General features: G+C 39.8%; 5 protein-coding genes across 8 annotated transcripts; 4 read left to right on the top strand and 1 right to left on the bottom strand.

The window, feature by feature from the left end:
* The first annotated feature begins 2,894 nt into the window (after positions 1-2,894).
* LOC121952367 (gap junction delta-2 protein-like) lies at positions 2,895-25,336 on the top strand. Of its 2 annotated transcripts, XM_088088254.1 has the most exons (3): positions 2,895-4,548; positions 6,267-6,323; positions 22,866-25,336. In XM_088088254.1, exons 1-3 carry the CDS (start codon positions 4,478-4,480, stop codon positions 23,731-23,733), a joined length of 996 nt encoding a protein of 331 aa, XP_087944380.1. In that variant the 5' UTR covers positions 2,895-4,477; the 3' UTR covers positions 23,734-25,336. The 2 variants fall into 2 exon arrangements, with proteins under 2 accessions (XP_087944380.1, XP_042354933.1); XM_042498999.2 differs by lacking the exon at positions 6,267-6,323 and having other exon boundaries at positions 3,174-4,548.
* A 13,354-nt stretch (positions 25,337-38,690) lies between these two features.
* LOC121952369 (transgelin-like) lies at positions 38,691-46,139 on the top strand. The gene is made up of 5 exons (XM_042499002.2): positions 38,691-38,872; positions 43,904-44,084; positions 44,178-44,349; positions 44,523-44,625; positions 44,747-46,139. Exons 2-5 carry the CDS (start codon positions 43,911-43,913, stop codon positions 44,892-44,894), a joined length of 597 nt encoding a protein of 198 aa, XP_042354936.1. The 5' UTR covers positions 38,691-38,872; positions 43,904-43,910; the 3' UTR covers positions 44,895-46,139.
* Positions 46,140-58,637: 12,498 nt separating this feature from the next.
* pafah1b2 (platelet-activating factor acetylhydrolase 1b, catalytic subunit 2) lies at positions 58,638-68,030 on the bottom strand. Of its 2 annotated transcripts, none has more exons than XM_042499520.2 (6): positions 67,788-68,030; positions 65,969-66,050; positions 64,931-65,020; positions 64,651-64,767; positions 63,512-63,634; positions 58,638-61,924 (listed from the first exon to the last, which is right to left on the bottom strand). In XM_042499520.2, exons 2-6 carry the CDS (start codon positions 66,047-66,049, stop codon positions 61,646-61,648), a joined length of 690 nt encoding a protein of 229 aa, XP_042355454.1. In that variant the 5' UTR covers position 66,050; positions 67,788-68,030; the 3' UTR covers positions 58,638-61,645. The 2 variants fall into 2 exon arrangements, with proteins under 2 accessions (XP_042355454.1, XP_042355453.1); XM_042499519.2 differs by having other exon boundaries at positions 67,805-68,026.
* A 3,910-nt stretch (positions 68,031-71,940) lies between these two features.
* mpzl2b (myelin protein zero-like 2b) lies at positions 71,941-84,008 on the top strand. Of its 2 annotated transcripts, XM_042499058.2 has the most exons (5): positions 71,954-72,308; positions 77,192-77,361; positions 78,398-78,608; positions 79,014-79,182; positions 81,316-84,008. In XM_042499058.2, exons 1-5 carry the CDS (start codon positions 72,248-72,250, stop codon positions 81,524-81,526), a joined length of 822 nt encoding a protein of 273 aa, XP_042354992.1. In that variant the 5' UTR covers positions 71,954-72,247; the 3' UTR covers positions 81,527-84,008. The 2 variants fall into 2 exon arrangements, with proteins under 2 accessions (XP_087944642.1, XP_042354992.1); XM_088088516.1 differs by lacking the exon at positions 81,316-84,008 and having other exon boundaries at positions 71,941-72,308; positions 79,014-81,031.
* A 5,797-nt stretch (positions 84,009-89,805) lies between these two features.
* On the top strand, positions 89,806-104,595 carry scn4bb (sodium channel, voltage-gated, type IV, beta b). The gene is made up of 6 exons (XM_042499920.2): positions 89,806-90,151; positions 90,401-90,706; positions 96,701-96,864; positions 96,950-97,169; positions 98,251-98,380; positions 98,596-104,595. The coding sequence occupies exons 2-6, from the start codon at positions 90,628-90,630 to the stop codon at positions 98,690-98,692; spliced, it is 690 nt and encodes a 229-aa protein (XP_042355854.1). The 5' UTR covers positions 89,806-90,151; positions 90,401-90,627; the 3' UTR covers positions 98,693-104,595.
* Positions 104,596-105,350: the final 755 nt, after the last annotated feature.

Raw genomic sequence — 105,350 nt, 5'->3', positions numbered from 1 at the left:
TATCTATCTATCTATCTATCTATCTATCTATCTGTCCCTGTGCATGTGGCACCTGGGCCCCCCAATTTATCCCCACCCCAAGTAGTGCCATCACTAAACTAAAACTGTCTGACTTAATCAGTTGAAAGACTGAACTTTATATTAAACTATATATATATATATATATATATATATATATATATATATATAGGAAGCTTTCTGAGGCCCCTGTAGAGGTGCAAAATGGTTTAGTCCGGCCCTGCAATACAATGCACCCGGAGCTGAGTGATGCTCATAACGGTTCTGGACTTCTGATATAACTATCATGTCTTTCTCCAAAAAATATGGAAATCAGCCCCCCCACCCAAAAAAGCAAGGAGACTTTGTCAAAAATAAATCAATTAATAAAAATCAAAACATGTTTGAGAGAGTCATGGATCAAGAGTGGAAGGGCAGGGGGGCATCAAAGACTGCTTCAGCACAGGGCCCACAATTTGGTTCTACACCCCTGTAATTTTGTGTAATCCTTATATGAAAATTCAGAATAACACTTGTAGCAGATAATATTAGACAGGAATGCTTGACACACCCTAAATCAACATCATTACATCATTAGGCCAACACCTTGTTGGTGTTAAAAGAATGCCTCTTCTTTTTGTTCACGGCAGATTAGCCTATTCAGGGACGTCACTGCAAAGTGCACGTTTAAGCTATTAATGGCAGGTTTTGTAAGCAAACCTTTCAACATCAAGCCAACTGGCAGGGCTGTCTTTGTGAACAATATAAAATCACAGTTATGGGTAGCAGCATGTAGGTGTGAAAGTGGAAGTCTAACTTGTTAGGTGTGTAATGTCCAACAATTTTTAAAATTGGTATCCTGCTGTAATGTTTACAGCCCTCACTCGATTGCATATGACCTCCAGCTCACCAGACAGCTGCCATCCAGAAGGTTGAAGCCCTGTGGCAAAATACAAGGTGACTTCCTTCACTTGCTTCACCTAAAAACAAACAAATAATACACTAGTGTAAAAGTATTGCTTCATATATGGCCAATAAATTATCAGCTGATGGTTTACGATCAATAACAATTCTAATCAATTCACACTGAAATTGTCTTTATTTTTTTCCATTGACGTGTCGAAAAATAAAAAAATCTAATATCAGACATTTAATAGCGATCATCTACTAATCCAAAGCGCTTCAAATGTCTTGTTCTTTCTCAGCAACCAACAAAGACAAAATGTTAACAGTTCATCACAAGCACTTTCCTTTTTTCGAGGACAGAAATAATCAATGATAGGCTGTGAATTAAAATTGTAGGGATCTTGCTGAGGCATCGACAAAGCTGGGGTCTGCACTTTCTACCTGCATTCATTTGAATAATAAACCACAATTCATCATAATCATTATCACATTTATTAATAATCACCCCTGATTTCCATATTTCATCACGTGCCCTTGTTGTGTGAGCATAATTGCATTCTTACATAACTCCTATGAACATTAAATGCGCTTAAATATTGATTTTTCACCCTGCTAGATATATATGGGACATGTATGTTTACACAAGAGTCTTTATATCAAACTGATAAGAAACTGTGTATTTTAACATATTGAATCCTTGCAAAATATACTGTAATTATGCAAGATTTTACATTTGCAGTAACAGAAACACACATTTTGGCTTTTCTCTACATTACACCAATAAGAATTGCATTTCTGTCCTCATTGATGTTATTCTATATGGCGATGCATTGTGTGAGTACAGTATGTGTGTTTATGCATGCTTCAGCTGGCTGTTCTAGGTCACTGCAGACACACCTGCGCCCGTCTCTCACTCATGTGCCATCCAGCTCTGAACTCTTTTCTCAGAGCGCCGACCGGCTGATGCCAGCACTTCAGCTGCTCTGCTGGCTTCACCAAACTGGAGCGATCACACTCCAGCGCCTGCCTCTCCTGCCTGCTCTCCCCCCAACAGCACTCCTCCACCATATGTCCTTGGTTAGGTAAAGACCCCAAGTCCCCCCCGCTGAAGATGCTGAACTAACAAAATCCTCTTTCTCTCCCCCACTCTTTCTTTTCTTCTCTTACACACACATGCAGAGGTGTTTTGCACGTGTTCACGCACGAACAGATCGATCGTTCACTAATGCACAGTAGAGGTGGTTGTGTAAGGGCCGTTATTGTGAATATGCCCACTTGCTTAGAAATACAGCAGTGCAGGATTTGAATACGTTAAGGTGGTATCAAATACCCTGAAAGACATGCACCTTATTCCGCAACAAATAAACTGCCAACCAGCAAAGCATGTCATCCCAAGTCAAAGAAGTGTGACTAAATGAAACTGCAGCACAAATGAATTGAACTTGTCACCTCAAGCCATGACTTCATTCTAGTGGGCTGGTCTCATGTCATGCCACTGCATCATTTACTTGACTCAGTCTTCTAGAGGGGAAAACCTTGCTGTGACTCACATCTCAGAGGAAAAAAACTTGTGGTCCTTTCTTTTCTCTTGTTATATATCTGCTCTTTTCCTGTCTCTTAGATTCAAATACACATGTCAAGGTGTGTGAGCCTGTTAATTACACTCCCTATCTGCTTATATCTGTACGTGCAGTGGAGGGAGACCGTCCCAGTGCCTCAGCACCTTAATATAAATCTAATGAATGCAGCTTTCAATGTCACAGCAAAGTACAATACAGCGCTCATCTCTCCTGAGGGGGAGAGGGAGCAGTAATGGAGGATGGGGGGGAAATGGACAGAATGAGAGAAGATGAGGAGAGGAAATATATGAAGGTTGGGTCAGGGTAAAATAGGTGTGTTGTCATTCCCAATACAGTAGGATGGAGAAAGGGAGGAGATAGATGGGGGGATGGGGTGGAGCAGAGCCACAGTTCCCTCCTGTAATCCTCCTCCTGGAAGTATGATGTGAGACAGAGAGTGAGGAAAAGAGAGCGTTTAAAGAGTCTGGGAAACACCACCGAGCTCCCAGACTGGAACAAAGGATTGCGGTGGAGACAGGGCAGAAGGCACGGTTAGATCTCGAATCCCTTTTTTCTGTGCAACATCAGGCAGGAACAGACACAGCAGTGCGGTGGGAGGCATTCTTGCAAGCATAAGTAAAGCAGCGATCAGGGTAGCAATCCAAGCACATTTACCAGAGGAGGGAGGGAAGGAGGGAGAAGGAGGAGAGAGAGATCTATGAGAAGAGGAGGAGGGGGGTGTTGCATGCTCACAGAGTGTGACAGAGATAGAGCGATTCCATGAGCGAGAAAGAGACACAGAGGAAGAGAGGGAGAAAGAGAAGACGGGGAGCTGAGGTAGAGGTAGTTGGCAAGACTGAGATCTGCACACAAACGTGAGCAAAGGAGGGGAAGGAGGAAGAGAGTGGAGGTTGAAGGAGAGCAGGAGGGGGAGAGGGGGATGTGAGATGATGGAGCCCAGAAATAGGCTTCACAGGACAGCTTTTCATCCCCGCTCTCTGCGGCAGACATGACTCTGGGCATTGGACTGTGCTGAAATTAGCCGGGGGGACAACACAGGACAGCAGGTCTGCAGCACACTGCCGCGGTTCAGCCTCACTGGATGCAGCACGGCAGCTGATTTATTACTGAGGGGCTGGGTGGCAGCGTGTTTGTGTGTGCGGCTCCGAGTGTGTGTGTATGTGTGTGTGTGTGTGTGTGCAGGTTTTTATGGGTCCTTGCAGCGCTCGGAGCTGTGGGAGCGACCATTCCTCCAGTCGTAAAATGACATTCAGCAGGCAGGGGCTTTGTGTGCTGGTGTGGATCTGCAGTCGGTAGGAAGTGGGAGAGTGGGATCCAGAGCTGTCATCGAGTGCAAGTGTGTTTACAGTGCTGTTCGCTGAGGTGAGCCAAAGAGGATCTGCTGTATGCAGTGTGTGTGTTTAGGTTAGAGTAGCAAGGGTGCAGCAAAGGCAAACATCCTACACAATGCAAGGACGAGCGCAGAGCAGCACTGATGGCAGGGAGTGCAGGTAAAGTACAAGGAGTGCCCTGGGGGTAGGGTGGAGAACGAAGGAAGAGGAGAAAAGAGCAAAGGGGGGACAGAGAGAGGCAAGTGGAAAAGAGAAGGCTGAGATCATGGCTGTCATACAGTGAGCTATAGCATATGCCGTAGCGCAGAGCTGAGTGGTGCGGCAGGGGGAGGACAAGCATCACCGCACAGGGGAGGGGGAGAAGACTGAGGGAGAGAGGAGGGGGAGGCAATCAGCTCAGCACCTCTCCTCCACCAGGAGGAGAAGCGCAGCGGGACAGGCCCAGGAGAAGACACTCACACACAGTCAAAGACGCACTGACGGGCGGCCAGGTCAACGTGTAGAGGTCAAAAGGAGCCGGTGCAGGGACGGGGGTTGGGTGTACCCCCAGCTCTCCAGCAGGTCCACCAGAGTGCGGGCCGGTCCTGGGAAGAAGGAGAAGGAGTCCACTGGAGAAAGCGGCTCCCCAAGTTCTTCTGACAGTCCTGCCACCTCTCCATCACCATGGGAGAATGGACCATTTTGGAGAGGCTGCTGGAGGCGGCTGTCCAGCAGCACTCTACCATGATCGGAAGGTAAGACACTGATGGATTTTTTTGTTTGAGCTTGGTGTTTTTATGTACACTATATGTATGTATGTATCAGTTGATGGATCCCCCTCTTCAGGCTTGTCCCAGTGCTCTCCTCTGTTCTACAGTCCCCCACAGTCATCCCTGCCTCCCCCCATCCTTTCCTCCTCCCTGCTCTCCTCACCCTTATCCTACACACCCATCATTAGTTAAGGGATAAACTAATTGCACATAATCAATACAGGGCTTTACTGGGCATTATGGTTAATTCAGAGAGGTTCCTGTGTTGATACTACCTAATAGCCTCGCTATTGATAGATAACGCTTGATGCTGTTGGCCACAGACCAATAGGACAGAAGGAGGAGAGGGGAGTGGGAGTGAGAGGAGAGCAGAGGTGCAGAAGATGAAAGGATGGCGAGCAAGCAGGTGTGGAAGGTAGAATCAAAGGGGAGTAAACGGCTCTGAACTCCGTGTGAACTTGTGACAAAAAAGACAAGTTCATTCAATATTTTTTTAGCAGCAGACACTTATTTGCATCGTAAAGAAGGTCCGATCCGATCATTTCTCATATTTGTTGTGAGAATGGTTCGTGGCGGAGGGTTGAACAGATGAGCTTTTAGTTTGATTAGCAGTGGAGACATGCCATGGAGACATGCTGTAAACTCTGTGTGAGAAATGCGCTCCACATCATCTCTGTGTGTTAAATTAAATGTAAAAAAAAAAATATTCCAGCCATTAAGCACAATCCAAATGGCACGATGAGACATTTGAGATAGTGACGAGTCAAAGTGGTTTAGCCTGTGAAACCCAGATGTAAAAAAAAATAATTTGAAAATTGCTTTTCAGAGAAACAAAGAAAAGCCACAAAAGAATATGAATTTGACTGCACTGCTGTGCTCATTAATCCAAACCTCAGGTAGTCCGCAACAAGGGCATGGCCTAACCTTCTCTCTGCTCCACTGGCTTTGTGTGAGTGATTGTGTGTGTGTGTGTGTGTGTGTGTGTGTGTGTGTGTGTGCGTGTGTGTGCGTGTGTGTGCTCTGTGTGTAAGTTGAATGAGTGAAAATTAGTTCATGCCTTATTGACTACACTAAGCACTATATGGCTACATTATATCAGAGCAGTAGAGATGATGTGAGCCGCATTATAGCAAAACCTCTGTTGATCAAGGAAGCCATGTGTGATGGAGATTTTCCTTCAAATCAAACACTACACCAAGTAATTTCAGCGAGTTCTTCCTCTGTGGTGGAAAGTGCCTTTATCAATGAAATCACCTGGTCTAGTCTTTAGATGGAATGAAAACCTGCATACTGTAGTACAGCATGTTGACTTGATTTAAAGATGCATTAAGCAATATTTTGTGCCATTTATTAAATGACTCCCTCCTGCTTTATGGGATTGGTAGTACAACCAGTATCACTGAGAATCAACATCTCACTATGAAGCTCTACGCAGCTTTCAGCCATTGTCAGCTCATTGTTTTGGTTTCTGCAGCAAAAAAAACCAAAACAATGTCAGCTCATACACGACTGTGGGCAGCAGCCCCCAACACAGAAGCTAAAGCAAGCTAATGTATGCTAACTGCCCAACGCGAAATGGCAAAGACCCAAAGTAACTGGTGAAGAAACGTTTAGAGAGCAAGACGGAGACAGATATTTTTCTCATGCGCTGGAAGACCAAACGAGGGCTAAACGCCAGTGAATATTGGAATTACATTCAACAGGTGGCCAGACAAAGGAGACCAAAGGGATGTCCGTGTTGCTCTGTTTCTGCTGGATTTGTAAGTAGGAAACTGTTTGCTAACATGTTAGCCATAACGACTTCATAAGCTAACTGCTAACTGTTGTGAATTTGTTCTGGAGTCTTTCCGCCCCCTAGTGGTCAAAAATTACTTAATGCAGCTTTAAAATCCAGTCCTGGTCGCTGAACCAGTAATACCCTGTGAGCACAGGGTAAAGAATGCTGAAAAATCAATCTTTGGATGATTCAATGATTGTAAGCCGCATACAGTTTTTCAGAGGCACTGAAGCAACTCTCAATTTGTCTGCTACCTCTCTCAAAAGTCATAATGAGTACTTTGATGATGTAATGGCTTCCTCTTACATGCTTAATTTGAGCTTAATTTGTTGATCATGCACTTCACTGGTTGAACATTAAAAAGGGTCCCCCTGGATACCTAAAATACATTTAGTCAAGTGAGCAGTGCTGGCTCAATTTAGAATAGTCCTTTGTGCTTTCTTCCAGTTTTTTGTTCCCTGTATCATAGACTCTACTAGACTAATTACCCACTGTGTCAAAACCTGACAAAAAATGACATTATATGAATACTATTACAAACCAGTAAAATGATTCCCTCATCCAGTAAGTAGTTTGTGTGATGCCCACAGGACATCAGGACATGTGGTACCCTGCTGAATAACAGTGAAATGCTCTGTAAATGATCCCTATGTGTTTTGGCTTCCCTCAGACTGTGTTTGTCCAACAAGGCTCTCTATTTGACCCTAGGGTATTAGCTGTAACATTAGCTGCTTTCCAAAGAGGTTCCCTCTGCTATGTGAGTCAAGAAACATTGTCTCTGGAGTCGCTTTGTAGTATTTTGTGAGGCCGAAGATAACTAAACTTGCTTTTCCCATTGCCAAGGCAATTTTAATGTTGTTCCTTTTAGCTAGCGTGCTTATAGGATATCTCAATAAATGCATTTAGTATGTATTTTTATGCAGTTTGGTGGACAGAGAGACCTTGGGTTAGGTTGTAGTAATTTATCATTAAGTGGTGGTCTGGATATTGTTTTCTTTACTTGTATTCAGGCATTTTTAGATATAGACACTCTTAAGACAATCTTAGCAATAACACAAAAACTACTAAAGATAAAGACTTGATTCCTAATCCTAAGCATGTGTCTGCATGGTCAGGAAATCAATTCCAATTAACATTTAAATGATCAGAATGATGTTTTTGGATGTACCAGCAAGTTGGAGAATTGTTCACCACAGGCACAGTTTTGTGCTGTAAAGATGCCTCCTAGATTGTTAATGAGCAACTCCAAACTAAAACATGTATGGAGTCAAAATTGTTGCACTGACCTCTATGGGTTGAAAGGTTCAAGTCTGTTGCACCACTGACCACACCCAACAACCCAGTTGGGTGTGGTCAGGTGTGGTCTGTTGCACTTGTGAACACAACCAACTGTGATGTAGCGTTGCACTGTTGTGCATTGTGAAGTCTCGCACTTCACAGGGTGTGGCCACAGCATGCAGCAACCGCTGGATGGCATCACATATAGGATGTTCAGCCTGTGTGTAGTCTCTTTGAAAGAGTTTGCATGTGTGTGCGCTTGCAGTTCAAAGGATGCCGTTCCAAAGAACAGAACAGTGATGTCTCCCCATGGCTGAAAAGTCTCCCCTGCATCAAAACTTTGGAACATGGTTGCATGTCAGTCATCTGTTTGAGTGCCAACCCTCTTACTCTCTTGCAACGTGAGGATGTAGTTTCACTGTGAGACACTGTCAGATAGCATTGTCGGATGTCTAGACTGTCTAATCCAGCTACAATTAAGCTGTTTCTTAATTGTAGGTTTTAAGCTAACCTATGCCCTGGCATAGGACAGATAATTAGCCCAGGCATACATGACGGTGTTAAAAATAGAAACGGACCATCTCTACGCAGTGGCATAGGTTAGCTTAATTATGGTCTTTGAAAAAGACAGACAAATTGAGAGTTGCTTCTGTGCCTCTGACTAACCACAGGTGGCTTGCATATTATGACTCATTCAAAGATTAATGTGTGTGTATTGTGTATTGTGATCTCCATACGCCTGACTTCTAACTGGGCAATGAACAGCGTGTGCATGGATAACCAATGACCGTAATCATGATTACACTGTGAAAGAAATCATTGTCAAGGCTGCATTAACCTCATTCTTTCACCCAAACCAAGGTTACTGTATATTTACAGTAATAGTGACCACGGGGCTTTCAGCACTGGATAATTGACAGTTCGGTATGGCCTGTTAAATATCTCTTTGTATCTCACCAAGTGTGTTGATTAAGATAATTAATTAGGTTTCTGCTCTTGATGGGCAGAAGTTACAAGCTCACTGGTGGGCTTATTCAGTCAGTTTGTAGAGGTGCTCATATTCACTTTCTTGCTGATATTCATAGAAATGCATACATGTGTTGACTGACCCTCAAAGCTGCATGTTGCTATGCAGCAACTACCGGTAATAATATTTTTCATAGATTTCTACTTAATTTTTGTCACCAAAATTGATAAATATATTTTTGCATTAATATGCTGATGATACACTGGTATAGTTGTTCAAACTATAACCCCAGCAGCCTTGATAATGTTTGCAGTTGTCTTATATGTATTAAAATTCTATACATGTTTATGTTTATTTATAATTAGTACTGTTACTTTTTTTATCATAACATCAGGTTTGCAATAAATATTAATTGTCGAACAGAGATTTGCTGGTAGTTCTGATATTGTGCTTTACAACAGAAACATGTACATATAGCCAAATGCGTCCTGCGTCCACAATCCAAAATTTCCAAATTGTTATTCATTTACATTTCTTTTCATCCTATTTATTATTCTGGCTTAACAGACTTATATTTAAAAACCTGAACAAAATACTCTCTCAATGCACATAAACCAGTGGGACAAACAACTGCTTGTATATTTTTCTGATTTGCCAAAAAAAGAGATTTGCCCTCATAGCACTTTAAACAATTGAATGTTGAGGGCTTCATTTAGCACCTAAGGCCATCCCTTCGTGTATTTCCTGATGTGAGACATAGCTTTCAATTTCCTCAAACAAAATTACATACATTTTCATTTAACTTCTCAGACGACCATTAATACTATATGTAAAAATCGAATTTTTTGTCATCATTATTCTGTGATGCATTCGTTTACTTAAGGGCAGTAAAGTATATCATAGTATGTTATATTAAAACATGACATACCACATCATTTTTTTCACGTGGTGCTCAGGTGTTTTGCAGAACTCAGGTGTGCTTTGTTATATGCTCGTTCTACCGAGAGAAGATGAAGCCTTCGGGTTTGAGTTACACACCTTGCAGGTAGGAAAGAAAAAAGAAAAGATGTGTTGATGCATCTTCCCTAACACTGCAATGCTGTAGTGAGGTCAGTGCCAAAGACAAGCAGAGCGTAGAAAAAAAAGAGGCAGAGATAATGGAGGACTGGAGTGATCTAAGGAAGATAAAATAATAAAGGCTGCCGGATGGCAGGATAGAGAGGAGAGGATGTGAGCTATAGAACAAAAAGGGTACAGAGGGGGGTGAGTAGGAGACAGAGGAAGGAAGAGACGTTCTCCCTCTGCAGAGGTTCAGTGCTGAGAATCTGTGTCAGAGCCCCTTCCTCTGGAGCTGCTGACTGACCCTGCTGCTGAGGAAACAGTCTGCGTGCACACACAAACTCAATATGTGTCCTCTGCATTGATGAGGATTTCTAAAAATACGCAAGACCTTTGTGGGTTTTTTTAACTTCACCTTAATCTGACTGTAATGCTCTAACTGTAGCTCTCATAAAAACTGAGGATGGTTTCATCCCGAGAGAAATTACATGTAATATTCAGCACCTTTGCAAACAAAGCAGTGCAGGTTAGGCTGAATAAACAACTCCTTTAATAAGAGGGAGACACTCTCTGTTGTTAAAGGTTTAATGAACTCATCATGTATTTTGCATTACATTTCATATCTTGCTTTTTAATCAGCATAAAAGTTATTTAAGCGAATAGAATTGGTTCATATTTAATTGTATGTACTCTTTCAAGTCATTAGAAGAAGATTTTGGCATTGTTCATTTCTGCAAACTGTGAATACATTACATTTTTATGTTTCATACCTATCATATCAATGTTTCTAAAGAGCTGTGGTGAGTGTCACCTACATTAGATGCCTGCCAACTGCAGATCACTGCAGACTACTGTCTGAGACCAACAAACAACAAAAATGGTTGAGTTTTAGCAAGTCAATGGTGTGTTTCCAGAGGATTTTCAGGCACCAAACATGGGTGTTTTGTAGCATTTCATCAGTTTTTCTAGTGTTTTTTTTACACCAACATAGTTGTTTTCTCCTATTTTAAGCCAAAGCATATTTTCCTTGTTAAAACTAAGTGTTTTTTGTGCCTGAAACTAATTGTATTAACCACAGTGTTGTTGAAACGTAAAGTTTCAATGTAAAGTTTCAACGTATCCACTATTAATTATTATATTATATACCGTTATTATAATTATTATTTACCAGTAACACAAATGTAATATATCCTTGATTTGCAGCAATGTGCAATGTTTTTTCTGGTGATTGGGTTGATGTACTCTATTGAAAAAAATCTGTATCTATTCACCTCCCTCCATAACAGAGTTTAAGTATCTATTATTTACCATCTATCGCTCCTCACTTTAGCATCATAAATACTTCATAAAATCTTGATAAATGTTATGGGGTCCTTGTTGCAAGTTGCAACTGATGTCAAGTCAACCATTAAAAATGCATGCAGATTTGTCTGGCCTTTTAATGTAATGGACAAAGTGGTGTATAAAATACCTTGCTGCTCTTTTACTCACTTGGTAAAAAAAAAAAAGCAGCACTTGAATAGACAGTCTTGAAAGGTTTGAAACCAAATATATCTACATCCTTGTTGGTTTTTTGGGGCTCTAAAAGCAAAATACAGATGATGGTCAGCCTAAAAGTTGTTCACTCCTGTAGTTTTTGTGCACATATGTTTGTTCTCTCTCCACTTCACCAAAATAGGTCAGGATATCCATAAGAGGAAGGTACCCTACTTTAGGAGGGCACTCTACTTGTCCCAAAATAATTTGAGATGTAGGAGATTTAATTGAGGGCATCATCCCGTTCACAGAGAACATGAATCTGTTTCATGAATCATTAATAATAAGCTTCCTGGGTAAAATCTATACCGCCTGGGACGATTGTGTTGCAAAGCAAAAGCAATATTTCAGCATTTGACAGGATTAGTAATCCATCATCCTTTGGCGAGGAGCGGCACTGTCTCTCAAATTAAACCATTTTTCTGCACATCTAGAGTTGTCATTAGTTTATTTGTGTAGCAATCCCTGATGTTGAATGTTATTGATTATACTGTTCGACAGGGGGATTTTGCCAGTAGAGCTGAGCTCAGCTTTCATTCAGCGCAGGCCATTATTCATTTCAGCAACCCATTGAAGGGTTGTGTATGAGCTTTACCGGGCGTGTAATGTTTTCCCTATACATAGCTTAAATGTTCTTTATTTTTAATGATTTCCCCACGTGTTAGAGTTCTTTAATTAGGACAGGATTTCTGAACTTTCTATGTCCTTTCAGATGTATGTATGTTTTCTTTTGACTTCTTTTTCAAGATCATAAAGGCAGCTCCAAGTAGATTGTACAGAAAATGAGTTTGAAAATGAGTCGATAAATTTTGCTCAAAGAAAAATTGTAACAAAAACATACCAGTCTTCATCTCCTATGGCCCTCATTAAATTATAATAACGGTAAAAGTTTAATATTGTAATGGGCAAATAATTAATGTAGTGAACACCAATCCATGTGTTCGAGAATCAAATGTACTAATTAATATATATCAATACATATATTTAAGACCACTAAAAGATTTTAAAAAATAGATAAATATGGAGAACATAATGTATTCACGATACATTTTCCTGATTTTTATATTCTAAATGAAAACATTTATTTTCACTTGCCATAGCAGTTCATTCATGCTTGGAGTTGTCCTCATAATGATAGTTCATGACTACAGTAAGCTACATGTGGGAAGTGCAGTATCCAGAGGTCCCTGAGTGTGTTTTTGTATCAGTGAGACATCTTCTATGTAGACCGCTGATTAAAATTAACACTGGGTAGGTGGCAAATCAAATTAGATGTATGATGGAATTAAAAGTATCATACTCAATTTCCAGTGAAAGCCAAGAAAAATCTTGTAGCAACAATTATCAGCGACAGCAGGTTGCATCATATTGGCAGAAATACGAATAATCCACCAGAAAGTTGGCAAAAGCCATAAGGGAAGCAGGTGTCTTTACACAGAGCTGATGGCTGTAAGAGAGAAATAGTTCAGTCAGAACTTTAGTCAGACAGTTTTACGGCTTATGACAGCTACTATGGGTCATGTTGTCTCAGGCGTCACTTTAAAAGCTGCAAATATCAATATTTTTTTTAGTAAGAATGGATTCAAAACAATAACAGTAATTATTATTATCAGTAGTAGTATTACTCTTTTTTGGATTAACACAACCTGCTTGACAGTGTAATTGGTCACACTAGATACTGAAAGTGACACAGTTGTTCCTTTTCTTTCGTCAATGCCTATTAATTTCTTTCAGAAATACCAAAAAAAGCATCTTAATTGACATTTTTAACATAAAATATGTTGTGCTAGAAGTAGATTTGTGAGAATCTTCATTCAGAGCACAAACGCTGATAAACATTTCATGTTCACGTCAGAACAGATTTCTTCCTACATCCTTGAATCCTCCATCTTTGACTCTCCTAAACACAAGCTCGCCAAGTGGGGCAATGCCTAGTGAGTCGAGTCAGTGACCATTAGGACTGACGACGTGAGGCCATGTCAGCCCCATGTGCTCCTGCCAGCTATTAGAGTACTAAAAGATATGTGAAAAACTGCCCAACAAGACATAATCAGATTATATTTGTGAGTGCCATTTTGCGTCAGATTCACTCCACACACAATATAAACCGCAGCTCTTGAAAGCCTGCATCATGTGACTTGTAAACTCGTTAATAAATCATGACAACAACTCCAGCAGACATGATAAAGTGACTGCGAGGCCAGCCATGAAATTCCAGTTAACCACAACTAAAAGGAGGGAGACGCTTGATAAAATAACATTATGTGTTAACACAAATTTCCCATGGGAAGCATTTTGCATTTAATTCATCTTAGTTCAGATGTAGCTTATGATTCATCTGGTTTGCAGCACATTTGCCAAGGACCTGAGAAACATATATTATTTCCCACAAGGCCCTCTACTTGTATCATTATAGGCTAATCTAACATAAATTCAGACAAATCCGTGCTCAGTTTGGTTAGCTGTCACTGTGGTATGACGGCAATTATTCACAAGGAGGTGGAAAACGCATAAGGCGTCAGCAGAAATCTGCCCTAAAACCCACTTAAAAATGATGCACCTTAAATTTCTGGGAGTTTTTTTTTGTTATATGTTTTGTTTTACACCAGATCATTTGCACTGAACCCTGTAAAGACAGAATATAATCTTTAATAGAGCTCTGTGAACTGCAGAAAAATGTAAGCTGTATGAACAGGAAACATCAGGTTTTATTGTCAGTCTGTCAGTATCAAAGAGAGAGGGATTTTCTCGAGTCTCAAGGCTGGCTATTATATATGAGTCATTGCAGGGCTGGAAAAGATTTGCTGAAACCTGTCCTCAGTGGACCAGAATGCACTGCAGTTATAAGAAGCTTTACTTTTCCTCAAAATAATTTCTCTCTGCAGTTTCACCTAAAACCCAGGTGCCTGAAATAAGGTTGAACAGGAACAGAAGTTTGGATTTTATTGAGTTTCAGTTTACTTTAAAACCCTGTGACTTAAACCTTGTGACTGATTTTTGGAAACGTGGCCAAAATTATGCAATAATGCTTTTCATAAAGTTAAATGTACTGAGCTAAAAAATGTTACAGACATAAAATAAGTTGGTTGAGTGAATATAAGCCTAATCTGCTCTGTGTCCCGCTACAAAATAGAAAGATTTTCTCCATGTTTGAAGATGAGTCCTCCATCAAAAGCCTGTCTGAGTAATAAATTGAGATTTAAAAATCTATGGATAATTATATGCCTATGCTGTTTTTGAGTCTATGCAGAAGCATTTTGTAAAATCCATCCTATAGTTGATCAAACTGTCATTGCTTCAAATACTGAATCTGCAAAGTGATTTATGGAATATTCTGAAATCGCATATTGATGCAATCAGCAAAATATGCCTTTTAGGAATCACATGGAAAATGCTGAGACCGTTCATTTGAAGATTTTCAACTCAGGAGAGAAATACTTTTGCATAATGTTTGCATGCCTTAGCTTGAATCGAGATGAAAGGGTTAGTTTTGATGGAGTAAAGAAAAAGGGGATGAAGGCGGGCTGCATCTGGTTTACACTGACGTCAACACTTCGCTTGGTTAGGCTGTGCAATGAGTTGATAGGAAAGTTGTGTGCGAAATTTCTTCAAATACAACATCCTCCGGCTTTGGACAATAACCTACCATCCATATGTTTCAACAACAAAGAGAGGTTATTTTTCATCTTAACCCTTTGAAACCTGAGCAAATAGCTTTGATTTCTTTCAAAAACATGGGAAGAAGGCAATGAGCAACAAAAGAAAAAGAAGACACCAAAATTAGCAAGAAAGTAGTAAAAAAGTAAAAAGAAAATTACCTTAGAATTAGTACAAAATAAATAAATAAAATTAAATAAAATAAGATTAAAAAAAAAGGCAAACAGGTCTTGGAAATGTGCTTTAAATGATATTAATTAATATATTAATATATATTAATTAATATATATAATATATTAATTAATATAAATTGTGATCATTAGAAATATAGTTTTTGTCCCTAGACAATTTTCTCTTGCTTTTTAAAAAATCACTTTCTAAATCTCATAATTTCTTGCAATTTGTGGAACATTTCTAACCAAGTCGCTTATTGCCTTTTTTCCCTTGTTTTTGAAAGAAATCGCACCAATTTGCTCAAGGTGCGAAGGTTTAAATACTTACGGTATTGCCGTTACTCAGAAGCTGTTTGTGTCTCAGTCTTGAGGCCGTTACCTGAGTCTCCCCCAGTCAACTTCCCTTGTTACTCTTTTATTCCTGAATGAAAACTGGACGCCATTTCCTTTAGAACTGTTGCACGAGCAAGTGAGATAATTACATTTCTGCACGTGCTGACTCTGTGTCGTGACACACGAGAAAATTGCAGTTTGAAAAGGCTTTAATGAGTTTTGTGTGCATCACAAATATCAGAGGCCTATTTTTAAAAATCATTTGTGTTTTTTGCTCTGAGTAAAATATTGCTAAGTATTTAAAGAGGTCTTAAGTAAGTGAGCCACCACACAAGTTCAGCCTTATATTAATGCATCCGTCACACCAACTCTTAAGTGGCACCTCAGGCGGTCATGCACGGCTGCCTTATTCGTGGGCAAAACCTGAAACTATTAAAACAGTTTGAGAGAGGAACAGTGGATGAGGGGCGGGTGGAAAGAAATGTCTGCACTCTGATAATTAAGCTGCCTAATTTCTCTGCCTGCTGAGGTCTTTATTCATTATGTGCTGCCATCAGCAATCAGTGGAGCTTATTATTGAGAGCGTACGGGCGGGAAGAATATTTTTACTCTCTACAGATAATACTGCACTTAGACAGCCCTTCACAGGCCTGTCAGTGTACACTGTGGAGGGAGTCAGTGCATATGTGCAGATATACTTTATGTATTTGTTGACTCATATACAGTAAAGGGTAATTTATATTTATGTGTGTGTGCGAGTAAAGTGTGTGTGTGTGTGTGTGTGTGTGTGTGTGTGTGTGTGTGTGTGTGTGTGTGTGTGTGTGTGTGTGTGTGTCCCGATGCATCTGCTGTGGTGCTCGAGGCCATCGTCGTCCCTGGAGGCTGGCAGCAGCAGCTGTTGTATGAATGAACGTATGTGTGTGTTTGTGTGTGTGTTTGAGAAAGCCTCTGGGAAAGACAGAGCCTGCATGTCCAGCCGACACACACCAGCCGTAGAGCAAAACAGTATACACACACTCGCACAGGTCAATCAGCTGTGTACAGATCAGGTTATATAGCCAAGCATCACGCACAGATCTGTACTTCCTCCTTTTATCATCCCTTTAGACGTGAATGTTAGCTTGTGTTTGAGCTCCGTTGATCTTTGCACTGAGTGAAAATACCAGCTGTCAGTGGTGCGGAGATGGAAGTGTAACTAAGAAAAGCTCACATGTGAGCCCAACCCTGGAATACAGGCTAGATTAATTTTCTTCCAAATCTTATTAAATCTCTGGCACAGTGTGAGGGATTTAGAAAGTCTCCTAAAATGAAATGATTAGTCTTAGCTGAAGGGAGAGTGGGCGGCTAAATGAAGTGATGAGGGGTGACTGAATGTGGGAGATAATTTACAGGCCATTTAAAGATACGATGTGTAACTTTTTAAAATGTCAGAAAACTACTTTGTTCTTGAGTGGTGTTCTTACATTATCCAAAACGCTTCTAACAATGTTCAAACCCAGAGAGATCTGTCACTTTTATCTGATGTTGTGTCAAACTTTGTTTCCCCCCACCTGAAGCTTACCTAAACCCTTAAGCCCTAAGACTAACCACTGAAGAGGCGCTATGCATCAACGGGAGGCAAACACAACAAGGGGATACATTTTGATACAACACAAATTTGTGTCATTTGATTACTGTTGCCTGTCAGTGGCATCATATCCACTTTGCACATGTTGTGTTTGTCTGCAAGAAGCTGTCATATATTGATTTTTTGTTAAGTTTTAAGACACATTATTACAATATACTTTTTAGGTCTTGGTTTGAAACAGTTGAGTCTTTAGGAGCAGAGAAAACGTTTGCTGCAGCTCTACTCCAGCCCCTGCCTTGCCAGACAGCATTTAAAAAACACAAATTATTAATCAAAAACTGCTTTACTCAGTGTTTTTATAGGTTTTAGTCACCAGGTCTGTTTGTTTTGAAGAGGGGGAGAGCTCTGTGGATAATTTGGCTCTTGGTAAAAAGCCTCCTGAACCTTTAGATCTTAAGTTATCAGAGAAAAAATTTGAGCACACATTAAGCAGGAGTTGGGCTAGCAGCCCCTCCGCAACGAGCTGAGCAGCATCAGAGAAACACTGGTGTTTAATGTGTAACTGGGTTTTTTTCAGTGTTTTTAGCTGTTCTAATTAGCTCCTGCATTTGTTTCAGAGAGGAATAGTACTCTGCAGATAATTCGGCTCCAGGTTAAACCTCCTGGACAATTAACGCTGACAGAATCCCAGCTGGGAGGCACTGACTGCACTGGCGGGCATTGCTCTTTCTTTTTTTTTTATATAGTTTTAAGAGACTCCTTTCAGCAGAAAATAAGTGCATGTTTAAGGAAATCTTGGTTAAAGTGACCATGCCACAGACAATGCAATGTATTGTATTTTTCATCTTTTTCTTTTATCGACTCAGCTAGTGGCCTTATTTTGATTTTCTGTCCTCAGATTTGAGATAATAAAAATTCTAAAATCTTTTTCATCATTTATGGTGGTTATTGCATATTCTGCAGGCTCAGGCTGTCTTTTCTCAATCGGCTCTAACGTACAGCTCGTTACTCTGCGGGAATTAAAACACTGATGTTTGCAGATAACCTTCGTCCACTGCTTTCTGCTAATGCAGCAATCTGCCCCGTGCTGATTATCCTGTTATCCAGCACAGGAGTACACACACACACACACACACACACACACACACACACACACACACACACCACTCAATATCTGCAATGTCTTGGAATTTTTTAACGACACAAATCTGCCCAACAAACAAGTATAGTGGAAATGTCTGCAGTACGGTACTTAGGAAAAGTTTTCTAAATTTGTTTCTGTTATTGTTGAGGTGAGCAAAGCTGCACTGAGAAAGCTGCAGTCACAAAGTGTGTCGCATTTCAGGAGGACAGAAAAGGTTTATCCTTTGTTGTCCACATCCTTAAATCCTTAGTCCCCAGTCAGATGTTGATGCTGGATTCAATTAGTCCTCATCAGCTCATACAGAGAGGGAATCAGCACACGACCAAGTTTCAGGCTTTTGCTTTCAGGTAGTCAGTGATCACTTGTGCTCTGCAACATACAGTATAAGGGAAGGCAGCCATGAACTGCTTCTTGTTAGCAGCCTGGGGATGTTGTTTATCCTCACTGTCACAGTCATTTACACAAATCAGGAGAAATGGGAGTTAAAGAGTCCTAATGAACTTGGTGTGCTGGTGCCCATGTGTTCAAGTAGAACGTTACGATCAAATTGATAAGTTTGTCGACCTCCGAGAGCAACTTCATGGTGATAAATTTGGTCGTTTTGGACTTTACAAGTTGATGAGGAGCGTCTGTATGCATCATTACTTTCAGTCTGTGTGAAGCTCTGCGTCAGAAATTTTGCAATAATTCCACAAAGGATTGTGCAGACTTCATTTATGGAGGAGACACTCATCCTCACTTACAATGCTACACATAGGTAAGTTGTGTCCAACCATCTGCAGTCCATCTACTTATCTATTATTTATAGTTACATGGCTATCATGCAAGGACAAGCTGAGAAAAACACTACAAAGTGCTTATGTGGCGCTTTCACTGTGTCTCATTTATGTCTGCATTAGACTATAAATGGTCTATTAATATTTAATATATTATCAGGTTTAATCATCCCTCTGTGGCTATTTTATTCTGAATTTTAAACTTACCCTTATCCCCCAGTGATTAAATATTTTATGATCCCAGTGTTGTTTGCGTTTTGTTTTATTGCTGTTTTATTACTTTTTTGTTTTAATCTCTTTATTATTATTATTATAAACCTTTGCAAATTACACTTTATACAACTCTGAATAGTAACATTTTTTCAGCTATTTACAGACATACAAGATTTTTCATAAAACAGCATTAAATGTATTTTTCAGCCAGAATTCTATGTATAAATAATGAAACAATCATTTTAAAATCATTTTATAATAACATTTTAAGTGATTATCACAGAGGATTTGTGTGTTTTTACTGGCACTTGTGTCATTTTTCATCTATTTAACCATCCCGGCAGCTAGATACTTGATCACATTGACAAAATGATAAGTCAGACTTACAGCTGAGTATGTGCTAAGAAAAAAGGATATCATGCATGTGGGGGTAAAGACAGTTTAAAAGATTTTAAGGCAGAAAGGTGGCAAAAATCACATAAAATTAACCTGGACTCCTAGGGGTGCAGACTGCCACTGAAGCAGGCCTTGGATATAGTATAGTTGTGAGCATATGTGGATAGGCTGTACTGGTAATGAGGAAGTCACTGGTCTGTACAGAACATAGGGAAGAGCCTGAATCCAGTGGATTACAAACTGCTTATAGGGGTGTTGTCATTTTGCAGTGATGCCGTTACAACATCTGTAAATAATAAAGCACAATCCATCTATTAGTTCTGAATTATAAAAAGTATTTCAGAGGAATTTACCAAGAACGTTAAAGTGCACATTTTAGATCTGCCCAGTCTCTGAGCTTGTGTCACCATACAGAGACGTGGTCGGCAGGCAGACTTAGTGACATTTAGTTAATGCTATTATGATGTAGTAATTATCACTGGCATGAGGAGAAGCAGACCTTAGAAACAGAGAGTGAATGCAGACGTGCTGTATCTATCCCCTTACATCGTTTTAAATCAGGATCCAGAGCGGCAGATTCTCACACGGAGAATCCTCTATCATCTCAACAAATATTTGCATATAAATGAGCAGTGCAGATCACAGGTCTATATCTGAGCCGTATGCGTCAAATGACTCCTTGTGGTGCAGAGAGCCATCAATATCAGCCCTTTGGCCAAATCCACTGCTATCAAACCACTGAAACATCCAGCTCACAGCCAAGGATCAGAAAGCTACTATAAATTACATACACGACCTGCATGTAACTCCTGAAAGACAAAAGGTGCAGCTTTATACTGTTATATTTTCCACACATACTGAAAGTCAGTGTAGCGTACGCGCTCACAGCTGCTCCGAGCACTGACGGTCGGACGTTTGCCATTTTGCACAAGTCATACACATGGCTGACTATCCCTCTTTGTCTTTGTGTCCCCGTGTCTGTCTTGCTCACACACACAAAGAAAAAATAAAACAGGCATGCTTTCGCAGGTGGAGCGGGAACAGTCCTGCAGCGGCGTGCTGCTCTAGTTTAAGTCTATTTCACGATAACACGTGTTCCTCTGCTATACCACTTATCTTTCACTAGCTGTCTCCTCAGTCGCTTTATGAAATATATTCATTTGTCACTCCCCAAGTACAAAAATGACATTTTTTCACATTTTTTCTCCATACTTCACATTTCTAGAACTTTACCTTTCACTAATTCGCTGGTTGCTGTGGTAACTGACCATAGAAGGCAGGTGTGGGCATGTTTGGTGCCTAATTAAATGATACATTATAGATTCTCACAACAGAAAGAACGAAGCCCAACGTTTCATGTGCATGTTTAAAATGCACAAGAATCATGTTATGTTACATCACCTGAATTAAAGGCTATTGTCATATATAACTGCCGATTACCCAAGTTGTTCTAACCCACCTGGGGCCACCTCCAATCTATCTCTATCCCTCCAGTCGCCTTAGGTGGCCCTCTTGTGTTCGGCAACCAGCGTGTTCTAAGTAATTGGCTCCTCCACGCAGGGAGCGTGCACATCCACTGCATTGTGGCATAAATACCAGGGAGCCCCATGATGTGCAGGCTTTCCTCGCTCATTAGAAAGAGCTGACAGTGCAGCCCTAAAGCCCCAGTCCTCCTCTGCAGTGCTCATGCTGGATCGACACCAGAAGATAACAGTACAGCACACCAGTCTCTTTCAGAAGCCTTGAAAAGCAGCCGCACCGCTCTCTAGACCCTCCAGCCCCTGGACACAGCTCTCTCTAACTGCTGCAATGCACTAATGATGCTTAATGTGAAGACCCACTCAGTTTTCAGAAGATGTCTCCTGGTTGATTCAGCACTAAGTTGCCAGTAATCAGAACTCACACTATGATCCAGAGAACAGGAACTTCCTCCAGATGTGAGGCGACTTATTTTTTTCAGCCCAGCTAGAATAAAATGTTGGCATTGTACATTTCTGCAAACCATGGATATGTTACATTTGTACATTTCATGTGTATCGTATTTCAACGATGACGTGGTTCAGATTACATGTATATGAGAGGCAGGAGGGGACGATGGACGAATGCCAAGCAGCAGGCCACTGTTCTAAACCAACAAACACAAAAGGCATGTATTTGTGAGGAGATGTCAGGGCATTTCCAGACGTGTCTATGGTGACAGAGCAGGTATTTTTAAATGAGATGTCTGGACATTTCCAATTCTTTTTGTGGTGACAAAACTGGGTATTTTTAACAAGAAGTAGGGACATTTCCAGATGTAATTGTAATGAAAAAAACAGGTATTTCTATCAATAGATAAAGACATTTTCAGCCATGTTTGTGGTGACAAAACAAGTTTTGTTTTTTTGTTTTTACTAAATCTAAGGGCATTTCCAGCTATGTTTCTGGTGACTAAACCATGTTTTTTAAGCCAAAACATTATCTTTTTATAACCTTTACCAAGTGTTTTCTGTGCCTAAACCTAAACACAACAGCACTGTGCCAACATAAAACTGAAAACTGAAACTGAAATAAAGTTTTCATTTTAAAAGTCAGTGGCTTGCAGAAATGTACAATACTAATATTTATTTTGGAATTTGGTTGCTCTTTACACACATACACACCTAAAAGCCCTGCAACTGTGACACTGGTTGATCCGTTAATGATGTGGTGCCAAGTGAAAAGAGGTAAAAAGAAGTAGAAGAAGAAAAAGAAGTAGTAGAAGAATATTTGTTAAATAGCTCCGTAACAATGTAAAAAAATCCTAATAGTATAGGTTGAAAGGCAAAAATTAGTATTATCATATAAACACTAACAGTGATTTTTTATAAAACCGTTCCTTAAGTCAATGGAAGTGTAAATTGCAATTGCTGTTGAAGCATGCATGTGCAGTCACACACACTGATTTCGTGTACATGTTGTTCCATTTCAGCTCGGCAGTGAAGATGAGTGTGAAATCACCTTTATCTTCTGACGACCCCTCCTGTTTTAGTCTCTTATGATTAGTGAGCCCATGTGTGCATGCCATCTAGAGCGCAACTCAACCATCCTACGGTGTTGTTTGTCACAGCAGCTGAGTTATAACACGTGCAAATACACACACACACACACACACACACACACACACACACACACACACACACACACACTTTCATGCATGAACATACCCATACACACACACAGGCACATTGTTAAGGCTGAAAACTTGCCTAAAGACTGTTTTCTTCAGCATCCACTTACCAGTTACATTATGTAAAAATAAGACTTGCAGTCAATTCTAAAATGTCAGACTGACACCCAGATATTTCCTGAGTCTTTGTGCGTCTGTTCCACACTAACTGACATTGCCTGTCTCCTTTTCACCCCCTCCCCTTCCTGCCCTTTCCTTCTCCTTCTGTCTCTCTGCAGGATCCTGCTGACAGTGGTGGTGATTTTCCGTATCCTGATAGTAGGCATAGTGGGAGAAAAGGTGTACGAGGATGAGCAAATCATGTTCATCTGTAACACCATGCAGCCCGGCTGCAACCAGGCTTGTTATGACAAGGCGTTCCCCATCTCACACATCCGCTACTGGGTCTTCCAGATCATCTTGGTGTGCACGCCGAGTCTGTGCTTCATCACGTATTCTGTGCACCAGTCCGCCAAAGCACGTGACCGAAGTTACTCTCTCCTGCATCCTTACATGGATCACCACGGCCACGGTCACCACGGCCGCAGCCATCACGACCATCACGCTCGCAAGCTTCACTCTCGCAACATCAACGGCATCCTGGTGCACCCCGACAGCAGTAAGGAGGATCATGACTGCCTGGAGGTCAAAGAGATCCCCAACGGACCCCGGGGACTCCCTCCGACGCACAAGAGTGCCAAAGTGCGACGGCAAGAAGGGATCTCCCGTTTCTATGTCATCCAAGTGGTGTTCCGCAACGCGCTGGAGATCGGCTTCTTGGCCGGCCAGTACTTCCTGTATGGCTTCAATGTGCCAGGGATGTTTGAGTGTGATCGCTACCCCTGCGTGAAGGAGGTGGAGTGTTATGTGTCTCGTCCCACAGAAAAGACCGTGTTTCTGGTCTTTATGTTTGCAGTGAGCGGCATATGTGTGCTGCTCAACCTGGCTGAGCTCAACCACCTTGGCTGGAGGAAGATAAAGACGGCCATCCGAGGGGTGCAGGCCCGAAGGAAGTCCATCTGTGAAGTGCGCAAGAAGGATGTTTCACACCTGTCCCAGGCCCCAAACCTGGGCAGGACCCAGTCTAGTGAGTCAGCCTACGTCTGACAGAGGCTTCTCTGCCTGGGGGCTCGAGGACCTCTTACATTTTGGAGAAGAGCTTTTCCCTGGCCCAGGACCCCCGATCATTAGGGCACAAAACTCACCACTGCATTATTATTCAGGAGCACAGACAGACTCTGTGTAGTCATGATGAAACATCAATTCATAAAGTAGAGTCTTTGACACTTCAAGAGAGAAGAATCACCTTCCTGAAAAGGAAACTGTCTTGCTGTAACAAAGCTTACACCTAAAGCTTACACAACGGAGAGTTCTGCTCTGCCTAGGTGACACTAGGTGCCTTCAAAGAACCCAACAGATAAAACTGAGCAGTTCCTAATAATATTAAAATACTGTAAAGATAGTCTGAGGATGAATTATCTGAAGTTCTTCATTATTTGCCTTTGCTGTAGGTCAAAAATAATCCCCTTATTTTCCAATTATGCGTGCATATGCAAGAGCTTAAGCGTGTGCATGCATACGCATGTGTGTGAGGAAAAAAAAGCCAATGTCTGACTTAAATCAGAAAATTGAACGCTAAGCTAATCTGAGCTACTGAAAGAAAGATAATGTTTTTTTTGCATTGTCCCTGATCCTCAAGAAAAGTCACTTGGTGGACAAACAAGCACCTTTTTAAACATGTTCTAAGAAACACAAAGTTAAACACAACAACCATCAGCACTAAAACTATCAGCAGAAACTGGTACAATGTATTTGCTGTTGGTGTACTGAGCTTTTTTCTAAAGATTTACACTCTTCTTCATAATCTTTGTTTCATTAGGTGCCAATCAGACAGCAGACTGACATTGCCTGGGAGCTTTTTTTCAAAGCGAAACACATGGTGCATTAAGGATGAGTTAGGTTTATTTTCCAACACTGTGTCACACACCACAATGCTCCCAATGCCTGCAGGGCATGCTGTTTACTCTCAGAACTAACTGAAAACAGTCAAGAAAAGTGTGCCAGTGTTTCCACTTTGTAAAGTGTGATCGCTGTCTACGGGGCTAAATTATATAAGGAGTTTTTCAATGAAAATGAAAGAAGTATTGTAGTCACGAATATTTTAACGTGTAACCTCAAGCTTTTTTTCACAAGCAGATTTGGTGCCATATTTCGAAGTTACTGTACATAGATGAAATGTAATAATTACACTTAGCCTTTTCCCTATGCGGTGTAGATGAGCTTCACTTGGATGGGGGAACAGGAGTTTGGGTGGTAATGAAGATTAATCATAGATTGCCAGCTTTAACAATATGTATAATTAATGTGCCCTTTGTTAAGCCTTCGCCCTCTAATGGAGACTATATGTCCCGAAAAGTGTCCCTCCCCCTCCCCCCCCATGGACTTTGAAAAAGGCATGTTACTGAAGCATTAATAGAATGGATAGATTATGACATGTAACTTAAAAAGAGACTGTTTTATTTATTTGCATCCTGCTCCTGTGAAATGTAATACTCAGCATGCATGAAGATGAAAAATATAAAGAGATATGAACATAGAATCCCATGGAGGGAATATTGAAAGAGAATATCTGAAAGGCTCCAGAACTGCAGCAATAATAATATATAGTATGTGAAAAAAATATGTGAATAAATTATTATGCAAACAGAGATTTTCGACGTTGCTGTGTTTAAGTGATAATTACTGTGTAATTCTGACATTTTACTTTTGTCAAGATGTTGAGAGGTAAGTGTTAAATAACTGAATCACAGTTTCACATACTAAAGCAATCTAACCACTGCTGCCACTACACTAATACCACAGTGTGAAATCAGTGTTACAAGTTGAAGACCGATATTAAAATGCTACTTATATAAAAGTATTATCAGCAAAATGATCTTAAAACTATAATAGGCAACTTCTATTTTATAAAAAAACGTATGAAAAAGTCCTTCTGGCTCTTATTGCTTGTTTTCTTTCAGGTGTGGTAGAATCTTGCAAATGCCATTAGGAGCACTAAAAGGGGGCAGACAAACCTGATTTGTTCACAGTTTATCTGTCTCATGTTTTACTGTCAAGATGACAGTTCCAGCAAAAATGACAGTTATTTTTATAAAAGCTTCCTACTGAACCTTTAAAGTATCAAAAGAGAAAATACACGTTATGTTATATGTGTTACATTACAATGTAAGATATTACTGGTAGTTAATTCTGATGCATTAATGTGTACGAGCCTTTTACTGCTTTAGTATGTCAACGTGGGGCTAATTTCATCTTCTTTACATACAGCTGAGTTGTTGATGCTATAAAAACGCATCACATTGGAGGTTTGCAGTGTGTTTTGTAAATAAAATTTTTATCTATAAAAAACTCTCACTGTCAAGTCAACAGAGATCAATAAAAGCACAATTCACACTAAAATTACATACTAGAAAAGAGAAATACACACTTATTAAAATTAAATACAGTGCTTGAGTAAATTTACTTTACTCTCTACCACTGGTGGTGTAAAATGGCAGTGTGCTTATATGTAAAATCAAACACACACTAGCTTTACGTGCTATATATGATACATAGGGTCACAGAACACAGAGCACCGAGTGCAATGTAGTGCAGTCGGCTGCACAGACTCAAAACCTGCTTCAACATTTATTATTCAACGCTGAGAAATGATACATCTCAGAGAGATACATTAGTGCACTCTGTTGATAAATTATATATAGTGAACCTGTATTTCCATGATTTAAAACGCCTGACTAAAAGTAAACATATCATGCAAGAAGTTCCAATTGTGGTTTTTCTCATTTACACTAATAACTCTCATGTTTTGGCAGTGAAGTTGTATTTTTTTTTTTTTTTTACTGTAAAATGTTTCTGATACTCACACTGTTGTTTGTCAAGCTCAACGTGACTCATGGGCAGGTAAGTTATCAGAATGGACCTGATCATTTCAGTAATGAGCGAGGTTACTGAGGGAGAGAGGAGAGATGTGTGGGGGGCTGGTGAACCTTTTAGTGTTATTAAATCTTCAGGCGTCATGTGGCCATGTCCTGGGGAACACTGAAAGCATAGCGAGACTAGAGGAAGAGGATCGAGGGTGATGGAGAGGTGTGTTAATAAAGCTGATTGTCTGATAGCATGTAAAGTAATGAATTTCATCATTGTTCATTCACTTAAAGGCTATGCTGTGTTCCTATTGACATGCGGGTAGCCGTGATTGACTCTCTGCTGTGTGTGATATACATCTGCATCAACAAGCACCCAACATCCACATGCACACACAGAGTCAATAAATGCTTAAACAAAAGCATTTCTGAGGATGTAACCAGGCCGGTTGCTGTGGCGACAGGAGGACGGTAATGATGTTAAGCACCACAGAGACTACAGCAGTGAAGGGCAGAAGCAGCACTGCGCCAGCTCTCCTGCCGACGCTCCACAACAGCACATCAACCCACTGTACAGAACGCCAAGTCTAAACTCACTCATGGCGAAAGTTAGACAAATGCTGTGATTCATTCTGCAAATGCAGTACGTACGAGGATGATAACTGGTAAGTACAGTAATTATCTGCTAAAAATATCTTGAGTTACAATGACAACTATAATTTGACAATAATTCCGTGGAAAGTATGAATAATTGAGCAGAAACTACAAAACCCTCTAGTAATACCTCTATAATTTTAAATATACCATTTAATGAAAAAGTTTTCTACATTCATGTTGCTTTATTGAAAGTATATAAATTCTATATTTTTAATCAACATAACTAACAACATAACCATTAAACAATAAATGCATTAGCTTAGGGTCCCCTCGCAAAGTTTTTTTTCTGTAATTTTTAATGACGACAAGACAATGGTGAAATGAATATTTTACCTCCTATACAAAAACTTGACAACATTTTGTGCCATTTTCGCCAACAAATATTAAAAACATACTATGGAGGTTTCAATCAGTTTGAATTTACTGTGTCACTAAAAATCATTATATTTAGAAGTTCTTTATAAGAAATCATAAGGAAAACCGCAAATGTAATTTAAGCCCTAGTATATGAAAGGGCGCTGTTATAATAATCAATTAAAGAAACTACAATTACCACCTTGCGGTTATATGCCTCTGTGAAATACTTAATGTTTCACAGAGGCATGTTTGACTAATGTCACCAAGTCAGTTTCTGAACAAATCCCAAAAATGCCAAAAGTCTACAGCTTGACTGCAATGATCATCTTGATCAAGTTAAAGTTAAGAAATGTAATGCATGGGGAAAGTTTGCATTTCACAGTTTGAAAAGCTTTTTGACAGCAACCACTTACATAACAATTATGCCCCTGATGCTCTTCTATCAGCTGCAGCGGTACAGCACAGCACAGTTAGAAAAAGAACCCTTAGTGGCTACAGCCTCTCTCTCCCTGCAGCTTTATGCAAACACATCATAAACTGACCTTGCATTGTACTGTTAGTCAGTGATAGCCTCTCTTGACTGCCGACAGGAACAGATCTGCAGGTGTATCCATGTGCTCGAATTATAGTAATAAACAGAGCTGTCACTCAACACCCACATACCTTTACATTTGTGCTCTCAGTGCAGTCCATTAAGTATAGCTCAAATGCACAATAACTTTCAGCTTAGGAGTTCACCCTACCTGCGTACTCATGCATTAAAACATGCAAATAGACGTTAGTTATGGGCACTGTGTAGTCACGGGAATGGTTGGGGGTGATATGCACAGTTTTTACATTGTATACTGTTTACGTGTATGTATGCAGTGAATTTACAACCCACAACACTGTAATCCACTCTTTTTTTGTGCCGGTGGTGCACAAGGATATCGATTTTAGACAAATACGCAGACGTTATTGTACTGTCTTCATTACTCTGCAATTGTGTTTTTCTCAGCATAAAGGTAAATGTCAGGAAAACCAAATAAATAGCTTGATGATATACCACCTCATGTATCCATTAGATGTACAAAAGAAGATACAATCAAATATAACCCCCTGAAATTAGGAGGAAAGGAACAAATAAAATGCTAGTCACTTCCAGGTTGCTACTCAAACCTCCTCGCTGTGGAGTGTATTTCACAATTTGATTAATGCACTGCTCTGATCCATCATGAAGGATGTTCAGCTGGGCTCCTTCACTTCAATCACTCACTGTCCGAACTGCTGGCCTGAGATATTATCAATCAGAATCAGTAGATCCCTGCTTTCTAGAAACACCATGTGCAAGACGACTGACTACACTTCATCTGTTTCAGGCAGCTCTTTCAATTCAACTATGACATTTTTAAATTCTCGTGTTTGTTCTTCGATGGTGCACTGAGGAAGTCGGCACATCAGTTTCTCACAGTCTCCTCTTTGATTCACATAGCTACAGTATGTTTCGAATATGTTTTGGGTTTTGGTAGGTGTTTTTGAACTGGCAGTCTTTTAATGTGATGCGCACAAACCATTAACAGGTGCCGCAATGTTTGTTGTTTATTTCACAGGCTTTCTCTTTTTCTGACCTTGACCCTACTGTAAATATATCTAATTTAGGAAAGAAAATATATAATTTTCCTTTGCAAAAATGTTACCAGATGGATTGGCACTGATGATCCATATCACAGCATTCACCTTTGCCTCCTCATCAAATTTTCATCTGCTCTGTGACCTATACTCTCCACAGCTGATTCATTACTATGCCCATGATATGAGGGCAATAAGAGAAGAATCATTTCATTATTCCTCTCCCATGTTCCTTGTACATTTCCCTTCCTGCCTCTTGGCTCATTCATAAAGATGAAATTGGAGTGGGCTTATTCCTCTCTGGAGCCTGCTCCACTTCTAGCCTCTTAATGTCTTGGCCCATCAATTTGTGTCAGTCTCCATTCGGCTCTCCGCAAGTGACTTGGTCTCCTTGCGTGATAGCCCTGCTTGGCACAGTCTCTCTGCCCGTCCTCTCTCTCTGTCTCCATCTGGTCCTCTCCTCCTCCACCTGACTCATTTCTCTCTCTCTCTCTCTCTCTCTCTCTCTCTCTCTCCACCTCCACACTTTATTCTGCCCTCCTGCCATCCTTTGACCTTCTCTGTCCTCTTTCATGTAGGCCAGCTCTGGCTTTTCCACCTGGATCTCACATGAATTTAACATTGATGCTGTCAGAGCAGCTGAAGCTTAAGTCTAATCTTCTGCTGTACCGCAGGAAAGCCCTTCCTCACCCTCTTCTCTCTCCTAAACTGTCTTTGACCCCGACTCTTCAGTTTTCTCTCACCACATAGGATTTTGTGAATGCTTACAAAAAAACTCAACAGCTCATCATTATCCCCTTTTATAACTCCTCTGACGCTGGCCTGACCACTCACTCGTTTCTCCCCAGTAATCCTGGAAAATATGATTTATCAGACAACGTGCAAGTTTTGTCTTATGGCATTATTTAAAGCTGCTATTTCTTGAGTGTCCAGCCTTTCAGATCCACTCATGTCATCTTACTGGATTTTTTTTCTTTGGGAACTTGCTGTGTTCCAGTCAGATTTGGAATATATCTCCAAAATACCCCCCAATAACCCTTTGACGAACTCAGTGACACACTCTGCTCAAATCTGGCTCTAATGTGGTTGTTCTGGTAATTTAGTTTCAGGACATGTGTGACAAACTGAGGATTGTATTGTGTTTTTTTCCCCTCCAGATAGATGTTTCTAATTTGGTGGTTTTAAAAAAAAGTGGACCAAAAATAAACTACTGATATTGCACTTTTGGATGTCAAAAGTGGTCCCCAAAAAGCCATGGCACAAAAGAAAAAGGATTTGGCAGTGTCAGGCAGCTGGTAAGCTGGAAGTCATCCATCCAACATTTTCAGCTGAAAAGCAAAAAAGCCCTCCGCAGCAAAAAGTATGTGAAATGTGTGATGAAGTGAAAATGCCTGCACCTAAATGCCCACATCCACTACGACCATTCCCAAACCATAAATCCTTCCTAAGAACACCTAATCCAGCACCGGGAGCACCTAAGCCTGCATTACATGACACTCCTTCATTTCTCTTGGTGATTTCAGGAAGCTGATGATATGAGAAGTTGTGGGTCATTTCATGCTGATTTGACTTTTTTCTAATCCTGCACGGCTGTGAATCTTTCTGTCAAACTGCTGTGACGGAAACCTCAGCATATGAATATAATTTTTATGTAATGCTGGAATCGTTTTAGTCGGTAGTTTGACAGCTCTGAAAGTAATGCCTGTCAGCATGGGTGGATTATAAAACGGGACCCCTGGGCACAGATATGCCAAAGGCCCTACCACCTTTGCTACATAACGGCAAAACACACAGACTTTGTGCTGAATTTACTGCTTTTTTTTGTGTATGTTGTGTGTTTGTAGTTGCTTTGTTTTTCTCTGAATTCATTTTGTTTTTCTTTTTTTATTGTTTTGAGTCCTATTGAACATATTTTTTCATAGTTTTGTGTCTCTATGGTTGGTTTTCCCCTTTTTGTAATTTCTTTGAGTCTCCTTGAGGTCATTTTAAGTCTTTTTAAGGTAATTTTTTGTCTCTCTGAGATATTTTTCTGTCTCTTTGAAGTAATTGTGTGTCTTTTATGTCTCTTTGTGGTTGTTTTGCTTCTTTTTTAAACTATTTTGTGTCTCTGAGATCATTTTGTGTCTTTATAAGTGGTTTTATGTCTATTTGAGGTTATTTTTCTCCTTTCTTTCTGGTTGTTTTGTGTCTTCTTGATGTAATTCTGTCTTTTTTTGAGGTATGGTTATTTTGTGCCTCTTTTACATAACTTGTAATTATTTTGTGTCTGTGTGGTCATTTTATGCCTTTTTCTGGTACTTTCATGTCTCCTTGAGTGTCTGCTTTGGTTGTATTATGTTTCTTTGTGGTTGCTTTGCCCCATTTTGTAGTTACTTTGTGTCTCTTTGCAGTTATTTTGCATCTCTTTGTGTTCATTTTAAGTGTCCCCCAGGTTGTTACATATATCCATGCAGCATTATATCAGTTTGGTAAAGTATTTTATACAGACTCAGTACTGATCTCTACCCAAGCACTGGTGGTGTCTGCCTCTGACAAATCTCCTGAGGTTGTGATTCAAAGGAAAAAGCCACAAGCAAGTTTCACACCTCTGATAATAGACCAGCTCCTCCCTATGGCCAGAGATAATATGGACTAACAACATACAGCTTCTGCGGCATCCTGACACGCAGGCTCAGGCTTCTACTGAACAGCAGAGATATTTAAAAACACTCTACCGCACAAAAAAAACGTATTTTCATTTGCAATGTTGAATTAGAAGCACAAGGAGAGAGCAGACTGATGCAGAGCTGGATGCGATTGACAGAAATTCATATACTGTTTGCCCTGCATTATGCTCCAAAACAACGAGCTGGACTCCTGTCTCCTGTGCAGCATAATCTGTCCATACACACATTGCACAGGGTTACCCACGGACCTTTGGTTCACAATTTCTCCCTCTTCACCCATCCCCCACCTCAGTCCCTTGGATCAATAAGCAGAGGTCACATAAATTAAGTGGAAGTCTAATCTTATTTTGTAATCGCACCAGGTGGAATGTAGTTGGCAATCAGCAGCTGTGCGTCATGAAGATTAGTTAGCAGAGGACGCAGATGTTCCCACTGCAGGTGTGATTCTGCTCCAAAATGTTGCAAAAACCTTAACATGCAGTCACATTTCTAAAGGATAGAGGGTGAAATCATCTGATCTAAGCTATAATCAGATGGTAGAATGGGCCAGTTATTGTTGTGAGTGACAAACACAAGCACCATCTCCACCTTGAACATGTGTATTGCACTGTACACCTTTTTTTTTTTTTGCACAGCTGGTTGCTGTCTCATGGCATTATTAGAAGGGGGAAGGTTGAGAACAGAAGATTTATGTGGACATTTGGGGGTCACAGTTTACAGGCTGAGTGTCAGCGCAGTGAATGGTCTGTTTACTGGTAAGGATCACTGAGACACAGCGCCCCCAAGAGGATAAAACTGCACACTACAGCTCTCAGGTTAAATAAACAACACGCAAATCCTCTACATTTTCATCAAGCACGTTCACTTTACATCTGAGGTCAATCGGTACAGATGTTATCCATCTAACCGCTCAAACAGTACAGTGTTTTAGTAGGTTAAAACTGCTGCAGTACTGTGACCATTTGTCATGTGCTTGTCTGGGAAGAGAAATGGGCAAAATCATACCATGTAGTGGCCACCTGGCACAGATCCACAGGCTCAAATTGGAAAAAAGGCTGTGAATAAAATGAGGATTTAAACAGATGTTTCCTGCTGTGTCTAACTAGTATTTTGTCCTAAAGGATCCCGCACCGCTGGACCACCTGTGGTCTTAATCTAGACTTCTTTATTCATCCACGTATCTCATCATCCCACCTATAGCTCACTGCTACTGATGATCTGTGGCTGTGTGCATGTAACGTCTAGATAAAGACGTGATCCTGCACACTGGTTCAAAACATTGCCTGATTATTAATACAACATTGACTGCGTGAGATCCTTTCTTTATCATTTGTTGCTGCCTTTCCATCACACAAGACAAGATGGCAAAAGGACATGAAATATGAAAATGTTCTTAAAAAAATAGAAAGGAAACTGAAATAATAATAATAATCCCCTTTCGGCTGACACGCTACTCAGCATGAGGAGACCCAGTTTCAAGGACCTACATCACGTTAGCATTTAGTTCAAGCTGGCATTTGGCCACAGGAGCTTTTACAGAAATATGCAAACATAATCAGGACTCCAGTCCTATGCCTAATAGAATGAATGGGGGCAATACATTAAGGTTAAAAGGATAAGCAGAATCCTTGGCTTGCTCCCAAAAATTAAGATTTAATGATTTCTCTCTCTTGATAATCATAAAGTAGCTAAAGCTTTGATTTCAAAGTAAAACATGCATGTTTTGGGGTTTCATAATATTAGCATCGTGACATTTTAAGGTTGAAGGACAAACCAAATTCCCTTTGCTGTACAAATCATATTTTCTAATTATTTTTCATTTATTTTTGTCCTCACAGCACAGCAATTTTATAAATGTGATGTTGTTGTTTAGTCATAACGTGTAAAAACAGGCCAGGATCCGCAGCTCACAGTAGCTTGCGCTCTGAGCTAAATGCTAGCATCAGCATGCTAATACTCACAAAGACAAGGCTGTTGATGTTGAACATGTTGATGTTTAGCGGGTAGGTTTACCACAAGGAAGTTAAAAAAAAAAAAGGAGAGGTCATGGCCTCATATAATGTCATACTTGTAGAAACGCAGTACAACACATGCACAATAAAATCTGACCTGCACATGCCAGAAGGCTCAATAGCTGGTGCACCATCATAGAACATGGGGGATGAGTGATTTGTTGGACTGAGGTGTCTGCACCTGGCTTTGGGTCCGAATATTTTTCTGCCATTTAATTGAGTGTACCCAAAAGTTCTGTCAAGCCAAGTGCACCCAGGGAGGTTGAAAAGAGAGCACCCAAAGAGTCAAAGAGTGTGTCCCAGCTTCCTTTGAATAACTTTAGTTTACAATGCAGTTTGTTAGTAAGTGCTGAAAACACAGTGCAAAATAATATTTAAATGGTTATGATACTTTGAAAGGAGCCATTCTTCATAATGAGTCCTTTTTTACTGTTGACACTTTAAGTAAGACTACATTTTGCTGATAATACTAATGAATTTTTACTTAAGTGATGTGAAGTGATTTTGATATGTAGTATTTTTAGACTGATATTTCTACTTCTACTCAAGTACAGAATCTGAATACTTCTTTCACCACTGGAAATAACATCATAGCCAAAAAATCAGTTACTATCAGCCAACATGTGATTGGACAGAGTGCTGCTCACCTCCTTCTTCAGCTGGGAGTAGGGCTGGTTCATTGATGGAGGTGTGGAGGGAGACAGGGCTGCTGAGGATGAAGCTGCATCTGTTCTCTGGCCTGATAGCAGGCAGGGACAGAGACAACTGATTTAGTATGAAAAACTTACTAAAGGTTTGGCTACATTCATTAAATGATGGTTAAAAGAGGAGCAAAATGTAAACACAAATTTCAGTGAGGATATTAGCTAATGTTAGTGGAGCAAACGTAGGCTTATTTAGCCATGGGCTAAACAAGTTCATTTCCACCACCCTTTCTTTTCTCTCTCCTGTCTTTCTGTTGGTTTCTGGTACCCAAACTTTTCTTTAGGAAGCTTTTACTATTGACTCAGTTCCCCAGTCACTCCTCACCCAATTAGCAAGTTAACATTTGTGCCAGGTTTGGGGACTGGACCGAACCATTTAATGAAACTACAGGGGGGAGGCGGCAAATCTGAGGCTCTCTGGATGTTAACTTTAAGGGTTCTGAAGGAAGAACCCAAAAAAGAAACCCCAAGTATCAGTTTGCACATTGTAAAATATTTCCATTAATGTTAAAAGGTTAATCATTTTCAAATGAAAAAATTCTTAATGTTCTTATGTTTTTTTAGGGTTCCTGACAGTCATAGGCCCTTAGAATCGTCCTAACTTTGGCACACCTGACCTTAAGTATAGAATAAAGTAAGAATTTGATCTGATGAGGGCGCTAGTTAAGTCACTACATTTCATCCTGGGGGAAACATTAATGTGTATAACAAATCACAAAGTAATCAACCCAAAAGTTATTGGCACAAAGAGGTGGACCAACTGACTGACAGACCATGTGTATTACCCGGACGTGGCTGTCCTTAGAGCCTAAGGGGCCCTAATGTCTGGAAATGTGCTGTTCTGTGTCAAACTGAAAGATACCATGCTGAAATCTCATGTAGTTTAACTATTTATTGATCTATTTACTTATTTATTTAACCAACGACAGCACACTCTACTTTGAGTATTTTTAACTCTATAAAGGTCAGAAACCAGGGAGACACATTTAATGGAGCATCAAAAACTGTTTTGGTTTTTAGACCCAAAATAGGTTTGCACTTTAAATTATTCAGTATTGAGACTGAAAACAACAAAAACCTGCACCACTATCCTCTGACGGACCCCCTCGGTGCTCATTTATTCTTCTCCATCTGTTAAGGTTTTTTTGTGTGTGTATCAGCTTCCGATTTTACACCTCGATGACATCACAGTGTTGCGTCCACCATGCAGGTCTTTTTCAATTAGCAGCTCTCAGCACGGACATCAACACCCAGCAGAGTGTACCTGAAAATAAAACGAAATCTGCCAAATCTGTTCATAGGAGGAGGTTGATTCTACAGGGCAACATGCGTGATACATACATTTGCCGTCCTGTTAAACAAAATCCCATTTAACTTGCTGGGTGTGGTATATAATGCTGCTTCTAGCTGTTTGCATCCTTACAGTGAAGTTAAATCTACACCACAGAGGATAAAGCAATAAGCGGATGTCTGCAATCTGAGCCACCAGATGTTGCTGTAGTGCAAGAACAGCCTGCAGAGATTCGAAGGAGGGTTGGTTGGCATCTGGAAAGAAAGAAAAGCTGCAAAACAAGCTGTATTTCTTACTTTCTGCAAACGCAGCATTTTGGAGATGCAAAGTTTAGACAAAAGAAAAGGTCTGGCTGATGTTAGGTATGACGCCATGAAGTTTAGGACAGATGATACATCTGGCTCCAGTGAGAAATATGCAAAGACAAAAAGCACAAACTGTTACCACTTTGGATAAAGAAAATTCTAGGGGTGGAAAAAAAAAGATGTTTCCCCCCACTCGCCCAGAGCTCAACCACATGTGGAATTTCTCATCTGTGTGTATTTTCACCATTTACAGGTCTGCTGGATAATTTTTCCCATGTTCTCCCACACACACACACACACACACACACACACACACACACACACACACACGCACACACACACGCACACACACACACACACAGATCTATCTGTCATCTGGTTGAACATGAACAGTCCTCCAAAATAACACCCTTTTAACTCCACCCTACCGTGTCAACCAGTTCACTGTAAATGGCTTGCTGCCAGTAATGGGAGAGGTACTCAGATCCTTTACATAAAATTGGTAAAACTTGACTGTAAAAAACACTCCATTAACAAGTAAAACTCATATGTTCAAAATGTATTGTAAAGTTTTTTATAATGCAGAATGGGCATTTCTTAATTTTGCACTAGATAACAATGGAAATAAATTTTAGTTGCAGCACTCTATTGACCCTTTGAAACCTGGATCAACATCACTTTTCTTGTGCTGCATTCAGACTTCACAAGTACTTAAAACTTCAAAATCTTTGTTTGTTTTCATTTGAAAACATGGGGGAAAGACAATGAGCAACTTCAGAAGAACTGTCTCACAAATTGCAATAGATAAAGCTACATTTTAAAAAAATAACTTTATCATAATTATCTATTCAAACTTATTTTACAAGATTATTAGCATTACATAAGAACTTTTTTTCCCCAAGTCATCTCCTCATTTGTTTGTTTTTATGTTTTTTTTATCTCTTTTATTTTTCTTCAAATTTTTAGGCAGTTTTCTTGTACATTTTATAGGGTTTTTTGTGCTAAGGAGCCAAACAGTGCTGAAGAAACAATAATCGTACATGTGAAACTGCTTTATTTAGTGTTTTTACCATTTTTTTTTATCACCCAGTTCATTTGTTTTAGATATGAGACCTCTGTGGATAATCCCACATAAAAACCTCCTGAACAATGAACACTGGTGGAATTCGAACCTAAAAAAGGGCTAGGGTCTAAAATATGGCAGATTTTAAAGGTCAAAATTAAAACAACTTAAACAAAGAAACAAAATTAAAATACAATAAAAATACCTATTTTATTTAGAATTTAATGTGTCATAATTAAATAAAAATGTTAAAAGTGAAGTAATTTAGCTTTCATCATTAATAAGTCAATTCATAGTTCTTCGATATGACATCATGCTCCCATGCTGCGTTAAAATGAAATCACAGTGCAGAAAAAAGGGCAAGTAGGTGTATTTTCACTTCAGTGTTGTTTGATGTGTTTTAATTTTAGCAGAAAAGTTCAAAGTTACTCCCAATTTCTCGTGTATACGTTCAAAAAAAGAAAACTAGATCTTTGTTATGTGTTCCTGCTTTACTGTGTTCTTTAGAGATCTACTTGATTAATTATATAGCTCACTTCTAACAACAATTAACTCAAATAATGACTAAAAAAAGGATTTGGCAGCTCCTGAACATCTTAATGTGGTTACAGTTTGTGAACAGGAAAGAGGAAATGTTCTACTGCAACGAAACCCCTTTCAGGTTGTGATAATCATTAACCCTGTGGATGATGTGCTGGTTGAATATTAGACTTTAATCCTGTCGTTGAGATGACACAAAACATAGCTGACATAAACGTGTGGCGGCACATCTTAACAGCTTCATATTAATGACTGTTGGGCTCATTGGATGACTTCACACTCTGCCAGCTCCTCACTGTGTTATCACGTCTGATGTCATCATTATGACTCAAAGCAGTGCCGGGTCCTGACTTGTCGACGAGGCCGACATGGTTGGAATGCCTCGGAGGGAGTGTCCCTCCTTGTTGTCACGGAAACTGCCTAGATGTTTAACTCTGTGCTGTAACTACACACGAGGACAAGCCACTTCCAGATGTCTTAATTTACATTGTGATATGTCGTGACCTCTCCGTCTTCTTCCTCTTTATTTTGTCTTGACATGAAACTCCACAGAGAGGAAAGGATCTACATTCCACAGCTGCCTGTTTCATTTTCAGACACAAACATTAACAGTTCGAGGCAATAAATAATCTCCTACTTGTGCTTTGCTGCTCTCTAATTACTCTAACTCCCTTCCTGTGCTCCCTCAAACTGCACTGTTCTCCAGGATTTTTATCACCCCTCCTTCCCTCCCTCCTTCCTAATCCTGTCTCGTTCTTTAGTGGTAGAGGCAGAAATTTGGAGAATTCTTTTCAGTGACCACACCAAACTCTCCAGTCACATGCCCTCTTTTTCCTTCCCGTCCTTCTCCTAAATAAGGAATTACAATCTGAGTGGGGAAAGACAGAAAGAGCAAAAGGGGCGGGCCGTGAGTGAAATAAGAGGACGTGAAGGCATATCTCTCTCGCTCTCTCTCTCTTTCTGTTGAATGTGGTGAAGTCATATATTTCAGACGAGGCTGTTTGCTGTATTTGTGTTGGCAGTCCTGTGTGGTGCACTCTGCACTGTGTCGTAAGAAGGAAGAATAGCGGGAACACAGCTACACAAGTCACCTGTATTCACCTGAAAGCCACTACACAAAGTAAGTAAACACTTTTTCTTCTTGTTTTCTCTCCATCTCATCCGTCATTCTCAGATTTCTTGCGAAAGATTTCTTTGCTGCTTTCAGCTTGCAGCTAACTCTGTGCAGGAAACGTGAATGAGGTGTAATGTATCACACACCCCACCCTCACTCTCTGTCTCCTTCCTCTTTTGCTCATATTTGTTCATACACACGACTAAAGTTATTTTTTAGTTTTCAGTAGTAGTCTTCTGAATGACCCACCAGTCTCTTCATTCTTACAGTCTTACATAACCCTGCGTCTTATCTACCTTTGTACTCAGCGCTCTTCTCCTGTGCTCAAAAAATGTGAGGCCTCAAAGCCCCACAAATCTCTCCTCCTTCAACATGTAGCCAGAACTATCTAATAATATGTCATTTTCCGGTTTAATGTATGTGCTGAGCACCAGGCTGCTGCTTCAGGATGTGGCAGTAAAACTTTACACGTGTTTGTCACACATGCTGCCACATTTATGAACCATGGTTAAGTTTTATGTGCATGCAAGCACTTTATGTGGCGAGATAACTTACAGGCTGTGACTTGCAGTGTTTGGGCTTTTCTCGCTATCTTCAGCGATAAGGTCGAAACACAGATAGAGTCTGAGCAGCAGCAGTACAGAAGCAGCAAGGGTGTGTGCAGGGCGAAGGAAAACACAGCCGTGGACACTGTAAGTTACAATCATGTGAACTAGTTAATCCATTGTGTTCAGATCTCAAAGGTTTCATGGTGACCTTTCAACCTCGTGTTGAGGTAAATGAATCACAGATCCAGCTGTGACCAGTTGAGATGGTATGAATTTGATATGGAAAATAACTACAACGATGTGCTTTTATGCAGCCGTTTTGCAATTAAAAGAAATATGTGAAACATCTTGTAACGGATGACTGCAAGTTATATAGATAAGTTGAAGAATTTGGGCGGGCGGGTGGGATGAGAATGACGAATATAACAGTAACAACTGGAACTGCGTCTGAGCAAGACTTAACTCGTAAATGACTCAGCGTAGCAGTCAGCTATTACCCCTCTGAACCCTGGAGAGACATCACTTTTTTTGTGCTGCTTTTGCACCCAAGTATTTAAACCTTTGATAACAAAGCAAATTTCTTTCGGGGGGAATGGGGGGTGGGGGTGGGGGATCAATGAAAGTTGTGAAAAAAACGTTGTAGAAATTTCTTACAATTTCTGCTACATCTCAGTAGATTTAGAAGATTATTTCTTTAAAACTAGGGAACTTCTTTTTTTGTTCATTGCCTTCTTTCCCTGTTTTTGAAAGAAATCAAGCTCAGTTTTAAAAGGGTTAAGGAGTGTCACTGTGTACAGCTAACGCAGAGAATTAATGGTAAATCTTGTGTGCTCAGACTCTGGGGCTACTGGATGTTATAGAACAGGAGACTTCAACGTTTTTTGGGCCAAGGACCCCCGAGCTGAATGAGAGACAGAGCAGAGACCCCCTTTTATAAAATTGAGTGGCGTAAAAAAACTAGGCCTACAGTAATGTGTATGGCAACCTATAGGTGCCAAAGCTGTTTACGGTGCACGCAAAGAATAATTATTGTGTCTGAGGTGGACAGTATGTCAGCGCCTCTTGCTCGGAAAGTTCACAAATATAGTTGTTATATGGTGATGAGTAGATAGCAATAGTCATACACAGTCACATTTCAGACGCCAGCCACACAGTGACATGATGAGCACTAAAATTAAAGCTGTAGAGAGGTCTTTGATGTTTAGACCAAAGACCTCTTAGCTAAAAGAGAGATGCAGCAGGGACCCCCTGCCCCAGTGCAAACATTGCATGAAACTGAGTTGCACATTATGTTGGGCCTAGAATAATAACCGAAAATATTCTTCTTCTTTGGAAATATGATGATAAGAAGTAAAAGTGTGTTGCGGCATTCACCTCTTTGCATGTATGAGCAAAGCATGAACCGGATTATACTTGTTTTCCATGTTTGAGTAACCTCGGCAGCGCAAACAACTGTTTATCGTCCTCATGGGTTTTGTGGGGCGTTGTAGACGTGACTCTGAGATTACAAGATGTTCTCAGTATTTACGAGTCCGCTCCCATTTGATTTTTAAAAAGTGCACAGACCTACGTAATCCTCCAACACTCACACACCTGGACAAACACTCTGCCATGGAATAGCTTGTGCTAATCTACTAGATTGCAGTGGGTTTACCAGTCATATTCACAGTAAAAAAAAAAATCAGTCGTGTAAATGGTAATTATGTTCAGTGATGAGTGACAGTGGCATGATCCAGTTTTGTGGCATCCAGTCAGTGGTTTACATGTGCAGTTCAGATATCAAAGTAAAAGTAAAACTAAACTAAAACTAAATCTGAAAGAGTAGACTCTCTGACTTCATCATCCCACAGAAATAAATCCTGATGTTTGCAGCTGCTGGATGTTCTCTGAACATGCCAGGACAAAACAGATGGGTCTGCTGCGATTGAGAAAGAGATTCAAGAGTTTGGATGTTTACTTCACCCTTGTAGCTGTAACAAAATGGTTTTGGAATCACGTCAGCGGACAGGAAGTTGCCTCTCTCCACATGCCCATACAACCACAGCAAGCACAGACAATGAACAGAGCCGCAAGCGGGATCTATCGCAGGAAGGACTCCAAGTGTGGAGCCTTTAGACACAATGATGATTTGTCACTCTATCAACACATATTGTGTAAGATAGAGAAGTGTCTGTTTTGCAAGAGATAATAGTTCGTAGATTATGCTCTAAATTAAATCCTGTTCAAAAAAACCCCAACTCAGATTCTTGCACAAAATCCTACATGGTATCTCCAGCCTTATTAAAATGCAATCAAATGTAGAGTTTCCACATATCTGCAGAACATATACATACCAGAAATTGCCAGAGAGTAAGAGTGGAGGACTTTCCTATCAGCTTAAACATCTCCATATGTTATCTGCTTTCTCTTTCTGCAAAAACCTCACTGAATTGCATAACTCAGTTAATCAGATCTGCAAAAGCAATAACTGCATTGTGGAGGTTAACAGGCATGACGGAGGGTTTTTCTAGACCTTTTTTTTTTTGGTTAAAGGCCGTACCCATGGTGAGCTGCACAGTGTTGTTTTGTTTAGAGTCCTGTATATACATAGTTACCTTTGTCAGGGAGGGAGGAAGGAAGTGACAGCCGTATGAGCAAACAGGATGCAGGGAGCGGAGCAGTTCTGCAGAAGCCAGCAGGAAGCTTGTTCTGCATTAATAAGTGAGATAGGCCAACCGTAATTACTTACAGCAGAGTCGTAACTCTGACAGACATTTAACATGCAGCTTAATAAGTACAAAATATCTGTTAAATAGAGAAAGAGGAAATACAAAGCTTCGAACTTTGATGTTTAATACACAACTGAGATAATACATTTCTAATATCATAATGACATGATAAAGAAGATGAAGGCTACCATTAGAATTAAATGGGCTGTGCTGTATTTTAGAAAAGCACACATACATGAATACTTGTACTACTGTCCTTCACTCCTCATTGACTTCTTTCACTATCACATTAAAGGGACGGTTCAACATTTTGGGAAATACGCTTGTATGCTTTCTGGTGGAGAGTAAGATGAGAAGATCGATACCACGTGTACTTTGAATATAAGTTTACAGGTTGGCAGATGTACAAACCAACTGCAAGAAGAAACGTTGGCATTGTATGTTTCTGCAAACAACAGATTGCATTTCCATGATTTGAGGCAGCAGATATATTGAAACTTTATATTTAATTTTACGCACAAAATCCACTTGGTTATGAGATCAAAAGATCATGTTTTGGCTGAAAATATCAGTTTTGGAGGCAAATGCCCCACTGCGATTTTTCAGCACTTTTCATGCCACTACCCAGGCATGAAATGCAAAGTTTGCCCTCTGGACAAACACACACACACACACACACACACACACACACACACACACACACACACACACACACACACACACACACAGTGAAAGGTTGCCACAAAAAGCAGCTGGAAATAGTGTGACTGATCTCTACACAACACCCACATTAGGTGCCAAAAAAGTCATTGGAAACACAGTGACAGGTTGCTACAAAACAACCTCAAGGTGTCTAACAAGTTGTGGAAACAGAGACGGGCCTATAAAAAAAAAAAAAAGTTTGCTGCCTTAAAATCGGTTAGAAACACAGTGAGAGATCTCTAGAAATAGAAAACACCCACATCCCTGCCTACAAAAGCTGTGGAAACACAGCCATAGGCCGCCAAAAAACATCCATGTTTTTTGCCTAAAAATCTGAGGGAACAGCAACAGCGCACTACAAAACACCCACATTTGGTGTCTAAAAAGCTGCTGGAAAGCAAAACAAAATGTAACATATTTTGCAGAAACACAACAATTCCAACATTTTCTTCTGGCGTCTGTGCTGAGACATAATGTGTGTTATTTAGGGAGCTTTGGAGGTGCCGGTTAGAGTTTGCTATCCAGCACCTCCAAAGCTTATCTTGAGACAGAGCAAGGCTAGCTGTTTCCCTCTGTTTTCTGTCTTTATGCTAAGCTAGGCTAACCAGATCCTGGCTGTAGCTTCATATTTAACAAACACATATAAAAGTGCTATCAATCTTTTTATCTAAGTCTCGGTCCCAAAGTGAACGAATGTATTTCCCAAGATGTCAACCGATTACTTTAACCATCAGCACTATTTGGATGCCGGATTTGAACAACTTAACTGACCTCAATTGAACATAATGTTAAACAATAAATCAGCCCCTTGAACAAGTAAGGAGCAGCAAAAAATTGCTAACTTTTGAAAAGATTGAACACACAAGAAGACACAATGGAAACACTTCTGGCACACATGCACACTAAATTCTATTTGTTCTGACTCCAGGCCAGGACTGTGGGTGTGAGCAGGGCAGGGATTGAATGTGAAGGTTGTAACATCCATCAAATGTCCATATTGAAAAGGAAACAATATGCTGCCAATGAGCAAAGTGCGCTAAACTCCCTGCCTATCTAAAACTAACTTTCCCTCCCAACAGGATCAGAATGGCAAACCAAGGTCCTAAATTCGGTCTGAGCCGGGAGGTACAATGTAAGATTGATAAGAAATATGACCCGGAACTGGAGGAAAGGTTGGTGGAGTGGATCGTCCTCCAGTGTGGCGCGGACCGGCCTGAGCCAGGCAAGGTCGCATTCCAAAACTGGCTCAAGGATGGATGCGTGAGTTTGGGGATTTGTAATTTCAGTCCAGCATTGTAATTCACATTGTTTGCAGTATATTGTGAGGGCTTCACTTCCTCTCTGTATGTTTAGGTGCTCTGTCAGCTCATCAATAGCCTTTATGGAGCCAACAAGCCAATCAAGAACATCAAGAACCCCGGCATGGCGTTTAAGCAGATGGAGCAAATATCTATGTTTCTCAGCGTTGCGGAAAACTATGGAGTCACCAAAACAGACATTTTTCAGACTGTAGACCTCTTTGAAGGTAAGACAAGCAGACCTAATTTGTGTTATTACAACAGTGCTCAGTGTTCTGTGAATTTACCACATTAAAACCAAGAAAATAAAGTTCTATCCAGTGATAGAGAGCACAGATTGCTGTCTCTCCCCTGTATTTGATGTATGTTCGGTTCACGTGGGATTGTTGCATGTCTTCAGCCAAGGACATGGCTGCTGTCCAGAGGACCCTGATGGCTCTGGGTAGTTTGGCTGTGACAAAGGACGATGGGTGTTACAAGGGAGACCCCAACTGGTTCCACAGGTAAGTTTGACACATGTATGAGCTAGTCTCTCTGTGGGAAGTTGGTAAAGCAAAGGAGGCTTTATTTCAGTGCTAAGGAATGAGATTGTGGACTGAGAGATTTGTGTCTGTATGTGTGCAGGAAAGCCCAAGAGAACAGGAGAGACTTTACGGAACAGCAGCTGAGTGAAGGCAAAAGTGTCATCGGCCTGCAGATGGGCACAAATAAAGGAGCATCTCAAGCTGGAATGAGCTATGGACGACCCAGGCAGATCATCAACAACAACTGAATCTGAGCAATGCTTCAACCCTCCCAGACACTCTGAAAGGCCAGTGAGGACGGAGAAACTCTGATTCTTACTTTGGCCATGAGGAGAAATGTGACCTGACCTAAACTGGACCAAAACCGGGACCAATGAGAACTTGTGCACATATAAAGCACGTACTTCATGTTGAGCACACGTACATAAATAGATACCTTCAACTGTGCAAGTAAACAATTAGCGAGAGCATTTTGCATTGTAAATTATATTTTTTCTTAGGGGATCATTCCAGTTGTTGCATCTTTTAACATGCTACCTGAAAACCAAGTGTGCTTTACATGACTAAAAAACGCAAAATTTTAGATTTCTTACCTTCCAGACATCCAGGGGTTTCATTTTATTTCAGTTCACTATACAAATCAGTTTGCAAAGACTTGTAACTTGCATCACATTCAGCCAAGGGTGTAGGTTTTGTTTCAACACCGGGGGGGGCACAATGAGAGGGGGGTTTGGGGATCCTCAGCAGGAAAATTTTTGAACATCAGACACTTATTTTCCTGCAATCTAGTGATTTTATTTATTTTTTTTTTTTTGCACCAATTTGTATTTTTTCTGCAACAATTTAGGGTGAAAATGTCTTTAATTGTGTCAAAATAAAAGTTTTCTTCTACATGTTTTAATTGGGGGGACAAATGCACATGTTTTAAATATAGAGCCCCTCCACCCATCATTTCTCAGCATTGCTCTTCTTACAATGCAGCTATCAATTCTTGACTGTCAAGGTGTACTTGAATGTACCACCAAGGAGAGTTTTGAAAAGGTTCCCTGCTCACAACAGCAGAAGAAAAAAATGATCGATAAAGAGAAAATGTATCCGATCATTGCATGCGATAGGTCACGTGATCTCGAGCAAGTTTCAAGTCTCATTTGTTTTGCACTGGAATCAATTGAAACTGGTGGCAGCCTGGATGGTGAGAAGTGCACTGAGTGTTGTGGGTTACAATAATGTTAAGTACAAAATTTTGAGTAATGGGTCACAACAAACAAATCCACCTGTATAGTCATTCTAGAAAGTGAAATGCCTGGTTTAAAACTGTTGTAAGAAAAACAAACAAACAAAAAAATACAGTTGAGTGTGTTTTATCTGCTCTATAACACAGTATGCAGTTAGATGCTCTCGTTTAACCAATCAAAACTTCAGACCTTCTTTTTAGTGTTTCTTACATCATATATAATGACGATGATTTTGAATAAAGTTCGATTTACCTGTTACGAAGCCTCTTGTGTGGTGATTAGATTTACAGAGATAATGGAAGGCTTTGTCCTCATCTACTGATAACACTATTGATCAGCACATTGTGAAAATTCACTGTGATTCGTCATAGCCTGGTGACACCAGGTAAACAGTAAAAGGGATAAATGTACATAGCAACCCATAATATTCGTTTGAGACTTCCTGCAGGTAACTATAGTAGCATAACACTTAGCCTTGTTTGCTTAAAGCTGAGCTGTACTCTACACAGAGATAACTGGATGCAATAAAGTGCAGTAAAAGAAGACATTGGGCCTCATGCAAGAAACAATGTACGAGCTGTTTTTCTCTTATTTTTGCTCATAACCATGATTTGTTCTTATTTTTTTAGTACGCAATGATTTTGGGGATTCACCAATGATTTCTTTCTTTTGCTTTTCTCTTAGGTGTGCTCAAGAGCACCCTTATCAAGATAAGAGAAAAAAATACTGTTTTCACAAAGCACAAATTGTTGAAGTAAGTTTTACATTTGAGGAACATTAAAAATAAAATGCATAAGTATCATTTAATCACATGTTGATTATGCTTTAGAGTAATTATAATGACTGGGTTACTAAATTTCAGGGCCAAAGAAATATACTTTAATTGCATTGAGTGCAGTGACTAATAAGTAGAGTTAGTCAAGCACTGAACTAAAGTACAAATGCGAGGTTCTTTTACATTACTTGAGAATTGTAACCCTCAAGCAACTTAGTACTTCTTCTCCTCTACACTTCAGAGGGAAATATTGTACTTTTTACACCACAACAATTATTAGATAGATACTTAACAAATTCTTTTGATAAGATTTTTGCACACAAACTATATGAAAGAATACAAGTGCATCTGAAACAATTAGAACATTAATTAGAAAATTCATTGGCAACTATTTTCATGCAAAAAACCCCAAAACTTTTCATGATTTCAGCTTTTCATACATAGACTAACTTGCTGCTTTTCCTTTAAATTATTTGAATTATTTTTGATTTCTTAGATGCATTTAAACATTTTTGGATACATACTTTTACTTTTAATATTCTAGTATATTTCCCTGAAATCCCATTTATTTTGTTTTAGTTTGTTTAACAGTATGTCAATTTCTACTGCATAAGTTCCTTCTCTTCTTCTTTTTTTTGTTGGGTATGTGCCAGAGTCTTTGCACACGGCACAAAACCTGCCTTTATATAATGTAAGGGGGGGTTAACAATGCTAATAAGTAAAGTATGAAAAAATGAGATTCAGCATTGAGTACACCTGGGTAAGAGCAAATTTGGGTAGTTAAGAACTTTAAGAGAAAATATAGGAGACATCTAAGAGAATGTTGCTGCATGAGGCCCAATATGCCCAAAGGAGGGAGGAGAGAAACATGTCGGGAGGGAGTGATGATGGTTCGGGATAAAGCTTGGATTTTTCCTGGCCTGGTTGGATGGAAGGAGAGCGCTGAGGAGGATTCAGAAGAGAACTATCACTATCTCCTGCCAAGGTTTTGTTTATACTGTGTTTGTGCTTGAGGAGCGACTAAGCTGTTCAGCATGAGCTGACTCAGAAAAAGGCCGCAGAGGGAGAAGAAAAGCAGAAGGGAGGGGACAGAGGCAGAATAAAGTTAGGTTTGATGAGAGAAAGAGATAGTGAAGAAACAACAGGAAGAGGAGGTACGTTAAAAAAATAGAAATGTCAAGATGGAGTCGAAGAAAGGAGATTAAGGTAGCTGGGGTCAGAGGGAGAAGAGGTCAAGAAAGGAGAGAGGGCCTAAGATATCAGAGAGCATTTCCAAAAAAGGAGTGATCATTGCAGAGAGAGGGCAAAAAAAACGACTTCCCTTTCCCCTTCCTTCTTATTCTTGGTCTGGTAACAGGAAGCTGTGTGGATAAAGTTTTTGCACAGAGGGGTAATTCTTTTATTTCTATCATTTTACAGTAAAAGCATTACTGTTCCCTTTAGATCAGTGGTTCCCAACCTTCCTTTCCTTAAGGGACCCCCCTTCTATCATTCAGTACACTGATGACCACTGATTAAGTGACACTGTTATTATTAGGTAAAATATGTAACATTCAAAAAACATTTTTTCTTATCATTTACAGGTAAAATTGAAAATCACAATAGTCTGCAATTTATGCAACCCGCCAAGCAATTTGAAAAAGCCAGCAAGGGAATTAGAAATAAACTAAAAACAGAACAAACATCTGTGGCAACAAAAGTAAAAATAGCAACAACAGCAACTCATCAAAAAAACAAACAAAAAACAAATAGATAAATGAGTATTTAAATTATAATAGCCGATAAACATTTTAGACGCAATAACTGCAACAAGTTTGTGTCAATACAAGCCATTCAGATGAATTTAAATAAATTAGATAAATAAGACAGACCTACCATATATTAAAAAAATAAGAAATGTGAAAATAAAATTATTACACTCCTTTAAATCAAGTAGGCCTCACGGCCCCTCATGAGCATTTGGTGGCCTCTAGTGGGAGTCAGGAGCCCCGGGTTGGAAACCAGTGCTCTAGCTTTATCACAATACAGTCAGATTTATAAATAACAGTTCAGTAATACTTATTACAGCACCTACTTGCTTCTAATGGAGCAAGATCATTTGCTCTTCATGGTGTCCTAAATACAAAAGCTCTCTCTGGGACAGCTGCTGTTTTTCTCAGCTGTAGTTAAGATAATCATAATTGCCAAAAAGTGTTTTATTATTTCAACACTAATATTTATTTCAACGCTTACAGACTGGTGTGCTTTGGCATAGGTGAGCTCCTTGAGTCTAACACTACTCCAAACATCTGCTCAAGTTTATCTCGAGTATCTATTAACAAACACATGCCCACTTTGTCTCCCTGCGGGACATTTTCACACCGGAGCTCCTCTTTACTGTTTGTCACCCTTATCTACTGCAGACTGCTTAGGTCAACACACAAACATGCTTCATAAGCTGGGAAAGGCAGATCAGATGAGTCAATACGACAGAGCAAATTTAATAGAATCAACCAATTAAATTCATATTTGACCTTTACATGATTTGTTTTTTATTGTTTCATGAAGCTCCTTGTAAAAATCAAAGGATCATGACATCAAGGGAAAAAAATGATCAGAAAAGCATTACTTTGTAGTTTCATCAGTTTTCGTTTCTGATGAGATAAAAACCTCACCACCTAAAATCGTTATCTCACTGTCTTGACGTTTTAAACATTTCTACATCTTATTTTTTAGCAGGGCAGCGGCGCCCGGCCTTCTTGACCCAGGAGCTATTTCCTTCATTCCATCAGGGTTTAAATGAAAGCGTGGAAACACCAACGCACCACCGGCCTCACTGCACTGGAATGCACTTTTCTGCCATACAGGGGCATAACGGGGGCGACGATTAGCCGTGAGGTTAAAGAAGTGGCCTTATGAGTGGACAGATGCCAGTTTGAATCCTTAGACTCTGAAAATACACCTTCTCCTATCTCTGTGCTGTTGAGCAAGGCGTCATATCACTGCTCCAGCAGCTCCAGTGGAGGGCTGACTCCCTTAACACCAAAAGGTCATTTAAAGGTCAAGTCAAGTTCTCAGAATTAGTTTTCAGCTGTGTCTCAAGAGGAAGGACACAGTGTTGCACATTGATAAGAAAAGTTTTGGAGAAGTACATCTTTCTACCAATGTATGTACCATAACCAACAGGAACATAATGGACCCTTATGTGTAGCTTTTTGATACACTTTACCAGCAAGTTTAGGAATCAGCCAGGATGAACTAAAGTAACCACGTGGAGATCTTAAGACTCGAGTCATTGAAATGGCCTTTCAGTCTGATTATCAGGCTAGAACTAATGAAGGCGTCTGAGTGACATAGTGGAAAAAGTCCTGGTTTCAGTCTCTGGCAGTGGTCATGGCTTAGGCATAACCAGTGAGACTGCCCTCCCCAAAAAGAGCAACAGCATCAGTCAATTTTAGGAAGTGCCCAATGTTCAAGTCACAAATGGCTGATAAAGATATCAACTCAGATAATGCTTCTTTGTGTTGTTCTAGAGGGCGTGGTCAAACGTTGTTCTTTCATTCAGAGGATTTGTTGAACCGACAGTGTTTACTGGGTCACAGCATTAGGGCGCATTCACACCAAATCAGGCATTGTGGTGATAAGCTGCAAAGTTGTGCAGCAGAGTGTGACGTGTTACTTACATTTATGGGGGAGTGGAGGACGGAAAAAAACAGACTTTTTACCGTCAAACTGCTTTATTCAGCAAACTCCCAGTTTAAATCGCCCACTCTGTTTGTTTGGGAAAGGAAGAGACCTCTGCAGATAATATAACTCCAAGTAAAACAAAAACAAAACAAAAAAAAACACTAAAGGAATAATAACCTGATGAAGTTTCAGCTGGCTGCAATCTGCAATTCCCACTACTAGATGGCACTATTTCCCTCTTAACATTACACACTTCCTTTAAAAGATCTCTGGCACTCTTTGACTATCAGCACACATGGATAAACAAACAAACTCTGGATGGTAAACATGATCTGTTCATACATACTTTTTTCTTTTACTTTTCATATTGAAATGATTGGGAGAACTGGCGTTTTCATGCCTGATTTGGTGTGGATGCAGCATCAGTGACTCCTACTGGCTGTTTGGTCTGCATGGTCACTGAAGCCTCATTCCCGCCTGCACAAAAAAATTGCTAACATCTGGCTTTTTAATGCAATGGGAATCTGAACAATCACACCCGGGTCAAATGACTCTGCAGTACACACAGGTTTTTATCCCCTCCGGCTCTAACCAGTATAAACACAACACCTCGGTGAATGCGTTAATTTCAGTTCCTTAACTGTCAAGATGCAGTGAGGCGCCGTCACTTATTACTGTCTGTCTCCTCCTGAGCAGCGCTAAAACAATATTCTAAATACATGTGCACCGAGTTTGAAAGAAAGACTGAATAGGTAAGAGTTAACTAAAGAGAAGAAGCCACTGAAAACTTTTCTGTTCCTGCTGCTGTCTACTGTCTACCTGTTCTCTGTCCGTGACGTCGCACGGACACACCAACCAGACAACACATACACACACGTCGGCTGACAGAGGGGCTGACTCGCTCTCTAGCAGTGACTTCAGTGGCAGTGGGAACACAGCTAATCGCTCACATTTAGCAAGTTTACCTGTATTTTAAAAACCCACATGCACACGCTAATTTTGGTGGGAAAGGGATAATACAGACTCATTCGTACGTCCTTTTTAGGATCAAAGACTGATGCATTTAATGCTGATGCTTTTCCCTGATTTACATCTGGTCGAGACCACACCAAAGTCAAACATCTCAAGATAGATATCTATTTGATTTTTACAATACTAATTTCCTTTTTCAATAAATAGGAATCCAAATTAAATATTATTTGCAGGCATTCATGGTTTCTATGAAGTGTCAGAAGGAGATGTCAGGCCTGAGGTCATAAATCAAGAGGCAGGATAAGTGAGATAAGTTGAGAAATCGGAGAAAAACAGCCTGGCTGAGACACAGTAATCGGCTGGGGTCCTGAATAGGCCAAAGGTCAGTTTGTCCTGCTGAGCATTCTGCTCTGAACTACAGTTAAAGACCAAACAAAACAGGCATTTATTGACAGCAAAGGCAATATTAGGCTGCTTTGTTTTGTATGCAGCTGGGTGATGTCAGTCCAAGGTCATTAAGTGACACCACAAAAGGCAGCAGTCGAGGAATGATTGCCCCGGTGAAAGGCTGAGGAAGTAAATAGAACAGCCTGACCCTGACCTGAGACCTGCTGAATTAGCTTTAGGACCAAGACAATTATTCGAGAGGTGCTGTGCGGAAATCAATGGGTATGAATGGATTTCAATGACTTGTTTGCAGAATAGAAAAATCCTCTGGGATTCTTCTGCGCTGTTCAAGTGAGGTCAGGGTGGTGTTACACAAGCATCAGTGCAGGTAAAACAGGTTTTTGGGCAGCTGCAGTGTCAAATGATGCACCAGATTGGTTTTATTTGCTCTGTATAATTACTACTCCATTGCCTTCCAGCAGGGTTTTAAGGAGGTGTGTGGAGGAGATCCTCTATGCATAAGTACGGCTTTCCAGCTTGTGACAAGCAAATGTGTTTTTGACGTAGAGAGGCAATCAGCTGGAGACTACAGGTTTGGAGAATGGTTAAACATGGATGTCACATCAGACACGGTAAATGTTGCCTCCAGGCTGAGGTTAATGTGAAGACTGAATATGTGAGTGCGTGTGTGTGTGTGTGTGTGAATGACTCATAGGCATGAATAGGGTTGAACCACAGAGAAAGTTGCAGCAGTGATGGCATGCGTCATTAGCTCTTTCTGTGGCTGCGTTGAATGATAAAAGGCTGAAAAAGGTAGGTCACAGGAGTATCAGGTGTAAATGGTGGGTAATCTGAGTCAGGAAGCAGATGTTTCCCCTGAAACTGCTGGTTTGATGCCAAATATTGAGATATGAAAGGTGAATCGTTCATTCAAATGCAATGTTGAAAGCTCAGAGCACACGTTAATCTTCAGGGACTATCGTTACGGACATGGCATACATATTGGCCAGATTGTGGATTTTTGTTTAATCTTGATATTTCCATCTAAGATCATACAATAAGTCTAAAGTACACTGTGTAAACAAAATTGTGACTGAAACGCACTGAAACCCTTTCAAACCGCAATTTTTTGGCTTTTGCCACATAATTTGTCATTTTTACTCTTTTCCATGTGATCTTTCCACTAGGTGCATTGTCACAATCAATGTTGCTGCAAATCATTGTCATATCCCAAGCTGCGATAATCAAAAAATGAATAAAATCTACTTAGCATGTCGTGTAAATATTTATCTATTTTTTTTTTGGGGGGGTCCATTTAAAGGGTTAAATTTATGAGTAATAATTAATATTTGATATTTATGATTAGGACTGATGTTGGTTAAAAATATAAAGTCAATGAAAGCAGAAAATCATATTAATGTGTATTATTTTTTAAACCTTGATTTTTAAAAGAGCATTTTGTGCTAAGAGCGGTATGAATATTAAAGCAGGCCCTAAGGGTTAAATGCAGCTCACCTTGAGAAAATGCTGCCTCGGTTTAAAACCATCTTTCAGGGTTTTCTGTAACCTGCCGCATATTCATTTCAACACTTTGTGCTGCTATTTATCGCTTGATCAACCAGTCATGACAGCCGTTATCTGCTGCAGGGAAGCTGTGAAGTGCTTTGTGCAGAGGAGGAGGAGTTTCTCAGTGAAAATAGAGTGGCCTTTGCAAACATGGAGTTGCAGACATGTAATATCATGTTCCAGATCACGTCTTGCTGCATGATAATGCCTCTGTCAGGCACAAGTAAAAAGAAAAATTAATCACAGACACACACACACACACACACACACTTTAATTTAAAACTTAAAATTCTGAATATAAGGGTGCAGCCACTCACAAACCGTATGGCTCCATTTAAGGCGTGCTTGTGAGAGCCCAAATGTGCCTCGTGTTTTCACTGTTTATTGTCATATTCATCTTCATACAAATACAATAATTCACCACAGATTTCCATCATAAACTGTATATAATTAAACTAAAATCACACTAGAATTCCTGCTTTGTGCTTGTATGCCTCCGCAAACCAGTCAACTTACACTGACAGTTCACACCCATGTCTGTGAAAACTTGAATGCTTCACACACATCTTCCCTCTGACAGCACAGAAGATCTCTACAATCAGCACAAAAATAAACTATTGCATACGGCCACAGCTATCGCCAGCATGGAGGCATAACAACAAAAATACAAATCTCAACAAACCATAGGTGGACTACTGAATGGGCCTACTGGGCACAGGCCCAGGGGTCCAAAGTGTTAGGCCCCTCCCTGGCCTCCATCCAGAAAATGTCCCTCAAATTAGTGACCAGGAGGGAGACTCAAAATGACCACAAAGAGACACAAAAAGACCACAAAAAGATCATAATGAGACAATCGCAAAGAGATACAAAACATCTACAAATAAACAGCAAATCAACAACAAAAAGATACAAAAACAAGAAAACAACAACACAGAGACACAAAACCACAAAAAAGATACATAACAACTAAAAAAGGATGCAAAACAACAAAAACAACAACAAAGAAGGCAAAACCCTCTACAAAGTCTGAGGTGGTGGGGCCTTTTGTATATCTATATCTGTGAGCAGGGGCACATTTTTTCATGATCTGCCAATGCTGCAACTTCCCAAAAACAGAGGCATATTCCAGCTTACTAAAAAATCCCCCGGTCCCCTCAGGACAGCAGATGCAGATTTCTGATGTAAAAGAATTGTTCTGCTGCGAAGCATAAAAACAACAGATTTGATTTCTCTTAACTTCTGCTTTTGGCACGAGAACAACTTCTGTTATTCGTATCCTGTGATATTATATAGTCTGATTTGGAAGTCAAAACATGTGACTGATTTTAACTTTTGACCGAGAAAAGAAACACCGTAAGGGTCAAAGCACATGGCACCCGCCCAAATATGCACTTATATTGCTCATCATTTATGAAATCATGACATCTGAGAGAAATCATATGAAAAACTGCATCTCACATGGTGATCAAAGACACTGAACCCCATGAGTAAAATTAGACTTGAAAGCCCCTCGTTTTCAAAGAATTAAATTTGATTGTTAAAATGTTTTTGTTTGGGTTTTTTTGCAATATATCATCACAGCAGACATCAAATCTGATCTAAATTAACAGTGAACTCTGGGAAAATGCTTAATAACTTGTGTCTTTGCCTGCGGTTTATGGTCATTGCTAAAGTGGTTAATAAGAAGGCATTTCAGTACAGGGTTAGGCTGAATCCCTGTGCTGTGTTATTCGATAACACCTGCAGCAGATGACATATAGATCTATATGTCTTCAACGCATGTTGTAGCCACAGCACCATTTATCACATCTGGCAGCATATTACAAACCCTGACCTCACAGGTTCACACATAAAGTGACCTCTGATAGGTGCAACATGTATCTAATCTTTCCTCTTGCCTTCTCTGTTCATACAGGCCTTTGAGATGTTGTGTTACAGATACCAAACACTGCCCAGGTCGTCAATACTGAATTAGAGCCAAGTTTTAAACAGGTCAATACAGCAGGAACACACAGGGCCAGATTTTATCAGGGCGTAGCTAACTGGCTGGTGAGGCCTCCGTTGGGATTAGAAAGTTATCATTTCCCATTTTCAAACTCTGTGTTGACAGATGAAGCAGTCAAATATTTACCTATGGTTGGCTTCAAGACCTTGAAAAACTTAAAGTGCATATTTAGATTTGGATCACCAGCAGTCTAAACATACAGATGGTTTAGATAAAATGTTTAATTTTCTCACCAGAAAGTGCCCTTTAACTTTTTTTTCTTTTACCATTTCAGGCGACGCAGATTTACGTGAAATCATTTTTACAGCAGCATGGCTCTTAAGATGGAAAAACTAGTAAAAATACCAGCTTTAATTCCTCATTCATTCCTGCGTCAGACTCGTGAACTCCAGCATACCAGACAATTACTTCATGTTGTTTCGTTTTGGATGGAGTTCAACGCGTTAACAGTGCTTCAGACTTCACACTCAGTCTGCAGCACAACATCCAGATGGAACGACTATTTCAGTTACTCTGGGACAGTTTGGGGTCACAGTTAAAATTAATGGGCGCCACATCAAGAGTGAGGAAATGGTTTATTAACGGGCTATTGTACAACGTGCCAACAATCATATAAACTCCTGCACGCCTAATGTTTAATGAGGATATTTTAACATGAGTGTACATTGCCTCTGAGTGCTGTTAATACATTAGACTGATAAAGTTGGTGAAAGCAAATTAATTAGGGACTAAGGAACTGTGTAGCTGAGAGAGATGAGGTGTGGAACAAGCAGTGAGCCTCCTTAGTGGCATTCTCAATTTAGTTGTTTGATTAAATGGTTCCCTCTGCTGGTGAGCATGTGTAGTGCTGCAAATCACAATTCTTGGGCCCCAATACCAGTGCGCCCCTTAAGGCCTTAAAACCATCAACCACTTTATGGACATGTTAAGTGTTTGACTGCAAGAAGATGCAGACATAAAAACATAGTGACACCATGACAAAAATACAGCATTTAAAAGGTTAAAATTTTGAAGATTAATGAATATTTGATATTTATGATTAGAATTAATGTTGCTTCAAAAATGAACTCAATGAAAGTAGATCATATTAATACTTGACTGATTTAAAGCTTGATTTTGAAAAGTGCATTTTGTACACAGATCAATACGAGTGTGTGTAACAGGCTATGAAAGAGGGCCCCAAGGGGTAATAACGTTGACAACATAGGCTAATGCTGAAAAAGCAAAAACTGCTGCATAAAAAGTCACCAGTATGCTTGAAATTGTATTTGACGTTCAAAATGTTCTAATGGAGGACTGCTTAACCCACAGTCTCATGTGTCCCCCTTGCCATGATGATGCCAAACATGTTATGCATGGTACAGTTGTGGGTGTGGGACTTTTCAGTTTGTTTTTTACCTTCTTCAAGGACGAAGCACTTCAGGGATCCATCCATCATTATTACGTCCTCCAGACTCTTGCCTTTCAAAGTGGATGAAAGGAAACTGTTAAAAATTCATTTATTTGTTCTTGTCAAAAACAGCAACAGTAGGCAAAATACAAATGTAAAAGATTTGATGTGTTAACTGTATGTCTTATCGCTCATGCTTGCAATCATCTGATCATGTGTTTTTTTTTATGGACCAAAAACATTAAATCCTTTCTGTTGAGGTATTTCTTTTACTATAAATATAGCCTAATATGTCAGGCAGGACACCCGTTTCTTTACAGTCAAGTCCAAAATCAATTCGCAGGTCAAGAGTGAAAAGTCCAGAGTCAAGTCCCAAGTCCTAAACTTTGAGTTTTGAGTCTTAAACAAGTCATAATATGCTTTTCACCAAATGTTATTTCACTGGAATAACAGTAAAAATATTGAAAACTGTTCGTATGTTCAAGAAAAAGTTCGTTAAAAAGTTACTTAGCTGCTAAGCTAACGTTAGCTAAGCATTAGTTTGCTAACTATGTTAAAAAGTTACTTAGCTGTCAAGCTAACGTTAGCTAAGCATTAAACAATTATTTAGCTGTCAAGCTAATGTTATCTCAGCATTAAAAAGTTATTTAGCTGTCAAGCTAACGTTAGCTCAGCATTAGCTTTCTAATTTTTAAAAAGTGACTTAGCTGACTAGCTAACGTTAGCTAGGCATCAAAAAGTTATTTAGTTGTTAGGCCAACGTTAGCTAAACATTAGCTTCCTAAATATGGGAATTAGCCGCGGCTTACCGTTCTCCCTGCAACTACTAACGTCGGGTGACCTTAAACGTTTCTGCGTCTCCGTCCATCATTTTTGACCCAGGTGATTTTCTTTGTTGTTGTTGTTGTTGTTGTTGTTGTTGTTGACCTTTTTGTGCGTGAATGAAATCATCTTTGGCGTAATTTCTTCCACCGGACAGTTAGTGAGGTAGCTTTAGTTGCGCCTGGTTCTCTCCTGCGACTGAATGGTTTTAAACAAAAAGGAACTGCTGAATTTAGTCTCGACTTGCTGGGACTGAATAGAATTAATTTTTGTTCACTCAGGAAAGAGAAATGAATTGATTTTTGGAACACTTTTCAAATAAATCAAATGCTTTTTAATCTTAGGGTTTGGGAGAGAGTATGGAGTATCTTCAAGTCAAAAAGGTTCATGTCTGAGTGAAGTTATGACGCATTTAAGTGCAAGTTGAATTACAAGACTTTTTTGATTTTGTTGAGTCTAAAGTCATCAAATTTGTGACTCCAGACCACACCTCTGTGGCTAATCCCCTAAGGCAAGGTCTGCAGAAATGTGGAGTTATGGATAGTGTGTATAAAGGGTTTAACAGGTCTGCAGGGAGCCCTCTGCATTTGTCAGTATGATGGTGACGGCCCTAAGCCATGCTTTATGCAGGAACTCGCCTCAAAGTCTGTACGTCCACAGAGATCAACAAACCATAGGTTATTCAGGGAAAATTGACTGAGCATTAAGCTCTTTTACAGGAATGCCCTGTTTTCACATTAAGAGGGCTACAAGGATGTATAACATATGACAGCAATAACCAATAAAAACAAATAACTAGCAGCAATGGCTGTAAAAAGTGATGAATAACAATAAAATCAGTAAAAAGGGATTCAACAGAAAAAAACTGCAACTAGTGAAAAAAAAATGGATGCCCTTCGATCGGCGAGAGACCACCCCACACTCTGACAACCCACAGTGGTGGGTTATGAAACCATGGCCAGTATTAAAATGTAGGGAGCTGTGTTAAACTGTATCAGGTGAGTTCAGCATGGAACGGGTTGCATGCATATACAGAATATAACCATAACTGGGATTGTGCCACAGCCCGCAATTTCAGAAACTTGAGATTTGTGCATCCTCTATTTTAAAATCAGAAATGGCAGCTTATACTGACCAAAAATAGAAAAAAAAAATCACTGCTGACACGATTACTTCCTTGTTGTTTTTTTTTATTGGAATGCTTTACCTCAATAATGTGACAACGAGCCAAATCAGTGCAAATGCTGTATCGCACCAAACACAGACTCCCACAAACTGCACCCCCTTCAAACATCATTTCATCAAGCTTCTCGTCTTATATACAACTGGGGTCACTTCTAGACACTCACACGCCCCAACTTACACAATCCAGTACCAGACATACTGTACACAACCGTCCCCATTAACACTTAAGGCACACACACATATACACTATTTATATTTAACACAGCACGCAAATGTGCAGAGCTTAAGACAGCAGTAACGTCGGATAATCTGATGCTCGACAAGAGACTCTCAGCCACAATTTGAGCCGAGCCATGAAGAAACAGTAGAAGCTCACAGACGAATGGGTATCTTTACATGACCTGTGATTGCTTTTAAGCATTTAGCGTGACAATATTTAGTATAGCTGTGTTCGGTAGCTTAACCACGTGGCTACTTTTTATTTCTAAAAATATCCAGTAACTACATCATGTAGAGATGTCAGGGCTCAGGGTGGCAGGGCAGGGTGAAAGTTGACTACAAACACAATAGGGGGAGAAATTTTAAAAAGGAGGTGAGAAACGGAATAAAGAGGTGCTTCTAAGGGAATAAGCTGTATGTTCATGTATTAAGGAGGCAGAGGGAGAGAGAGCCTGTGCTAGTTGAAGTGTCAGACTAAATATCTGGATGGATTACTGTGAGATAGAGACGCAGAGACAAGTGTCTGTTTTGGTAAGGAATAACTGGTGTTGTCATTAGCAATGTGATGTCAAAACAAGAGGAGAGGAAACCAGATTATCTCAGGTGTTGTGACTTTGTTTTGAAAAATCAAATTAAGTGCACTGTTGGACTAAAAAATAATACGCACACATTTATCATGACACTGGAACACAGTCCTGCACCCGGCTGGGTACCCGCAGGTGCCCGGCGTGTGGTATTTTTTGTCTAAATTTTATTTTTGGTTTGGTTCTGGGAGGGAAAAAGGAACATGCATGGATTGCAGGAGCTGGATGATTAATACATATAAATCATTTAGAGTAATTTTGTTTTTTGTTTAAATCCCCTGCTGACATTTTTTTCTGTCGGCTGTTCTCTGCACCAGCTGGAAAATAACTGCTTCCAACAGGTGCGTTACTTACAGGCAATGTTAACTGTGGTGAAATGCTGCTTAATACTTTGAAAATAAGCAAAAAATATTCATTTAAATTGTATATTTTTCCTGAATTATATTCACTTTTAAATATCAAAGTTTCACACATGAGATGTTTCAAAATGATCATTCTAAGGGTGTTGCCAAACTGAAAGATTTATGCAGGGCATGGTAATTATAGGATTTGCATTTTAGGGTCGGGCGGGTACAGTATTGCACGTCACGCTTTTGGTTCGGGAGTGGTTCATGAAAATTAGCTGTGCACGACTCTGCACTAAAATATTGTCCCTTTCAAAAATGTCCTTCCATAGATACCCAGGAAGTCGTTAAACACAATTTCAAAAGCTTCTCGGCTTTAGTTCAGCAAAATTAAATTAATTAAAATAATTTCTAACCTACTTGTTTTGTAGACATTAAAATAAAACGTCACATTCTATTTATTTGGACCCAAATGCTGATCTGTAATTCTGCAAGTAAAATGTGAACGCACTTGCCTGGTGTGGTGGAAGTTTAGCGCGCAGGCAGCAGGGATCAGGGATCAGGGATCAGGGATCAGGGATCAGGGGTGTTTTGGATTATCAGACGGTCTAACATCACCACTGAATATGTATGAATACATGATTCTGACTGATCATTTAATACAGAAGCGCTGGCTGATTTTACATCGAAGCCGAGGCTCGTCTTACAGCGTGCGTGCAGCATCAGGTTTAAGTTGTATTTCGTGATGGTTTAGTGATCAGCTGTATGTGTGGTCTGCGGAAAAGTACTTCGCTCTCCACATATACACTGATCTGTTTTATATTCATGAACAGTTTAAAAAGACATCTAATTAGCTACACACTTGAGTTCAATAGTAAACATTTAGCAGAATAAGTGCTCCTTGTTTTGAGTATATGAAATAGTACACACACGAAGTGGAAAGACAAATGTATCATAGTAAATATGGGTAAATTATTTTATGTGACATTTGCTTCGCTGGATTATGCTTTAAGCAAAATCGTCCAGTAGTGAGAGTTTTTTAAACACTGCAATACAGAGTGTGCATCTCAGCAGTGATTCCCAACTTTTTAAGGACACAATTTCACACCAAAGAGTGATTTTTAGAAGCCTAGAGAGGTGAAAGTATTCAGTGTATCAGAAGAAAGAAAAAATATTAACAAAATTTTTTGTAACAGAGATGTTTTTTTTTTCATCCTATCCCTTGAATGTCACCCGTAATGTTTTTCTTACAACACTTTTGGTTGGGAACCACTGCTGTGCGGCATACTGGTCAGACTTGTAAAAATATTCAGTGTTGGATAATGCTCTGGCTTCTGTGAGTATGTTGTGCGCTGGACTTCTCACGTGTTAATAGAGAAGCTACACAGCAAACCGTTTTGTTGACATCAGACCAAACACGGATGAAGAAATTGGATCTATTTGTTTCACATCTCCGTGGCACAGCTGACAGAGGGAAACACTCGTTTTATCCACAGGCCAAGATTAATCTGTGTGTGTGTGCCGCTGCAGTCCCATGTGATCTCAGTATATCTGTCTATGACTCAGAGTAGTCTGACCTTTGTAAATCCTTTTGCAATAGAGGTTACTACTGCAATCACAGTGTCTACGTCTGTAGTGAGGTCTCTCTCCCTCCTCAGCACCTCTCCACACCCAACCCTCCTCATGAATGTGATCCCACTCCCTCCTGGGCCCACTCACATCAGGGTGCCTCTCCCCCCTTATGAGTGAGCCCTTCCTCCTCCAGATACCAGCGACATGTCTCCCCCGTCTCCCCACAGCAGCGGGTGAGACATGCCTCTGGATAAACGTGCTGCTCGGCGACGGCCCCTCATACCAGCGACGCCCGTCTCTCCTCCGGCGTCTCCTCCAGTATCTGCAGCAGCAGGTCGCTGAGGGGCTTGGCTAAGGTGCGGTAACCCGTCGACGTCAGGTGGAGGAAGTCAAACATGTCCTGCGGGCTGATGGCTCCGTCAGAGTGAACAAACTCACCGCTCACATCCAGGACCTGAGCCTGGTTCACTCGGGGCAGCCAGGAGCGCAGGAACGCGTTAACCTCCGTATTCTTCTCCCGCAGTGGGTTGGGTCGCTCCCCTCGGGGCAACAAACCCTGAGGTTCGAAAAAAGATCTTTAACTGACATATTAAGGGCGATGTGTTGATATTTTGTATTGATTTGGTTATATTTTAATGTTTGTTTGTTTTTTTTTTAAAAAAAGGGTAAGTAAGCCTAAATTTGACTCTCTCAATTTGGCTCATTAACTTTTTCAGTCATATCGTAAGCACTTCCCATTGAAACCCAAAAGCAAGGAGAGTCTGCAAAGCTCACTGAGCCACCTGACAAACAATGACTTGTACACACTTTTATTTTAAAGGGACAATCAAAAATACCTTTTTTCCCCTCTTACCTCTGTAGTGCCATTTATCAGTCTAGATAGTTTTGGTGTGAGTTGCCGAGTGTTGGAAATATCAGCTGCAGAGATGTTTGTCTCCTCTCCAATATAATGGAACTAGATGGCACTCCACTTGTGATGCTCATAGTGCCCAAAAAAATACAGTGATGTCTCTTTCCAGAAATCATGACCTGGTTACTCAAGATAATGCACAGACCTGATTGTGGGCAGTTTCATGTAGGAACTACTTTTGTTCTGCTGAACTACACCCACCAACTGTATCACTGCGCAGAAGGAGGTGTGTATGTTCTGTTAGCTCACCTAGCCCCTACGAGCTAGCTGACATTGCAGCTCAGCCAATGAGGGCGCCATGATTGTTTACATCTGACGCTGACACAAGCACGAGCCACTCTTCCGTTGGTAGATGTACGCAACATTCTGCACGTTGAATCGGTTGGTGGGTGAAGTTTAGTAGAAAGGAAATAGTTCCTGCTCTAAACTGCTCACAATAAGATCTGTGGATTATCTTGAGTAACAGGTCATTATTTCTTTAAAGACACATTGCTGTTGATATACATTTTTTGTGCTTTGAGCAACACGAGCTGAGTGCCATCTGGATCCATTATACTGGAGAGAAGGCAGACATCTGTACAGCCGATATCTCAAACACTCTGCCGCTCACAACCACAGACCATCTAGACTGATAAATAGCACCAAAGGTAAGAGAATAATATCAATTTTTGATTTTTTTTCACTCAATATAGTGCATATTTATATTTTTATCTTTGATTTTTTTGCCATTTATATATATATTTTCCTTACATCCTTTACAGAAGTATGCCTCTGACGGACTGCACCTCTGAATTTTAAACTCATTATACAGAGAACATCGAAGTTTGATTCATCCTATATTCTAAATATCTTACTCATGGAAACAATTCAGCTGCTTGCTCATTTGACTTGGTATCTGCATTTTCCTTGACAAAGACCAAAAAAATAACATGTTTGAAAACTGGTGACCCACATCTACTTGGTTGCACATCAAGTGTGGTCTTTTTTTTTGCTCGGTATCATGGTGTGTTCATCACATTAATACTCCTAGTAAAACAGCGTTTCACTAGATCTTCATAACAATGCAAAGTTCAAAAAGAAAAAAATACTTTACTCACTTACATAAATAAGTACAAAATACTTTGTCTCTTTGACGACTGCAGAGAGAAAATAAAGTCCACAAAGAAAACTAAATGCCAACATACCTTCAAACCAAACCAGGTGTGACAATAGACAAGACATACAAGTACTCACCAGTACAACTATCTTTGCCTTGGGGAGGCGAGAGGTGAGCAGCTGCACAATAGCAAGAATTCCTCCTGCAACTTGCTCTGCTGTGTGTTCATGATTGTTGGTTCCTACCCACAACACCACCACCTGGACAAGAGCAGACAGACGCTTAGTTACTTTCGCTGAACACTGGTTAATACTAAAACACTCTGTTAGTCCGTCAATAACACAACAAAATAATACGTTCATCACATTATCACATTGCTTATTACTAATGCAATACAAGTTGGATTTAGTGCAGCATCGGCACAGGTTGCTAATGTACATATGAGTACTTGGGGCTAACAGACCATCGGCAAGGCCAAATATTGGGGCCGGTATTTGGCATTTTGACGATTATCTCTATCAGCATTTTATTTTGATGATTGCCAATAAAATTATGGGAGGGAGCTATGTTTATTTATTCATTTTTATCTAAATTTTCACTTGACTATACAGTATTAAACCAAAAAAGTTTGATGTTGACAGTTTCAGTTATCATTAAACATTTGATAAAGGCGTTTAAACAAAGTTTTGTGTTGGACTTTTTTTATTCCAAATTCTAAGTATTGACGTGAATATTTTTATTTTTATTGTAAATGCATATCGGTTCCAGCTATCTGTTATGGCTCTCATTAATTACTAATAATCTGTATTTGGTAATTGGCCTGAAAAACTTATATCGGTCAACTCCGTATGAGTTGTTTTTAATTTGCAACGATGTGTTTCACAACAAATACTGGTTCAGCTGGTTTGCATAAAATCCAGCTGGCTTTAACGCATGTACTGTACCAGACTGACAAACCCGAAAATCAACCCAACTCTACTGACGGAGTCATAAAAGCTGTTACGCACAAACTCAAAATTAGGGCCACATGCTCTTGCTACATCCAACATGATGAGATCAGTGACAGATACATGCAAGATATACAAGATCTACAAAAAACTGTGTATGTGCAACGTGTCTGTGTGTCAGAGAGGGAAAAAGTGTATGCACATGGTGTTCTGTGGATAAAAGAAGTAAAATATGTATGCAGTGACTGCCCTCTGTATCTGGGGTGAAATGTATGTGAGAGGTTAAAAAAAAAAAAATTAACTGTCTTTCTCTGAAGATCGTATCTCACCTTGGGACGGATGTTCTCCAGCTCTCCGTTCTGCAGCCTCCACAGCACATTACAGGTGGTGTCCCCACCGATGCCAAAATTGAGCGCATGAAGAGGAGAGAATAACTCCCTCCAGACCTGTGGAGAGGAAACCAGAAACAGGCGTTACAGTAACATGCGTACCAATATAAGACTGGTATGGTGGCTTATTGAGATTACAAAGAAAAATAATAAACGAGACGCCGGTGCAATGTGAGCAGTCAAATGATGGGATTTAGAATAAGTTAATATCTTTCTTTACCTCATACTGCTGCATTAGTTGTACCATAGAATCTCCCACAAAAAGCACATCTGGTTCAGCATCCTTACACTCCTGCACAAATCTTGTGTGCTGTATATTTAAGAGATGGGACAGAAAAATGAAAAAGAATTACATTTCATTTACAGGAAACAATACAATGTAATCAGTTAGGATTTCAGTCCGGGTTATCGCCTTTGTCTTATGAGTTATCTAAATCTTAGGATAATACCCATTAGCCTTCGCAATCAGACAAAATCCTGCAAGCTCATCACACCACATGACACGTCTGTTGGCCCATCTGACAGAGAGCTCAGTAAAGCAGACTGTCTCAGTCCTATTAGCTTTGGAGGATTAACCTCACATGGACCTGCCAGAGGTGCCACTAAACAAGCTTGGGGATCATGATCATTTATGAGCACGTGCTTTCTTGAGTCAGATCCAAACCCCTGACTGATATAATGATGACCACACATTTGTAGCTAATATTAGAGAGAATACGATCAAATCATCATCTTGTGAAATTGTGCCCATGTAACCTCAGGATCACAGTAATATCATGATCCTCAATGTTAGGAATTAAATGCACTGTTCAATATGTTGTTGACGCCTTATAAAGTGTGTGTAAAGAGGGGCAGATGAACAAATAAAGGAACGTCAAGAATTTAAAAAAAGGGGGTATGACTGACATGTCAGTAACTTAAACATGCATACACATGAGAAACTTAACCTCAGTGACTCTACACTTTAATTTACATTATGTAACAAAAGTTAGAAACAGTGGGAAATTATCCTCTGCTTATATAATGAGCACTGAGACCTTTAGAAGCATAGAAGCCATAAAGCATGCACAATAACCAGAACAACAACTCAGTGATGTGTATTGTCATGGAAAACATGGCTAAACCAAAGAAACAGATAAGCCTTTTGATGAATAACAAATCTTCCAGGTGGTAAAAGGCATCATACATAAGGAACATAAGGTCTATAACACATATGGATATAGAGGGAATGTTCCCAACACTAATCAAAACCACCAACCTGTGACATCCATCGTCCATCTCCTTGCACATCCTCTACTGGTTTAGCAACTGCAGCTGGGTTCAATTCATCACCACTCATCCTGCAGGAAACACCAGCACTTATTCACACGGCAAGAAAACGATATTTAGCTATACAGAAAAGAGGGTTCATTTTAATAACAGATCTGCAGAAAAAGAAGGATCACAGTCTAGACACAACCTGTTTAACATCACCCCTCTGATAAGCACTACAGACACTGTTTAACAACACAACCAGACACAAAAACAATGAACTAGCCGGCTAGACTACTGTAACACTCTCCTTTCTGGTTAACCAAAGAATACAATTAATTAGCTAGCAATGAATTCACAATTCTGCAGCACGACTTCTGACCAAGACCAGGAGAGCACACATCACGCCTTTTTCAAAAACTTTCCACTGGCTGCCTGCAAGTTTTCACATTGATTTTAAAATTCTTTTATCAGTTTATAGGACACTGCTTGGCCTTGCACCTGACTTCATGTCAGAGAGGCTTTTGGTTTAGAAAAAAAGGCCCCTCGGATCCGGAGACTCTTATTTTTAGCTGTTTGAAAAGCTGGAACAGCTGAAGGATCTGAGAGGAGCTGGAAATATTGATACTTTTAAACATAAACTCAACGTCTATTTTTTTAGTCTGTCTGTTATGTAGTGTCTTACTATCCCATTGTTATGGTTTATATGTATTCTTTTTTTTTTACGCTCCATTTTTGCTTATTTTCTATATTATTCGTATTTTTGTTTCTTCAGTCAAACTGTAAAGCACAATGACACTCATCTTGTGTGAAAATGGCTACATAAATACAATTTGATTGACTAATTGGAAAAACAGACCTTTCTACAGGCCATCACTCTGATAAACAGTTAATATATGACAATGACCTTGTAACACCAAGGATGCATTGTTTTTCACTGTACCTTAGGGTTGCAGTGATATATAGCGCTTACAGGCATACTGTGGTTTGAACAGTTACAGTGTAGATTTGCTTATCTACAATGCCGAAAAATGTAACAACAGACAATCTCATTTTAGCTATTTCAAACTTTGCACACATACTTTAATTAAAAAAGTGATTTCTGGTTCCGATTATAGTAATAAATTATACTAATACTATCAATAACTTTAAAAAGACCTTCTGCTTCCATTCATAGTAACTGATAGTAATAAACACTCTGGTATTCTGTAATACCGAGATATTTTCTGTTCCCTGAAAACCTCATACTGTTGCAACCATACTGTACATGTATGTTTCACATTTACACACCGTTTTTACACATTTTCATAGTTTCACTGAAAATATGAACATAAACACGCTACTGCTAAATCCAACGACCTCATATACATTAATTACATGTGTATCCCAGGATCCTTTACACTATAGTATTGTTGTTTCTAGCTGCTATGTCTGTTTCTGTGTAAGTACATTGCGAGTAAAAAAACAAGTCAAATGCCTTTATTTGTACAGAGTTGCTTAGCCAATAAATCTGATTCTCGTGCTGTTTTTAGGTTACGTTACAAAGAGGAAAGCATCAGCACCAGCTAGCAGAAACAATAGCTGTGATACAGCAGCTTAAGCAGACGGACAGACTAACTGGACTAATACGGATATAAACTAAGTTTCGCTTTCTCGGCGGGTGCTTACGGATCACAGAGCAGATCGCATTAAACCCGCTGTTTATCTGACGGTAGCTTGTAAGCTAGCTAGCTAGCCTCACAGTGCCCGGGCTGGAGGCTATTATGGCTGCATCTTGACACGCCCGTCCCTAATATGAAAATGTCCAGAAATTATTTTGTTCTTACTTTACGAGACAAACTACCTGGCAGGGTGTCGGCCGTCACTCCTCGGCTAGCTCGGTTTCAGCGTAACTCTTTTTGCCCGAACTTCACTAAACCTCCGGCGGGTAGTCGGGGCGGAGGATGCTTGTTAGCAATCGTTAGCCGCCTGAGAATCAAGCTAGACGAGACAACAAAAGGTGTGTCAAGAAGGCAAACCACAGAGACCGTCTCATCAGAGGAGAGGGCCGAGCCGCTGCCACCAGCCGTAACACCGCCGACAGCACTGCAGCGAGCTGCAGCAGCACAGGGGGACTTTACCCTGAGATATGTCTGTCAGGCTGCCATTCATTTCTGTTTTAATAATAATAATACTAATAATAATAATGGCAAAAGTAATGCCTATAATATACATGTACCGTACACATGCATATATTAATACATGCATGCAACATCTGCCCATCTTGAGCCATAACAGTGATAATAATAAGAATAATACTATAATGATAATAATACTAACAATTGTAATAGGACATAATAATAATACTAATAATAGTAATCATAGAGGAAAAAAAATGAAGTTAGTCAATAATGCCGGACAAAGGCCAGACAACAGATAAGGCGTGATTAGACAGCAAATTAGAGGCGGAAACATGATAGAAAAATACAGTGACAAAATAAATGCAGTAGACACTCAACATTAACAATAATGATGACAATAAGCAGGATCAAGACAGAATAAAGAGATAAGTTAAAACATAAAATTAATAAACATACTTAAATTTCCATACTAAAACTTTTCTCGAGGTCATTAGCAAGCTGTCTATATCGAAAACACCGCTACTTTTTCTAGTTTATTGAGGTTGTTGAGGCTGATACACAACTTTAGATGCCTTTGCCTGAGCAGTCAAACGCGGGGCAACAGGGAACCTTCAAAGCTGGTCCCGCAATGAATCATGGGTGGGCCGCTAGTTTGAAATGCGGGAAAAATATACATCCTAAAATGTTCATTTGAATTTCTAAACAACAAAAATCTTCGTTATTTGAGATGATTTCAGTGGATGTCAGAACCAGATATGGAGGTCATTTTTCTTTTTCAGTTTCGACCCCGTACAGCCGGCGTACAGCAGGACCGCCATCTTTGAAGTATTACAGTCTGATCTCTGTCTTCCATGCGCGGCCAGTCTTGATCCTTCTGTGTGTGTCAGCTGATCGCAATGCATCATGGTCACGTTAGATCAAACGTTATATTCCGGTGTCGTGCCCACAAAGTGATAGTCAGCTAGAAAGTGATTGCAGTCCGCGGGACGCGCTCAGCATGTTAAAGCTGTATCGCCCTGTATTCACGTCTTCGGCTGCTCTCACATGGCTCAAACTGTCGTAGCATGTAAATACACATAACTTGATTTCATTCATAGTGATATTTGACAGATTATAGCTCAACCAGTCCTTTTTTTTTACCTGTGTAAATACCTTTTAGGGGTCAATGTATTGCATAAAATGCAATTTCTTGCTTGCCAAAAAGTGATTGCAGCTCCTATCTTGCCACTGAAAAAGCTGTCTCTGCCTCAAATGACTTGATTTCATTCATAATGATTATATTTGACAGATTATAGCTCATCCAGTCCCTTTACCTGTGTAAATACCTTTAAAAGACAAATGCTACAAATAAAATGCAATATTCAACTTGCCAAAAAGTGATTGCAGTTATCATCTTGCCACAGGAAGGTTGTTTCTGCCTCAAAATCACTACATTTCATTCAGAGTGAATGTATTTGACAGGTTATAGCCCAACTCAGTCCTTTGCAATCACTTTTTGGCAAGTTGAAAATTGCATTTGATGCATTTCTTTAAAAGGTATTTACACAGGTCAAAATGACCAGAGTGATTATAATTAGTCAAATAAAACCCCCAAGAATTAAATCTAGCCATTTTGAGGCAGAAATAAACCTTTCTGTGGCAAGATAACAGCTGAAATCACTTGTGAGAGGAGGTAAAAAGGACTGGAGTGGTTTTAATCTCGGGCACAGAGCAGGTAATATAATGCAGGCTCATAAGGATAATAACAGATAATACCTTTATTCTTACATTACCCATTCATAAAGTATGATAGACTACTTTCCAAATGTAAACAAGATTTTATACATATTAAACACATACAACCAATGAAAACAACTATTGTCTATAATCATGTAAGTGTCATGCCTGATCAAACTATAAATCACAAGCACATGAAAATTGGGTTTCAAGAAACATTAAGTTTCACAAAGACATATTTATTTTTGTATTTACATGCTACGACTGTTTGATCCATGTGAGAGCAGCTGAAGACCTGAATACTGGGCGAAACAGCTTTAACAGGCTGCGCGCTGTCTCATGGAAGGCAATCTGAAATGGGATGTGGTAGGACCCAGTTGCAGCGCCACAGAGCAGGTGAGTAGTTGGTAATAACCTTTATTTAATCTTTTGGCAGGTTGAATGGAGCTAATGTGAGTATAATCAGGTTGCAGGTAAGTAGGGACAGTTATCAGTTCTGGGGTGGAGCAGAGTTCGTAGGGAGCCTGGGGTGAGCTCACATTCACAGATGATAGTTCAGATTGTGAACGTGGAGCGGACTGGCAGGTGAATGTATCAGGTAAGCTGCAGAAACACACAAACAGCAGGGAGCTTGTGGGAAAAGTGGGGACTCCAGAAAGGAGCAGGCAGGGCTCGTGGTCAAGGAGGGAGCAGCAGGTAACAGAGCAGACAACTCCAGTAGGAGCAGGCAGCGGGATCAACGAGGACAGGCGGGGAATCAATGTACCATCAGAACAATAACCACCAGCGGCTCTCACACGGAGTCGAAACAGTAGAACACCGCACAGCCACAGGCAGACGAGAACCAGGAAGTCCACAGGCAAAACTTGTGGTCGGAGACAGAAGGCTGTTAGGTTTACCGGGGCAGAGATGAGGAGAGGTAGTCAGAGGTGAGCCGAGTCGAAACCAGGAAAACAGTCCGAGAGTGAGCGCTGCAAGGTCAGGCATGGAAGCGAAAACAATCTGGCAAAGAGTGAGTGAAGTTTGGCTGCTCAAACACTGGCTTGATTGGAGATGAAGAGCAGATGAGGCTGATGAGGGGAGTGGCCAGGTGGAGAGAGAGGTGGGGTTGGAGTAAATGGGAAAAATCCCACGGCAACAGGAGAGAGGCAGAGCAGACTGTGACACAATCAGTTTCTGGCGGCACGACACTGGTACCGCGGACACCATGGGAAAAAATCAGCTTCCTATTTTCTTGCTGATGACGTGTAGGGAATAATGTCTGCTTTAAAATACAACAAAAACAAAATAAAATGAGTTTTATAAGAGAATCTTCTCATAAACAAAAAAACATACCTAAATCATTGATCATTTACATTTTATGGTCTAGATTACAACTGTTTTATATGCTAAAAATATATGAACATGGTTGTTTATGTCACTTGTCAGTGAATCTGAACTAAAACCTGAACAACCAGATCAGACTACACCCGACTAGTTCCTCATTCTGTCACACTGTGACAGCCAACCCCAACAGAAGTCACTCTACATGTTATTTTAGTGTAATTATTCAACTGCTGTAACCACCTGAGCCTCATCAATTCACGTTTGTTTTCTTTTTATATGGCTGGTGACATCTTGTCATCTTGTCTGCTGCAAGCAATCCTATTTTAATCACACAAATTAAGTGGATTGAGCATAATCCCCCAAGGCATAAGAAAAACCAGAAATACTGTTGCTGTCTGGTGGGTTTGATTAACCAAAATCTTCTCTAAACAGGTAATCAGTAATTCTCTGAGATATTATAAAGACATAGATTGTGAAAAAAGAAGCATAATGAGTTTAAATACACAATAGAAGAGTTTGCTACTTTCATTTTGATTTTCTTATTCAATTTCTTGAAAGTCTATTACTCTATTAACTTCCGAAAAACTAAAATTTGTGTCCAAATGAGGTACTATGAGGTTATTCTATCACACACACACACATAGCCTATATATATGGCACTCGCTTACACACCGTCGTGCGTGTGATGTGAAATGACTGTTTTTTAGCTGTGATGGGACACTGTGGCCACAAGATGGTACCAGCTAGCAGGAAACTAATTTTAGAATTCAAAATTCCTCTAGCCCCGAGAAGTTTTCCGTCTTGAATGATTTAAAAACACACTCAACACGTCTATAAATCTGCACCTTGAGGCTTTGTGGGACGAGAGCAGCCGACCTGAAACAGTGAGGTGTGTGAGGGTCAGGGTGCGAAGAACAGGTTATGCAAGCGGTGACGGAGTAAACGCCGCCCATCAGGTGTGTACAGGCTGACTCATTTTCACCACCGAGGAGTGTATTCACACACAAAAAAGGCCCTTTTACTTCGGTAGTCTCGGCGACATTTGCGTTCATGACTCCGTTCAGTAAACGTACATGAGGGGACTTTTCCAGAGGAATTAAGCCGCCGGAGCTGAGGCGGTATCAATGTTTGAGCCTATGTGTCGGATATGGCTTCTGCTTCTCCTGGGAGGATTCGTGGTGCCAGGTGAGTTTCAGCAACTTCCTGAACAGAGAGGGCTCTTTTGTCGTGTCTTACTTCAGGCTAAAACAGGCAGAAACAGTGTAAAAGAGGGGATTTTAGACTGCATATTGTTACCCAGAGTCTAGGGAGCTTGTTAAGTTTCATTTGGCCCAGGCCGACCTTTAACACTAATGGCATTTTTTCGAGTGTTATTACCTACTAGTAAAAAAAAAAAGAACTTAACCCATATCATTTGCAAGAATGTACAAAATCCTACATGTGTGCCACAGGTGTTTATTATACAGGAGTTTTTTAGGCCATGGATTATTTTCTGATATTGGATTGTCATTGTGTTACCACTTTTTGTATGAATTTCATTTTTCCAACAATATATAATCAGTTCATCATAAGTAGTCATCACTGCAGTAAAAACGTTTTCAGCGTTATTCTTATGCTTTTATAAAGATAGCTGTATTCTGTTGTTATCCATTGTTGTAGGCAAAAGGCAGAACAAGAAAGTTCACTGAATTTGAATTATTATTCAAGAACAGAACTTGGTCTAGTGTAATGTCTCAGTCGTGGTCAAACACAGGCAAACAGAGGGGTATATACATTTTTAGTGCACTTATGAGTTCAGACAGTCAGGAAAATCACAGCTACACAAGTGCAGATTTAGTCAGTGGTGCCCCCAAGGGTGTCCAGAGGGGGCCATTGCCATCCTGACATAATTGCTGGCTCCTCTGCTGGCATTGTTCCTTATGCTTTTACTCAGAGATCACACTATAGGGCCGCAATGAAGTCCCCCGTCCTCCGATCGGATGTTTTATACAGACCGGCGAGGTGGGATGATTGTGTGATATAATTGTGTAATATAATAAATAATAAATATGATGTAAAGCCATATATTGGTCCTTTTATTGAGAAACAAACAGCGTATTTGAAGAGCAAAAAAATGCCTAACACATGTAGGCCATATACAGACATGTAACACATTAAAACATGATTGTTATCAAAATGTTAATTGTAACAGTGTTAGTTTACGGCCATAGATAATTAGTAAAATAAGGAACCCAAGAAGTTTTCTTACCTCTCATATTGACATAGTTTTCAACCAGCTTATTTCAACAGCATAACTTAATCCCTTAAATTCAGTTGACTTTTGGTTTTGGTGTGCCATCTCAAGATTTTCAGCAGCTCCATCTGGCTACCCATATGAAAGATTTGTGGGGGTGCCACTGCACTGTTTACCAATTAGCAGCAAGTTTCAGTTCAACTTATATAATTAATAATCACAATGTAGAGGTAACACAAAGCAACAAGTTGAATTGCTCCTGATTGAATCCCAATCACTGCACAATGACACCATGTAACAACAAAATGACAAAGGCATGAGTGTTTGGAAAACGCTGGATGACTTGTTCAGCAAAGAGAAAGTAGGGATCTATGCTAAGAAACATTAAAAGCTGGTTGACGCCATAAAAAACAAATGCATTGAAATGATGGACCTTCCTTGTGCTAATCAGTGTAATTTTGTGAGTCAGCAACAGTGGTTAGATAATCCATCCAATGGGTTTCATGAAATTTTACTCAACAGATATGTAGTGTACATATCATATGATCTGACTGCATATTGAGTGCACTAGTAGTTAGAAGAAATGCTGTGGACCACAAATCCAGACATGCCAGCAGATTCCATTGACTGGAGTGCTAGTGGTGCTATGACAAGGATTCAAAATCAGTGCCAATTTGAGTGTAATTCATTATAAGTACAAATGGTTTTGTCAAAATTCTAAGAAAATACAAAAGTTGATCCAATTGTGTGGTGACTTAGCGATGACTAACAGCATCGTCACTTTGAAAAAAGTCATATCTGTGTTTGCTGTTGACATCATAAAAAAAGTTTTGCTCACATATCTTGCCAGTGGTGAATAAGAAGGAGTTGTTTGGGCAGGCAAGTTTGGGAACACCTGGCATGCTGCTCTGGGCTGTTTGATGAAGTGGTGTCTCTCCATTTACTGGAATTACAGTTCCAGTAAATGGAAGATTTGGCAGAAAATATAGCCTTGAGACAGTTTCTGCAGAAATTCTTCAGTTGTGCAAACTAATTGTTGCATTAGCTGCCCAGGTGACTGGTCTCAGACCATCTTGCAGGTGAAAATAATAATAAAATTACAATACATTTTATATATGGGCGCATTTTAGGATGCTCACCTTACAGATACAACAGTTATGAAACAAAAGATATAAATAAGTAAAAGGGCAACAGCAATGGTCACACAGAAGTCTAAAAAGGTGTGTTTTGAGGTGGGATTTGAAAGTGAGGAGAGAGTCAGTAACACTGATGGTTTGTGGTAGAGATCCAGAGACAACAGGCTGCATGGCTAAAAGCTCTGGACAGCACAGAAGATAAAGGAGCAGGAGGTGTAGTGAGAAGCATTGAGGAGGAAGAGCAAAGAGTTGGGGAGGGTGTGAGGGGATGAAGGAGAGCAGAGAGATACAGAGGGGCGAGGTTAAACCTTGAAGGTGAGAAGGAAATCTTATAATCGATGTGATAGATGCTGGATGTGGCGGTCCAGAGCTGGTGTGGCTACATTTGATCTCAAGTTGTGAGGCTGATTGGATGCACCGCCTAATGACTGGCTTTGGAGTCATCTTATGGTGGTGAAATGAACATTCAGCCCCCTTGTTCAGTCATCCGTGCAGTCAGCAGCCAATGGTACGCTGCCTTAAAACTTGCAACATCTGTGGCATTGTGTAGAGCGGCCCTTTATTGTCATTATCCCAGGGCACACCTGTGAAATAATGCATTAATGTGATACTGTTTAATTAGCATCTTGATATGCCACACCTGTCAGGTCGATGGATTATCTTGAGAAAGAAGAAGTGCTCATGAACATTTTTTGAACAATATATATTTATATATTTATTTGCATTTGCCCTTTAAGTAATCACAAACTCAACGCCCCTGTGATTTATTTGTATGGTGTTGCATATTACTGTCAGTCTTGGATAAATGTTATTCAAACATAGCTTTTATTCCTTGTTGTCCAGTTTGGTAAAGAGACATTATTCAGGTGTCTTTTTCCTGTTATGGCTCAGTCCAAAAGCGTTTGTTGTGGTGCATCTTGAGGCATTTATAAGAGGAAGTGATAATGGTGGAGCTGAACAAGTTCTCAGGAATTATACAAAGAAACTCATTCTAAGCGGAAACTAATAGACATGCAAGCCTATATACAATGGCACACATGAATAAATAATTCTTTTAATAGATAGACTAAGTGACAAAGAAATTACAAGTAGATCAATTCATACTTTGAATTTAAAATTCCACATTAAAGTTACCATACAAGTGAGATTCAGTGAGATATAATTGACAGAACTGCTTCATGATGAGTCCCTGTAGGTTTACCGTACAGAGACAAAGTCCATGTCCTACTAAATGCTATTATCCTTGTTAAGTTTAATTCTCATCTGCAGTCATACATTTTATTTTATCCCTCCTCGTCCAGGATTACAGAACATTCTTGGCTTCTTCTTCTTCTCTGTGCTTCATTAGGAGGAATGCTTTAATCCGCAGGACAGGTCTGCAGGTCTGATCGTCTCTGAGGCCGACAGGCAGCGTGATGCAGATTTAGCTCAAATATTTGACTTTGCGAAATCCCTGGAAGGAGATAAACAGTTTCCAAATTGCTCTCACTGTAGCGTTCAAGTAAAACACAATGGAAAATTGTTCATTTTGTGCTCACTAATAAGATGTATAATTGAACAGGTGATGAACAGCCAACATCCAAACCTGCTGTTTTCAGATAATCTAATAATCTGTGTTTTCAAGGCTGCTGTAAAGTTGGTGTCCATGTAGCCGTCTGTACTTGGAACATGCTTGCAATCATTAACCCATGGTAGGCGTAGCTGCTCTTAGAGTCTTTGAATGACTTGCTCTCTTGTTTGCTGAAGCAATGAGGTAAAGTCATGTCGAAAAGTGGAAAACCAGGTTCAAAATATCAAGCTGTGGCTCTAGATTATGGGCGGTTGTCGTCACAAAAAACCGACTTGCATTTTTAACAAACAATGAACACAAGATATCTGAGGCTTTCTGTGTCACTTTGCCCACAACTGTCAAGGCTGTTTCTGCATTAAATAAGCAGTGACAAGTACAGTCGGTTTGGCCTTTGTTTGAATGGTTTGATGAAATGAGGAACCAGGGCTGCTTAAATTATAACATTTTTTATTTTTAAAAAGCTGATATCTTACAAATGAAACTATCCAACAGTTTATTGTTATGATAGTGTATGTTTTTTTTTTTTTTAAAGATTTTTCCACATTTGGTACTCTCACTTTTCATTCTTGAAGTACATTTTCCTAATTACACTTACTCACTTTTACTGAAGTAACATTTTTAATACTAGAATTTTAATGTAGCAGAGTATTTTTACAGTGTGGTTTTAGTACTTTTACTTAAGTAAAGGAAGTGGATACTTCCTCCATCGCTGTTTGTGTGGAAGGTTGACGTAGGAGAAAATTATATTGAGAATTAATATTGAGAAAATTTGAATAACACAATATCAACGATAGTGTAAGGTTGACGATTGGTGCTTTCCAAATATATTTACACAATGAGATTTTTGATAAATAGTCATCAGTAATGTTAATCTGATGACTAAGTGGGTAAAGGCAAATAATAGAACAGCTGCTGTCAGGTAAGTTAAAAAATATATATATATATATTTATGTGTGTGTGTGTGTGTGTGTGACGCTGCCTGAAACCAGGAAAAGACAACACTTAAGATATTATGATATCCAGCATCTAAGACAATAACTAGTCTGATATCACAGTATTGTTATAATACTGATATATTGTCCAGTCCTAGTTTAAGCTAACCTCATTCACCTGCTTGTCTTTATCACAGGGGTGCGGCATGTCAGTGGAATAGTTATTTCCACTCCCAAAGAAGTGGAAGCAGTCAACGGGACCAATGTGAAACTGAAGTGCACCTTCACTACCAGTCATCCAGTGTCAGCTCAGTCCGTCGCAGTGTCCTGGAACTTCCGACCCATAAATTCAGGATCTGAGGAGTCGGTGTGTACAAACTTGTTTTTTTATGAAAATGCTTTGAATGTGTTTCTATTGTTTTTTAATGCCATTATAAATAATAGCCATTCAAGATTTTATGGTGCCACAAAATTTGTGATTTTTAAAGGGAAAACTTTTTTTTTCAACCTGGGCCCTGTTTTCCCATGTTTTTGTGTCCAAGTTACAAATGAGAACTACACCTTTTGATGTTGGTCGAGTATTGAACCAGAGCACCGCGGCCTGCAATGTAATCCTCCAGGGTTGATCTGGTCTGATTGTTATTGTCGTCCTGCAACAGCTCAACTTACTTCTCTCCTTTAGTGATACTTGGTTTGTCACAACAGACCAGATCAAGAGAAAGGTGCAGAAAATTATTCCATCATTCCACAATGTTGTCAGACACTTATGATAACAATTGGAGCATGTTAGTGGCAAAAACAAGCACTTTTAGTGAACATTAAATGACAACGCACAATTGCCCCAAAGGATTGCATTATAGCCCGTTTCAGTACTGCCAGCTGCAGCAACTAAATCCTGGACTAATTAAAACAAAAACTGTTGCTCCCATTAGTCACTTAGACACAAAGACATGGGAATTTAGGCTCTACAATGAAATATGCATAAGTTTCCCTTTAAAATTTTCACATAAACATTACAATATTTGGTTAATTATCCTATCTCCATTCTTTTAACAATAGACACTCACTGTGTTTGACCTCTTCTAACAGCCCGTAGTAGCTCTCCCACAATTACAAAATTGAAATAGAGGAAAAAAAAAAAAATGCCTTGCTCTGTCAAATGCATATAGTACATTACTTTATATCATGTTTTCATACAACGTGAGAGCTGTTTGCAGGGGACTAGCCCACAGCACAATAAATATGTGATGACTGTCTCTTTAAGATCGGTTACATGCATGGCCAAAAAACACCCCAGTTCCTGCAAATATCCCTGTTCTTGAGTTTTTCTTACATTTGCAAATCTGTTTGGACTTCTATACTCTCTACAGTTTTGCTTGATTGTTTGTGTGTTTGTGTGGCAGGTGTTCTACTACCAGGAGGTGCCATATCCTCCCCAGCAAGGGCGTTTTAAAGGCCGGGCGGTGTGGTCAGGAGACGTTATGAGACAAGATGCTTCCATCACTCTGCATGAGGTGCCTCCAACCTTTAATGGCACCTACATCTGCCAGGTGCGCAACCGTCCAGATGTGCATGGCAGCAACGGAGAGATTGTCCTCAGAGTCGTCAACAAAGGTCAGAGCGGCAGCTCTGCACGAACACAATTTTGTCACATTACATCGCCATCAAATATACTACAGTGAAAGAAAATTCAAAAATGTTGTAGCATAAATCTTTTTTTGTCATTGCTATCAATATTTTCTTAAATATGTATTCAGAGGGTGGTACATCCTTCGTCCTTGCATAAAAAATTGCTGTATTACTCAGGCGTTTCTGCAGGAGGTCATAGGTCAGGGTCACTCAGTTTAGTGTCTGCTTCAAGAACACTCTAAATCCCCACGGCATGAAGTGAAGGGCAGTGTACTGAATCACTGTGATACTGTTTTATTTTGTACTGCAATGGTACCTTTTTTGTTCTGTCAAATTCCCCAACATTCAGCTTTCACCCACTGTTCTGATTTTGGGTCTTGTTGCTTCCAGTTTCCCTCTCTGAAATCGGCATCCTGGCAGCGGCAGTTGGGGGCGCCTGCGCTGTAATCCTTGTCCTCCTCGGTATCTTCGTGGCGGTGAGATACTTCAGGAGAAAGCGCATGGAGCCTGACACTGAGGTGAATGTGCGGGAACAGGAATGGAAGGACCCGACTGTGTGGTGAGGGCCAGAGAGCCGGAGCTCCTCTTCTTCTCTGGACTGGTGTCGAGTGTGATTGGCTATTTGGGTCCACTCTGCTGGAAAAGACAAATGAAAAGTCGAGGGTGGGGACGCGTCTTTTTCTTCCATGTTTGCTCCTCCAATGTCAACCTCTCAGATATTAGTGTAGTTTGGTTCCTTCAGTATTAGAGATACAATGTACCAGCCTTACCATTTGTTATATTGCCAAATCTTTATACACTTTTATATGTTTTTATCAAAAGTTTCGCGTGATTGTAATTACTAACTTAATTTTATTGAGAGTTTTTAAATTGTTAAAAGGATAGTTCAGATTTTGTGAAGCAGGGCTGTATGAGGTGCTTATCCATAGTCAGTGTGTTACCTACAGTAGATTGCGGTCAGCACACCCTCCAGTTTGGAGAAGCAGACAGGAGTACTGACAAGGAAGCTAAACAAAGTACTGCTGTGGATGGGGCTAAGCAGTGAAACCCATTTTTACCACTTTAAAAAACGTCAGCATAATACAGTGAGCTGCACAGCAGTGCTTATGCATCGGAAAACAGAAATTCTATGCTTGATAAAATGTATCGCCACAGTAAAGTTGAAGCCATGCAAATTGTTTTCAGGTTGTCCTTTTGCCTATCCATCCATCCCAAATTTGGCACAAACATCCACTTGGACTCAATGACGTACTGATTAAAATTTGATGGTCAGAAATCACTTTGTCACTTTGACCTTACATCCATCTCATTCTCGTAAACAAGATATCTCAAGAAAATAATTATTTCAAATTTGGCACAAATGTCTGCTTACCCTCCAGATTTACATCATTCGAATTTAGTTGTGTATGGTCAAAGGTCAGGGTCACTGTGAATTGTGTTTTTGGCTGAGACTCAAAAATTCATGTGCTAATTATGACCAAAAAAATCATTAAAAATGTCTAATAGAATAAAATGGTGAAGTATATACAAAAGGTGAAAAGTCAACTTCACTGTGGCATCATCATGTTCTGCAAAAACACTTTTCTGGCCATTACTCAAAATCATAACTCAGGAACAGAAGGGGAGACATTTGGTCGGATACTGAATAAGTAACGCTAATATTGAAACAGTGCTGATTGCATAGATTGTGTGTGCTGGCAGGGAGAAGATTTGTGTAAGGCATTCATGTTTTCACAGACATTATTGTTAACTGTATGCAACTCAACTCATTTGTGGAGGCATACAACTGCAAGGCAGAAATTCTAGTTTAAACGGCTCAGATACGTTTTGCTGCTGGGCCCCATCCACAGCAGAATGTTTCTTTGCTCTTGTCTGCTTCTTCAAACTGAGAGCGTGGCAAATGCCGTGTACAGTATGTAGTATACTGACTATGAATAGGTACCTCTTACAGCCCTGTTTGAAAAAATCCAAACTACCCCTTTTAGTAGGAGATGTAAATATGGAGGGATTTGTACCTGCTGTTCTTGGATCTTGCTCATTGACCTCAATTCACAGCAGCAGTGCTGACTGCATCAAATGTATTCTTTTCAAATAACCATGGAATTTCTTTCCAATCATTAGTTATTTATGATGTGTTATTTACAATTATGGGCTTTTTTTTACTGAATCAACACTTGAAATGAGACTGCTACGGTGAATTGAGTCATATCCTCTCTGTTTTTTTTCCTGCTGATGGTTTTAGTTTTTAAGCTATGGACGATAAGAGTTGATGTTCCTTTTCTGTTTTTTTGGCGAAGCCTTCTCTTTTCTCTGTGAGCAGCAACTGCAACAACAACTGCTGCGTCACAGTCTGTGCCACTTTAATCTGTGAATACAGGTGAAGAATTTGAGACCCATAGAACCATAAACTGATGTTTTGGTCATCTTTGTCCACGGACCAGATGTGGTACACCAAATCTCTGTGGCACTCTGGCTGGGTTCATTGCAAGCTTAGGATTCTGGGTATTGTAATCTTTAAAGTCTCTATCTCTGTTATTTTGGCGATGGACGTTTGCTAAGGTAAACTAGTGGTGGACATTTAGTATTTGCTTTCCATGCAGCCAGATATATCCATGAGTAGCCTGTTTCATTGTTTACGTGTGTGTGTGTTTGTGTGTGTTTGACTGAATGTGTTTTGCGCTGGTTGCGTCAGTTTACCCGAAGAGGCTGTTCACCTGACAGTTGTGACGAAGGAGAAAGAAGCCGATAGTTCAGATGATGAAGAGTCTGAAGGCAGCAGTGGAGATGATGAGGAAGAGGAAGGCCTCGATGGTGACGATGACGATGATGATGACGATGATGATGACGATGATGATGATGACGATGGCGATGACGGTGGTGATGATATATTGGATGCATTCTAATGATTGGACCTGTCTTTCCTGTTATACCGTCAGCCTTTTTGCTCCTCATTAACTTGATTTAAATATGTAATTTATTGTACTTTTTCAGAGTTCAGTGCATCATGGTCACTGAGTTACGGCATAAATTAACGTTAAAACACTGCTCCGCTGATTTAGCTTTGCACTCCTATTACACTGTTGGACTGACAATGGGCAGCTAAAAAAAGCATCAAAATCAAAGCAGCAGAACCAGAAATGCTGTCTTTTTTACATAACAAATTATTTTTTGTCCAATCTCGAAATCCATCTGCTATTGGTTGAATTACGATAAGTCTTTGTGGTCAACCGCCAATATTTTGAAAGATCTGCTAGAGCCAGCCGATATCACGGTCAAGACCTCCTCTTCTGTGCAGTGGCCATTTCGGCTAATCTCTACAAACAGATATCTGCGGAGGTCTCCAAAATTGCATTTTGGCCAATTTGATCTGCTTCTCAACACGGACTGTTTATGTATCTCTCAAATGTGATTGGCCAAAACTACTTGGACTACAAACGGACTACAATCAGAAACAAGATTGCTTCCGATGTCAAAATCCTCTACATTCATACGCATATATCTGTTGAATAGAGAATTTTCCTTGTTAGAACTTGGGGCCTACATAACCCACAATGCAACTCAACTGCCAACAGTTTGGTCAGAGATTCAGGTGTTGTTATGCCAGTAGCAGCTAATGTAGCCTGGAGCTTCTCTTCTCATTTATGCCCCTTTTCCACCAAGATGGAACTTGTTTCTTTCCGGTTCCTGAACCTAATTTTGAACCTTTCAGAGCATTCCGACCAATAATGATTTGGTTTGGAATTTAGAAAATTTGGTTACCAGCTGGAACCAAAAAATATCAAGCGCACCGTGACAAGATCAGTGGGCATGTCATATTCTACAGGTTGGAAAGAGAGGATGGGCCAGTCAACACTGGAGAAGTCAAGTAGGAAATAGATTAAAAAAAAAAACAGAGTTCCCTGGTCTCATTAGTTTATGTGTATATTTTTGGGTAAAACAAATATCTGTAATAACAAACCAAAATTTCACAGATTATCAAAGTAATCCACGATTTTGCTACAACTGTTTATTTCCCTGATGAATTGTGCAACACGCCCCCTGTTGATGACACTTTCTTGATTTTCATGGTTCCATTTAAACCTGGTGAAAATGCAGACTCATTCGCTAGATACCACTAGGGGTTCAAGAATCCTGAATGGAACCAGTTCAACATCCAGAGTTAATTTGGTGGAAAAAGGGTGTAGGAGGTATAGAGCTGGCTACTGAAGTCTGGCCACTTACTTCTAACTGCACACCGCCAGAATTTAAATTTAAGACTTGTAGTATTCAACCCCAACTTGTATGGAGCTACAACAGTGACATTAAATCTTGGCACTGAAAATAAAATTTGGCATTGAAAAAGGAAACCATGGCACTAAAATTCACTGAAAAAAACACAGGCATTAAAAATGATTTTTACATTTTTTTAAAGACAAAGAGAATAGAAAAAATATTAAAATGAAATAAAAAATTTATGCATGTTTTATTTTTCAATGGAATATATTTTAGTGCCAATATTTCCCTTTTCAATGCCAAATTTTACTTTTGATGCCAAAATATATTGTCATTGTTCTGTCTCCATACATTTGACACTGACTCAAGTGGCATCATGTGAGGCGGTTTGTCAGACTTCACGCAGCTCCCTGTGGAGCCACAGAAGGCTTTATACAACATTTTTATACATGCAGTACAGAAGTGTCCCCAACACCTGTAAACAAACTTTGTTGTGTAAGTCAATGGAGTTCTAGTTTCTGTGTTTCATGGATGTGTAGTGGTGAATGTGAGTTTGTTGTACATGACTGCTGTAACTGTGCTTCTTTGTGTTAATTTGATTGGATTTCCATACAGCTGCCTGCTGCTGCTGGAAATTTGCTGCCTTCTATCAGTGTTGTGAAAATTCATGAATTTTCATGTGGAATAAATGAACTATAGATTTTTTTTATTTTTTTAAGGGAAGAGCTGTTTAAGTTTGACTCATTGCTGAAATCACCCCACACCAGTGCAGACAATGTTTGTGCAAATGCGATGTTGCAGAATAAATGGTTTTCTTGTTCAGTTTCTAAAAGCATCAGCTGAGAGTAGACAAATCAACACTTAACGCAAGAAACAGATTTTAACTGTCATAGTGTGTCTTTGCAGAGAGGTTAGAATGCTGCTGGGAAATGAAACAGGAGAATGGGGTGCTGTTGTTTATTTTTGCTCCTTTGGTCCACCATGAGAGTAATGAGTGATAAACAAAGCAAGGTGTTTACAACATTGGCAACATCGCCTAAGAGATTTTGTATTTAGATTTTGTACATAGTGTAAAATGAGCACAACTTTACCCTTTTTTGTAAATTAAAATCTTGAAATGTCATATCTATCTCTATTTAGCAACACTGCAATAAAGTACTCTTTTTTAAATTATTAAGTAGTATGATGTGTATTTTGATTTTTTTTTTTCAAAGTTCACTTTGAGGCAGCAGATCAGCTCTCAAAGAATTGTGTGGGTGAGTGTGAAATACCAACTGTGAGCCACTCCTGTCTGTGTCATACATGACAATGAGGACACACACACTTCTTGGCCTGAAAACAGCAAAGTTAAGCTCACTGTTTATTCACTTCATAGATATAACAGTGCAAAAATTAAGCTGAAAATGAAGTTGATTGATATTGAAAATAGGTTGAAATAATCTCACTACATTTTTTGTGTTGTTTTAATTTTATTTTTAATTGAAATGTTAAAGTTAATACCTACTGAGCAATCATGAAAAAAAATACCATGGACATACTTTCCTGTTACTCACATTACAACCCACTGGAAAATCTGACAATATTTCAGTGCAGTGACAGAGCATATATTCATAAAAACAATAGAAGAGGCATGTAAGACACATCCTAGCCTGGTGGAATTATGAAATTCCCTTTATCATTGTCCCTAATTAGTATTTTAACTTTTCTATTCATTATTTTTATTATTAAAACACAATCTATTCCTTTAAATTCAACATATTAAGAAAACATAAACAAAACTCACCTCAGACAGTTATTGAGTCGAGGTGGAGAGGGACTCCAACCTGCGGCATGTGGGAACCTGTCTGGGAAAACACCAGCCTCTTACAAAGCCTCTCCACTCTGACTCCTTTCCTCAGTGTACATTATTCTTCTTTTGGAATGAAAACATGCCCTGTTGAACAGGTTCTTTCTTTGTGTGAATGGGTTAAGTGCTGTTTAAATACACAGGGGCCATTTTTAGACCTTTTACAGCGGATTATCTTGATTTTTGAGCAAATGGTCAGCAATAGAAAAGAACAGGCAATGGTGTATAATAAATTGAATCGTAGCCAATTAAAGGCTTACTAAGTGGTAGTTCCCACTTTTTTCTTCAGCATTTGTAGGCTGCATAATGACTACAGAATAACAAGAAATATCTAAAAATCTGCCACTTATTTCTCCCCAAAAGAAATACCCTTTGTTATCTGTTATTTTTGTTATTTCTGTAGTGGAATGTAACAGTATATTACTTTGAAACCTGGATCAACATCACTTTTCTTGTGGTGCGCTGAGTTGCCTTCTTAGGTGTTCAAACCCTTAAATCCAGAGCAAATTGGTCTGCTTTCTTTTGGGAAAAAAGGCAATGAGAAACTTGACAGGAAATGTCCTGCAAATTGCAAAAAATAAATAAAAACTAGGGGAAAATGTCAGACCATTTTTTTTTTGAGGTTCTTCGATTGTATTTGAGTATTTATGCAACTTAAAACATTTATCTGAGAGCAGAAATTTTTACCTTTGAAAATAATACTTGTTGGTGATAAGAGTTTTATAAGTTCAAGTATCAAGTATCAACCTTTTTGTTAGTGACCCCTCAAAGAATTGTCATGTCAGTTTAGGACCCCTTGCCACATTTCAAACGTTTATGAGTTGTTTCACCATGTGGTTTTTCCAACTAAACTTTTCAGATTTAATTTAAATCACCAAAATCTTTTGGCCAATTGGGGGCAGCACTAACACATCATCACCGCTGAAATAGAAATGTAGAAATTGTAAGCACACAGTTTGCTTTTTTTTCCCACATCCAGCAGCGATATTATCATGGAGTCATGTTTCTGGCACCTGGAGAATGTAAGTCTAATATTTACTTTGTTTTGGCTTACTTTGTTTTTGTTCTTCACCAAGGGGAAATTTGGCTCCTTAGTTTGTGCCTCTTACGTGCTAGATATATTTTCGGTTTATGTGGTTGTTTTTGTTGTTGTTTTTAATATCACCGTTTAATTTTCTTTTAGAGAAACCCAAGGTTATGCTACATTTTTGACCAGAGTGTATGCTAACATGGTATGCTAATGCACGAGGCACAAACTAAGCTAGCTGTTTAGCTGCTAAATACTCTGTTCACTAGCTAATCCCTGAGTGTGCAAAGTTTTCACTGAAAAAAAGTGATTTTTGTGTTTAGCTTATACAGTAAAGAGAGCAGTGGGGTTATGTTCCTGGGCACAGTTTATAGAAAATACTGGATTTAAACATTGGTTTTGCCCCGAGCAAAGACGTTACCATACCAGGCAGAAGGTGAACAGCTGTGCCAGCCCCCCAAAAAACCGGACAAGATTTAAACTGACACGTGTGGATGCTGAGGTCACACATGGGTCACAGATTTATGTTGTTACCCTTCCCAGTGAGCAATGTTTGGCTCTAAAAACGCTCTGAGAACGGTACAGTAGATCAATGCAATGCTTTCCTAATGCTTCCAGAGGCATTTTTTTTTCAAGTTTCCAGATTGCTCTTCTTAAAGTTTAGGGTACATTCGTCATTCAAAATGTTAAAATGTTTTTTTTGTTTGTTTGTTTTGGTCTGTTTTTGAGTTTTTTTGTAACATGTAACATTGCATTACATTTACATTGCATCACAATGTTCTGTAATCTCAGGCATCATTATACTGTATGTTCTGAATGTTGCTTTGAAAATGTTTGTTCTCATGTAACATTGTGGGAACATTTTATAAAAGAACATTCTATGATCTGTCACCTCTCAACATCACCAAAACATCCTCAGACTGTTGAGGTTATAACATTATGTCAGCATTTAATCTTTTGGGAACATATTTGAATTCTGAACACCCTTAAAAGGTTCTTTGAACATTAGATTAAAAAGTTTCTTTAAAACATTATTGCAACTTGTAGGTAACATTAGCCAATGTTGCTGGAAATTTCCCTGCTAGCTGGGTTTGCCCAGGGCCCGACCCCAAGCACTAATTGTAGTTATGGTAAAATACTACTTAAGTATGTATGTATCTAATATAATATCTACTTATAATGCCATAATATTTATGTCACAAATAGTATTCTTACTTTTCACATTTCAAGTACTTTTGTTAATGATATGTCTTTATTTCTATTTAGTGAAGTCATGAATGCAGGGCTTTTATTTTTAATGGAGTATTTTCACAGTGTTGTACTGGTAGTTTTATCTAAGTATAAGATTGAAACACCTCTTCCACCACTCAGTTTATGTTTTCATTGTGTGAGTACTCATGTTGCTCTAATTCTCTAATGTACAGTGAGCGCTGAGACGTGTGTCCTTGTCTCTTTCCTTTGAAGCAGCGCACATTTTACTGCAGTCAGAGAAAATGACACCCTATGCATGCTTTTAAAAGCTGAGTGTGCACCTGCGTGGCATATATGAATAATAATATGAGACACATAATAATTAATATCTGTATGGTACCCACCAGATGGTTATATTTTTGTGACTCTATGTGTGGTTGCAGTTGTCCTGCAGTAGCATCCTGTCTTTCTGCAGCAAAATGCTGTTGGTTTTTTTTTCTTTGCAGTTTTGGAAGAGTTCCCACCACTGCTGCATTGATACTCCAGTGGAGGGGCCTGGAGAGGAGAGCGGTGAGCCCGCAGCCCGACCACATGATCTCTCGCTTTAGAGCTCTGTGTCTGTCTAACCACCACCTACCTCTACCTACTGTCACCTCACACAATTAACCCAATTGTATATGCTCATTATATACCATAACAGGGGTCACTGTTGGTGCATGTTTGCAATCCTCTGCCTATTTTGTAATTGCATACAATCTCATACTGTTATCAGACACAGGGTGGATTAACTTCCTGGGACATACATATTTTAATTTGGATATTGCTGCTGTGTTTTTACAGTTTTGCTTAGTCAGTTGTCTCAGGAGCATCCCCTCCCCTCACTACTCAGCTCTACTGAATCTTGCCTACACTATATATTATATACACTGTTTATTTAATGCAAGAGTATAACAGCTGACATCTGAATTAGACAGCTTTCACATAATAAAAACAGGACACATAAAAGGTATTGGATATGTCGTTGTGTGAGCTACTAAATAGAAAAGATGCCATTCTGTAGAGTCTCCATATGTGCATAATAACCTGCTCAATGAATAATAGATCACAGTGTTAGGCAATTGCACAGTAAGTAAAGTGCAGTATGCGCTTACCTGGCAAATGCCTGCATCTGTCTTCATAAAGGAAGTTTAATCTGTCAATGTAAAGTTCAGTTGCAGCCCTTCAGAGTTGCACACTTTACCTGATCTTCTACTGTAGACAAAATAGCAGCTGTTAAATCAAAGACAAACAATTCAGAGTTCAAAATGGATGTGTAGCTGTCCCCTCATCCTCTGCCTGCGTAACTGTACCTCGGCTCAGATGGCGCGCTCTATCAAATGGTCCCAGTTGCATCCAGTTAACACTCACAATTCTTCTTCTTTTCCATCATAAAACTCAGATTAAAGGGAAAATTCAGATTTTTTTTCAAGTGGTACTTATCCATAGACCATATACTGCATACAGTAGATTTTAGTTGGCAAGCCCCCAGTTTGGAGAAGCACGCCTGAGTCTGACACGGTCCGATGTTAAATGGGTCAGCAACAAATTGTATTTTAGCCACCTAAATCTAACTAACTGATTGAAGCAGTGGTAGACCAGCAGTGTGTTCAGCGAGCTAAAGTTCCTGTTTTTGTCAGTGGAGTCTGGTGGCTTTAACGAGAGTGTAGATGCAGAACTGAACTCATTCACGGCTCTCCCCTCAAAACAGACTGTCTGACAGAAAGGTAAAGCAGTGAGTATACTCTCTATATGGCATACATTTAAACTGATATCAATTTTTTGGGGTGGGACTTTTTTAGGAGGCTAAAATATGCTTTGTTGCTGTCTACAGCTGTACAGTGCCTCACTTTCGTATCCAGCCTGCTTCTCCAAACTGAAGACATGCATACTGACATCTGTCATACTGTTTGTAATATACTGTGTATGGGTACACCATAGAACTCCACTTTAAAAAATCCAAAGTATCCCTTTAACATCTTACCAGCTATTTTTCCCCTAATGGACTTATAACAGTAAGCCATTATTACCATACTGTCACCTTCTATTTTCGGTACTGGATGGGCATATAGATGTAACTATATGATTGCAACATTAGCCAGTTCTGGAATTGACTAATCAAATCAAAAAGCTGTGAGCTAAGCCCATCCTCTGTAATTCCTGCAGTGAAGAGTGCAGACACATGCAGCTGTGGGTGACTGATGTACATGGGAAAGGATCTGTCCTGTTGTGAAAAAAGACTGCACACATCGCCTCATATCATAATGCACTTGCAGCTGCATCGCACTGACCTTCTAGGCATTGAATGTGACACACATGCACACGTACACCGGAGGCTGTGGAGGCTGATAATCCTGAGCCAGGGGAATATGAGTCCTGGTAGAAGCCTGCCTTACAGAAAAAGAGGAGACGAAAGTCATAGAAAAACTGTCAATCTGGGGAAGGATAAGGAAATTAGAAGCTGAGACCGATGACAGAGAGTAACTACTTTATTGCTACCACTCCCACTTTAATTCTGTGGTGCTGAGTTTTAATACATTAAAGGTGACGTTATCATTTCTATTTATGAATGGAGCATTCTGATATGGGACTGTGCGTCTGGGCCGGCCCCGGGGCTGCATCACACCGCCTCCTCCTTCAACCTGCACTGCAGAACTTTTCTCTGATCTTCACAAACACTCTGACAAAAGTGCCTGAGTCTGCATACACGCCCCAAGCCAGGAGATGGGGAGGAGGGGAGCAGAGAGAGGAGAAGTGAATAGGGGGTGATGGAGGAGAGAGAGAGAGGGATATGGGGGGGCAGGTGAGGGAGGGGGGAGAGAGAGAGAGAGAGAGAGAGAGAGAGGTGGCATGCAGCCAACGGAGAGGACAGGGAAAAGTTGTGAGGTTTAGCCGGAGGGGTGGGCAGGGAGAGGAGTCAGCGTCACTGGTGCTCTGCTGAGGAGGGATGAAAGCAGCGGCTTTTCCTCCTGTCCATCTGTCTCTTCCTGTCTGTCTTTCTGTTTGTCTCCCCCATCTCTCCCCTGTTAATTGTCTCGCATCCTGGCTGGCGCTGCAATGTGGCTGGCTCTGCAGTGAAAGTGCTGGCTGGTGGATTCTCCTTGAGTGAACCCTGACTGTGCGCAGTGTTTGCCGCTCCGCTGCTGTCCCGTCCACACTGACTCAGCTGTGCAGGCAGCCTGCCGGCCTCTGAGTGAACACCGGCTGCAGGAGCAGGTACGCACGACAAGACGTGGCATGTTTTAATATTTTTCCTTCACTTTGATTACATTCAGGCAAAGTGATGTATATGTGGATTCATGCATGCAAATTCTATATCTGTACAAAAATGTAACTTTTTGCTGTGTTGTCTCTGCTTTTATAGTCATTTAATGTCCCATTTGAAGATTTCAGTTGATCAACTTTTTCCTCCTCTCTCTGCCCCTCTTCTACCTCCTCCTTCTTTGCCCTCTGTCTCACCTACAGTGTCTCACACAGGAGTGCTGTGGGGGCTGGCAAGCAGGCTCCCTACCCCTGGGACTTCTCTAGGTGCACGCCTTAAACGTGCCTCATTTGGGGTCCACACTTCCAGCTGCTTCCAGATTTAATCCAGTATACCCAGGAGGCCAGACTGTGCTAAAGGATATCTTCAAGTTCTCCAGAACCCGGCTGGATTCTACAGTTGTGTTTGTTTTGGAGCAGATCTGGCTGCCATGGAGGTCCGGTGGGTTGAACCCCTGAGGCTGGGCCCTCCGCACACGTCCGTCTGCCTGATGTTCTCTCTGCTGCTTGGTAATGTCAACCTTTCACTTTACATCACCTTCCTTTAATTGCCTATTGACTGTTACATCACAGATGATGTGCACGGTACCTTCTCATCTCCTTTTCTTTTAAACTTCTTTTTTTCCGGTCCTTATAAAAAGCATTTGTTGATATTGGTGGGCATTTGTGTTGATAAGCAGAGCAATTGATGCTGTAGCTTTTCCAAATCTGGCATTGACCTTCATCAGAATCTAACCTACGTAGGTGTTGGCTGCAGTTTTCTATAGGGCATGTGTCGGTACACTAAATTTTGAAGGAGGACTTTGCTGCTGGTGACAGGACCAGTTTGTTCGTGATGAGTAACCTTTTTTTTGGAGGTTGAGTTTCATCTCATGAGACAATGTGCTGCTGGTTCTGCTTGGAAACACAGAGAGAACGAGGGTTATGAAGGTTCAATTAAAATGTGGCTGCCATGAAGACTTCGGCCAGTAGTTGTTGCAGTCAGTCAGTTTAGTGTTATCTGCAATCTATATTGGTTGGATTATATGTCCACAAACTGAATGTCAGCAGAAAATTGACTCTGTGATTCAAAAAGCTGTGTCCATAGAGGAGGCCTTACCTTTCACAGCATTTTATGATTAACAAGACGTGTATCTGCAGTAATGGTGCAGCAGAGTCACTCGGATGAGTGTCCAGTAAAACATCAGTTTCATTTAAGTCAAGAACTCCAGTAAGAGTAACAGAACAGTGTCAAGAAATGGTATGAATCAAGTAAATTTACATACAAATCTGAGACTGACAATGGAGAAAACCTCTCACTACGTGGGTTACAGTGTTTTGGATATAGTTTCAAGTGTGAATATTGGATTTTGTTGCCTAAGACAACACCTAACCAAACATCTCCAAGAAATTGTTTCCACGGCCTCTTTAAAGAAGAAAGAAAGCAGCCCATTAAAATCCAGTTTCAGCAATAGCTGACACTTACACCATGTATGTTGTGTTCGCTTGCCTAGATGTTTCTATCCTGCATTTATCCTGTATTAGCTATTAGTTGACAACTAACAATTTGAGTTAAATACATCTGTCTGAATATGTAATGCTCTTTTCTAAAATTATTCCCACATTCATAACTTACTGTATATACTTAAATTCTATATTTCCTAACCTACTTATGGGTGTGGAGCACCACTGCAGCAATATTGCAGCAAACACGCACTAAAAATAAACACACCCTAAGACCCTGGTCTGTAAAATTATCTTAATATACGCTCTAAAACCACTTTATAACATTCCCAATCCAGTGAAGTTGATCACATTAACAACTTTCCAAACATTTAAAATATCCGTGTCCCATTTTCACACATGACCTGATTTGTCAGTGAAATCGTGTTGCCAAGTAAAGAATTTTATGTGATTTTCAGAACAAGAGTTGCTATTTTTATTCCTCACAGGTGCTGTCTTTATTTAGAGTGAACAACAAACATTTTGGCCATGTGCAATAAAAAATGCATGGTCGACCTAACCAGCAGATGCAGGTAGACCAGTAACAGAGAGAACAGTGCTGCAGCAGGTGCATCAAGGGATCATGACTATGTTGTGGATAAACCATATAATGCACTAAGAGGTGGTTAGAGGAGTGTGTTGTTCTACATTACACTTGTTAAGCAGAAGAGACAGTGATCTAATATATCCACATTTTAGCTTACAGAATGTTTATGTTGAATTTTGTTCCACTTTATGAGGCATCTGGCCATGTTTTTCAACACCTTAACCATTCAAACCAGTACATGGCTCCTCTAAAGCCTTTGACCTGATTGAATAGGATAGATTCTTGGCTCTAGCAAGTACCATTCATGTGTGATCAGCCATTGAATTTAATAGTAGCTGGTGGTTCACTGTAGAGCTAGACTGATACTATAGGCCAGTATGAGCTCATTGCAGATACATCTGTATTAGTGTAAATTTCATCCAAGAGCTACAGTACATAAATGCTATAGTAGGTTAGAGGTCATACAGAAACAGTGTCACCATTACATCCACCAGAAAGCAGTAAGAAGTTGATTTCTTTAGCTGCAAAATGTACTTTTCAGCATGTAGCTTATTCACAATTTTTCACAATCAAAGGGATCCATATTAACAACGCCTGTTTACGTTATGTGTTTATGTTTTAAAAAGGTATTATCAGATGACATAACATTATCCTGAACAGCAAGTTAAGTATCAGCCTTTTCAAATCCAGTATTGGTCAAGCTATGGTTTGGTTATGCGCCACATTTTTAGGATGTGGAGAGCAGACATTCATGCATTCATAAAAAAGCCTGATGTTCTAAAGATGACATATATAGGCTAGAACCCGGAGCATCACTGCTCTACTTTTATCTGAAGCACCAAAACTTTACATAGCAAAGCAAAACTTTAAACTAAGATCTTAACTTTTAGGAATCTTAACAAGAGACAATGTGCAATAGGCTATTGTTTTAAGGAAGATTAATATTTGAATGTTGTCAGAGACAAAACACAAGGAGATGATATAACTCTACTTGTTTTGTTCTTGGTCTCTTGTCAGTAGCTACAGTGATAGAGACAGGGTACCCTTCAAGGACATAAAGGGGGATACAAGATTGAAAGAATAAAAATGGAATACAACAAAAGATATGGAAAGTGGTTGTTTAAAAAAAAACTAGCAAGAGACGGGAGGGGTGATGCCGTTTTTGCAAGCTCACTGTGCTGCATCGAACCAGCTGAGGGGAAAGATTGAACAGAGTGAGTATTGCGAGATAGCAAGAGTGAGATGAGAATGAATCAATAACATACAGTGTGCCCTCCTTTGCTGTGTGAAGCCGTATCTGCTGCTCTTTGCAATGTTATTCGTATTTGCTGCAGTGGTGCTTTTCAGACGTTGACCTTGACCACTTTGGGAGCGAAGTGTAACACAGTGTGCACCAAACAGAGGGCAGAATCGTGGGAATGTTTGAAAAAAAATGCAGCTGCTCCTAAAACCAGTCATCTTGTTCAGGTGTCAGTGGTGTTTTCTGTCTATAACCTTTGCATATGTCTACTGGTTCTGCGCAGCAGGCACTAGATGTAAGCATTAAGCACAAGGAGATTTAATAATGTAAAAGAGAGAGAGGACCGACCTACGGCACAGTCTGTCCTTGACCTGCTGAAATGATATACTGCAGCTCTTTGCTATGTGACCTTGACACATGTCATATCACAAAACTGAGCAGCTACATGGGAAGTTGGAATAAGTCTAGACCTAAAAGGAATAGACAAACAATAAAAAAAATGATGTCCTATGCGCATCAGTTTTAATTGCTGGAAGATGTGAGATGTCATCACTGTGACTTCCTGATGCTGTGGTCCCTGGTGTATAGTTACAGTTCTTACAAGGGGCACATCAGCTTGCATCCTCTCTTATTTACAGTAAAGTCACAGCAAGGACTTTGTGGTGTAATGTTACTGAGGGTTTGACTAGTCAAGTGCCAATAACAGACACAACAGTTATTGCCTCTACCTGTATTTTTGCACTATTGTAGCTTGTATAGTGTGCATTTTTAATTGTGTATTTGTGTTACGTGTTTGTATGTGCCTTTGCTGTGTTTGAGCAAAGCCAAAGACAAATTTCCACTGACGTGGACAATAAGGTCTATCTATCTATTTATTGTGTATATATGCCATAATGTGTTCCTAAAATTGTGAACATGTGGTAGATAGGATGAATAGTCTGTGATGTATTCCTTTTATATCATCCTGTAACACACAGTGTTAGCAGTGGTGAAGAAAGTATTCAGATCCTCTACTGAAGAAAAAGTACCAATGCTAGCAAAGATCTTTCACTGAAAATTTTACCTCTATAAAGTATGTTAGTAAATGTATTTAGGTATTGAAACCAAAAGTACAACATTTAAATCGATTTAATAAATCAAGAGAATTAATAGGAAAAGCAGCAACTCCTCATATCTGAGACAGTGGAACCATGAAATGTTTTTGCATGATAAAGAAATGACTTGATCAACGCAGTTATAAATACGTTTTTTAATCAATCTGCACTTGTAGATTTTCATTTGCGTACAAAAATCTTAATTTTAATCTGCTACAGATACTGCTACATTCTCTCATTGTTCACGTGGAACTGGCTGAGCAGACTGGACTTGTTTTGCGATGTGACCACAAAACAATTCCAGCTAGTGCACGAAAGGCAGTGAGCTTTTAATTTGAAGTGCAGGTATTATGTTTGACATCATGAATGGCTTATATAGAATATTTTGAAAAGAAAGAGAGAGAAAAAAGAATCGATTGTCATTTGTAACAGCACAAATAATAAAGGTTAAGGTCACATGATTAACTTCATGTTAATGTATATTTATTTGTTGATAGAGTGGACAGAAGTAAGGCGTTAAATGTCAGTGAGATGATTTATATAGTTTGTTCATCTAGTAATCTGGATACTGAATGTAGAGGAAAAGTTCAGTATTTTGAGAATATGCTTGTTTGCTTTCTTACAGAGAGTTAGACTGCGCAGATCCCCTCATATCTGTCAGAATATGGCTGCAACCAGCAGCTGATTTGCTCAGTTTAGCATAAAGACTGGAACTAAGGGGAAACAGTTATGTCTTGCAAGTATAATGGATGCTATAATCACAAAGTAAAAAATCGCAAATAGGTATAGGGTACTTTTACATTTCCGTTGTCTTCTTCCCCTGCATCATTAAAAAGTACCATGTAGGTATTTATGAGTGCTGACAATTTATTAGCTTTTGTTTCACACTGTTGACAAAACTTTAGGAAATCACTGCTCATAGCCAAGGCATAGTCTGGTGCAAAGTGTCTTGTTACACTTTAGTAGTGTTGTTTTTTTTCCTTGAAATACAAATTATACAAAGAATATAGAATGTGTTAATGAATGAGCTTTAGAAGTGCTAAATTGAACATTTTTACCTCCAGATTAAACCAGGCATGCTTTTTCCAGTCTTAATGCTAATTTAAACTAACTGGTTTAAGATGTATATCAAACGGGCAAATATGAAATTGTTATCAGTCTTCTCATGTAGCTTTCAGCAAGAAAACAAATAACATATTTTTTAAAAAGCAGTGACCAGCTGCTTTAAAGCAGAACGCCTTTGAGTTGATTTTTAACCCTGCCCGTTCTCATTCCCAGGGCGTCAAATAGCAACCAAAGGCACCCTTTAGCATTTTTGTGAGATGCACTGGGCTTCAGCGAACTTCAATGTAAACCTGTCAGCAACAATACTTAAAGTCAACTGTTTTAATGTAAGGTTTTATAAGTTATTTACAGGCATCACATCAGCGAAATGACCTTAAAATGATCTTTTTTCTAAACCTAACCAAGTACATTCAACAAGTTCTCATCCCAACTCATGACATGGCGCTGCTCTGTCAGTGACTTTCCAGGTCATCGTTTAAGGTATCCTTCTGCGTCAGCTGTTTACGCTCCAGGATGACGTTACCGTGATGTCAAGAAATGCACATGGTAGGATGAGGCAGTACATCCTTATGTCTACATAGCATGAGCACATAGCAACCAACGTGGACCATCATGATGGTTATGTTTAGGCAAAAGAGGCACATGGTAAGGTGTAGGGAAATAAACCCTCACATCTAGATGGGAAGCAAATTTTAGAGTCCTGCATGAAAGTCTGTTGTTTGTGGGACACCTCCACCGCCCTTCCCACCCGCCTTATTTGTGCACTTACGCTCCTTATGTTACGACATCACCGTCAGCTTTAATACCTGACGCTGTCCTTCTATGTTTCATGCGAACACAACTGGTTCCATCCGGCCACGTTCTCAAGTGATGCCACTCATGTGTGTTGTATGTGGTTGCCTGGTGCCATCCGCCAACGTATAATAACATAAAGATGCTGAAGATCGCCTTTGGCGTCTGTATGAGATACAGAGGAATACGACAAAGTGTTGGTATGTGTCAACCTAGGAATAAGAACAGGTCGTCCGTACCTGGTGTAGTCTTATCTCGTGCTTTCTCTTCCTCTTCCTCCTCAGGTGTGTGGTCTGTTCAGGCTCTCGAGATGCTTGTAGGAAAGATTCCTTTCCTGGAGGCAGTGAACGGCAGCACAGTCATGTTGCCTTGCACATATTTTAGCTGTATCGGCATCGAAGACCTCTACTTCAGCTGGCAATACAACGACAACGGAACCATGCAGAAGGTATGAACCCCCGTTTGAGGGCAAAATTCTTTTTTTAGGTGACTTGTTCAGTGGTGGATGATTGACAGCTTGTTGGTCCTATCAGGTGTGTGATTCAGTGATAGCATCAGAGGACGCGGAGCCACATGTAAATATATATCGAGAGCGGGTGGAGTTTGTGGGGAAGAACCATGACAAAAACGTCTCCATCTTGCTGTGGAACATCACCTTCGAGGACGGAGGCCAGTACACATGTTTTGGACGGAACCGCAAGGAGAAGGGCAGGAACCACAGCGCCATCTTTAACCTCATCGTGGTGGACAAGTGTGAGTGGTCAAGGTCTATAGTGGTACTGTGTGCTGATATACATGAGGGAGGGGTTATCAGTTATTAAGTTTTATATGAAGTAAACATCACAACCTGTCAATTTTTCATCTGCCTGCGTAATCATATTTTCCTCATATTTCAGCAACAAAAAGGGGTGTAATTATGTGGAAAAAAACTGAATCTGACAACACATCCCAACACGTAGATTTATTAATAGTGGAAGCCCTGACATACTATATATTGGCCAATCACAAATGTGGGACATTGGAGCTTATACTGCCCATAATGTGCAGTATAGAGGACAATTTAAGTAGAACATGCATTCATTTGTATGTTGATGATAAGATAAATCAGGCCACATGGACAGTGCTACTGAAGGAATGTTTGGTCTGCTGAGGAAAAAATTAAAATATAAAATAAAATCCTGTAGGGGGTAAATAAATCCTGAGATGATAGTAAAATATGAAATATATATAATGGGGAATTAACTAATGACTGATTTAATGCTCATTTGTTTTGTGCATTCATTCATTTAGTTATTTTCTAATAAGTCAGATTTGGTCTCACACACACACACGCGCACGCACACACACACCAGAAGAGCTGATAATCCTTCTCTCCAACTAAACCACCATTCACTAGTTTTTAAGCATCAAACACTTATAAACAGACAGTTCTTGTTTGTCACTTTAATGAGGTTTTGGCACTGTTTTGACGAAACGCTAGATTTAAGAATTAACAAATAAATCAACCTCTTCTCCAAATGGGAACATCACATTTTCTTATTTTCTGCTTATATAAATTTTTGCTAGATAGGCAAATAACAAACAAACAAATAGGTAATTAAATAAAAAAACAGGGTATTAAGAATGTTCACCAAATATTATCTAATTATTGTTTGCTATAAGAAAGTGCCAGCAATAGTTTTAAAAGTCTAAAAGTAGCGGAAGGTCACATGAGATAAACTCCCCCCTCAATTTTTTGTAGATATTTTATGCCAATGTTTTATTTTCTGGAACCTCTCCTTTACAGTTTATATTCAGATTTTTTGTTTTTTTACATCATCTTTCCTGTCTGTAGTGAGGGTGGTGGACAACACGCTGAGCATCATCATAGCCTCGTGTGTGGGCGGAGCCATCGCAGCGTTAATGGGCTTCATGCTGCTCAAGAACTTCACTCTCTATGTTCTTTCAAAGCTTGAGGAGAAAAAGTGAGTTTTCACAACCACCTCGATATTTACCAGCAATGCAACCATTTCACACTGTTTCATCATCAGATTGAATCGTTGGTGCCCGGCAGCATGTCGGCATGTGGAGATACTTCACATGCTGATGTAGTTTTTAAAAGGAACAAACTTGAGATGTTTCTTTGAGCTGTCGTGTATGTACAGCTCTAACTTTGTCTTTTCCTTTTTCCCCACCGCAGTAAGGAGTGCCTTGTAACTTCATCAGGGATCGACAACACAGAAAATGGCCTCTCAGGATCCAAAGCTGATTCAAAGCCAACACCAAAAAAGAAATGAGAAAGTGCATGTATGTAAAACCATATCAGTACTCACATTTATGTACTTTCTTTGCATATATGATGCACACGTGTTTGCACACAAGCAGATTCATTATGTTCAACTTGGGATCCTAAAAACTGCCTGGCTGTGGCCTCCAAAGGGGAATCTATACTTGTGCACAGTATACATGTGCACGGAATAGTGACTGTGCAGATGATATGCAACTGAAGAATGTGCAAATCACATAATTATTTAAAATGTGCTCACAATTTAATAATTTTCTTTTTTAAGGGTAATTGCACCTACAAGTGATTCTTCAGCTTGACTTATTCATGATTAGTGTCTTAATCTTATAATATTTACATCCCAACTCCCATCTGGTCTCCCATATATCAACCTCCTTTGCCCACATTGTTCATCACATTAACAGAGAAAAAATGAAGGTTTTATCTTGATATGAAGTAACAGCATTGAAGGAAATACAACCTTAAAGGTGATATCACAACAGGAAGGAAGAAAGCATGACTCTCTCAAATAAAAAAGAAATAGTCTTGACCCGGTGAGGTTTGATTTAACTGGTTGATTCCACACAGTTTCAGCAGGCTCTATAGATATTACTTTAAAAAGCATCTTGGAGCCCTTTAAGAAAGAATTCGTTTAAAATGCAGAGTAGTGCAATGATCTTCCTATCTGCAACATCGGGGGAGGTAGAAGGGACATACATTTTTTTTTTGTAAACACTAGGAAAAAATCAAGAATAAGGGGAAGTTATCCAAGGTTGCTTTGTAATTGGGCACCTCTAGTCCTGGCAATGCAGTTAATCTCTTGATGTGTTGATCCATGAGTGATTATCACAGTCTGAACATGCTAGCCCGTGCATAGATGGGTATGGTGGAGTGAGCTGTATGTGAAAAGCGTTTAAGTAGAGAAAAATGGAAATGCAAAAAAAAAAATTTGCACATGCCGTATTCTGTTATTGTTTTTTTATTTTTATGCCTCTGCATTAGCAAGAGTTGTGGCTGGGAATATTATGTTGTTGGGGTTGTTCATCCCATTCTTTTGAATACAGTATCTCAGGAGCGGGAATTTCTCAAATTTGGCAAAAATGTGCGCTCGAGCTCGAAGATAAACTGATTTTTATAATGGTGATCAAAGGTCAAGGTAACTGTGACCTTGTGTCCGTCTTATTGTCATGAATGCAATATCTCATAAGGCCTTGAGATATTTTCTCAAATTGGGCACAAATGTCCACTTGAACTTGATCTGATTGGAATTTTGTGGTCAAAGGTCAAGGTCACTGTGACATCACAAAACATGTTTTTGGCCGTAACTCAGTAATTAATACAATGACTTTTACAAAATTTCATGTGTAATACGATCAAATAATAAAGAGATTGCATTATATACTGAAAAGGTCAAAGGTTAGTTTCAAATTGTGTGTGGGAGGGTGTGAAGCATCTATGTTTTCAAAAGCATCGGTGTGAACTGTAAGTGCAACTTGACTAGTTCTCAGAGGCACATAATTGCGACGCAGTCATTCGAGGTTATTATTGTTTGTTAATGTAGTTGTTTATTTGTGTTGATTTCTCTTTAGGAGGTGCGGCGGTTGACAGGGACAGCTTGTACTAATGTATAATAACGAATGTACCACGTCCAACACTTTAGACACTAGGCCCCTTATCTTGCCGGTGTGTGTTTACCATGCAGTGAGTGTAAGCTAAGTGAAAGCATGCTTGTTAATGAGCAGAGAGCTAATTGTCTCTGGTAGTTGCTTTCTTTTTTGAGCTCATTACATAAAAATGGTGTGCACATTTTATTCAGTTATGGGGATGTTTATGTATAGTTGTGTTTAAATTATGTAGGCTGTCCTAACAGTTGTATATCATTTTGCACAGTCATGCTCTTGTTTATGTAAGCACTTTGTAACCATGATATGTCAATACTTGTCTGTGGCCGCAGCCAGAGTACAAAATTTTAAAACTTAAAACTTTGACTGTTTTTAAAAAAAAACAAAAAACTTTTTTTGGTTTAAGTGCTTGAGATAGGGAGTAATGCGTTGTAGTTACAGCTGGGCTAAATCCTAACAGCAAATTCACAATAGTTCTTCAATAATATCAACTCAATTATCTAATTTTCTGGTGATCAATTTGTGGCTTTCTACCAAACCTAACTAGAGTATGTTGTCTAATTTATTCAAACAACTACAGTAAAAGAAAAGGGTGTTTTTATTAGTGCTAATAAAAAAATGCTACTCACAGAATATTTTAGGGTTTGGCCCAGCTCTTCATCCTGTACCTTCTCTTTGCTTGATATAAAACACAGGTGCCTGTTAGTGCTTCTCTGCTCCTCTGCCAGCGAGGACGACTACATACTGCGAAACAGTTTATAAAGCTCAGCAAACAGTAATAATACAACAAGCTTCTGAACTGACCTAATAGACAATCCCCTGAAACAACCCCATCCTCTAGAAGATGAATGACCCTCTGATGATGCTGCTTTTAAGACAAATAACCAATGCATTTAAAGCATGTGCTCCACAGGCCAGATTTTAGACACAAAGCTTGTAAACAAAGATGCATACTTTTCAGGAAAAAAAGGACATGTTCCAATGTACTAACACTGGTAGAGTCCGCTCCAAGATAACTGTAAATCCCATTTTGTGCCATTCTAATTGCATTGTGCTAACCCTTGCTAAGGCTAAGCACTATATGTGGCCCTGGGTATGTATGCCTGGATCAGACTCAACATATGTGCTTAGTATGTGCCTCCTTGTGCTCGTTTTTTTCCCCTAAACACCGACAAATATTCATTCAGTGTTTCACTTTTTGCAATAAATAATCTTCACCAGGTGTGTTGCAGTGAAAAAGATAAACACTGTTGCCCTGCCCATGCATAAACTAGATGATCCATAAATCTAAAGTCTAAATGATCACGGGATACAATAGGTGGCTGAGTAGGGGGGCTGTAGTTCAAGAATAAATGATGTTCAAGCAGGAAATAAGATGTTGTCAGTGCAGCTCACTGACGACCAAACTGGCATCATATCAGGAGATGAATGTATCTGCATCATCTTTTGCACATTCAAGACACTGAATGTCTGGCTTTAAAAAGAAATACCTCTGGATGGGATGTGTGGGTGAGCACTGGGTCAAGATATAAACATACCTCCCCAGTCGTAGCAGACGTGAGCTGAGCGTACTGTGCAGCAAAGTGTGTTCTGTTAATTATAACGTGCCTCCACATTGGAGTGACTCCAGTCTTCAGTCACTGGTTTGAAGCAATATTATGAAATGGGTGTGTCTGGCACTTTAGAGACGTGTATATTTTTGTGTATGTATGATGCTAATCTGAGTTGGTTTGTCACACTGATCATCCAAGTGAGATGAGAAGAAACCAAACAGCACACATAAGGAAATATTTGGGGTGCTATGATTCGTCAAGGTCCATGGAAATGACGTTACTAAATGTGATGTTAATTCCTGTTGAAACAGCATTAAAAGATGAGTCTTAAAGGGGAACTATGCCCATTTTCAAAATTCATGCATGTTATTCCTATGGTCTGAGACAGTCCAAAAACATTATTAAGCATGGACAACTCTCCCAGAATGCAAAAAAATGAAATTTGTGATGTCACAGGGTGTTAACTTTAGAGCTGCTCCATAGACAATGAATGGTGAAAAATATATTTGAGATGACCCCGAGAGCACACGGGAATGTTTTGAGTATGAGCCTGTGTCCACATGGCTGTAGCATGTTTTCAGTGTGAAGACAGGGTATGCGGTCGCATGCAGCTGCTTCGAGAAAAAGTGCCACACTCAGCGTCGTTTTTCAGAGCACTCTGGTTTTTATGTGCAGCCGCTCCCAGCGGTTCTAGCTGAAGATCTCTTGAGTTTTCTTATAGGCGCTGTCACTGCCACTCCTTAGTTACTGTCTATCTCTAGCTGTATGATGTATCAGTGAGAAAGTATCACAACTGAGACAGAAAAGCCCATGTGTGGGAACAGATACACCAGACACTGAATGTTTTTCAAGCGAGTGTTGTACATTTCCATACATGCTGAAAACTTGTTCTTAACTGTGTAGTCAACCCGCTGTTGTTGTTTTTTTAAAAATATCTTTTTTTGGAAGAGCAATGCAAGGCATATAAATCACAGAACACCCAAGCGTTCTTCCATTTTTTTCTCTCCTTATCCTCCAACCCCCCCAAGAGAGACCATAACAGAAATAAAGGCAATATTGGAAATCACACTAATGACAACAATCATGATAAAACTTATGGGTTGCATGTGGCACCAAAATTACCAATACTCTTCACACAAAAATAAGTCCATAATGTATAAATATTCTGATGAAAATTACTAAAAACAAAATCAAACAAATGGGAAAAATGAAAAAACAATTACAAAAAACAAAACAAAACAAGAAGGCAGGGAGGTCAAAGAATCAGTACAAAAAATCAGTACAATCAAGGAGAGGTTTCCATAATTGCGAAAGAATGAGAGGAAGATGACACAATGACATCACAAGTTTGAGACTTACTTTTTTGGTATCTGGCTTTGAGAGAGAGTAGCTCATGTTAACAAATATTGATTAAGCTTTCCTAGGCCATGGAAATTGGAATTCTTAATTTAGGTTGTGTTCCCCTTTAAAGGAATAAATTGACATCTTGGGAAATTAACTCACTCATGAACTTTTCTTTCTTGCTGAGAGTCAGTTGAGAAGATTGATACAACTCTCATTGTCCAGTTATGAAGCTATAGCCATGTGCTGATTAGCTTAGCATAAAGACTGTAAACGCAACCCCAGCTCTGTTCAAAGAAAACAAAATCCTCTGAACAGCTGTAAATCTGGCTACTTAACCTGTAACATCTTTTTTTGTTTGTTTGTTTAATCCGAACAAAAACGTGTAAAATGATTAATGGTCTATGTGGTCTATGTACAGGACTGTTTCTTCATAGGGAGCAGTTACCTCCTGGAGTCTTTGCTGACTGCCTGGCAACGTCACTGTGACGACAACAATATATGAATTCATCAGACAAGATATATTGTTTTAATGAGTGACCTTAACAGGTGTTGTTACAGAAATGTTGTAGTTCTTGGACAGATGAACCATATTCACTTGCTTCTAGCCTTTTTGCTAAGCTAAGCTAACCGTCTCCTGACTCAGCTCACAGCTATTTAATGGTTTGGTATGTAAATCTGTGGAAAAATAGTTGATTGTTGAGTCTAATTCCAAGGTCATCAAATACTGAAGATTTTGGGTTAGTAGTCAGACCAACCCACCAACCCAGAGCCACTTTTTTGACAACCTGGGAATGAGACGCCTACTGTAGAATTACTTACTACATCTTTAACAGGCAAAAATGAGAGGTTTCAGAGTTCTCATCTAACCCTCGACATGACTACATGTCTACTAGACTTGGATGGAAAAGTGATTTGTTCGATTACTGTTTGAGTGGATGAGTAATTTGAGAAAAACACAGTTTTTGGGTAATGTTGACACTGTGTCAGTTAGGGCCTTATGATGACTAGCAACTCTATGCAAATCACAACAGAAGTGAGAGTTTGTCACACCGCACCTTTGAGTTACTGTGACAGTTCTGTGAGCAATACAACGGGAGGAGATGTCCTGGATCAGGGAGTTGTGATGACGATGGGATGCAGGTGAATGGGGAACATCCAGAGAGGAGCGTGGAGTGGACTTGAGCCCCGTACAGATCAGACCCTGCAGAGCATAACAGACTCACCAAGTCATGCTCCAACGCTGCCCTCTGCACACAAATATAGCCGACTGTACAGCTTTAACGCTCTGGTTCGCCCTCAAATGATGTCTCCATTTTCACCCTCTCATCCGTGCATATCAGCTCTTAATGTCTTTAATATAGAAACATGAAATCTAATAAAGTTATGAATAAAAGCCATCCTGTCATGCTGTTTGTGAGTACAAGAGTAGATCGTTGACCGCACTGCCTCCTGTTGGGCTGAGGGAGGAACAACAATGAAAACAGAGGACCACACAGGTTTACTTTTATAGCAGGACAAATGCCTCTTGTATTTCCTTCACCTGTCCACTTTAAGGCCAGCCAGTGTCTTCAGAGCTTGACCCATACCAGAGACTAAATGTCAGGATGAGGACTGACCGAATGGATCTCTAAAACATGAAGCATTATTATAACTTCTTAAATAAAACACCACAAAGTGTGGTAACCAGTCCATACTTGTCTAAGATATCAGCAGTTTCTAAACATTTATATGCATTTGCAGTTAGGCTTACTTTTAAGTTAAAATGTGTCTTTCTCTGTGGTAGAAAATGAATGTGAGGCACACAACATGAGAAAGGTGTCAATAACACGAGTATCACAGTTAATGCATTACAGCTGATGGCCCTGCAGTTAAAAAACGAGAACATTCTCAGGGACAGCTCCAGCCAGGGACATACCACCATATATAGGGACTGTCCCTGAAAAACAAAACAGTTTGGTCCAGCTGCGCCATGTGGGGTAGAAAAGTTGGGGCGATTCTAAGGGCCCATGATCTACAGGGGCCCTAAAAATATAAAGGAATATTAACTTTTTTTTTTTCAACAGAAAATGATTAAGCTGTCACCATTAACAAAAGATTTTACTTAGAACGTGCTAACTCATACTCACGGTGACTGTTTTCATTCTTGTTTTTG

The sequence above is a fragment of the Plectropomus leopardus genome, chromosome 15 (genome assembly GCF_026936395.1).
Source record: "Plectropomus leopardus strain MGB_pleo_1.0 chromosome 15, ASM2693639v1, whole genome shotgun sequence".
NCBI classification, from domain to species: Eukaryota; Metazoa; Chordata; class Actinopteri; order Perciformes; family Serranidae; genus Plectropomus; species Plectropomus leopardus.
This window is presented reverse-complemented; position numbering and strand designations above follow the sequence as displayed.

Excerpts from the sequence above, each read along its gene's own strand:
- LOC121952367 (XM_088088254.1), top strand. The coding sequence starts at position 4,478 with ATGGGAGAATGGACCATTTTGGAGAGGCTGCTGGAGGCGGCTGTCCAG. Across the intron at positions 4,549-6,266 it reads CACTCTACCATGATCGGAAG|GTGGCCAGACAAAGGAGACC; the intron begins GTAAGACACTGA and ends TACATTCAACAG. Across the intron at positions 6,324-22,865 it reads GCTCTGTTTCTGCTGGATTT|GATCCTGCTGACAGTGGTGG; the intron begins GTAAGTAGGAAA and ends GTCTCTCTGCAG.
- LOC121952369 (XM_042499002.2), top strand. The coding sequence starts at position 43,911 with ATGGCAAACCAAGGTCCTAAATTCGGTCTGAGCCGGGAGGTACAATGT. Across the intron at positions 44,085-44,177 it reads ACTGGCTCAAGGATGGATGC|GTGCTCTGTCAGCTCATCAA; the intron begins GTGAGTTTGGGG and ends CTGTATGTTTAG. Across the intron at positions 44,626-44,746 it reads GACCCCAACTGGTTCCACAG|GAAAGCCCAAGAGAACAGGA; the intron begins GTAAGTTTGACA and ends GTATGTGTGCAG.
- pafah1b2 (XM_042499520.2), bottom strand. The coding sequence starts at position 66,049 with ATGAGTGGTGATGAATTGAACCCAGCTGCAGTTGCTAAACCAGTAGAG. Across the intron at positions 65,021-65,968 it reads ATGGACGATGGATGTCACAG|CACACAAGATTTGTGCAGGA; the intron begins GTTGGTGGTTTT and ends TTAAATATACAG. Across the intron at positions 61,925-63,511 it reads AGGCAAAGATAGTTGTACTG|GGTTTGTTGCCCCGAGGGGA; the intron begins GTGAGTACTTGT and ends TTCGAACCTCAG.
- mpzl2b (XM_042499058.2), top strand. The coding sequence starts at position 72,248 with ATGTTTGAGCCTATGTGTCGGATATGGCTTCTGCTTCTCCTGGGAGGA. Across the intron at positions 78,609-79,013 it reads CCTCAGAGTCGTCAACAAAG|TTTCCCTCTCTGAAATCGGC; the intron begins GTCAGAGCGGCA and ends TGTTGCTTCCAG. Across the intron at positions 79,183-81,315 it reads TGGAAGGACCCGACTGTGTG|TTTACCCGAAGAGGCTGTTC; the intron begins GTGAGGGCCAGA and ends TGGTTGCGTCAG.
- scn4bb (XM_042499920.2), top strand. The coding sequence starts at position 90,628 with ATGGAGGTCCGGTGGGTTGAACCCCTGAGGCTGGGCCCTCCGCACACG. Across the intron at positions 90,707-96,700 it reads GATGTTCTCTCTGCTGCTTG|GTGTGTGGTCTGTTCAGGCT; the intron begins GTAATGTCAACC and ends CTTCCTCCTCAG. Across the intron at positions 97,170-98,250 it reads CCTCATCGTGGTGGACAAGT|TGAGGGTGGTGGACAACACG; the intron begins GTGAGTGGTCAA and ends TCCTGTCTGTAG.